The sequence below is a fragment of the Vidua macroura genome, chromosome 28, assembly GCF_024509145.1.
Source record: "Vidua macroura isolate BioBank_ID:100142 chromosome 28, ASM2450914v1, whole genome shotgun sequence".
Classification (NCBI taxonomy): Eukaryota; Metazoa; Chordata; class Aves; order Passeriformes; family Viduidae; genus Vidua; species Vidua macroura.
Window position 1 is genome coordinate 4390033 of NC_071598.1, and position 136382 is coordinate 4526414.

The window sequence follows — 136382 nt, forward strand, 5'->3', positions numbered from 1 at the left end:
CCAAAGGGAACTCTGTCCCGGGCACCCCTGGGGGCAGCCTGCTCTGGGCTGAACCCCAAATTCCAGGTTGGTCTGGCTTGGGAAATAGAAAAACTGGGAACTGGCTGCTCCAGGAATTGCTCCCGGAATTGGCTGCTAACTGAACATTGCTAAATACTGAACATAGCTAAGTATTGAGCACTGCTGAATATTGAACATTGCTAATATTGAATATTAGTGAGTATTGAATATTGCTGAATATTGAACATTGCTGAACGCTGCTGAATATTGAGCACTGCTGAATACTGATTATTGCTGAATACTGGATATTGTTGAACATTGAACACTGCTGCCCTTGTTGGAGGTGGGAGTTGGGTTTGGAGGCACCTGCTGGAGTTTCCACCAAGCTCTGCTGCTGCTGCTGAATTTCTGCAGGGACAGGAAGCCCTGAGAGGCATCTGAGGCTGAGGTGATAAGTCAGAAAAACAGACAAAATAGCAGCAGAGCTAAAAATAGCGTTTTGCTGGGTAAACAGAGGGTTCTGCCCTCCTGACCCCCAGCAAGGGCTGGGATCAAGGAGTGACCCAGGGGAAGAGGAGCTCCCAGGGATGTTCCCCACTCCCAGTGAAATCTGCAGGTGGAATGAATCGTGCTGGGTTTGCAGGGGGAGCAGGGCCAAGCACCCATCAGGGTGAGCCTGGGTTTGTGGGGTCACCACAAACCCCCCAGGGAACGTGGGATCTCTCAGGATGTGTCCCTGCCCCTCTCCAGGAAATCCCTCAGGAAGGAGAGGGAATGAGGGAATGCCAGTTTGGGAAACGTGGAGCACCCACAGCGCTGAATGAAACTCCCCCACAGGTAATGGAATTTATATTTATTTAACAGTAACATACAGTATATAAATAGGGTAAATACTTTGAAATATACAATATTTCACATTCCAACATTCGGTCAAAGGAAGGCAACTCTACGTGTGCAGCTAGAACTGGAACCAGAAGAACGATGCACAGAGAAAGAACAGGCCAGGCTGCAGAGCAGGGGCTGCACAGGGCTGCAGGGGCTGCAGAGGCTGCAGGAGCTGCACTGGGCTGCACTGGGCTGCAGGAGCTGCACTGGGCTGCACAGCTGCCACCCGGGGCTGCCACAGGGCCCTTGGGGACACAGCTGTCCCCAGGAGGGCTGGCCGGGCTCACACAGCCCTGCCCTGCTCCCAGCACCCAGGCAGGGGAGGGGGAGAGGACAGGACCCCCCCAGCCAGGCCTGGGGGCTCCCTGCACACAGGGGACATTCCCTGGAGGGGACATTCCCTGGAGGGGACATTCCCTGGGAGGGGACACTGGGATGGCACAGCCCAGCTCTGGGGATGCTGCAGGATCCCAGCTCCACTCGAGAGCTGCCCCTCAGCCCAGGGAATCCTGTTTCACCCTGGTAACTCTGTTTAACCCTGGGAATTCTGTTTCACCCTGGTAATTCAGTTTCACCCTGGTAATTCAGTTTCATCCCGCTAATTCAGTTTCATCCCGCTAATTCAGTTTCATCCTGGGAATTCTGTTTCACCCTGGGAATTCTGTTTCACCCTGGGAATTCATTTTCACCCAGGCTGATCCCAGGTCTGGTGCTTCCCCGAGCAGGGGCTGGCCCTGCCAGCCTCACCTGGGCTACAACGAGGCAGGGAAAAGCAAAATTCCCACCCAGGTGTCCACAGACCTGGCCCAGCTGTGGGTCAAACCCGTGTCCAAACCCAAGCAGCCCCTAAGAACCCCTGGGGGTGCCCAGTGTCCCCTCCCCATGGCACTGCCACCTCCCTGGCTGGTGGCCGGGGACACTGGTGGCTCCCACGCCAGCCTGGGACCTTCCCACGGGGTCCTGTCCCCTCCTCCCAGCCCACACACACAAACCCCTGCTCCCCTCTGCCGCTCTGCCCTTCCCTTTCCCCTTTCCCTGCTCTGAACCTTTCTCTGTGCCAGGCTAAGCTGCAGCCCTGCACCTGCAGAGCTGCCCTGTCCCTGGGGTCCCTCTGTGCCCTCCAAATCCCCAGAGCTGCAGCATCCCCAGGGCCCTGCAGGGCCACGGGGCTGGGTGAACAGAGGGTTCTGCCCTCCCTGGGCACCAGTTCCACCCCAGCAACAGGCAAAGCCAGGAGCAGCAGCTTCCCATCCTCCCCAAACCTTCCCATCCTCCCCAAACCTTCCTGTCCTTCCCAAACCTTCCCATCCTTCCCAAACCTTCCCGTCCTTCCTAAACCTTCCTATCCTTCCCAAACCTTCCCGTCCTTCCCAACCCCCAGCCCTGGCAGTGCCCAGGGCAGAGCTGCAGGAGATTCCCTGCCCATGACAAAGGAGGTGGGACAGGATTTTAACCCCCCCTCCATCCCAAACCCAAACTCCCCACCCTGTGAGTTCAGCTGCACAACAACAATCCCAAGCCCAGCAAATGTCTGATCAGGGAATGTCTGATCAGGGAATTTCTGACCAGGGAATTTTCTGACCAGGGAATTTTCTGATCAAGGAATGTCTGTCCAGGGAATTTTCTGACCAGGGAATTTTCTGACCAGGGCATTTCTGATCAGGGCATTGTCTGACCAGGGAATTTTCTCATCAGGAAATTTTCTGATCAGGCCATTTCTCATCACAGAACAGTTTCTGTTCAGGCCGTTTCTGAGCAGGCAGCCACCCACAGGCAGAGCTCTGCTGCTCCCCCAGCTGCTCCGTGGAGCTGCTTTGCCCTCCAGTGCCCACATCCAGCACTGACAGCCCAGCCTGCCCCAAAGCTGCAGCAAAGCTCTGCCCTGCTGGCACAACAGGACAGCGACAAAAGGGTTAAAGCACACCAGCAGGAGACTAAGGACCCACCGAGGGGATTTCTCACTAGGGACAGAGCACAGCTTTGGGATATTTATCAGCACTGTCACTTCTGCCTGTGAGCAACAGCCACCAGAAGGGATTTTGGCGAAGGGCAGGGAGAGTCCAGAGAGCCCCAGCTGGCCCAGGCCCCCCTGGCACTGCCTGGCTGGACTCAGGCAAAGCCACATCAAACACAGCCCAAATATTGCCCCTGGGCACGGCCAGGTGGAAGCACCTCTGTTCTCCTCTGCGCTTTCTGTATCAGGGGCTCGCGCCAGAATTTGTTCCATCGATAGAGAACAAACCTAATTCCAGCTGGAAGGGAGCAACCACAGGAGAAATCCACAAGCAGGGGAAATGTGTGTGAACACCAAAGGCAGTCCTGAACTGCTCGGTGCAGAACTTTGCCACTGGGAATGCTCTGTAAGAGCAGAGCCTGCTCTGTAGCCTGTGCTTTCCACCAAACACCTGAATTTGGGGCACACAGCTCCTGCCCAGGGAGGCAGAGCAGAGCCCAGCACTGCAGGAGAGAGGCTGGCACCTGTGCTGTGTATTTACACACACTCAGGGTAAAGGAAACCAGAATATGGAGGGAAAGCTCTGAATCTGGGGCATTTTCAGGTGGTTTATTTTCTGCTGACGCCAAGCCAGCTCGCAGCAGGGAAAGGGCCACATGTGGCTAAAGGTTTGTGGCAGCAACTGCTTTCAAACTCCAATGTAACTTCTGCAGGAGCTCTCCCTGTCACTCACACCCCAGTTTAAAATAAGGGAAAGTTTCTCTCTCCCATGCACAAACTATGGAAAGAAGGAAAATCAGAGTCACCTCATGTTTGGGAACATTGCATGAGGTGTAAATGGGGATGGTATCTGGTCACAAAGAAAAAAAAAAAGCAAAGTTTTACAATCTTTAGGGCTCTTGTTTTTAAATAATAAAAAAGTATGACAAAATAAAGGAAAGTACTTCAATAAAAGTACAAACTATTTCTGACAAGATTCAGTGAGCAAAGCAGGACAGAAGCCTGCAGAGAAATGAACCCAGACTGAAATGCAACACAGACCTTGGTAAACTCAGCAGCACGACTTCTACAACTCAAGTAACAAACAGACATGATCCCTGAAAGAAAACAAAACCCCCAGCTGCAGCTGGAGCCCACCCAGCAAGGAAATTGGCTGGAAACTGCCCCTCAGGCTCCTTCAAATATCCCAGTGTGGGGTTTCCAAGCTTGGAGAAATGAAGAAGTGTGGTTTCTAAAGGTTATTTAATGGGGGGGAAACAAACCAAGGTGTTTGAAGGTTGTTCTCACCTGGCAGGAATTGCTCAGTGAAACTTCAACGCTCTCCAAAACTCATTTACTCCCATGGGTTTTGGAGGAATCTGGACCTCCCACATTCCCCACGCAGCTGCCACTTCCTCAGCTCCCCGTGCCCAACCTGTTTCTGCTTTAACTGGCTACAAAAATCTGATCTGCCAGAGCATCAGCCCAGCAGGGAGGGAATGTGAGAGGCACAGCAGGAGCAGCAGGTGGGAGCAGCTGCAGGTGGAAATGGGGCTGGGTGAGCACAGGATCCTCCTCCTTGTGCCAGGCTGCACTGCTGGGGCAGCTCCCACTGCACCCCCAGCTGTCCCTGAGGAGGAGGAGGGTCCCCAGAGCTGCCACCCTGAGCAGGAGGGCCAGAACATTCCAGCAGGACAGCCACACCCTCCTGCCCCACCCAACCCTCCCGAGCCTCAACTCCTTCCTTCTCAGCTACAAACCCCAGATTTGCTCGTTTGAACCAAAGCTCTATAAATATATTATTTAGAAAAAAATAAAATAAAATAAACCACAAATGCGAACATTTACCAAGAAAGGAGGAAAAGTTACAGTGAAATGAGGCCTCGTTACTGTCTGACATCAGGCAAGGCAGGAGCTCCTGGAGGAGGCCGCTGTGCTCTCAGTCCTGTCCCAGCCGTGCCTACGCCTCCTCGGGGCTGCCCAGGACTCCCCTGTCCACCAGGTGTGCTTTGAGCGTGTTGAAGATGTGCAGCTGCTGCTCCGGCCGCAGCGTCAGGAACTGCTGGATCAGTTTGCTCGGGTTGGGGCCCCTGGAACACAAAGGCAAGGTCAGCACGGGGCTGCAGGGCAATTCCAGAGTGTTCCAGGGAACGTTCCCTTCCCCCAGGAGCCCAGCTCCACCTGGGATGTGGGACTTGAATTTGCAGGGAAGACACTGCTGAGGCAGAAATGGAAACAAGTGTCCAAGGGTGGCCTTGCAAACAAGGCTGGAGGCTTTGGAGAAATATGAAACTGTGAAAATGCACTGTGGTAGGACCCACGAGGGGAATTTTAGATGGTTGGCTTTAAGGCATTTACAGGATGGTGTGGCTAAAGAAAATAATATAATATAATATAATATAATATAATATAATATAATATAATATAATATAATATAATATAATATAATATAATATAATATAATATAATATAATATAATATAATATAATATAATATAATATAATATACACTATAATATATTAATATAGTAATGTAATGTAATGTAATGTAATGTAATGTAATGTAATAATTAATTATAATATATTGTAATTAGGAAATAGTTAACCTCTGATTGTGGTGGTGTGAATTATAACATCGGTATTGTCTCACTCTCCACGTGAGACTGGAAATGGAATAAAAGGTTTAAAAACACCTCTCAGTTACCCCATCTCTGGGTCAGAAAAGGACATGATACGACAGAAATGGACTCCAAAGGCTGAACTGCAAACACAAAATAAGCCCCCAAACCCAAAACCCAGCCTGTCTGCAGAGGACTGTGAATCCATCACATTTCTCTGTGGCTGGAGAGAAAGGGTTGATTGATCTTTGGACCAGTGTGGTTGGAGAGGTGGTAATTCCATCCTCCAATCCACGGGCACCTCTGGAACTCTATAAATACCAGATGTTCCAATAAAACTTTCTCTTTTTCTCCTTTGAACTTACCAAGCTTCTGTGCACTCCTTTCATGTCCAATAGCGACACACACCTTTCCCAGGCACTGTGCTGGGGAAAGGCTGGGAGAAGTTGGAGAAGGTCAGAGAAAAGAACGAGAAGCAATTCTGACCTTGCTGCACCTGGTACTGTGAGCACGTGGAATGTGCCATGGAGATCTGTCCACCAAAGAGTGGTTTGTTCATTAACCAATTGTTGCCCTGATTTTTAAAAGTGTTTTCTTTTATAGTTCTTTTTAAAGCTTTAAAGTTCTCATAAAACTTCTTTAGCCTTCTAATAATAATTTATGATAATAAATGATAATGATTTAATAAATGATAATTTTATGATAAAAAATGATAATGATTTACAGATTTCTACTGGAGTTCTCACGTACTCTTCATGTAAATAATGATTGTTTTACATTCTTCTTTGTGGGAGGAGAGAATTGATGGACTGTTGGTTTGACCAGTGTGGTTGGAGAGGTGGTAATTCACCTTTGGAACTCTATAAATACCAGATGTTGGAATAAAACTTTCTCTTTTTCTCCTTTGAACTTACCAAGCTTCTGTGTACTCATTTCGTGCCCAGTAGCGACAACCAATAGTAACAATGTTTTAAGTTAAGGACCAGTTGGGTCTACCTGTATGGTGACTGTCTATAAAAACAATGGGTTTCTTAATAAAAACCAAATAATGAAGAGGTTAATCAAGCCTCTATGAGCCATGGAATCAGAGCCCAGCATCACCTGATGAAGCTGGCGATGTAGACGTTGACAAAGGTGGCCATCAGGTACTGGCAGTCGAAGCGATCCATGATCCCCCCGTGGCCCGGGATGGTGTTGGCAAAGTCCTGGCAGAGCAGAGGGATGCCACTGAGCCCTTCCCAGCATCTGTGCTGCCCTTGGTGCCCCCACACACCACACTGACCCCCTGCCCCAGCCCTGGCCAGAAGGCAAAGTCAGACCAAGGAAACGTTGGGGTTAATTTCTCCCTGCTTCTGGAAGTTTCTGCTGGAGCCTGAGGGGCAGCTCTGCTGCTTGAAGGTCAGGGAAGGCAAATGTTTATCTGCTGCCACCCTGCCTTGCCTTTCAAGGCATCTTAACTGAGCACAGGCTGTTTATACGTGAAACCAGCCTGCAAAACATCAAGGGAAACCTCAGATTGCAAAACTTCCTGGCTGGGTCTTCCTTCCCCTACCTGCACCACAGCAGGGTTTAGAATATCACGGTTAAATTCTTAAGGTCTCTTCCCTTTTGGTCAAAAAACCCAGATCCTGCTCCAGCATTTCATCTGTCTCTGAACAAACCTCCCTTCCCCTGGAGCTCTGGGACTGCCTCGAGGGGCAGCACTTTGTATCTCCTCCCCAAGACCTCAATCCCCTCCCCAAAATCTCCATGCTCTCCCCAAAACCTCCAGGACCTCCCCAAGATCTTCATGCCCTCCCCAAAACCTCAATCCCCTGCCCAAAATCTCCATGCTCTCCCCAAAACCTCCATGCCCACCTCAAAAGTTCCATTACCTCCCCAAAACCTTTATGCTCTTGCCAAAACCTCCATGACCTCCCCAAAACCTCCATGCCCTCCCCAAAATCTCTGTGCCCTCCTGAAAACCTCCAAGACATACCCAAAACTTCCGTGACCTCCCCAAAACCTCCATGACCCCCCCAAAATCTGTGACCCCCCCCAATCCCTCCATCCTCACCTTGATTTTGAAGGCCCTCTTGAAGCCACTGGCGAAGAAGCCCCCGAAGGGCCCGATGAGGGAGGCGAAGGTGGACAGGGCGATGCTGTGGATCTGGAAGGGGTACATCCGCACGGTCTTCTGCAGCACAAAGAGCACAGCAGCACCTTCAGTGCCTGCCCCTCCTGCTGTGCCCCCCAGGCTTTAGCTCAGCTGGCTTTCAGGCGGCTTCACATCCCAGCAGATTTGGGGTAACCCCTCTGGGATCCCAATCCCCAGCAGGCACCGCCGCGCTCCCCCCTTTGCTCTGACAACCACAGCCCCGCTCTGCCCTTGCCGGTCCCACCCCACAGAACAAGAACCAGGGGCACAGAGGGTCGTACCCAGCCCAGCACGGAGTGCAGCCCCACGGGGATGTTGTACTCCTGCAGCTGGAAGAGCTCCGAGGGCTCGCAGTCCACCGTGAAGCTGTTGGTGTCGTTGTTGAACTCCACGGGGCAGGTGAAGCAGCGGTACCCCGACATCACGTAGGACAGCTCCAGGGAAAGAGAGAGAAAGCAGGACTCGTGTTTCCCTCAGGGCTTCCTCCAGGGGAAAGGCCGTGCAAAGAGGTGAGGGAGGAGGGAAGCACTCTCCCAGCTTCGTTGAGGAGATTGCTGAGTAATTACTGAGTGGCAGTAATTGGCTAAGGGCAGAGGAACAGCGAGGCTGCAGTCCAGGCGGAGGGGCAGCCACAGAGAGGGTCACAAAAACAGGGCACAGCTCTCCAGGAGCATGGAATTCCCCCCAAACACAGCCCCCAAACAGGCACAGCACCACCCTGCAGCAGCAGAGGGGAAATGGTGAATTATTGCCATCACAGGGGTTAGAAACTCCCTGCAGCGCCAGACTCCAGCAGTGCCCGCACAGCCAGGGACCACCTCAGACCCTGGCAGCATGAAAAGTTTAATATCTGACAGAAATTCAAACCCTGGCAGCACGAAAAGTTTAATATCTGACAGAAATTCAAACCCTGGCAGCACGAAAAGTTTAATATCTGACAGAAATTCAAACCCTGGCAGCAAGAAAAGTTTAATATCTGACAGAAATTCAAACCCTGGCAGCAAGAAAAGTTTAATATCTGACAGGTTCAAACTCTGGGACCAAAAAAGGTGAAATATCTGACAGAAATTCAACCCTGGCAGCACAAAAAGTTTAATATCTGACAGAGATTCAAACCTGAGCAGCAAGAAAAGGTGAAATACCTGACAGAGTATTCAAACAGATTCAAACTTTGGGAGGAAGAAAAGGTGAAATATCTGACACAGATTCAGGGCAGCAAGAAAAGTTTAATATCTGACAGAGATTCAAACCCTGGGAGCAAAAAAAGGTGAAGTATCTGACAGGAATTCAACCCTGGGAGCAAGAAAAGTTTAATATCTGACGCAGATTCAACCCTGGCAGCAAGAAAATTTTAATATCTGACACAGGTTCAAACTCTGGGACCAAAAAAGATGAAATATCTGAAAAATTCAAACCCTGGCAGCAAGAAAAGGTGAAATACCTGAGAGATCCAAACCTGACTGCATTTTTAAACAGAACACCCTAAGAAAGGGAAAGCTCCTGTGGAGGAAGAACCACGATGGACACTCACCAGCAATCCAAAGAGAACGGTGGAAAAAAATCCTCCAATAAAACCCTCCCAGGTCTTCTTTGGGGAGAGCTGCCAGGGAGAGAGCAGAGAAATGAAAATATAAAAAAAAAATTCAAATTATTCAAATTATTCAAAAATTCAAATTATTCAAATTATTCAAAAATTCAAATTATTAAAAATTCAATAATCTCTGCAGCCCCTCCTCACTTGTGAGCTGCTGAGGAGGAGTTTGGTCAGTTTGTTACTCACAGGTAAAATTTTACAAAAAAAAGGTAAAACCCATGCCTTACTACTCCAGCTAAGGTAGCCCAATAAGTTCCCATGAAAATAAAATCCTGTAACAGGAAAAATCTGCTTAACCCCATAAGAAAAAAATACAAAAATCAATTTACGTAACAGGAAAAGAAAAGAAAGTTGTAAGGAAAAGAAATTGTAAGTAAAACAATTTACACCTATAAAAATAAGAAGTCTATCCCATGAAAATCTGTAGAGAAAAAATGTAAACTATCTAGAAAAAAATGTTTAATAAACGTATACACTAACCATTCTTATTATATATATTATTATTATAGATATATTACATATACACTAACCATTATTATTATAGATATATTACATATACACTAACCACTATAATGATATATAATATTATTATAGATCTATTATATAATATATATTACATATATATTATATTAAATATAATACATATATCACATTATATTTTATATATATACAAACCATTCTTATTATATTATTATAGATATATTACACATACACTAACCACTATTTTTATATATTATATTACTATAGACATATTATATTATATATAACATATAAATATATTAAATATATTATTTTATATATATTATATATATATACTAACCATTATTATAATATTATTATTATAGATATATTACATATGCACTAACCATTATTATTACTATATATTATTATTATAATAATGTAGCTGGGGGAGCCCAAGGGAGCCCAAATCCCCCCAAATTCCCCCAGATGCCCCAAATCCCCCCCAGATCCCCCCGCTCCCCCGACCCCCAGCGCAAACCTTGATGAGCGGCGTGCGGCCGAAGAAGAAGCCGAACATGTAGGCCATGATGTCATTGCAGATCACGCAGGAGATGGGCACGATGAACCTGCGGGGACAGGGGGCACGCTGGGGGGTTGGGGACACGCTGGGGGGCTGGGGACACACTGTGGGATTGGGAGCACTCCTGAGGGATTGGGGTCATGCTGTGGGGTTGGGGTCACTCCTGAGGGATTGGGGTCACTCCTGTGGGATCACTCCTGTGGGACTGGGATAGCCCCTGTTGGATCACTCCTGAGGGATTGGGATCACTCCTGAGGGATTGGGGTCACTCCTGAGGGATTGGGGTCACTCCTGAGGGATCACTCCTGTGGGACTGGGATAGCCCCTGTTGGATCACTCCTGTGGGATTGGGATCACTCCTGTGGGATTGGGGTCATTCCTGTGGGACTGGGATAGCCCCTGTTGGATCACTCCTGTGGGACTGGGATCACTCCTGTGAGATCACTCCTTCGGGATCCCAATCCCCAACAGGCACCGCCGCACTTCCCCCTCTGCTCTGACATACACTCCCCAAAACCTCCATGACCCCCCCAAAATCTCCATATTCTGTTCAGGGCAGAGGTCCTGGACTCCCCTGGAAGTGTCCCAGGCTGGTTGGGCCTGGAGGAACCTGGGACAGGGGATCCCAGGAGAACACAGGGATCCCAGAAAAAAACAGGGATTCCAGGAGAACACAGGAATTCCAGAAAAAAAACAGGGATTCCAGGAGAACACAGGGATTCCAGAAAAAAAAACAGGGATTCTAGCAGAAAACAGGGATTCCAGGAAAACACAGAGATCCCAAGAAAACACAGGGATTCCAGAAAAAAACAGGGATTCCAGGAGAACACAGGGATTCCAGAAAAAAAACAGGGATTCTAGCAGAAAACAGGGATTCCAGGAAAACACAGAGATCCCAAGAAAACACAGGGATCCCAGGAGAACACAGATATTCTAGGAAAACACAGGGATTCTAGGAGAAAACAGGGATTCTAGGAACAAAAAGACATTTTAGGAAAAACAGGGATTCTAGGAAAAACACAGGGATCCCAGGAGAACACAGGGATTCCAGGAGAACACAGGAATCCCAGGAGAACACAGATTTATTTTTCCCAGCAGCTCGGGTGCAGCAGAACTCACCAGATCATCCCTTCGAAGAGGTTGTGGATGATGAGGTGGGACTGGGTGACCACGATCAGCAGCGTCACGTGGGTCCAGCCAAACTGCAGGAGAGGACAGCCCGCTCAGGACCCCTCACAAAGCTCGTTTGTTCATTCATTAGCTGCTTGTTAATTAGCCAGAGGTGCAGGACAAGAGCTCTCGTGCTGAGCTCTCCTGGCACCAAGCTCCCAAAGAACATCTCAGTGCTGGAGGAAGAGCTGAGCAGGAAGGCTGGGCTTCTGGCTGAGCTTTTCCAACCTGAATTTAACCTCACCAAAATATTAATTTGAACCTCACCAAGACACAAATTTGAACCTGACCAAAACACGAATTTTAACCTCACCAAAACATTAATTTGAACCTCCCCAAAACACGAATTTGAACCTCACCAAAACAAGTATTTGAACCTCACCAGAACACAAATTTTACCTCACCAAGACACGAATTTGAACCTCACCAGAACATGACTTTTACCTCACCAGAACACGAATTTGAACCTCACCAGAACATGACGTTTACCTCACCAGAACACGAATTTGAACCTCACCAGAACACGAATTTGAACCTCACCAGAACAAGAATTTGAACCTCACCAGAACATGACTTTTACCTCACCAGAACACGAATTTGAACCTCACCAGAACACGAATTTGAACCTCACCAGAACACGAATTTGAACCTCACCAGAACAAGAATTTGAACCTCACCAAGACACGAATTTTACCTCACCAAGACACGAATTTGAACCTCACCAGAACATGACTTTTACCTCACCAGAACACGAATTTGAACCTCACCAGAACATGACTTTTACCTCACCAGAACACAAATTTGAACCTCACCAGAACACGAATTTGAACCTCACCAGAACACGAATTTGAACCTCACCAGAACATGACTTTTACCTCACCAGAACACGAATTTGAACCTCACCAGAACACGAATTTGAACCTCACCAGAACACGAATTTGAACCTCACCAGAACATGACTTTTACCTCACCAGAACACGAATTTGAACCTCACCAGAACATGACTTTTACCTCACCAGAACACGAATTTGAGCCCAGCAGCCCCCGAAGCGAAGCTCACCATGTAGAACTGCAGGCGATAGTGCTTCTTCACCAGACTCAGCACGAACATGCAGAAACCTGAGGGGAGACAGGGGCAGAGTCAGAGCTGGCAGTGAGCCTCCAGCAGCCAGGAACCCAAACTCCTGTGGGTCAGACTGCAACAAAATATTCTTCTGTGTTTAAATAAAAATAGAAATATTACGTATATAATGTGTGTTATTATATCTATATAGAAATATGTATCATTATGTTTTTAAATATAAAATAGATATTTAAATATTACTTGATATTTAAGTAAAATATAAATATTATATATATAATGTGTATTATGAATGTATATTATGTATTAATCTATTTTTATATATATGTATCAGTATACTTTTAAATATAAAATATATATCTAGATAAATATTATTTGATATTTGTATTATTAAATATATGTATAAATATGTATTGTTCTAATTTAAATAGAAAATATATATTTACATAAATATTATTTGATATTTAAAAATATATATATAATGAGTATTATGTATGTATCATGTGTATTATTATATGTATATATATAAATATGTATCATAATTTTAAATATAAAATATATATTTAAGTAAAATATTTTATATTCAAATATAAATATTATATATTATGTGTGTTATGTATGTAAGCATGTATTGTTATATTTATATATAAATATGTATCATTATATTTTTAAATATAAAATATATACTTAAGTAAAATATTATTTTATATTTAAATAAAAATATTAATATAAATATATAATTATATAATTATATCTTTTAGATATATATTTAGATAAAATATTATATTTAAATATAAATATCTATTATATTGATATACAGAAATACATTTTTATATTTTTAAAACGTACATCTTTTAAAATATTATTATATTTTATTATTATATTTTCTAATAGTTTATGAGCCTTTGATCTGGGCTCAAGGAGCACTGCCCTGCAGCCACACCACGCAGCCCTGGGCCAGATGAACCACTTGGCTGCCCCACTAAGATTTTGGGGTTTTCTTCTCGTTGTGAGGATTTTCCAGCACCACCACAGCAAGACTGGCCACTGCTGGCGTCCCCGGGGAGCAGAGGGGATTCTGTGCCCAGCTGGCAGATGCCCCTGGTGCCCACCTGGCAGATCTCCCCACCTGGCAGATGCCCCTGCTGCCCACCTGGCAGATCTGCCCCTGCTGCCCACCTGGCAGATCTCCCCCCTGGCAGATCCCCTGGTGCCCACCTGGCAGATCTCCCCCTGGTAGACCCCCTGGTGCCCACCTGGCAGATCCCCTGGTGCCCACCTGTCAGGTAGAGGGCGAAGGAGATGAAGCGATGGTATCTGCTGAGGATCCGCAGCGGCTCCTCCCTCTGCACCAGCGTGAAGAAATAATCTGTCACCGTCTCCCCGTAGAAGAAATAATTCACACAGAGCAAAAAGTACCTGGGGACAGGGGAAATAATTCACACAGAGCAAAAAGTACCTGGGGACAGGGGAAATAATTCACACAGAGCAAAAAGTACCTGGGGACAGGGGAAATAATTCACACCAGCAGGAGTGGGGTTAGTGGGGTTTTGGGGTGGGTTAGTGGGGTTTTGGGAAGGAATTCCAGGTGGGTGCCCAGGTGAGAGCCCAGGTGAGCACCCAGCTGGGTGCACAGGTGAGAGCCCAGCTGGGTGCCCAGGTGAGAGCCCAGCTGGGTGCACAGGTGGATGCCCAGGTGAGAGCCCCTCACTCACCAGCTGAGCGTCCTGAACCAGGGCAGGTCGTAGGAGTGGTACACGTTGTAGCCAATGGTGATGATCTCGTGGAAGCATTTGATTTGCACGCACATCACCTGCACAGGAAGGACATGCAGGCACTGAACCCCTGGGGCTCAACACCTCAGCCCTTGAGGAGACACCTGCAGGCACCTGCAGAGCACCTCCAGCAGCTGCCACCAGCCCTGCAGGAGCCTTCCTGCCCTCCCCGGGAAACTCTGGGTGGAGTTTTTCCCTCCCTGTCCCCCCGGGAAACTCTGGGTGGAGTTTTTCCCTCCCAGGCCCACCCAGGAAACTCTGGATGCCATTTTTCCTTCCCAATCCCATTTTTCCCTCCCAATCCCACCTGGAAACCTCAGGGTGCCATTTCTCCCTCCCAGTCCTACCTGGGAAGCTCAAAGTGTCATTTTTCCCCTCTCACTCCCACGTAGGAAGCTGAAGGTGTTATTTTTCCCTCCCAATCCCACTTTTCCCTCCCAGTCCCACCTGGGAAGCTCAGGGTGTCACTTTTCCCTCCCAATCCCAGGAGGGAAGCTCAGGATGGAGTTTTTCCCTCCCAATCCCACCTGGGATGCTCAGGGTGTTGTTTTTCCCTCCCCTTTCCTCTGCACACACACTCTTGTGTGAGTTGCAAATACTGAGCAGCAGATTCCTCTGGTTTTCTCCACGGACAGAGGAATCCAGGATCTCTGGAACACAAGGCCCTGAGCTCCCCAGCAACCTCCCCCTGCTGCAGGGAAGGTCAGGACACCTCCCTGGAGCACTTACAATTGTCATCAAGACCATGGGGCCCAGGTAGATGATGATGAAGAAGAAGGTGATCATTGCCAGCGTGAGGATGCCCCTCACCCACCAGTTCTTCCATCTGGGCCACGGAGAAGGAAAACATCAGAGAAAGACAAGGCAGAGCAAGGCAGCCACACCAACTTCTGCTCTCTGTGTGCCACAGGAAGGACAGAGAGCCCTGGGAACCCCAAAGTTCCTCTCAGCAGTGCACAGAGACCTCGATGTGCTGATAAGGGCTGGCTGCAGCAGCTGCACCTCAGCAGAGAGCTGAGCACCTGCCAGGGCACTGAGACGGGCCAGGGCAGCCTCTGCTCCTGCTCTGCAGCTCTCCCACCCCTCGGGCAAGCTGCAAGGTGAACTCCCATAAAATGGGGATGAGAGAGGGGATGGAGAGAGGGGATGGGAGAGAGGGGATGGGAGAGAGAGAGGATGGGAGAGAGAGAGGATGGGGAGAGGCTGCTCCTCCAACTTCCAGCAGCCCCAGGATGGACAGAGCCCTGCCCAGGGAGTGATGGACAGGATGGAGGGACAGTGATGGATGAACAGGATGGATGGATGAACAGGATGAACAGTGATGGATGGACAGTGATGGACAATGATGGATGGACAGTGATGGATGGACAGTGATGGACAGAGCCCTGCTCAGGGAGTGTTTTTACCTCGAGGACAGGTTGGAGAGGGCCCTGTTCAGCACCTCTGGGGTGTCATCTGAGGTTGGCACTGGGGATGAACCCCCGAACTCGGACTTGCTCTCGCTGTCTGACGCTGTCTCTCCATCCAGCCTGTTCTCAGACTCGGACTCCTGCAGCACAAACAGAGCCAAGGAGCTTTAGCAGCCACTCTGGGCTGGCCCCAACACTTACCAGCACCCGGCTTCTGCACCATAGAGGGAGGAGAAGGAAATATCCTGGGCATCACCCAGGGCTAAACACATGAGAAGCACCCTCAGGTGTTTCAGTGGCATCCAGGAGGGTTCTGATGGTCCCTCAGCCTCAGCAGCAGGCACAGAACAGGGCCTGTTCCCCCTGCACAGCCACAGATGCCTCCAGGCTGATTAACAAGCATCTCCAAGTGCTCCAGGGCTTGTTAGCAGGAATTTTCACAAGGTCCCAATCCCCAGGCAGGTCTCAGAGAATGTAGCACTGCCCAAATTAGCCAGGAAGAAAGGCCTCCAAGTGGGCAGGCTTAAGACTTGCAGACAGATTCCTGAAACACTGGGTGCTTGAGGAGACTAAAAATAACACTGAGCCCATCCCCAGGCAGCTGGGAAGGAAGAGCCTGGCTTATCACCCTGGCCCAGGCATCCCCTGTGGTCAGGAGAAACCCCAGGTGCTGCAGAGGGACACGCTTGCCTCTCGGGGGTCTGGAGGTCGAGGTGACCCCGGGAATGCAGAAGTCCTTGCTGCCCAGCCCACACAGCCAAAGGAGTCAGAATGCCTCTCAAGGTTATTTCTCTTATTTGTAACATGCTTTCTCAAGGAGCTGAGCTCTGTCTAGCAGGTCCAGTCTGCCACAGACTCCCACCCCCTTGGGCTGGTGTGTAGGAGTGTGCTCTTTGTTGATGGAGTAAACAAGTTCCCCTTTGTCTCCTTAAAAAGGACAAAAGCCCAGAAGTTTCTCTCCTCAATCTGGTTAAAAGACATCTCATAGGACCTTGGGGACTTCACCTCAAACTTAAGGATACCCAACTGGACAGGAGCCAAAAAGTCCCCCATAAGCAATTCACCAGAAAAGAGAACAAAAGAAGAAAATCGCTTTTTTGAAGTGTTTTAGCAGCAGCAAGAACCTCTTGCCCTGGCTCAGTTTTTCTCTATAAAGAGCTTTTTTATTTTGCCTTTTATTAAAACTTTTTGTTTCCAACACTGTCACAGGAGCCATCCTGCTACTTTTATGCCACCTGAGGTAGCAGAGCTATCAAGAGTATAATGCTTATCTCTGAGAGCTTATGAGACCTGGCTTGAAGAAAAAAAGCATTAGTGGTGTTACCATTTTATACCCAAAACTACGTGTGCCATGTTTACAATAACGTGCCAATGTCTGTCATCTGTGTTAGACAGTGAAAAGTGTCACCATCACACCAGGACATGGAGGGCAAGGAGAAGGAGAACAAGGCCAGGACACACCCAAATCCCTCCATCTTGTCCCCTTGAACCCCATTCTAAAAACCCCAAAATTCCACTTTTTCACCCTGTGTTAACTCAATTACCACACTACTCAAACCCTTGTGGCTTGTAATTCCTCACACAAAGTTGGCAGTTTTTTCCACAGGCTAAAATCAAAGCCACAGGTGTTTTTGACTTCGTGCCAGGGTCTTGGGACAGCCAGGGCAGCCAGAGGGATGTCCTGGGTTCCCACACCTGCCCTGCCCCTGGGACTGCTCCCCAGCCAGCCCTGAGCCAAGTCCTGTGCTTGGGGCTGAACAGACCCAGCAGAGGCAGCTTTGCCAGGGCTGGGAAGGGGATTCCAGGTGAGTCCTGGCCCTTCCCAGGGGCACTTTTCCCTCTGGCCCAGCCCCTGGGCAGGGACAAACCCACAGCTTGCCCCTGATTCCAGCAGCACAGCTCCGTCCTGCTCCTGCCAGGAAGGAAAGAAGGAAAAGGGCACTCCCTGGGGAGCATCCAGCAAGGCAGAGTCCGTGCCCTTGGCCTCTGAAATGCCCTGAAAAGTGACTTTGCCTGCAGGAAAAGCACAGGGGGAGCCGAGCTGCCAAATGCTGGCAGCTCTGCAAACAACGAGGCTCCAGGGGATGAATTCCCATTGTTTGCAGAGCTCCAAAACATGGCTGGGGTGCCTGCAGCTCAGCAAGGCTGGAGCTGCTCCCTTATTTAAAGCAGGAAAAGGTAGTTATTCCCTGTCAGTGGCTGCAGGCCAGGCTCTGAACTCAGAGAAGGACAAGGAGGTGGAGGCAGCTAAAAATACCTCAGTGATGTCAGAGATGATTCCCAGGGATGAGCAGAGCTCCAGCCAGCAGCACCCAGTGTCACCTCCTCCTTTCCCTCCCCCACGGGGGAGGGAGGCTTTGGGTTTGCCCCCAGCCCCACACCTCTGCCAGCCCTCACACGGCTCTGGGCAGTGAGATGCAACCTGGCTTTTCTCTCAGGGGATTTTTAACTGACCCAGAAAACCCATCTGGAGCTCAGACTTTGGGGAGATGTAGTGCCACTCAGCTGGGAACACAAATCCACAAGGCAGCAGGCAGAGACTGGAAATTATACCACTCCCTGGAGAGCACAGATTTGGCATCTCCTGGGCCAGCACAGGTCAGGCTTTGGGCAATCTGGGCTCTGTATTTAGCTGCAGCCCCTGCTCCCATGGCAGTGTGCTCTCCAATAAAAGGATTTCTGCAGAATTCCCCTGGGAGCAATCAGAATAGCTCCAGCCAGACCAAACTCAGCTTCTCCCCAGCCCAGGCTGAACTCCAGATCCTCCAGCACGTTTCTCACCCAGTCCCAGTGTCCCTCACCCCACACAGCTCTCCAGCCTGCTAAAAGGACCCAAGCAGCACCCCTGAGCTTTGCACCCCGAAGTCAAAGCAGGAAATTGCTGCCTGCAGGATCAGAGGCTTCCCAAAGTGCTCAGAGAGCAGAAGGGAGGGACAGAGCAGCTATGCCGGCCTCACTGCCAGTGCTGGCCAAGAGGGGATGAAAGGAAAGCTCCAGGAATGAGGAATGTGACGGTGGAACCGAGCTGATGTCCTGATCCCTGTCACATCCTGATCCCCTCCAAAGCCTGATCCCTGCCCAGCCTGATCCCTGTCACATCCTGATCCCCTCCAAAGCCTGATCCCTGCCCAGCCTGATCCCTGTCAAAGCCTGATCCCCTCCAAAGCCTGATCCCCTCCAAAGCCTGATCCCTGCTCAGCCTGATCCCCTCCAAAGCCTGATCCCTGTCACATCCTGATCCCTGTCACATCCTGATCCCCTCCAAAGCCTGATCCCTGTCACATCCTGATCCCTGTCACATCCTGATCCCCTCCAAAGCCTGATCCCTGTCACATCCTGATCCCTGTCACATCCTGATCCCCTCCAAAGCCTGATCCCCTCCAAAGCCTGATCCCTGTCACATCCTGATCCCCTCCAAAGCCTGATCCCTGTCACATCCTGATCCCTGTTCAGCCTGATCCCCTCCAAAGCCTGATCCCCTCTAAAGCCTGATCCCCTCCAAAGCCTGATCCCCTCCTCAGATCCCCCTGAACTGGGAATGAGCTCTTCTCACTCCCCAGATCCCCCTGAATCCCTCAGATTTTATAGGACCTTGTGCCACATACAGGCTAGGACTGGCTAATTGACACTATTTTTATACCTTTTATGCAAATTGCCCCCATCAGCCTACGAATCATCAGCTGAAGCAGCTGAGTGGGTGCTAAGTAACGGGTTTGAGCCTGAGCTGATGCACCCTGGGGTGATGCCACCCAGCTGTGGCACTGCCCTGGGGACACCTCCCCTCCAAAGTCACCATCCCAGGGCACTGCCCTCACAGCCAGGGGGGGTTTAACCAATTTGGGGCTATTTTGTTGGTTTTCTCCAACCCTGCAGGCAAGCCCAGGGCTCCTCCTTCCATTTATCATCTCAGGATTGAAGCTTCTTACAGAATAATGGGGAAAGAGGGATGCAGGAATAAAATCCAGATGAGAATTTATCCCAATTCCTTGATTCCTGCACAAGTCATGATGAAGAGAAAGAGTCCAACCCCAAATCTGTGCGAGGGCTGCCTCTCCTGGCTGCTGAACCAGAGCTGGGAAAATCCAGATACCTGCTCACTTTTCCTGTCCACGAAACCAACAGCTCTCAGCAACGTTTGCCAACGGGTATTTCCTCACCCTGAAGGAAGGATACGCAGAAAATTGAGTTTGTTTAAGCTTCCTTTACACAACTCCACTCCTTCAAGAGGCTGGTGAGAAATCTCTGCTCACTCTGAGAGGGTTTTCTCATCGGATTTTTCACACAAATATCCACGACATGATCTCAGTTGCCATAGAAACAAGCCTGCTCTCTCCCTGCCAAAAAATCTTCTGCCCAACACAGATATCCAGTTAAGTACCCAAGGCTGGCAGATTAAATTAGCTCCAGAAATGCCATTATTTAGGTGCTATCCTTGGAGCCAGGCACTATTTTATTTAGACTTCCTGCCAGATTTCAACAAAAAGCTGTGATGGAAAATGTTGTAAAATAAATGCTGAAAAGAGAAATGGAGTTGCTTTTTCAGGCAACAGAACTGACAGCTGGAACAGAAGGGACCAACTGCACCTCTGCTCTCACCTCTGCAGGATCAAAGCAAATACAATTAATTTAATTAATACAAACCGAGCAGCTTCAGTAATGAAAACTTCAATGTTTTCCACAAAGGGCTTTAATTCCTAATTTACATCCAGAGAACTGCCCCATTCCTCTTCCCTCTTTAACCCCAGTAATGAAAACCTCAATGTTTTCCACATTTACATGGGGGAAACTGCCTCATTCCTCTCCCCTCTTTAGCCCCAATAATGAAAACTTTAGTGTTTTCCAGAAGGGGTTTTAATTCTTAATTTACATCCAGAAAAATGCCCCATTCCTCTTCCCTCTTTAGCCCAGTAATGAAAACCTCAATGTTTTCCAGAAAGGGCTTTAATTCCTAATTTACATCCAGAGAACTGCCCCATTCCTCTCCCCTCTTTAGCCCAATAATGAAAACCTCAATGTTTTCCAGAAGAAGCTGTAATTTTTAAACCCAGGATCCCCTGAGGCAGCCCAGGGGACACACCAGGGCTGGCACACCAAGCAAGGGGCAGAGCAGCACAAAGTGAAACCAGACTCTCCCTGTGTTTTGCCAAAACAGAAAATTGGCAACAAGCCCAAACCAGCACGATCCTGATGTTTACATCCCACTGAAAAGGCATTTCTGCCAGCACAGAGCTCTTTCCAGAAGCCTCCAGGGTTTCTGTCACATTGAATATGCTGGATGGCTCCCCTTGGCAGGGCTCCGAGTGTGACACAGAAGGAGTGGCCACGTCCCCTCCCCGAGCACCTGCACAGAGCCCAGAGCACCAGGAATTCCACACACCAGTGGCTCTGCTGCTCCCAGGCTCCTCCAGCACTAAAAACACAACTGCAGCAGGAAATCCAGGGCAGGGAATCCAGGGCAGGAAATCCAACCCTGCCACGGAGCAGGGAAAGCAGCACACCGAGGATTCCGCCGAGGATCAGCCCCCTGGTAACCTCCCTGCAGCTGCATTTGGCAATTTGGGGAAATTCTCTGTGGTTTCTGGGATGGAACATCCCATTCTGCACCTTGGAGGAGCTGTTCCTCGCTGCCTGGGAACATTTCACTGCTTTTTCTCCCTCCCCTCCTGCGATTCATTTTGAGCTGTTTGATGGGGAGCAGCACAACAGGAACATTGCCTTTCTCTAGTAAGGACACCCCAGGTCAGCAGCTCGAAGGAAATGTCACAGGAACCTCCTTCAGAACCTCCTTCAGAAGGTTCACTGCACGTGAAAACACGGCGTGGAGACAACAGGATGGTCCTCTGACCTTCTTTAGAGCACAGGATTGTCCTCTGACCTTCTTTAGGGGCAGCTAAAGCCGATCCCAGCTTGGCCCAGCCAGTTTGTTGTGCAGCAGCCCTGCCAGTCCTCCAGCTCCCAGCACGGAAAAATGGAATACAAAACTCCCAGAAGGTTTTCTGCTGCAGAGGTGAGCACAGCTCAAGGTCTCACCCTCTGCACAGCTGGAGCCATCTCAGAGCTCCTTGCCCAGTGTCAGAGAGCTCCAGTGAGGGAGGCACAGCCTCCAGGGTGAGCCACTCCCAGCACTTCTGTCCCAGATCCCTCCCTGACCACATCAGCACCACCAAGTTCCCCCAAAGCTGCCCGCACAGCCTCCAGCAGGTGTTGAACTGGCATTAAAATCGCATTAAAATCGCACTAAAACCGCACTAAAATCACATTAAAATTGCATTAAAATTGCATTTAAATTGCAGGAGAGCTCTGCCTGATGATTTGGTGCTGCTCTGAGCTGCTGCCGGGGGCTGAGGGACCAGCCCGAGGTGAGTGCATCAAAGCCCAGCACGGCAAGAACTGCTGCTCCCTGCAGCTCCTGCTCCCCCTCACCCTGCACACGTCATTCACAAACTTCTCCCTGGCTGTTTGCCCCTCCTGGTCCCCTCCTCTTTGGGGAGGTGCAGGAGCAGAGAGAACAAGGGTGACAGAGGGTGACAAAGGGTGACAAATGACTCACGGAGCAAACCCTGAGCATCCGGGCGGGCTCGGGGCTGGGACAGCAGGGATGGCACAGGGAAACAGAGCCAGGTTTGCTCCCCGTGCCTCTCCTGCCGTGAAAAGGAAACTTTTCTCTTTGGAAAAAGGCGATGCCAACCCTCATTAAACCCTGGGGATGGCTGAGGAGGTCCCAAACCCTTCCCGAAGGGAACCTGAGGGGTTTGGAACTCCCAGCTCCTTCCCTGGGGATCATTTAGGAGGTCCCAAACCCTTCCCTAAGGTTTCCTAAGGTTTGTAACCCTCCTGTCATTCCCTGGGGATGATTTAGGATGTGTCAAGGCAGGTTTGGACCCCCCTGCCATTCCTTAGGGATGCTTTAGGGGATCCCAGGGCGGGTTTGGACACCCCCTGTCACTCCCTGGGGATGATTTAGGGGGTCCCAGGGCGGGTTTGGACGCCCCTACCATTCCTAAGGGAGGATTTAGGGGGTCCCAGGGTAGGTTTGGGCCCCCCCATCGTTCCCTGGGGATGATTTAGGGAGTCCCAGGGCAGGTTTGGACCTCCCTACCATTCCTTAGGGATGCTTTAGGGGGTCCCAGGGCGGGTTTGGGCCCCCCGTCGCTCCCTGGCGCTGGCCTGGCGGGCCCCGCGCTGTCCCCGCAGGGAAGGTCCGTGACCCCACCTGAGCCATCCCCCAGACAACCTCCGCGCCCCGGGGCCGCTCCTGCAAACAGCCCCTCGGGCGGGATCTGCTCCGCCGGGGCCAGTGAACCGAGCGCGGGGCAGCCCGGGGGCCGCAGGGCGGCCTCACCGCGGGCCGGCGGGACCCCGCGGCGCGCAGGCCCCGCGCCCCCCGGCTCCCCCCGCCCCCTGCCGCCCCCCGGTGACCCCCGTTCCCCGGGGCCGCTCCGCACCTTGTCCTGCGGCTCCCGGGCCCCGCCGGGGCCGCGCCCGGCCCTCAGCCGCGCCTCGCTCATGCCGGACCCGCGCCCGCCGCGCCGCGCGCCGCCGCCGCCGCCAGGGGGCGACGCCGCACAGGCAAAACCGCCAACGACCAATAGCGCTGAGGGGGCGGGGCCTGGCGCGGGGGCGAGGCGTGCCCGGATGAGGGCGCGCGCCGTGATGGGCGGGGCGCGCGCGGCGTCGCCGGCCAATGGGAGGCGTGGGATGGGCGAGGGGGTGGGGCTTGGTGGGGAGAGGCATGGCCGCGCCCAGGTGTACCCGGATGGTTGGGGGGCGCCATGATGTGTGGCGCGAGAGAGCGCGCGGGAAGGTCCCGGGCGGTGGGAGAAGTGTGAGGGGTTTCTCTTAGGGGACAGACGGGTTTGTGTTATGGCTGATTTTCGCTCAGGTGCCTGAGGAGAGGCGCGCACCGAGCCGTCCGTACGGCCAGGCCCCCTGTGCGGCACCGGCGGCGCTGCAGCGACCGGGCCCTGCTGCCATCGCTGCGCAACGAGGCGAGACGCGGGGCCTGTGTAACCCGTGTGGTGATTGGCTCCCGCCGCACGGAGGGGCGGGACTAAGGGGAGGAGCGGCGCTGGGATTGGCCGGAGCGCGGCGGGGACCTGTATGTGAGCCCGGAGGGGGTTGGGCTGAAGGAGGACAGCGGCGCTGGTGATTGGCTGCTGCGCGGCGGAGGGCGGAGCGGCGGAGTGCATAAAAGGGGCTTGGCGGGCCGCCTCGGCGGATTTTCAGTTGTTCCGCCTTGGGTTTCGTCCGTGCGCTCCCGCTGGTGCTACTGGTAAAACACTGCCAAGATGTTCGAGGCGCGGCTGGTGCAGGGCTCAGTGCTCAAGAGAGTGCTGGAAGCCCTCAAGGACCTCATCACCGAGGCCTGCTGGGACCTGGGTTCGGGCGGCATCAGCCTGCAGAGCATGGACTCCTCGCACGTCTCGCTGGTGCAGCTCACGCTGCGATCGGAGGGCTTCGACACCTACCGCTGCGACCGCAACATCGCCATGGGCGTCAACCTGTCCAGGTCAGCCGGCGGCGGGCTCTCGCGGGGCGCTACCACGGGGCGGCCGAGCAGGCCCGCGGGCTGTGGCGCTCAGGGCAGCGGGGGAAGGGGGTGTGAGGGGAGATCTGGGGGCGAGGGGTTGCCCTGGAGGTGTGGGGGGTGCCGGGGGCGCTCGGAGCCCGCTCATCCCTTCTCTCCCCCCTCCATTCCCCTCACGGCTCTCGCGCCGTTTTTCGCCGCGCGTCGCGGCCGTGACGTCACTGCCGGCGCCGAGTGGCGGGAAAAGGCAGCGCTGGCGGGGGCCGCCGCCATGGGCCCGGGGGGGGAAACGAGTGACGGCTTTAAAGCTCTGCCGCCTTCTGGAAAGGCCCTACGGAATCCTGGGGAGCGGCAGGACCAGCACTGCCGCCGGGTCCGGGAGGTGGTGGTCCTTCCTGCCCTACTGGGCAGGCCTGTGAGGCGCTTCTGGAGGGCTGTGCCCAGCTCTGGGCTCCTCACGAGAGGAGAGACACGGAGCTCCCGTGGAGGGTGACAAAGATGAGGGGCCTGGAGCTAAAAGAGGAAAATCATCCCTGTGTGTAAATACCCATGAGAGGGGGCAGAGGATGGATCCAGGATGTGCCCAGCCATGGGACAAGAGGAACAGGCAGGAGCTGATGCACGGGAAGTTCCACCCCGTGTATGTGGCAGAACTTTGTGGGTGACCAAGCACTGGAAGAGATTGGCCAGGGAGGCTGGAGAGCCTGATAACTGTAATACCACATCCCCTCCTGCTCTGCCAGCTCCAGGAGCTCTCACCTGCCTTTCTCCCCTGCAGCATGTCCAAAATCCTGAAATGTGCAGGGAATGAGGACATCATCACCCTGCGGGCCGAGGACAATGCCGACACCTTGGCGCTGGTGTTCGAGGCACCCAGTGAGTGTGGGGTTTTGGGAGCCCTTTGTCACTGGGCGGTGTTCAGGCAGCTTCACAAACCACAGGGGTGCAGAAGGGAGGGAAATGGCAGTGGGAGGGGACACCTGGTTCTTGGGACAGTCTGGAGAGTGAAACTTGATTAAGTTAATCAATATTTTCTTTGTAAGAGAAAGAATGTTTCAGGCTGCGCAGAGATGTTTGTGGCTGTACCCTTAGAGCCCATAAAAGGCTGCTGGGGCATTCCAGCCCTAAGGAAACAAAGGGAAATCTTACTGTCATTATTGAGGGGGTTTTACTTGGGGGGAGTGGGGTCCAGTTGATGATTGTCACTCTGCTGTTTGCTGTAACCATGCTTTGCTTCTCCAGACCAGGAAAAAGTTTCTGATTACGAGATGAAGCTGATGGATCTCGATGTGGAGCAGCTGGGAATCCCAGTAAGTAACAGCTCAGGTGACTGGTGGCACTGGTGTGGAACTGGGTTCACATCAGATCCCGTAACACAGCGACCTTTGGAGCGCTGGACAGGCCTGGGGCTGGCAGGGTGTCACCGTGGGTGTCACTGGGAGTGCCCAAAGGGTGGCACAGTGTCACTAGGAGCACCCCGGGGCTGGCAGGGTGTCACTGCAGGTACCCCAGCCATGACAGGGTGGCACTGTGGGTGTCCCTGGGAGTGCCCTGGGGCTGGCAGGGTGTCACTGAGTACCCCAGGGCTGTCAGGGTGTCCCTGGCATTCTCCAGCCCTGTCAGGCTGTTCTTGGGAGTGCCCAAGGGGTGGCAGGGTGTCACCGTGAGTGCCCAAGGGTGTCACCATGGGTGCCCCAGCCCTGGCAGGGTGTCCCTGGGAGTGCCTAGGGCTGGCAGGGTGTCCCTGGGAGTGCCCAGCCCTGGCAGGCTGTCCCTCTGCCCCCAGGAGCAGGAGTACAGCTGCGTGGTGAAGATGCCCTCGGCCGAGTTCGCGCGCATCTGCCGGGACCTGAGCCACATTGGCGACGCCGTGGTCATCTCCTGCGCCAAGGACGGCGTCAAGTTCTCGGCCAACGGCGAGCTGGGCAACGGCAACATCAAACTGTCCCAGACCAGCAACGTGGACAAGGAGGAGGAGGCTGTGAGTGGGGATGCGGGGCCCTGGGCTCGCCTGCAGAGCTGGTTCTCTGCCTTCTGGGGGATCCTGGAGTTGGGAAGGGTTTGGGTTGGAAAGGGCCTTTGTAGAGGTCACTGAGGTCACTGCAGTGAGCAGGGACAGGGCCATGGAGCCCCCGAGTCCCTCCAGCATGAGCCTTACCCTGGGAGCTGCAGCAGTGCCAGGCAGGCTGGGAGCAGCCATGGCCTGAGCTGTGCCAGGCCTCTGGAATCCTCTCCTGCTTGCCCAGGTTACAATAGAGATGAACGAGCCGGTGCAGCTGACCTTCGCCCTGAGGTACCTGAACTTCTTCACCAAAGCCACCCCCCTGTCCCCCACGGTCACGCTCAGCATGTCTGCAGATGTTCCTCTGGGTGAGTACCAGGCCTCTGCCTGAGCAGAACTGGAGCTTGAGGCTGGATGTCACGTAGAACCCTCCAAACTGCTTTTCTTCATTCTCTCCCCCAGTTGTGGAGTACAAGATCGCTGACATGGGACACCTGAAGTACTACCTGGCCCCGAAGATCGAGGACCAGCAGGAGGGCTCTTAACTGGAGCAGGACTGGGGGAGATCTGCTCCTGGCTGGAGGCAGCAATTCCAGAGCCTTGGAGCATCCTGGGAGCACTGTAGCTGTGTCTTGTAGATATCTTTGTAAATATTTTTCAACTCGCTGTTTTGCTATCCTGCTGTCATTGGAAATAGGAAAGCTGAGTTTTTCTAGTCTGTTCCTGTACTTCCAACAATCTCTTGGATGCTGTTGAAGGTGAAATTTCGTACTCCTTGCAGCTGCTCTTGGAGAAGAGGGGTAATATTTAATGGGTCAAGATGTATCCTGGAGTTTCCCCTGTGGAGCTGTAGCTTAGGGTTGCTGTTTTATTATCCCACCAGTTTATGTGACCTTACTTCATTTATTTTTGAAGCCGATATTCTGACTGAAACTAAGAAAATGGAAATAAAGAATATAATTTCCTGGAGTTTGTCATGTTTGAATGCAAGTGGGTGAATGGATGCTTTTGAAGCTGTGCTGATGTGCCCTGACTCCCTTGTTAAGGCCCAGAGTTCCAGCTCTGGTCACTCAGAGATGTGGAGGAGGTGCCAGTCTTCCCTGATGTGGCACTCGGGGACAGGCATTCGTGGTGATGGTGCTCGTGGAATTCACGATCCTATAAAGGCATTTCCAACCCAAACGCTTGCCCGCTTTTCAGTACGTTTTTTTGGGAGGCTGTACTCGGCAAGACACGAGAATGCTGGGGAGGAACTGCCTGAAAAGCTGTCCCCGGCGGGTGACAGAGGATGTCACCAGGTGGCAGTGCCGGCCACGAGCGAACCCCGCTGCTGCCTGGGAGGGACAATCCCTGCTCGGGGCTGGGGACAGCCCTGCCCGGCCCTGGGCTCCTGCAGGGCCCCGCACTCCTGCGCATCCCTGGCAGTGTCCCGGGCCAGCCAGGACGTGACACCCTGGGACAATGGGAGGTGTCCCTGCCCACGGCAGGTGTGGCACTGCGGGGGATTTAAAGCCCTTCCCCACCCAAACCATTCCAGGATTTTGGGTTTAGACACTGATTTCCTGCTCCTGTGCTTCAGCTGCCTCCCTTGAGCTGCCTGGTGTCTCCAGCTCCTGACCCATTTATCCTCCAGCACCTTCAGGAAAACGTCTGGCAAGGAACACCTTTCACCCTAATGTTTTTTTAGCAATTCCTAACCTCCCGCCCCCTTACCCTGGGGGCTCTTTCCCCTCCCGGGGCGGTGCCGGGGCAGAGGAGGCTGGCCCGGCCCCGCCGTGACCTGGAAGGGAAGCGGCGTCACCGGGATCGACTTCCCGGGGCCGGGATGGAGCGGGCGAGCGGCAGGTACCGGGGCTGGCCGGGCCTGCGGTGGGCTGGGATTGGGTTCGGGGTGGATTTGGGGTGGGTTTGGGGGGGTTCGGGTGGATTCGGCGTGGATTTGGGGGTTCGGGGGGTTCAGGTAGATTCAGGGTGGATTCGGGGTGAATTTGGGGTGGTTTGGGGTTGGAGTTTGGGTGGGTTCAGTTGGATTCGGGGTGGGTTTGGGTAGATTTAGGGTGATGTGGGTGGGTTTGGGGTGGTTCGGGGTGGGTTTGAGTGGGTTCGGGTGGGTTTGGGGTGCTTCGGGGTGGGTTTGGGTGGGTTCAAGGGAAATGGGGTGTTTTGGGTGCACTTGGGTGGGTTTGGGGTGGTTCGGGGTGGGTTTGAGTGGGTTCAGGTGGATTAGGGGTGGTTTGAGTGGATTTAGGGTGTTTGGGGTGGATTTCGGGTGGTTTGGGTGCGTTCAGGTGGATTCGGTGTCGATTTGGGGCGTGTTGGGTGGATTTAGAGGGCTTTGCATAGGTTTGGAGTGGGTTTGGGTGCATTTGGGTGTATTTGGAGTGTTCTGGGTGGATTTGGGGCGGTTTGGGTGGATTTGGGGTGGGTTTGGGAGCGGCACGAGGCCAGGACCCCCCCATTCCGGGTGTCCCCGGGTGTCCCCACTGTCCCAAAGCCACATCCCCACCCGTGCTGGTTTGCCGTGGGGGAAACGCGGGGCTGTGCTCACGGGGATTCAGGATTCTGGACGGAGCCGCCGTGTTTGGGTTTCCCAGCTCCTCCACGGGGTTTAAAGCACAGCTGCCATGTTAGAAATTCTGAATTTCAGCATTAATGGTTTTAAGCCGAGCTGCTCAGGCCCCGATTATTTACGTGGCTACCAAACAGCACAGCATTGTGCTGGTTCCTGCTCTTGAACCATCGGGGTGCTCGCTTGGTGTGAAGCTCAGTGGGGTGGAACCTGGCCCTTAAACTTGAGATCAGAGAGAATATTTTATATTTTATACACATTTGTCCTACACAGCCTCTTTCTCGTTGGTAAGTGAGGCAATGGGGAGGACAGGACAGCTTGTGCAAGTGTCAAATGGGAATAATTCAGAAGAAGCCACTGAGCAGCCCGGTAAATAACGGGGCAGTGGGTAAGAAAAGAGAACAAAATGGGGCAGAGCTGGTAAATCTGGCACCTTTCAGAAAGCTTGGTTTATTCTGGCTTTTTCCCCTCCTGCACATCTACCCTAAGGCATGTGGGAGAGCCTGGGGCTGTTTGGGTCAACAAGGATGTGTGGGGAGCAGGAAATGTCACCCTGCAGGTGTTTCCATTATCCACAGGGCTGAAAAGGTTTTGTCCGTGTCTGTTTTTTTGCCACTAAAACAAAAGCCCAAAGTTCAAACCACAGGTTCAGTGGTGGGAATTTCAGATCAGAGGGGATTTTTTATAAAAGTCAATTTTACGGCAGGAGGAGCAAAGCTGGGTGGGGAACGTGCCAGCAATTAGTGACAAAGGGCTTCAGTTCAAGTGGAGACTCAATATTTTGAGTGGATGCATCACCTCTGATGCTAAAGAGTGTTGTGGAAACAGAGTTTTTATCCCTTCCTGTTGGCACCGCTGGAATATCTGCTTTTGTTCCCTTGGTTCCAGACTTTCTCAGAAAATAAAAGCTCTATTGAGGCTTTGGGAGGTGTGGGGAGCCCTTCCCTGCCTGTCCCCTGGGAATCCGTGTCCTGCTGGGAGAGAGACAGGGGGAGCTTGGCAGGATGGATCCCTGGGCAGCTCTGAGGGACAGCAGCTGGCTTTGATCCCTGTCCCCAGGGTGTCCCCCTGGCACTGGGAGCCTGCTCTGCACGCCTGGGCTTTGGTGACCTCACCACTCACACTCTGTCCCCTTGTCCTGCTCCCTGTGAGTCACTCCTGCTGTCCCCAGGACACCTCCATTTCGGCCCAGTTTCCAGTGGTTTGCGTGGGTTTTTTTGTTTATTTTTTTTTCCTTTCCCAAAATTGCTCTCTTGCAAAATCTCCTGGTGGTTGAAAAGCTGCTTTGTTCAGCTCTTGTTTGGGTTTATTTGCTGGTGTCCAGTTCAGAAACAGCCAGAGCTTGGGCATCTGTGTTCTGGCAGTGGGAGCTCCTGGTGGAGTGAGAGCTGGGTAATACCCTGGGCCCTGCCCGGGAATTTCCAAATTTCCATCTGGTTTGAAGCACAGGCTCTACCTTGATTCCAGACATTGTTGCAGCTGTATCCATTTTGCATTTCAGTCTTCAAATGAAATGCTCAGATCCTCTGTGGGAAAAGCTTTAATTTACCAAGGGGAACAGAGCTGGTTTTGGGTGGCACAGCCTTGGCAGGGGAGTTTCTCTTCAGAAACTTTAGTTGTGTGTCTCTCAGACTCCCAGCACTCAGTTTTCTCTCCTGCTGTTGCTCCTGCCCCTGGTTCCCAGGCTGTAGCTGATGCCCAGGCCCGCCTGGCACGATGCCGTCACGGACCAATCTCTCTGCTGGGATCCCCAGTAGCAAAGTGAAATATTCCAAGCTCTCCAGCACCGATGATGGATACATTGACCTGCAGGTAAAAACGGGGGGAGGAAGCTGTGAAACCACGAGGATGGGCAGCCACAGCTCGGCCTTGCACAGGCAGCTGCTTCTCGTGCATCTCTGGTGGAGCAGCTGCAGCTCAGAGAGGGGCAAAGCCTGGAGGGAGCCAAAACCTTGGCCCTTCCCCTCTGGAAATCCCAAAGAGCCTTCCTGGGAACAAGACTGGGAGTAGAGGCTGGCTCAGCAGGGTGGGTCTTCATGGGCAGAATTCCTCCTGGAGGGCAATTCTGGACCAGAATTTTGTCCTGTGCCAGCTGTGGGGTCCCATCTGTGCTGCCGTGGGAGGGGAGCTGTGCCGAGTTCATCTGTTCAATATTTGCGTTTTTCCATCCAGTTCAAGAAGAGCCCACCCAAAATCCCCTACAAGGCCATTGCACTGGCCGTGGTGCTCTTCATGATCGGGACCTTCCTCATCATCATCGGAGCCCTGCTGCTGGCAGGGTACATCAGCAAAGGGGTGAGTGCTTCACCACACTCCTGGCACTGTCCTCAGAGCTGCCCTGAGCCCTCACTGCCCATCAGGGGACAGCAAACGGCCTCAAGTCGCACCAGGGGAGGTTTAAATTCAAAATTAGGAGAGGTTTGATGTGGAAAGGGTGGGAAAGGCCTGGCACAGCTGCAGTGGGAGTGTTCAGAACACGAGGATGTGGCACTCCAGGACACGGGTCAGTGGTGACCCTGGGGGTGGTGCTGGGTCATGGTTGGACTTGATGACCTTGAAGGTCTTCTCCAGCCTCAAGGATCTTGTGATCGTGTTCAGTGGAGAACTTCAGAGCCACAGGAAGTGAGCAGAACATTGACTTCCACCACGGCCTGGCTGGGCTGGGCATCCCCAAGTGTCCCTGGGGAGGTCACATCCCTGTCCTGGAGAGATCTCAGCCATGCAGGGACAGGGAGGAGCTGCCAGACCCCGTGTGGGGCACGGCAACGCTTCCCCATCTGGCTGTGGGTGATCCCTGGGAAGGGGATCTGCTCCTGCAGTTCTGGGTGCTGCTCCCTGTGCTGTGGGCTATGGGGGGGCTGGCAGCTCTGCCTTATCTCTGGCAGCAGCAGCAGCCTCTGGGGCTATCAGCAGCACCCCAGGCACAGATCCCTGGGCTAGTGCTCGGCCTCACTCACAGCTCCCAGCCCTGGTTGCACATCCAGGGGGTCCCTGGTGAAGGATGGGGTCCCTTGAGGGTTCCTGCAGCAAGGAGGAGGGGCCAGGACAGGATTAAAGGCTCAGCCTGATGACAGCTGAGATATTTCTGGTGGAAGATGGGTTTTTATTTCTCAGCTCGCCAGGCCTTGGGGATGGATCACAGAACCACAGGATGGTTTGGGTTCAAAGAACCTTACAGATCACCTCATTCTGAGAATTCCTTCACATCTCACCTGTCTTGGGCAAGGCAACCTTCCCCTAAACCAGGCAGGGTGTGCGAGGGAGGAGAGCCCCTCACACAGCGTCACTGTGGTGCCTTGAGAAGGCTGAGCTAGAGCAGAGTCACAGAATAAAGCAGGGATTTATTCAAAGGATCTCCTCCATGGATCCACCTTGGGCAGCACAAGAGCCCAGCCAGGGCTGCACCTAGGATGAACCAAAATGGTCACAAAATGAGCCCAAGATGAACCCAAAATGGTCACAAAATGAGCCCAGGATGAGCCAAAATGGTCACAAAATGAACCCAAGATGAACCAAAATGGTCACAAAATGAGCCCAGGATGAACCAAAATGGTCACAAAATGAACCGAAGATTGAACCCAAGATGAACCAAAATGGTCACAAAATGCACGACTGCTCACAGGGTCTCTTGCTTTTCTAAGTTCTGCTCCATTTGCATATTGGGGTTAATGTCCAATTCCAGCTTTAGGTTATGAAGTCCCATCCTCCTTGTTTTTCTCTCTTCATTCCATGGTGTTTATGCCCTTGGGCCTGAGATTTGGGTGGTTGTCCTTGGTCCCCATCTAGAGAAGGAATTGTTTTGCTTAGCTGCTCTGTGAACAGAGCTTACAACACTTAACACAAAGCTCAGAGCTGCACGCTAACACAGCACAGAACCTGAAAAATACCAAAGCTGAGCCCTGAGACACCCCCTGCCCTTTGCCCTGTGTCCCTGCAGGAGACTGACCGGGCCATCCCCGTGCTGATCATCGGCATCCTGGTGTTCCTGCCGGGCTTCTACCACCTGCGCATCGCCTACTACGCCTCCAAGGGCTACCGGGGCTACTCCTACGACGACATCCCCGACTTCGACGACTGAACCGTTCATTAATCCCGCTCTAATTAGGCTGCTCGGAGCTGGTAGTTCCCCTGGATGCTGGCAGGGCACGGCTGATGCGTGTCCCTCGCGCGGCGCCGCTTCCTGGCCTTGAGGTGTTGCAGGTTTTCCAGTTTGGGGGTGGGGGCTCCAGCCCAGAATTGACCAAAAGGAATTGCAAAGAACTTGGGATTTATGGGATTTTTTTTCCTCTCCAGGTTGCATAATTCTGCTCGCTGGGAAGCTCTTCCTGCGCGAGGCAATCCTTGCAATTTTCCAAAAATAGATGAGCTGGTTTCAGCAGCGGATACTTGTTTTTTCTCTAAGTGTTTTCTAGAGTTTATTTTAGCTTTCCATGAGATTGTGGTTATTGTTGGGTTACCTTTGCAGAGAGACCATCATTAAATTCTCCTTTTGCTCTCTGTCCATCAGAAATGCTTCCAAACTACCGGTCCTGGAGTAAATAGAGTCTGATGAGAGGGGGAAAGCAGCACTTACAGGAAGTGATTTCCACAGTGCACTTGCTCCACAGCTCCCTGTCACACTGACCAAGCTCATTTCCCCACAAACGCCTCCTTCCCAAGCGAGCTTTCCCCGTGCCACTGTTGCTTTTGGCAAAACCTGCTTATCCTTGACGAGGACTGGTGTTGGAGTTTGCTCGTTATTTAAACAACCAAATGGCTACTGGGAGAAGGATTGGAACCCAGACTCAAGTGTCCAAATATCAAAAATCTTGGGCTTGACTGATGTGGGCATTGGAGACACTTGAACTCCAGCTGTCTATCTTCTGGAGTCCTTGTGTAGATAATTTGCTGTGCAGACCTGCCCAGGCCAGTGAAGAGAAGTTCTCTGTGCAGTTTGTGCTGAACAAACCCCCTCTAGATTGCTTTGCCAGCTTTGCTGATGTGTCATTCAGGGAAAACAGAGCGATGGCTCCACTTGAGTGAGGTCAAACCAGGCTGTCTCCTGGTTCTCAGTGTCCTGGACAACGAGCAGCGATGCAAGTGGATGCATTTAACTTGAATAAAGTTCTATATTCTCTGTAACCACAAGTTTGTCCTTCCCACCTTCACAGGTGTCAGAGTGCACTAAAAACTCTCCTGGGCTCCAGCTGCTGTTGCCTCCAGCTGCCAGCTGCTGCTGGAGTGAGGGAGGCAGCAGCTCTGGAACAGCCCCAGCAGTGTCAGTCTGCACAAAGCACTCCACAGCTGCCACCTGAGCCCCAGGCGGGCAGAACATTCTGGAAGGAGGAGGCAGGAGTGACCACAATCCACAATCAGGGCTGGACAAACACCTTGCTCTGAACCTACTCCTGGAATTGCCTTTTTTCCTCCTTCAGTGCTGCAGATTAAACCCAAGCTCTTTTTTTTTAACCTGCCTCTCTTCCCTCACTTGTCTCCACTCCCCTGTGTGAACCCCAGCACTCTGAGGAAGAGCTGGTTAAACTGTTAAATTCAGGATCTCCCTTTTTCCACCTCAGGAGGTTCCCTCCCTGCTGCCAGCCCCAGCTGGGGTGGGACGGGGGACAAGGGACACGTGCTGCTGGCAGCAGCTGGAATATGTCAATTACAGCTGGCTCTGACCAGGAGAGCTGCTGCTGACGTCAAGCCATGAATCAGCCTCTCCTAGGGGACAAGAACCTGCGTTTATTTGGATTTGGGGAACAGAGGAAGTGGAAGTTTAGTTGGAAAAAGCAAAGAGGGAGGGAGAAGATGAAGCAGTTTGGGAAGGGGGGGTTACCTAATTGGGATAAATGAAGGGGACAGGAGAAGGAACTGGACTTGGGTGATCCCTGTGGGTTCCTTCCAGCTTAGGGCATTCTGTGACTGTGTTTCTGAGAACATGCTGATGTTCCTGGAGGAAAGGAATTAATGAATTTACTGGTCTTGGACTGAGGCAAAGTCCTCAGGCAGCACAGTGAATAAATAAGCAGGGCTGTGTGAGGGATGGCCAGATGAAAAAGTCCTCTCTTTTATATCTAATAAAATAGGGGGGGTTATATCTAATTGGGAAAAAAAGAAAAAAATTGGCCCTTCCCTTGGGTGTTTGTCCTGCTTTTCTCAAGATCTCTGCCCTGAGAGCTCCTCCAGGCCTCTATGGCTGATCCTGGTGGCCTCTCCCTATTGCTGTCCTGGGAGCTGCATCCCTTCAGTAGGCAGGGGACATCACCCAGCCCTTGGATCTCCCTTCAGCAGGCAGGGGACATCACCCAGCCCTTGGATCTCCCTTCAGCAGGGAGGGGACATCACCCAGTCCTTGGATCTCCCTTCAGCAGGCAGGGGACATCACCCAGTCCTTGGATCTCCCTTCAGCAGGCAGGGGACATCACCCAGTCCTTGGATCTCCCTTCAGCAGGCAGGGGACATCACCCAGTCCTTGGATCTCCTTGGCCTCCCAACCACTGCAGACACCTTTGGTTCCCCCTCCCAGCTCGGGGCAGTCCTGCCTTTACTTCCTGCCTTCTCAGCCTGATGAAAACAAAGAATTTTTGCCCTTTTCCCAGGGCTCTGTGCTGAGCCAGCTGTGCTTCCCTGCTCCCACTCCTGTGTCCTGTGTGAAATGTGGATGTGCACGTGCACAGCAGTTCATCTCCCCTTCCTGAGCACAAAAGCAGCCTGAGGATTTTTAGGAATGCTGGATTGGACTAAAAATAGTCCAGACAGTCCAGCAAGGCCATGGCAGAGCCTCCCAAGAGAGCTGGCTTTGTTCTGTGGTGGAGCCAAGGGTCAGGAGGGGGGGAGGAAACTCAATTGTTGATTAGAAATTATTGTTTCCAATTGATTGAACTGCCTGGTTTGCTGCTCTGGGCTCCGGCAGACCATGGTTTGTGCTGCTTCAGGACTTGTTACCCTGAGGCCTTTCCTTCCCTGCTTTCCTGTGTCTAGGAAGGTGTTCAGGAACAGCTTTTAATCAGAAGTAAGGCAATTACTGGGAGCTCTGTTCTGCCTGGCCTGCATGGACAGAGCTTTCTCCTGATAAGAATCAGGAAGTGACATTTCCTTCCTCCACACTGCACTTGGGCTGGATTCTGAGCCATGCTGTTGTCCTCATCCCTGGGGCAGCACAAAGGGACCTGCCCTCCCACAGCAACACACATTCATGAGATCCCTGCGGAGCTTTTCCAGCTCTGCACTTACAGAGAGGAACAAAACTGTGATGAATCTTCTTTGAGAGGACTTTCAGCTCCTGTGAAACAGCAGGTTTGGCACTGGAGCAAAAATTCTGTGGAGGAATCACCGTTTCATCCTGGGCTGTTAAAGCAAAGGGCAGCAAATCCACTGGTCACCACTAATTAATTTTGTTTTGAAATATTTACTTGGGCTGAAGTAGTAGCTGCTCTTAAGTCTTTAAAGGATTAACTGCCTGCTACTCTTTCGTGCCTGCAACCATTTATTTAAACTGCAAATCATGCTGTTAACCTGTCATGAGAGGTTTTAACCTTCTTTCTCTGGTCAGTGGGAAATGCCTGGTGCAGATGGCCCTGCTGATGTGACAGAAATTAAACATCCAGTCAGGTCCTCTGGGCTCTTCCCCCAGCTTCTTCAAGGAGGGGGCAAGACAGAAAATGCATGTAGTGATAATTGTTTGCATCAGGGTGTTGCAAAGCCCGAGGAGGGGCTGTGAGGAGTTTAGGGAACATGAGCTGTGGGTGATGCAGGAGCATCAGTTTCTGAGCTAAAGCTGTGTGTAGCAAAGGAAATGCTCTGGATCTAGAACAAATCCTCGAAGAAAACTGAGAACTCACCTCAGCAGGGATTATTTCTTACTCTCAGGCGCGTGTTTAGTGTAAAAGGGAAAGATCTCAGGTTCTTAAACCTATAAATACTAATTAGCATCACCATATAATTTTCTAGCAGTTTTCATGAATGTGTCATAAGAAGAAGTCTGCCAGCTCCTATAATCCTCATTTTTCTTGTCTCTCAACACTAACAGCCCACAGCACAGCATGACCTCTTCCCTGCTATTTTGGATGGTTCTTTTCCAGACAAATGCCTTATTTTCTCTGTATTTGATACTGGAGGTCAAGAGAATCCTCTCTGCCTTTTATTGCACAAGAACAGAGGCAGGATTGTAACAGGGCCAGTGCAAATGTGTGCCTAAAAATAAACCAGTGGATGGTCTCCAGCTTCAAACACAAAAAGAGTATTTGTAGAGGTCTCTCTTTGTTGCGTGATCGAGCTTCAGATCACTGAGGAGACACTTCAAAGTTCAGCTGACAAGCAGCTCGTGGTTTAATCCTCCCCACGAAACAAAGGCAACTCTTTGGCTTGGATCCGTGGTCTGCTCCCACCCTGGAGCTGGCAGAGGCTCACTCTGGATGGATCATCCCTGGGGAAGGTGCAGTGTCCGGGGTGCTGTCCTGGGCTGCTGCCTCCCACCCTGGCCACGGCCTGGGGCTGCAGAGGGACAGGCAAGCCCACAGCCCTTCTGCCACCGCTGCTGGAAACAATTCAACAGTGGCAGGAGGGGCCAGAGCTTGCAGAACTCTTCAGTGACACTGCTTGGCACCAATTAAGAATAGCAGAGAGGTGGCACTTCAGGCAGGGAAGGGGTTAACCAACTACAGGGCACTTTTTGGGGGAGAAGTTGGAGTTCATTGTTCCAGGGTCTCTGTGGATTTCTTTTTTGTCCTTTCATCTCTGATTCTTGGTTCTCATCAAAGGGGTTGCTAGTCCTTCCTCTTTGTTTTCCCTTGGCCTGTGCCTTCACCTGTGAGCAGGAGCACACAGGCAGAGCTGTGCTGGCAGGGAACTATAAATAGAGAGCCTGGCCAGCCCTGTGGCATCCGTGCTGCTATAATTGCCACTCTGCACTCTCGTGACAAGCCCTGCTCCAGCTGTCAGGGCAAGGAGAACTGCAGGGAGCCTCCACAGTCAGTCCCAGAGCTGGCTCTGCCCGTGGAGCTCTGCTGTGGGCTCAGTTCTCCCTCTGCCTCCAGGAGTTCTGCTTTTCCTGTGTGTGTGTGACCATTCCTGGTGTCTGCCCAGTGGGATTTGGGCAGTTCAGTTTCAGCAGCTGCTTTGTAGAGGGCTCGTGGTCTAATTGATGCCTCAGCACCTTTGTTTGTTTTGCCCTCTGCCCCTCGCTGGAGTGGCTGGTGTGTCTGTGTCACTCCTGATGTCACCATGAGCTGTTGTTGCTATGTGCTCACACAGGGGATTAGGTGAGTCACGGGGTAAAAGTGACCCAAGCCCTCCATCCTTCCTCTCTGAGGAATGACTTGCAAGTGGGTGAAAGCAGGGACTGTGTCTCTGCTCTCACTGCTCTGCTGAGGGATGAGTAAGCAGCCACGAGGCACTGCTGCCCGTGCTGTGCACAGTGAAGGACCTCTTTTATTCTGTGCTATAAAATTCCTCTAATGGACTTCAAAATGATTTAGTGCAACGTGTCCACCTCATTTTGGAAGTAATTTAAGTGGGAATGAGCTGCTCTGGTCCTGCTCATCCAGATCTGCCCACAGCAGCTGCTCTTTATTCCCAGAGCTTTGAACAGCCCCACATGAATGTGACACAAGGTGACAAATCCCAGCTTGTCTCCGCCCTTGGAGACCATCCCTGCAGATGCCTCAGGGTTCATCCGATGGGGAGAAGATCTAATGGAACAGAACTCCAGGGTGAGTGTGCCCAGGAGAGCAAAACCATCGGGAGCCATGAGCCCCGGGCTTCCGCCGTGCCTCTGCTGCTGCCACACTACCTCCGAGCCAGATGTGGCTCCAGAGACTCAGCATTTGGACAAGGAGAGCCCGGCAGGGGAACAGACCAGGCAGGACAAACACAGGCTGCTCTCCCGGCCCCCTCCTGCTCCCACTCCTCCCAGAATTTAAGGGCTTATTTCAGGAGCTGTGCTTTTGGGAAGCAGCCTGGGGATGAACTCGGAGAGGTGACTCAGCCCATCTCCTCCTCCTGTCAAACACGGGCTTTGCCCCTGACTCAGCAAGTGAAATCTCATTTCTTTGGTACAGCCCTGAGGTACCAGACAGAACAGCAGCAAGAAAATTGCCTCCTCCTGCAGAGCACAGGCTGTCCAGCTGAGTTAGTGTCACCGGGAGCTCTCTGGAGCACTCTCCCTGCCCTGGATTCCTCCCAGCTCGGGATGAATATCCCGTGGGCAAAGCAGAAGGACCTGGGATGGGCTGTTTGTACTCTCCTGGTTGTTTGTACTCTCCCGGTTGTTTGTACTTTCACAGTTGTTTGTACTCTCCCGGTTGTTTGCACTCTCCTGGCTTCCACAACCTCTTCTCCACTTCCAAAATATTTTGCAAACCCAAAGCTGAAGGAAGGTCTCCTCTCTCCAAGAGCTGCCAGAGGGGAGAGGACCAGCAGGCACCCAACAGTCCTGCAGCCCCGCAGATCTCCGGTCCTGCTCACCTGCTGATTTATTCATGACCTGGATTTAGACGCTGCCGATCCTCCCCCAGGGGCTCTGCCGCGTTGGGTCGCCGGCTGCAGCCTCCGTAATTTGAGAACTTGGCCCGAGATGCTCGGACCAAAAGCTCTCTTTGCTACCGAGAGCACTTTGCACTAATTAAACTTGGTAAAAATTATTCCTGCCTCCATTTTGCAGATGACAAACCGGGAGGTTGGGCTCGGCTGGCAGAGCCCATCTCGGTTCTGAGAAAGAAACACTTTTTTTCTGAGAAAGAAACACGGTTTTTTCTGACTCGAATTCCACCTGACACTGGGGGGAGCAGCAAGTCATGGGTGTCCCCGAGATAATGATACATTCCTGTGGGTCGGGAGTTTCCCACCAGCTGCTGGAGGTGGCATTTTAACCAAGGGCTGCTCAAACTTGCTTTCCTCACCTCACAGAGTGAAACCCAGGGTCTGCTCAGCTGCTCCCCTCAGTTTATCATTCCATATTCCAGAGGGAGAAGTAAAAAAAAACCCCACTGTTGGTGAGTTGTTAATTTTTTTTTTGGGCTTACTTGGGGGAGTCTCCACTCACCTCCTAGACTGCTGTTGAAATAGCAGGGGTTTCATTTTTATTTTGTCTAATTCAGTGGAAGATATTCCTGTTATCCATATACAGGAGTGCTGGGTTCTTCTTAATTGCTGGACTACATCTGTGGGATTCGCACATAATGTTATTAATCTAATGCAAGGCAGGTTATTTTTTTTTTTGTTTTTTTTATGTTATAAAAACTAAACTCAAAACATGCCAAGAAAACAAGATTGGAAAGGAGCTATGGAGCCCAGACCCAAACCAATGATAGGATCATGGGATGGTTGGGTCCATTGGAAGGGACCATCTCAATTCCACTCCCCTGCCAAGGGTGAGGATGCCATTCACTAGATACCATCCCTGGACGTGAAGTTTTCATTTGGTCTTTTGGACATCCTGTGCTCAGATCAGTGATTCACATCCCAGCCAGGACAACACTTGGGTTTAAAAATGGAAATTTTGAGTAAGAGACGCTGGCCAAAAACATTTCAGCATTGACATTTATGCCAGTAATGTTTGTGCTGCATCTGAGGAAAAACCTGACCTGCAGTCCTATCCTTTGATCCACATAGAGCCACGAAGAAACAACCCAAATAAAGCTGGGGAAATGACCTCAGTAAAGCTTCCGTGAACTGTTTGGTGATAGGGTGCAGCAACACCTCACCTGCTCAGGTAAGTCCCTGAGTGAGCTTTGAGGAGCTCAGGTAACCCAGACAAGATGGAGAAAACACAAGGAATGTGTCTCCTGTTGGATCTCAAAGGTCAGCACACCAAATGATTGATGACTGCTAATTCCTCCCGCTGCGTGCTCATGAAGGACGTGCACATCCCACGGCTCCAATTCTTCCAGCTTCTTTCTGGATCTGTGGATCATTCAGGCAGAGAGGGATTGAATGTTTAGATAAATACCTCAGGGTTCTTCACTACATTTTAATAATGCAAATTATATATGCCAATAGTCCCAGTAAAACTGTAAAATTTCTACTTCTGTAGCAGGACAGTGTGATGGCATAAAATGGGCTCTGACTTCCTGAACAAGGGAAATGCCAGGGAATTTTCTCAAACTTTGCAGCACAGGAGGCCACCTGGAAGGGAATTTATCAATTTAAGAGGAAAAAGGAATGAAAAAGGCTTTAGTGGGTTTGAGCCCATGGTTCCAGGGGGTCTAGCTGTGTCAAATTCAATTCTTGGAGCACTAAATCCACCTTTATCATCCTTCCCGGTTTGTCCTTGGGATTATCGGGACCCTGAGGTCTTTATCTGTTACATTTCAATCTGACTGATGTGTTTTCTCTGGCTGTATTTCCCTCTGCCATTTTTCACCTGGGGAGGGCAGGGTTGGAAAATTTCTAACCCTCCAAAATAAAATAAACAGAGCTGTGTGTCTGTCCCTGATCCTGAGCACAGGGGGGGGCTTGCAAGGACTCTGAGCACTTCCTGCACAAACTCCTGTCAACAGCAGAACTGCTGCAGCCTCCATCAATCTGACATTACTAAAATGGCCCTCCTGTCACCCCGCCCCCCCACACCTTGACAAACAAAGGCTTTTAACGCTTTAAAGCTGTACTGAAGTCTGTGTCTACATTTGGGATAAGGCCAGGTATTGAATAATGCCAAGGATCAATATCCATAGTCAGGCATTGTGCCTCAGCCCTGCCCTGTACAGTTCTCCGTATGTCTCATTGGAAAAACCTTTTAGAAGCTTAACCAGGAGAGTGCTGCAGTGAACATGGAAAAAGATAAATATGGGAGGATAAGCACAAATGCTCCAGAGGCCTTGTAGGGTCTCTGGTCTTAAAGTAAGCTGCTGGGTTTTAATGGGATTGGATGAAACCCTCTTGGTGGGGCGGTGGGAGGGAAGGGGTTGGACAGCTGGTGAGCAAACGCCCCGCCAGCATTCCTGCTTGCCAAACACTGCACGAGCAGCAACGTTTGAAGCAAGGACCCAAAAGATCCCCAGAGAATTGCAGGTCTGGCTGAAACAGGGCCCACTTGGTGCCAGTGGCATGGGGAGTGCTTTCCCATCGACTCGGGGCTGCACCTTGACTAAACAACAGCAGGGCTGGGGGAAGAGAGCCCACCATGGGTCAATGTCGCCTCAATGACAGGTGGCATCAGGAGAAAGGGCAGGAATCAGCTGAGGGGCTCGGCCCAGCTGCCCAGAACAGCCCTGAGCAAGGCAAGGAGCCACGAGCTGCTGTGGCTGAGAACTGCACGTTCTGGGAAGGGCAGGACACAAATTAGAGCGAATTAACGTTGTCAGAAGCCATTAGGGATGTCAGATGTTGCCGAGAGGGACGTGAGAGAGGCAGAGTCCAGCGCTGGGTACCGGAGCTGCAGACGTCAGCGGTGCCTGAAAACACCCAGCTCTGTGGGCTGGGAGGGGGGATTTGTCACATTCGTGTCACATTGGTCCTGGCCCCCACCAGAAAACAGGAAATCTCAGGAAAATGGTGTTTGTGGATGTGATGGAGGTGTAATCTTTTGGGGGATTCAGCTTAGCCTCCTCTAGTACAACAGGGGAGGTTTAGGTTGGCCACCATGAGGAATTTCTTCACAGAAAAGGCGACTAGATATTGGAGTGGGCTGCCCAGGGAGGTGGTGGAGCTACTGAGGTGTTTAAGGAATGGCTGGATGTGGCACGCAGTGCTCCGCTCTGGTTGGGATGGTGATGACTGGGCACAGGCTGGGCTTGACCTCAGAGGTCTTTTCCCACCTAAATGATTCTGTTATTCTTTTGTTCCTCCCTAAACTCACCTTCCTATTTTAAAAGTTGGATTTTTTACTAAAATATAATAATTTAAAGAAGAAAAATATCCAAAAAGAAACCCCAAAGCAAAACCCCAAGAGGGCCAGGGCTGGGGGCACCAGGCGAGCACTAGGGGCTGGAGAGGGACCCCCAGATGAGGGGCCCAAGGGGCTTTGTTTGGGGACCTCATCAATATCCATCAATGTCCATCAATATCTGCAGGGAGGTGTTGGAGATGGAGCAGGTTCTGCTCCCTGGGGCCCAGCAGTGGGACAAGAGGCAATGGGCAGAAACTGAGGCATGGAATGTTTTACCTGAACACATGGAAGAACTTACCTGTGCGGGTGACCAAGCATTGAGTCCCAGAACCAGAATAACAGAGTTACACAATCCCCTGATTTGGAAGGGACCCACTGATCCGGCTCTCGGCCTTGCACAGCACATCCCAACAATCCCACCGTGTTCCTGAGAGCCTCATCCCAACCCTGCTGGAGCTCTGCCATCCCTGAGGCCACGACCATTCCCTGGGGAGCCTGTTCAGCGCTCCACCGCCCACAGAGGCTGCGGAATGTCCCTCACTGGGGATATTCCAAACCCGTCTGGACACAATCCTGTCCCATGTGCTGTGGGATGCCCCTTCCTGAGCAGGGAGGTTGGACCAGATACCCCACTGCAATCCCTTCAACCCGCCCCATCCCGTGACTCTACGATTTGTGTCCTTCACGCGTAAACCCTTAACATATCCCTGCAGCTGGAGGCTCCTCACCCTCAGGGAACACGAAGCTGCTTCCCCCTGCCGAGCGCCGGGGCCGCCATGGCGGCCGAGCCCTGAGGGAGCGGGGCCGGGGCCGCGCCATCTTGTCGGGGGCGGAGGAAGCACCCGTCCCGCCCCGTGCTCTGCCTGCCGGGGCCGCCCGGCCCCGCCGCACTCGCCGCGGAGACCGAGGGGAGCGGAGCCGCAGCCCCCAGCGCCATTGCCGCCCTCAGCCCGCCATGGCAGGTGAGCCCGTCCTCCCCCTCCTGCTGCCGCCCTGAGGGAGCAGCCCTGAGGGAGCGCTTCCCCGCCGCGCTCTCCCCTCAGCGCTTTCCGCCCCTCACCTCCCGCCCGCTGTCACCTCCGTGCCGGCCCCGCATCCCCGCTGCTCGCCCCTCGCTGCCCCGCGGGCCGGAGGGTCGCGGCTCCCCGCAGCCTCCACCATGTTAGCCGGCCGCGGTTCACCTTGGCCGCGCGGCTGCCGCGCCGTCCGCACCTCTGCGCTCCTCCTCTCCCTTTTATTTCGCATTTGTGGGTTGAATAAACCCTTCCCTGGGCTCCGCGCCGGCGTTTTCTGGCTCGGCATCATCGCCAGGGGATGGGGAAGGGGTGCAGGGGATGCCCGGGGTGGCACCTGCGGCGGGGTCACCTGCCCAGCCGGCAGCACCGCTCGGGCATCATCCCCGGGTGGGGTCTTCTCTCTGTGCCGCTGAGGTAGGGTTTGTTGTTTTTTTTTTTGTTTTTTTTTTTTTTAATTTTTAGATTTTTTTTTTTCCCTTTAAGCTGAGACAAAATGGGTGGCAGAGCCGTAAGCTTGTAGATGGGATGGAGAAATGCAGGTTAATTCTCCCCTGGTCCTGAAGGGGTGGCCTCGCTCTTCCCTGATCCCGTTCTCGTGATACGCTTTAAAGCTTCCCCCCCCCTTCTAAAAATTATTTATTTGCCTTTTTATTTTTCTTTTTCAGTGCACATCGAGGCAGTAAATATTTCAGTTTTCTGCTTTTTAACTTGCAAGCCCCGTTCGATGTCGTGTGTGGTTTTGTGGTTTTCTTTTGTTTTAAGGTACATTTTGGGTAGGAAGAAGTGATGTAGGTAGTGCAGAAAAATGCCTGAACAAAGCTTGTTGCAAGCCTAGTAGGGTTCCTAGAATAAGGACTAACCACTATCATACATTCCTGTTATTGGTGGCTTTTGCCTTTTTTCCATAAAAGCTGGGAATGAGGCAGAGGCTTTCCAGTTTTATTCCCATCCCTTCATTTTGGAGCTGTCGTTGTCATTTTGTACGCAGGGAAGAGCAGCCCTTGAGGCAGTTTGGGGCTCTCCTGGCCAGGTGAGTGTGGGCTGGGCTGACCCCAAAGGCAGCAGCAGAGCCGGTGGAAGATTCTGGCAGCGGAGGAAATCCCCCGAGGTGTTTAAGACAAGGTAAAGACCTGGCCTGTTAATTTTTTCCGCCTTGTCATTTTCCACACGCAGCTGACTCTTGGTGTGAGTTCAGTGCCAGGTAAATGCCAGGCTCCCTCTTGCTGATGAGCTTTCATTTTCAATAAAAACACCCAATGCTCTATATTCATAGGGAGCTTAATATGTCTGTGTGTCCTTACTGCAGTGTAGTGCTGCCAGGCTTGAGCAGGCTTTAAATTACCCAGTTTAAGCTTAAAAAAAAGAGCTGGTTTAGGTAGTGTTTTTCCTGGCAGGTGGAGTTTGATGCAGGCTGTAAAACGAAGTGGAGAAGCAGAACAAGTGCTGGAGTGATGAGCAGCTGATGGGCTGCACAGTGCTAGAGCCAGGCTTAACTGCACACCTTGTCTGCCAGGTGATTTCAGTGTAGATAAAGGATTATTGCAACAAGCATCTCAGGTTAGCAGACTGGAAAATAATCTTGAGATATGTGGAACAATTGGATTAGTTGATGAGCTCTTGTACCCCTACTCCTAGCTCCCAGTCATGATCCAGATACCTTGAAATTAGAGCAGTGTTAACATGGGGATGCACTGAAACAAATTCAGCCTTGGGCTTGCAAGGAGGTTAAACAAGCCCTGAGATTTTTATCATGGATTTAAACAGGCCTTTGGTTTAGTCAAGATGTGAAGAGGACCCAAAAATGTCATGTCAGAGCCCTGGGGACAAGAGGAGGTCATGCTGGGGTTCTTGGTGTGGGTTGTGCTCCTGCTGTGGCTTAACAGGCCGAACTCAAATGGTTTAAGATCCATCCCAGTGTGGCACTGGGCTGTAAGCCCTGCTCTGAGCCAGGCTTAGCTTTGCTGAACTCTCTGGAAGCACACGGCTCTCAGCAGATGGAAGGAGCAGGATGGGAATCAGGTTCTCAGAGCACGGGCCTGTTGCTTCTTCAGCATTTTCAGCACGGAAACAAATCCAAGGATTTGGAGGAAAAGCAGCCTCTCAGTCAGTGTCAGGATTTGGGCTGCAAGTTGATGGGTTTTCCTTGGGTGACAGCAGCAATTTAAGCAGCTCCCATCCCTCACCCCCTGGCAGTGTCCCCTTTCTGTTCGAATCTGTTTGGGGAATTTTTGTGCTCTTTGCCCTCCCTGAGCCCAGGCAGACCTGAGTGTACCTGCCTAAGTCCGTATTGGGTGGTGTGTGGGTGTATTTAAACCTTGCTAATATGAGAATTTCTGTCTCGTGAAGGTCGTCTAACAGGGAGTTGAATTCCAATGGAGAACTAGAAATCGCTTCTTTGTTTGCTATTACTTGGCTGGCAACTTCTTCTTCAGGGGAAGCTTGAGATAATGGCAGTGTTTGAGGATTGTTTTTTCCCTAATTTCCTCCACATTTGTTCAGAAGAACCTGTAAAAAATGCTGCATTTGTGTGCAGCTCCTATTTCAAATGTTTTTTGAAACTCAGCCGAGTTTTTTCCTCTTTGATTCTGTCTGTGTGTTTGGGGGTTTATTTCTTCCTGGTGTAGCCAAACCTGCCAACTTCCTCGGCTCGAAGGGGTGTCCCGAGAGGCTGTGACGTGGTTCTGTTGTGGTGTGGAAGTTGATTGCAGACCTTTGAAAGGAAAACGGGTGAAACTGCAGGCATTGTCGGTATGGATTCCTGCAGAAGTGGCTGCTAAGCTGCTCTCCGGACTGGTCTGAACTGCAGCGATTAAACCTCTCCTGATCTCAGGGCAGGGGAGGGCAGCTGGCACCCCTGGGAGCTGTTCCCACCACGAACTGGTGTCGTTTGGGAGGTGACAGAATCCTGGAATGGTTTGGGTGGGAAGGGACCTCAAAGCCCACGCAGTGCCATGGGCAGGGGCACCTTCCACTGTCCCAGGCTGCTCCAAGCCCTGGATCCCTGAAGGCCTTGGACTCTTCAGGGATCCACAGCTGCTCTGGGCACCCTGTGCCAGGGCCTCACCCCCCTCCCAGGGAAAGATTTCTTCCTTGGAAGTTCTTGTTCTGCTTTAGCTGCTCCTGTCAATGTCTCCGTGTGAACCACATAAGAAATCTCATGCCCCAGAAGTTTCTGTTAGGGCCATTTCTTCAATAGATTTATTTTGCTTTCAAACACTTCTTTATGTGTTTATCCTTACAGGGGAAAATGCAGATGGCTGCACACAACCCTTGTACTTCCACTGGAGCTGATGGTTTATATGTTGCTGGAAAATCTATTTATATCAAGTGTTATTTATGAAGCCTCAGTGGTCATGACATGGCCTGACAACAGTTACCATGGGGGTTATTTTACTTAAAAGCTGCAGGAAGACAATATTGACAGACAGGATGAGTAAGAGACGAGCATCCTGATGTAGTGGAGGCAGGAGTAAAATAAATCATTACAAATGAAAGCTCTTGCTGTGTTCTCCAGCCTTCCCGGGGGTGAATCGTGTTCAGCCACGGCCAGCTTCGTGGGGTGCACAAAATATTTCTGTCAGTGCTTGGGAGCACATTTGCTTTATGGGCAAATGTTTTCACTTGTTATGAGCTGTCTCAGGACAGGGTTTCTTTGATGGCAGGAAAGAAATCTGATGATATTTGGCTGTTTTCAGGTTGTGGGAAGGAAATGCTTGCTGTCTGAATGTTTTTCTGTTGGAGATGAATCTACGTGGGGATTTCTTGCCATGGTAATTTGGCCCGGAAAGGAGCAGAGCTACTTCCTTGGAAAGGCAGTTGGGGTGTTGAGACATCGCTGGCACTCGGTGGGGAAAGAGAGGAGGAGGGAGAGCTGGACTTGTGGCTCCTGTTGTAATTTCATCCCTTCCACTCGCATTCATCTCGGCCCTTTCCGATGTTTTGGGAACATCGGGAATTCTCCACACAGCTCCCGGCTTTCTCCAGCGGGACCGGAGCCGAGTTTGGGTTTTGTGGTCCCCAGTGTTGTCACAGTCACCCTGGGGGCTGTGGCTCTGCCGTGGCCGCGGGGCAGGGCTGGTCTTTGAGAGCTCCGGGAAGGTTTTGGGAAGGATGGATTGGCCACGAGGCTGTGCCCAGGGGCTCCCAAAGCTCCGGGTTTGGCTGTCTCCCTCCTGGGATGAAATGCTCTGTGTTCCCATCCCACAGCTCCTTCTGATTGCTGAGGAATGCCTGGGCTCGAGGTGACTGTAAAACTAGTATTTTAATGAGTTTATAATTAGAAATGCAATGATCTGAATCTCCCCATGTCTCAGTTCTCAGGCCAGAAGATGCAAGTGGTGGTTAAGGAGGGGACAGGGAATGCATTTAACATCCAAGTGTCTGCCATTACTTATTTCATTTTAATATAACTTCTAAATAGCAGCTTTAAGCGAGAATAAACTTTATCCTGTTTTGCTGAAAGGAAATTTCCAGAGTTCCTTCTCAACACATTCAGGCAACCAGAATATTTTATTCTTCCCCCGAAACCTACGTTACTAAGCAGTAATAAATCAATGTGTGTTTCTAAGAGTGTCCCAGGCACCTTGGGGGGGATGGCGTGGCTGCATTTTGGAGACCGATGCATCTCTGTCCTCTGAACCAGGAATGTTTTGATCTTGGACTTGTGTCAGCAAAGTGCCTGAGAAAACAAGCTTTGTCTGATAATTGTATTTTTAGGAGCAGAGGAGTCCAGTTGTGGTGAAGGAGCTGAGTTATCCCTGGGAGTACCTGGGAGTATCTGAACTTCCCAAGCTCTGAAAACAACAACTGACCTGGTTTCTGTGTGTTTGGGTTAAACCAGCGTGTGCCCTTCCTGATCAAAGGGACTGTTTGAATTTGTCACCCCCTTCATGCTCACTGTGGAGTAAAACTGCTGGAAGAATGGGCCTCAGATGAGTACGGTGGTGAAGGGATTGACTCACCATTTGTTGGTTTTGACTGTTGGGAAATGTGAGTCACCAAACTGATTTGGAATTTGATTTTGAATGGCTCCATGTCCCCCAGTTCGCTGTCTGAATTTATATTTAAATCAAACTGTTGCAGGTCTCCTGCCATTCGGGCAGTTGGCTGAAGAATTTTGGGAATGCAGGGTAGTGGGAAAGTAAGTGCAAAGCAGTTTCAGGGGGGGCTCTGAAATGTGCTGACATTCCTGGGCGTTAACCTCGGGTGTGAGCTTTGAGCAGTTTGGGCTCTCAGTGGAGCGACACATTTTAATTGGCTTTACTCCTGTTTTGCATGGCCGTGAAATGGCAGCCCAGGGCAATAATGTCGATTTTAGTGGTTCGCTGGCTGTTACCCACTTGTGAGATTGTAAAAGTTAACAGAACAAAGTGCAGCTTTAATAGGAAGGCGCCTTAAACACTAATGCACTTGGCAGTGTTTATGTGCTGGGGTGGTTAATGGGAATTTATCCCAGGCTCCCAGCCCTCTGGAAGTCCCGTGGATCTGCTGCCAGCGATGGCAAGGAAATGCTGGAAGCCTTTGACCACCAAGCCCAGCTTTGCTGAGCTTTGTGAGCACCCTGTTTTCTAGCCCAGAAGCCATCATCTGAAGGGCTTCCTATTTTTGTGACCTTACTCCTGTTACCACTTACCTGGAGTGTCTTGAATTTCAGCCTGAAGCTGAGCTCAGGTGCTGCTGTGCTGTGCTTTTAAAGGGAATTGTGTGTAAATGTTCTCAGCAGCACTCAAGGTCACGGAGGGGATCTCATGAAACGGGCACGTGACTCCATGTCATGACTTTCACTTTTTATTTGGGAGCTTGGGAGGGAAATAAAACGCTGCACTGCGAAGTTAGCAACCTTCTCTTTTGTGTGCTGATGGCAATGAAGCTGTCTCGGAGCTAATAGCACTTAGTGGACTCTGCTGTGGGAAGGTTTGCATTTTTGTGGATTCTTTGAGTCCCTGTGACAGGAAAAAACTAATTTTGCTTTGTTTCTTACTTATCCTTTGTGTAGAGAATCCTGTATCCAGACTCTCACCATACCCAAGCAAACACATCCTTGTTTTTGCAGACTGTGAAGCACCAGCTCTTCACAGGTTACAGCTGCATTTTATCATTTTTTGTGCAGAATTAATTGTTTCTGCAAGGTAACTAAGTCTTCCTGATGCAAGCAGCATTTGCTTGGTCATATTTTAGCAGGTTGGGGCTTTTTGATAAAAGCTGACAGATCATGGTTTCCTGACGAGCATTTTGTTGTGTTAAGACCAAACCTAAGGAGTAATTTGGATTGAGACTGACAAGAAAGAAATTGGAGCTGCAGGTCCCTGTTCATAGGCTCAGAGTGCAGGAAATAATTGCTGTATTCTCATACAGTGTCCTTTCATCTCTGGGAACAATAACAATTACCAGTAATTTGCTGATATTGGATGTATTTGCATGGGTGCCATTTAATTTTGTGTGTGGAATTTTGGGAGGTTGTGCCGAGCAGAGTCATTATTACCAATATAATTTCACAGGCTCTGGTCTGGTTTATTCAGCCTGTTGGACACTTGTTATTTGTCATTATTTCAGCTCAGTGATAGATGCTTTTAAAGCTCAAACAAAACAAAACAAAACAAAAAAAAAAGGATGGATGAGGGAATGAGGGAGAGGATCTGGGGTTTTTTAATAGCCAAGTGTTGGGGGTTTGTTGTAGTCCTGTCAGATGTTTTCCTTGTCCATCTGTCCTGTTGGCAAATAGCAGGAAAGGCAAAGGATGGAGGGCTGAGCTCCTTTGGAGTCGTGATCCTCCTGGTGAAAACACGGTGTGAAAAACCCCTCCTGCAGCAGGGGAAGAGCTGCTGGTCCTGTAAACATCCCCTGCTAATGAGCTGCTCTGCTTTGGAGGGGATCAAACACAGCTAATGCTTTTCATGGAGATGCCTAATCAGGCACAATAGTGCCAAGTAAAGCTGTCAATTAAAGCTTCTATTAAATAGCTCGGTATAAATGAGCCTGAAGGCACAGCGCTGCCTGAGCTCCCCTCCTCGGCTGCTGGGCTCTGGTAAAGATTTTGTGATCAGTATTAGCCCAGTTTTGGAGCTCACTTAGGTACACTCTGTCTGCATTGGTCTTTTTTCCTAATTACTCAAAGGGCAGAATGTGTGCTGAAGTGCTGCTCCTTCAGATAGCAGCAGCTAAGAAGTCTTGCATTTATCTGATGCCAATTAAGTAAGAATAATTGAGATTATTTTGTTAAAAGCAGTGCTGAAACACATCTGCCAAAGAGCCCTGAAGATGAGGCAGCCATTAAGGCATGATATTAAACCCACAGTATATTGGTTAAAAAAGGATTGGTTTACTGGCAGAAATCACAGAGAGGTTTACTGAAGGTAAATTAGAGGTTAATTTTACTGAATTTTCCAAAGACCTTTTAAATAAAAAGTCTTCCCAAAACCAAGAAGTTTTCCTTCAATAACCTATAGCTGGTATAAACATTATTGTAAGTAGTGTGAACTCTGAAAATGTTGCAATTCTTTGTGCTTTTCCTGAGCAGGCAGTTGGGTGTTAAACTGGCTGTTCCATTTCTGTCCCTTCACTTGGAGAGGGCATTTACCCTTCTTTACCAGTTCTGCTGCTCGCAGGGATATTTAATGCATTAATATCTATTTAATGCATTCTTAATTACCTGCTCACACAGGCAGGAAAATCTTCAAAGCCACTGCACTGAGTGCCATCCCCATCTCTGCCTGGTGACGTGGTGTGTGACACAGGGGTGAGGTGGCAGCTGGCTCCTGTCCCCTCCTGCTGCCCCATGGATTCAGAGGTTGCAGGGGCCAATAAATGCACATTTGTGAGGAGGTCGGTGCAGGAGCTGCTCTCACCTGAGCCTGCCTCAAACAGGAGCAGGGGAGTCACCCAGCAAGTCTGGCCGAACACAGAAACACTGCCAGGCTTGTTGTGAAATTAATAAATTAGTAATTGCTTGGCTTAACGTGTGGGAATCAAACCCAGGGCTGCTTGCAGTTGTTTGGTGTGTGGGCAGGGGAGCAAGGAGTGCTGGTTTGGCTTAAATATCATTAATGGCAATAATGATTTAATTTTTCCCCAGCGGCTGTGGGAAACCGAGCCGTGCTTGGTGACCAAAGCTCCTGGGGCAAACAGCTGGGCACCGGTTATTGGTGGGAATATCTGCATCTATTCTTGCTAATTCAGTGGATAATGGCATCTGTTCTTGCTCTGTGACCCCAAGAGATGCTCTGCCTGTGCCCTGCCTTGTGCCAGCTCCAGCAGAAGCTTCTCCTGCTGCTTTGGGCTTGGCTCCAGGTCAGGACCTCCAAACCTCGGTGTGGGGTCAGAGCAGCCGTGCCAGGATTGCACTTCTCGCAATCCTGGAGCCACAGGACCCTGTCCTGGGAGCCCAGCAGAGGCTCCTGAGAGTCCCTCTGGCCCTGCCCCTCAGCCCCAGGAGCTTTGAAGGCTTCCTCTGTAAGTGGTGTGAATTCGCTGATTATTCCCAGGAAAGATTTTGAAGTAATCCCGAAGGAGCAAAAGGTCACTGAGCAAGAAGGGCATAACTCTCCCAACTGGATAATTAAAAAGAAAATTAAAAAGTGTGCTAAGTTGAGATTGACTTGTGGCCGTGCTTTGAAGATTAAAAGGATTTGGTTTTTTTAATTTTGGATGCAGGAGGTTGGGATTGGTGGGAGGAGGAGGAGTTGGGCTGCGAATTACTGAGCTGTGAACAAGATCCCAGGATCACTGACCAAAACGATGGATATCTGCTCTTTTCCCTCCCACTTTTTAAAGTATTTAGTCTTGCAGCTGGAGTTTTCAGCCTGGCTGCTCACTGTGTAATGTAGGGTGATTTTTAAGCATCCAAGCAAATGACGTATTGAATGAAAAAGTAAAATTATTTTGTGTAGAAGTGTTTTGCCTTTGGAAAATTAAAATAGCAGCAGCTTCGGCTGAAGGGTGGGACTTCTCATGTTCTTTGCACAGCGTGTTGGATTCTTCTGTATAGTTTAACCCACCCGTCTGAAACTGTTAGCAGTCACAAAAACAGGGAGAGAAAGGTAAAATATGAGTGTGCAAAGTAACTGTGTGTGGAATTTGGAATGGGTCGGGATGGGAGGGACCTCAAAGCCCACCCAGACATCTCCCACTGTCCTGGGTGCTCCAAGCCCTGGCCTTGGGCACTGCCAGGGATGAGGATTCCGGGAATGCACGGAGGTAATGATGTGTTCAGGGTAATCTGGGAACACACGAAGGTAATGACGTTCTCTACCTCTCACCCTGTGCTGTTGCTCAGGCTTTGCTTCTGGCTTTTCTTCGAGGACAGAGGATTTGAGCTTTTGCCTGTAATTACCTGGATACCTGGAGCTCCAGGAAAGGAGTCTGACTTCATTTATGAGCAGGGTGGATACAAAAACATGTCCCAAAAAGCACATACGTTCTCCAGTAATTTTGGAAGTGCTTTGATCTGTGCCTGTGGCGTGCAGGGCTTTGGCTCCACTATTCTTCTGTTGTTCTTTCTTGACAATGATTCCTTATTTCTTGCCCAGAAATCAACCACAAGTATTCCTAAAGGCACTTCCATCTTGTAATTACCTTTTCACACAGAACTCTGTGTCTGCTTTGATGTACATCTCAGATCCTGGGTTCTTCTTACAAGTATTTAAAAATACACCATTGCAGGAAAAGTCCTAATAAACACCTTAATAATACAGATGAATTAGGGATTTAAGAACAGAAGTTGGCCACAAAGCATTGCATTGTCCAGCTGGAAATGTGTGATTCATTAGCCATGGAGAGAGGGATTTGTGGGCTCAGGGGGGACACCCTGAGTAGGAGCCAGGGCTGGGCATCGCTCCCAGACTTACCTGGGGAGTTTTCAGAGCAGTTCCAGTAATTCTGGTGTTGATTTGAGTCAGCACTAGGGAAGAGCAGTAGATGTTTTCATGTTACAGCAGATCTTCTGGTAAGTGCTTTCCCAATTCATAATTCAGTACATTTATAAACATCGCTGGAAGCTCAAACTTAATAGCTGAGTCTTTGTGCCGTTCCCAGTTGTGGGTGGAAGTGGATCTCTTTATTGTGCTTGTGTGCGATGCTATTTTCTGGGTTTGCTGTATTATGTTAACTGTGTTTTGGAGCATGTTCATGAGAGGCTGCTGATTAAATAAGCTGATGCAAAAGATCACCTATTTGCTGTGGCTTTGGGAGGAAGAATCCTTAAATTAGGAGGTGGCTACAGAAATGTAGTGAGGGGACTCATTGAGCTGTCAGAAAGAAGGCCTCCTCCAGCTCACCCTCCAGATGAAACAGGATGTTCTTGCAGGGAAGCTGTGCCTCTCCCTGAGCACTGTTGACTGCATCACTCTTCCTTTTGGGTGATTTTTCTTGTTCTTACTGAAGGTTCAAAGGAGGGATTTGGTTAGCAGGTGTTTGCAGTGCCTGGGTTGCATTATTGTCATTTTTGGTGTGGTGGGACATAACTGTTGTGTGTCACCTCTGTGCAGGGGGCATAGTGGACTTAGAGAGGGATTTTATCTTGCCTGAATGCTGCAAAACTGCAGAGAAAAATCCTCAGAATAAATATTCCAACTCGGAACACTGTCAGTAGTTATCAATGTGTGTCCAAGAGCAAACAGAATTTGGCTGGAGCACTCGGAAGTGTTGGTTCATCCTCAGACTGAGCACTGAGTGTCTGAGAAGGAGGCAGAAAATTGGATTTTCTCGTAATAATCAAAGTGAACTCCTCCTAGGAGTAACATTTCCAAGCAGTAGAAATGCTTCCACCAGTTTGCATTTCAGATATTAAGCAGAAAATAAAAATGTTGAGTGGCTGTGTCGGACCATCACGACCAAGCTCCCTAGGCTGAAGCAGAGTGAGATAAATCCTCTGCTGTGATTCCCCTCCCACAGTAAAGTGTAGCCCCACACAGCTCTCAGCTGTTCATTCCTACCTGGCTTCCACACCAGTCTGGAACTTGGAAGCTGCACTTGGAATTTTGAATTTTGTATTAGCATTCTCCTGCAGTGACAATGCTTCCAGTCCCTGCCCACTCCAGGGAATTGTAACCCAACCACCCACCCTTGGATCTGTCCCGACATCAACCCTGGCAGCTGGGATTGAAGTGGAGGTGCCCAGATTAGCAGGTGGTTTATTTGGATTGAGTGTAAATGCAGCGTAATCAGAAATTAATTGTTCGAATGTTGAAGTTCTCCAGTCACTGATGATGAATTTTGGAGCAATTAGTTTTAATTGCAAGGTAAATAGTCAAGTCTTTGATTGCATACTTAAGAATTTTAATTGCATTGAACTCAGTTCTACTTTGAACTGTGATATTCAGGGCAAGAAGTATTTGAGTCTCTATTTAAAAAACTAGTTGGATTAAACAACAGTTGGACATTGGAGTAAAAAAGCAAATGGCTTACTTCTTTCAAAACCTAAAGTTTTCCTCTTGCTCTTGATCACTCAGTTCTTTAGCTCCCTGTGAGCACATCAAATGCCTTGAATCTGAAACAATTCCAACACTTTTTTCCTTAAAGTGTTATAGTTTAGTGATCTTCAGCCAGTCTGGGTACAGCAGTTGGTGTTTTGTGGTCTTACAGTTTGGTGATGTTTGTGTCAAGGGCTCTAAGATTTCTTTACGTTGAAATGAAGATGTTGGTGAAAACGTTTGGCAGTCGGAAGGAAGGCGGAAAGGAAAGGATCTAATAATTGGAAAAGGAGCAAACCGAGGGGGAATCTTTTCAGCATCTCTTTGCAGTGGGGTTTAAAGGCTGGCACATCCCGTGGGTTTGTGTGAGCACACGCTGCAGAAGGGAATCAGTGGAGATCCTTGGGATCTGAGCAAGGGGTGAATGAGAAGCATTGCACAGGACAGGCGTCAGCTCTCAGTTACCCCGCGCCCTGCTCAGGCCTCGGCTCTGACGTGGGACCGAGCACACGCCGAGCCCGGAGCAGCGTGCGGCAGATTCCGGCTGGATGGAGCTGGGGAGCTGAATGATGGAGCGCAGAGGGGCTGGATGGACTTGGGGGGACTGGATGGAGCCTGGGGAGCTGAATGATGGAGCATGGGGGGCTGGATGGAGTCTGGGAGGCTGGATGGGACTGGAGAGCTGAATGATGGAGCCTAGGGGGGGGCTGGATAGAGCCTGGAGGAGGGGGGCTGGATGGAGCCTGGGGAGGGGGTTGGATGGAATCGGGGGGCTGGATGGAATCAGGGAGCTGGATGGAATTGGGGGGCTGGATGGAACCAGGGAGCTGGATGGACCTGGGGGGGCTGGATGGAACCAGGGAGCTGGATGATGGACCTGGAGGGGCTGGATGATGGAGCCAAGGGGGCTGGACAGCACTGGCAGCCTGTCCCTGCCTCCACACACTGGGGTGCAAAAAGGGCATTTCAGGTACACTGAGCTCACCTTTGTGCCCTGGAGCTCCCTGTTCTTGGCCAGCTCTGGGTTGGGTGCAAGGGGTGGAGTCACTGCCAGTAAATCCAGGCAGGAGCTGCTCACTGGGTGCTGCCTTGGGGTGGTCTGTTCTGCTTATGGCTTCCGGATCAGTTTTAGGGTGATGGTGTCTCGTTAATCCTTTGAAAAGGGAAATGGGGATGAGTAACTCGGTGGCAGCTTGAGGCAGGGGCTGTGATGTGACAGATGACAAAGTGATGATCAGGAGGGTAAGGACAGCAGGGCTGTGCTCCCACAGAAGGGGAGGTGGGCAAGGAGAAGAGGAGATCCATGGGAAGCAGTTTTAGAATCCTACAATTGTTTAGGTTGGGAAAGACCTTGAAGATAAAGTCCAACCATTAAGCCAGCACTGCCACATCCCCCACTAAACCATGCCCTGAATGCCACGTCTCCATGGCTTTTATACACCTCCAGGCACAGGGACTCACCCACTTCCCTGGGCAACCTGTTGCAGTGCTTGGCAACCCTTTATTTATTTCTTGTTGGTTTTGTTGTTGTTTCAAGTCTTTCACTTCTTCTCCTGCGTCTCACTTTGCCCTGTGCCCATCGTTGTTACTCAGCGTTTTTCGCTGGGGAAGTGGAGGAGCCCAGCAGAGTCCTGGTATGTTTCAGTTCCCAGTGAGGTTGTTGATCCCTGACCCTTGTCTTAGGGAAGAGCTTTGACATCTGGGACCTCTCGAAAATTTGTCCGTTTGCTGATAAAAACATTTGCACGAGGGAGGCTCGTGAAAAAACACTCAGGTAAAAGCTCCATCCTGACTGCAGCTGCTGCAGCCAGGCATGGAAATGTTTGTGCCAGCTGTGTTTGGGGGCTCTGGCTGGGTGTTCCCCCATGATTTTGTGGCCGAGCTGAAGCTCCCGGGGCCGGGCTGCTTTGCGTAAACCCGGCAGAGGCGTGGAGTAACGGGGGAGTAACCGGGGAGTAACCAGGTGCTGCCTCCTGCCCTGCCCTTGTGTAACTGTAGGCTGGGAGCGGTTACACAATGGGCGAGTACAAAAAGAGTATAAAAGTGCTCCTGGGGGATGAATGTCTGCATCCTCCAGGCTGCTGCTGCTGCGGGAGCTGCCCCCGAGAGCTCGGTGCAGGTTTGCCTTGGGATTCACAGCCCGGTGGGGACGGTTGCAAAAATTCAGCTGGTTTGGTGTCAGCATTACGAAATAAGAAACTTAAAAAACGTCTATTTGCAGGTGTTAATAACTAACTTTCTGTATCTTAAAGGTTTGAGGGCTTAATTTCTCATTTTAAAATTGCTATCACTGCAGAAAGATATTTACTATTTCAAAAGTATTTGCTCTTTTCTGTTTATCCATAAACCTTGCTTTCCTTTTATCTTTAAAAAATGATAAATATTGAAATGATATGGTATTTATGTAGTAAAAGAGATATTAAGAAAGCTTGAGCACAAAGATACAGCATCTTGGTTAGTTTCTGAAAGTTTATTAATTCTAAGTCCTAATAAGTTATGCTAAATGGAAGTGTTTATTTCCAGACAAGCCTAAATAGATGTAAGACTTTTCAAGTGTGGGATCAGTTGCTGGCTTTGTATTGATTACTGGGCTCAAGCTGTTCCCTCTCCAAAGGAGCCACAGGGAAGGAGCTTCGCATCCAGAGCCAAAAAATTGGCACATTACCTCAATTTACTTAATAAATGGAATTTTTCCTAGATGAGTCTCTAACTCCACCTTTGTTTTAACTTGATTAAAGTCTTGGAAAGAAGGGAGCTTTCATCAAAGTGCCAAGTCCAAGTACAAAGCAGGCTGAGAAAGGACCCAGTGTGAGCTCAGGTTGCTTTGAGGGCCATGAAGGAGCTTAACGAGCTGGGTATTAATATCCATAATACCAGCGAGCTATTGGAATGCCCAAATTATTAATTCTCCCCAGGACTCCATAGCATTATAAATCAAATTGCTGTGTGCCATGCACTGTGCCAGGTGTGCTGAGCTCCAGGGCAGACTGAAGGAGCCGTGAGACAGAATTGAATTTTTATTTACCCTGAGTCTGGAGAGCTCTGCCGGTACAGATAACGAGCTGTACATTGTCATTTCCCACCTTCTGCTTGCACTTCTTTGGAATTTAATCTCGCATCCCTGTCCACTGGTGGGGTCTCCTGGAGGGTGGCAAATGCACTGCGCAGAATTTGGGCAAAACTGCTGCCTTTTGGGACAAGAAAATGGGAGTAATGGGGCGAAAGATGAGTGGGAACTGCTTGGCCAGCAGTGTTCTGATCAAACACCCTGCAGGGTGACTGATGCTGGAAACACATTTCAGCTATTCTGGTTTAGAATCCCAGCCTAACTAAGCTCGCAGTTAATAACTTGACTTAACCAAACTTGTGGTTTTTGAAAGCTCTGAGATCCTGTGTTAAACTCCTCATTCAGCTGGATTTAAGTCCCCTTCTCAACGAGCTCATTCACACAGGAAGCTAATGAGATTTCGCTAATGTGCTTTAAATACATGGAAGGTTTGAGCTCGGCATAACTTTCCTGCTTAGCTTTGTGTAGACTTGCCCTAATAACGTTGGTCAGTTATTAAAGCACCGTTCTGGATGGCAGTCAAAATACCAACTACTTAAAAATTCATTAGTGCCTCCACAGAAAGAATATGTTTGTGCTTTGGAGAGCTATTTTGAAGTGAAGAGAGAAGCTTCTTAAAGTGCCCATCAGCTCTTCTTAAAACCTAAATTGAGCTTTTTAGAGCTCAGATGTGAGGAAGTTCGGGTATGTAGCAGCATTTTATTTGTCTCTGCTGCAGGTAAAGATGGACTGTGTGGTGTTGGGTTAAATTTGGAGTCTGCTTTTCTTGTTGTGGATGTGGTTCAGTGGAGGAGGAATCTCTGGAGCGTTCAGGATGTAGTGGCATTTCAGTGCAGCTTCAGTTGATGGGAAGGAGCTGGAGAGGCCCCTGCTAAAGACAAATCACGAGTTTCCTGGGACCAGAGAGGCTGCTCCAAACTCCCCGAGAAAAAACTCCCTCCAGGACTGAAGCAGGAGGGCGGCTTTTACAAGTAGCAAAAGAAAATTAAGTGTGGGTTCTGAGCACGTTCTTCACATCTGTGAGATGGTGAAAATGCCCTGGAAGGCAGAAGAAATGCCTTTGAGGCGCTCGTGCATGTGTGGACAGTGGGTGGGACCTCACAGGTGCCATATCCAGGCTCAGATCTGGGATGGAGCAGCTGGGGCAGTTGGACTCGTGGTTCTGCAGACAGGACTTTGATTGCATCCTTTAAGTGCTTACAGGGCTTTTTTAACCTGGGTGATGAGAGGTTTGTGGAATGTTTTTAACTGGGGAGAACCTTTTTCCTAGGAAAACATCCAGCACCCTTTGGACACCTCTGAGTAGCAAAATTCTCTTTTGAAGAGAACTTTTCAGTGCTCTTTTGGTGGCTTGTAATTTGGTCCTTCATATTTGAAAACCCCTTGGTGATGTGCTGTTCTGTTTCTAACAGGTTCTCAGAAACAAATAACTCTGATGTTTGTTTATTTGAGCTGTGAGATAAGTGTGGACAGCTGTGCAGGCTGGAGAGGGAAAAGGGGAACAGTGTTGTAAAGTTCTTCTGGAATTAAAAACAGCAGAAAAGTGAGAACACGGATAAATCCAGTGCCTGGAGCACAGCAGACAATAAAAATATGAGATTTGGGGTTTTAATGGCACAAAATGTACAGAGGTTTTGTGAGGGTGTAGCTAGAGCCAGTGGCGATCTGGAGAAAGCTGCTGTTCCATAATTAACTGGGAATTGCCTTGCTTTGGTGTGGAATCATGTGTCTGGCCAGGCACAGCTGTGCTCTATAAGCAAACTCTGTCTGATTGGAGCCTCCCCAGCGTTCCTCGTTGTCTGCCCTGCTGGAGCACTCCCTGCTCACTTTGGTGAAGGGTTCTGGGCAAGGAATTCCTGCCACAGCTCCCCTGATCTCTTGGCATCCGTCCTGTGCCTTCTGCAGCTCCCTGGGTACTCGGTGCCAACCCCAGGCTGTGTCTGCCTGTCCCTTCTCAGTGTCTGCCTGTCCCTTCTCAGTGTCTGCCTGTCCCCTCTCTCCTCTCTGCCTGCCCCCTTTGCATGTGTGCCTGTCCCCCTCTCTGTCTGCCCGTCCCCTGCCCCCTCTCTGTGTCTGCCTGCCCCCTCTCTGTGTCTGCCTGTCCCCTCTCTCCTCTCTGCCTGTCCCCTCTCTCTGCCTGTCCCCTCTCCGTGTCTCCCTTTGGAGCCCTGCCTGGCCTGTGGCACCTCTGTCCCGCAGTTTGGTTTCTCTCTGACTTGTCCTGCCGAGCAGGATCACCTGCTTGGCCTAAATGCACTTTTTTTACCCCAAACCAAGTAAATCCAGTGCTTTTGTTGCTGGCTTCAGTTCTTCACAGCTGTGACACTGCAGGAACTGAAAATTTGCTTTAGCCTCAGCCTCTGGTGTGTCCTTCCCGCAGGGAGCTCCCCAGCCTGAGCAGGTGGGGTTAAAACTGGTTTTATCTTCTGCTCAGACTTGGTACATGGAACAAGAAAACAGCATGCAGGGAGTCCACGTCCCTTTCCACCTCTCTGCTGCCTGTCTGCTGCCAAAAATACAATCTCAGACCTAGAGGATGCCTTGATTGTGTTAAAACACATCATGTGCCCGAGCTCCAGAGGTGCCAAACACTTGGAAGTGCCAGGGAGGTGGTGAAATTCCAGAGGCACCTCAAGTGGGATGGCTTCTGGCTGAGCATCATCTCTGCTTGCAGGAGAAAGTTGGTCTGTTCACACGAGCCTGACAGCTAATTAAAATAATAAATTGATGATGGTAATTAAGCAGTGACCTTAATTTGATTCTAATCCCCTCAGTGGGTGCAACAGCCGGAGTTTTTTTGGCTCTTCAGGCATCTGTGACAGCCAGAAAGGTTCTGGTTGGCTGTGCCACCACTCCCTGGGGAGGTGTGACATGGGACAAACCCAGGCGTGGGCTGTCCCCTCCCCAGCTGCCTTTATCACCACACTTGTTGTGCTTCCTTTAGGAATATTCCCTTGTGCAGCGGGGCAGGGCCACCAAATTCAGGCCAGTCCCTGATTCTCCACAGGGTGGGGAGGCCAGGCCCACAGGGACTGGCTGGGGACCAGGGCAGGGATTGTCTGAAGGGACAGGGAAAGTCTAAACTATTTTGGTTGTCACTGGGTGGTGGGCTCAGCTCAGCTGGGAGAAATTTAGGATCCAGCTGGAATTCAGCCTTCCTGGTTTTAGAACGTTTTTGGTTTGAGTTTGGCAAATAAGGGCTACACAGGAGGTCCTTTCACTTTGGAAAAACTCATTTTCAGGGCTGCAAGTCATGGGGGAGCCTGAGCTTCCTCCAGAGGGTTAATCTCTAGGTCTGCTCATTGCAAATGAGCTTTACAACAGCGTTGCCATGTCCTGAGCATGGCCATGCCCAGTCCTGGTGCTGCCAGGCAACAGCACCAGCAAGAGGAGTTTAAAAAAAAACCCAAATCAGCCCAAACTGAGAGAAGAGCCCCAAGAACTTGCCAATTGCCCAGGAGTGTCAAAACCTGGAGGTCAGGTGGGCTTTGTTTTCCCCAGTCTTTGCTTTGCCAGGCTCTGGATTCAAATATTGATGTTGAAGGCCCTTCAGCAGCGTAGGGAGGAGCTGCCACAGCAGCAAATCTGACCCAGGGAGTATTTTTGGTTGCTTCAGCCAAAAGCTATATGCAGTGCTTTTAAAGGAAGCACTGCATGCAGGGGAGGTGTCTGGCTCCCACTGCCTGCTCCTCAGGGGGTCGGTGGCCAGTTTTCCCTGCCGTGACAATCAGCTCTTTATGTCTGTCTGCACCTTCTGTCCTGCCCAGGTTAACCCTTGGATCTACTTAAGAGATGAGCTGTGAAAGGGTTTTTTACTGACTCACAGCCACTTGGGTACCTCGGGAAGTGGAAGCTTTGCAGGGGCAGATTTTCCTGCAGGAAAGCCTTTGTGCTCCAGTGGATGTTTTTATTTGTGGTGGAGGTTCCAGAGCAGAGACTTGCTGGGAGAGAAAGAACATTTAAACACAGTCTTGCATCATAGATCTCCCTATCTCTGGGTTTTACCTTTTTTCCATGAGCTTTGAAACACATCTTGATTAGTTTAAAAGAAATAGCAGTGACCTTGGCAAAAGGGAAGGTGTGGTGGGTGGTCCTGGAAGCACCCAGAGAGAAGGCGATGTTGTGTCAGACCAAGCACTGCCACCTCTTCCTGTCCTCTGCTGGTGGCTCCGAGGCTGGAGGAACCTTTTGCTGGAGAAAAGGCAGGTGTTGGAGGTGCAGAGTGGCCAGGAGGCTTTTCCTCCTGAACTTGCACCTGGGCTCTCCCCTGCCCTTTGTGTAAATCCTAATCTTATCTCCAGCACTGTAAAGCCCTGGCCTCTCTTGGCCTCCTGTGTTAAACACACGTGTGCACTGGAGGTAGTTCATGTGGGAAGGTGAGTCCTGACAGAGGTTGCACTCTCATTGGATCCCAGCCTGCAGATAATGGGTTGTACTGGGTGCACCTGTCCGATGCTGAATGGGTTTTATCTCTTCTGTTTTATCTCTTTTTTCCAGGACTTTTCAGCTCCTGAGGAGCTGGGTTTGCTCTGGAGGGCTGTAAAAATGCCTGGGTCATGTGGTAGGACATGGGGGCTGATAAGGAGTGATCTCTCCCAGGTAGCTTTAGGCAGCAGCAGAGTTTATCTTCTCCTCTTTGACACTCCTGATTGCAGAATGAAAGCATTCCAGGAACCTCTGATGATCATCTGTGCCATTAAGTGCAATGGTAATTGCTGGGTAGAAGCAAGAAGAGCTGGGAAATTCCTTCTCCTGGTTTTTCTTGGACCAAGCCCCTGACACAAACCCTCCCTCTCTTTAGGAAAAGCAGCAATGAGGGGGTTTTGGCCTGTGAATTGGGAGTTGCCTGTTTGGGAATTGTTATTTCGGCTCTGGTGTGTCAGCTGTCAGCAATTCCACGGATCCAAGGCAAGCTTTGCTGCTGTCCTGCTGGGATTCCCAGGGAGTGCTCCAGGCCTGGAGAAGACAGCAGCCCTGCTGGTGTGCAGCATGACAGAGCCTGGTCTCTCCTCTCTGGAGATGCTGCTTAGTGCCAGCTGAGCAGCTGAGGCTGCCAGAGCACCTTAGAGCAGATCCTGTGCCTGGCAGCTCCCCTGGCTCAGATTTATTGGCCCTGGCTGAGGGAGGTGTCCTGCTGCCCTTCCCCTTCCCAGTCCCAGAGGATAAAGCTGCCAGACTAAACCTCACCCGTCTCCATCTCTGATTTTCTTGGAGAATAAAATACATCTGCAATGACAGAGGAAGGCAGATTCTTTTCTCTGTGTTCTTGTGTTCTAGGAAAATAAAAAAGAAAAAAAAAATCTCATTTCTCTACAGGGAAAGCGAACAAAAAACCCCTCCAAAAATCCCAGCCCAGTGCCCCAAACCTTTAACCAGTACCTGTTAACCAGTTACCTTTCCTCTCTGCCCTGAGCTGCACTTTGTGGTTATTGTGAAAATGGGAATGACAGTTTTTTTCCAGAGCAATGAGTATTCAAACCAGTCTTCTCCTTCAGTCTTCAAGTGAGAAATAATTATGCTACCTTAATATTTACTCTTGTAAACAAATCTTAACTCTGATTTGCAGGCACTGCCTTCCATGCCATACTGGTTTAATTAATGCTTCAGAGGATCTCAGTGCCCAAATTGTCTTTTTTATGGAACTTTTCAGGAGATACCTACATTGCTTTGAAAGTTTTAATATGTCTTTCACCTCAAGGAACCAGAATTTTCCAGCAAATGGGCAATTAACAGCTATTAAGAGGTTCTAAAATATTAGTATTCATATATTAGTACAGTCCTGAATTGCCCTCAGCAGAAGAGTCTTTCTCAAGTTCAGTTATTATTGCAGTTACAGTAGACAGGAGCTGCTGGCATTTCCTGAGCAGCATCTGGAGGGGAGACTTTGGGAAAAACCCAAGTTCTGCTTCTTCATTTCCAATCCAGACCTGTGGTTGTGAGTGCCCATGAGCTGTGTTTCCACCTTAGGGTTCAGCTGAACCCATCTTTAACTTGCTTTTGAAGTAACACCAGTGTGAGTGGGTCCTGCTGCAGAAAATTCCACTTTTTGTGGCTTTCAAGAGGCCATTCTGCAGGTTCTGTCCTGTACTTTCACCTGTACCTGACCTGGTTTCACCTGTAGGTGTAGGCAGCTGTGTTCTCTGTTTAAAGCTCAGTAACCACAGGTTGCAAAACTTGGGTTTTCTGTGCTGTCCTGTGGGGAGTTTAGGTTCAAATATGTTCATTCGTGTTCTTTTGTCTTGGAAATGGAAAATGTGGGAGGACAATGGACTGGCTGGTCTGATTTAAGGAGCAAATGTGGGAAAAATGTACTGGAGTGAGCCACTGAGGTGTCTGACCTTTCCAGTTCCTGTGCCAGAAGAGAAGTGAAACTCATTAAAATGCAGAGTTTATCCTCAAACAGTTCCTTCAGCATCAGGCAGATCACTTGGGATGTTCTTCATACAGCTGAGAATTTCGGGACAGTTTTGGGTTAGGATGTCCAGCAGAAGGGACTGTTTCTGCCTGAAAGGCAGGTGTGCCTCGCTGTCCATCCAGTCTGAGCTTCCCAGATCCTTTTTATTTCCAAGTAAGTTGATGCTTTTTATTTCAAAGTACATTAGTTTCAAAGAAAGGACTCAGTAATAGAGGTAACCCTGGAGCAGCTCTGGAAATTCACCCTCCTTGGAGGAGCCCAAGCCTCCTTTGTGCTGGACATTCAGCTGTTCTGCACTGCTCTGTGCCTGGAGTTTGTTCCCAAAAAGTTCTGTGGAAATCTATGAGATTGGAACAAACCTCAGGTGTCAATGTGCTATTAATGATTGAAAAACACAGGAGAAGGATGGGAGAATAATCAGAGTATTCCCAATATGGGAGAATTTCAAACACCCTGACTAGTAATTATCAGGGAGGAATGATGAGAGTTGGTGAGTCACGAGCATGAAAGGGAGCCCAGGCTCTGGGGCTTGTGCACATGTGTTTTAGGGATCAAAAAATATTAAAATACTCTCCCTTCCTGATAGAGTCCTGGATGCTGGGAGTTTGAGACTTTCTGTGCTGACAAGCACTGACCCCCAGGAGAGCACTGCACTTGACCTGAGGCTGTGGAGAAAACTTCCAAATTTGATTGGTAACACTGAGATTGCGGGTGTGGAGTTTGATTAGAGGTGTGTAATATCAGAGTGGAAAGCTTAAGTTTAGAGCTTTAGAATATAGTACTGTATATAGAGCAGGATGGAGATTTTAGGGCAGAGGCAGGTCCTTCTTCACCTTCCTCTTCCTAAGTTTGGGTGGTAATTTGTAATTGGACAGAAAAGTCCACATTGCAGACTTTGAGTGATCAGTTATTGGGTTAAAAGTAAAAATAATTTAAATGTCATTTCTTAATTGAATATTTTAGCCTTAAAAGGCCTTGTATAGAAAGGCAGTTAACTGTTTTGTAACTTGTTAGTAGAATGCTGTAGAACTCAGGACTTGTAATATGGATACGAAATAAAAAACATCTAAGTCTGAATGTGAGCTATAACCTCAAGTGCCTTCAATCCCAACTTTAACAGAAGGAAAGAAGCCGAGAATCAACATATGATGGTGCCCATGTGAGGAACGAACTCAGGACCTCCAGATTATGAGACTGACTTATTTCCCCCAAAAAACCCCAATTTCTCCCTTCCCTCCTAGGAGCCGTTGATGGGAACGCCCCGCTGACATCCCAGCTGGATTACTGAGCTCCTGTGTGACTCCTGGAGCTGCTGCTGCTGCAATAAGGAGCCATCCTTCGCTCTTGGCCTGGCCCAGAGGCACCTCCTGGGTGCTGCATGCAGGTGCTGGACGTGCTGGAGCCCATGGGGATTGGCAAGAACACCACGTCCAAGGCGGTGGAGGCGGGAGGCTCCACGGAGGGCAAATACGAGGATGAGCCCAAGCACCCAACCTTCTTCACCCTGCCCGTGAGTGACCCCAGCCCCGCAGGCAGGGAGTGGTGCTCCAGGTGTACTGACCTACAGGGGTACAGATCTCCAGGTGTACAAACACCTCCAGGTGTACCGACCTACAGGGGTACACACCTGCAGGTGTACAAACCTGTACAAACATCTCCAGGTGTACAAACACCTGCAGGTGTACAGACCTCCTGGTGTACCGACCTACAGGGGTACAGACCTACAGGTGTACAAACACCTCCAGGTGTACCGACCTACAGGGGTACACACCTGCAGGTGTACAAACCTGTACAAACATCTCCAGGTGTACAAACACCTCCAGGTGTACCGACCTACAGGGGTACACACCTGCAGGTGTACAAACCTGTACAAACATCTCCAGGTGTACAAACACCTCCAGGTGTACCAACCTGCAGGTGTACAGACCTCCTGGTGTACCGACCTACAGGGGTACAGACCTACAGGTGTACAAACACCTACAAGTGTACAGACCTACAGCTGTACAGATCTACAGATGTACAAACACCTCCAGGGAATGATGCTTCAGGTGTATAAACACCTACAGGTGTACAGACCTACAGGTGTACAGACCTACAGGTGTACAAACCCTTCCAGGGAATGATGCTCCAGGTGTACAAACCTACAGGTGCTGTGTGGGATGTCTTTAGGGAGCTGTGGGGTGTTTTTAGGGAGCTCTGTGAGATGTTTTTAGGGAGCTCTGTGGGGTGTTTTTAGGGAGCTCTCTGGGGTGTTTTTAGGGAGCTCTGTGAGATGTTTTTAGGGAGCTCTCTGGGGTGTTTTTAGGGAGCTCTCTGGGGTGTTTTTAGGGAGCTCTGTGAGATGTTTTTAGGGAGCTCTGTGAGATGTTTTTAGGGAGCTCTCTGGGGTGTTTTTAGGGAGCTCTGTGGGGTGGTTTTAGGGAGCTCTGTGGGGTGTTTTTAGGGAGCTCTGTGGGGTGTTTTTAGGGAGCTCTGTGGGGTGGTTTTAGGGAACTCTGTGGGGTGTTTTTAGGGAGCTCTGTGAGATGTTTTTAGGGAGCTCTCTGGGGTGTTTTTAGGGAGCTCTCTGGGGTGTTTTTAGGGAGCTCTGTGGGGTGTTTTTAGGGAGCTCTGTGAGATGTTTTTAGGGAGCTCTGTGAGATGTTTTTAGGGAGCTCTCTGGGGTGTTTTTAGGGAGCTCTATGTGATGTCTGTCCCTAGCCCTGCTGTTACAGAAATGATGCCTTGCCATGCTCCTCACGTTTTCTAAATGTCAGAGCCAGATGTCAAGTGCCCAGAGAGAAAACTGACATACGAGGTGTGATGGCAGAGGAAATGATGATTTAAAAACTACATCTCTTTCTGGTTTTGTTCCGTTTTTAAGGTTGTGATAAATGGTGGAGCCACGTCCAGCACTGATCAGGACACAGAGGACACGGAGCTCATGGCCATCTACACCACGGAGAATGGCATAGCAGAGAAGGTCTGTGGGGCTCCCCTGCTAGCCCAGAGCTCATTCTTGCTCTCCCAGCTCCTGCTTTTGCTCCCCTGACTGGGAGGTTTCCTGTCCCAGAGCTGCTGATTTGCACATTCCCATCACCCCAGGCAGTTCTGCCCTTGTGACTGCTGGTCACACACTTCGGTTGCAGCACTTGGGGCATGACTCAGGAAATGGTGGAAGTAGTTCATGCCCTTGGTTGGGATTTTTCCAGCTTTTTTCTCCATTTCATTCCCTAGGCCTGTTCAGTGATGATCCTGCAAGCTGAGGTGGTGTGAATCTGAGCTTTTGTTTAAAATAAGGATGTGGGTTATGGTAAATCTGAACTTCTGAGATGTTCAGTCAGACTGGCTTTTTTTGTCTCTGAAAAGCCTCAGCCTGACCCAGGTTTTTCAAATGTCCTGATTGAAACAGGAACAAAACTTCTGATTCCAGGCAGGGGCATCATGATGCTCCTTCCTTCAAGGCCATAGTTTCTCTTGGGGTAAGGATGACTCCAAGGGATGCAGTTAATGCTTTCACTCCTGAATTTCAGATTTAAAACATCCCCTGAGCAGCCAGAGGTGTGTCGGTGCTGGGTTTGAGCGGAGCCTGGGCCTGGTGCACTCCCAGCTCAGTCTGCCCAGGTGTCTCACCGCCATCCCCATCACACTCACATTTCATGGACAGGGTTTTGTTACCTGTGAAAGTCTTTGATGGCTAGGGCTGGAGTGGAGAGGCACAATCTGATCAAAGCCTTGAGCCACAGGTGTTTGGGTGGAATTGTGCAATGAGATAAGCCATCTCTAGGCACCAAAGTGTTCCTGCTTTTCCCAAACGTGTGCTTCCCTCTCTCTCAGCTGATCCATGGGGTCAGAGCTGCGGGTGATGGAGAATAATTCACCTAAAAGAGACCTTGTACTTCAGAGGAAGCAGATCTCCCCGAGTTAAAGCTTTGCTGTGGCTCCAGTGAAGGAACAGGGTGGGGAGCCCTGGCACAGGGTGCCCAGAGCAGCTCTGGCTGCCCCTGGATCCCTGGAGGTGCCCAAGGCCAGCCTGGATGGATGGAGCAGCCTGGGACAGTGGGATTGTTGTTTTCATTGTTGTTTTCTCCAGAAATCTCAAAAAAAAAGCGCCCTCAACTCACAACCTCATCCAAAATAAAACCCTCAGTCAGCTAAGCCATCAGTTCCTTCCCTCATGGCAACAGAACAGTTCACTGTTCTGGCTTCCTTTGCTACTTTAAATTTGTAGGATATTGTTTAATAATATATCCAAAACTGCCCCATAGGACAGAAAATGAAAGATTCAGTTCCTAAGTGTGTGGGAATTGTTCAGCACATGAAAGGAATGTGTCTCTGCCCATGGCAGGGCTGGCACAGGTCCTTGCAGCCCAGCCAAGGAAGGGTCAGGTTAGACATCAGGAGGAATTTTTCTGTGGAAAGGGTGGTCAGGGATTGGAAGGGGCAGTCATGGAGTCCCCATCCCCATGGTGTTCCAAAAATGTGTGGCTGTGTCACTTGGAGATGTGTTTGGTGATGCCCATGGTGGTGCTGCTGTGCTGGTGGTCAGACCTGAGGATCTGAAAGAGCTTTCCCAACCTCAACCATTCCACGGTTCAAATTCCTGATTTTTTTTTTTTTACGTTTTTTTTTTTTTTTTTTTTTTTTTAGAGAATTGGAGAGAATTTGCTCCTTTTTCAGTCACTGAGAAGCTGTCACTGGTGCTGCAGGCCTGGGGAGAGCACTGCTCAAGGTGCTTTAGAGAGTTCTCTCACATGAGAGTTCCTGCATTCTGCATTTCTGCTGCAGTACCCTCAACCTTCCTGCAGCCCTGTGCCCCCCTGCACTCTCTGGATGTGAATTATCCCCATGGATTTGCTTTCCCAGCACAAGGCTGAGGAGGGAGGGGAGTGCCAGGCTCGGTTTGGCTTGCTGGCCTTGCAGGTGGCACCAAGTGGAGATCACCTCAGCACAATCCGTGGATGTGTTGGGGTTTTTTTTGGAGGAGTGGAGATCATTTGGGGCAGTCACGAGTCTGGCAGAGCTCCCAGGCTCTGTGTGAGGCAGCTTCACGTGGGCTCCGAGTGTCTGGGGCTGGATTAGGGGCAGAGCAGCTGTTGTGTAAGGTCATTTTTCAGCTGCTTGGTCTGAAATTACAAAACCTGATACTTCCTCCTGCTTCTGTTGTTGTGCTGGGGCTCTGGAGCATTGTGGGTTTGTTCCCGGGAGTTTCCAAACCAGAGGAAAAGGATTTCACTTATTTGTGACAGAGAAAAGGCAGAGCTGGCCCTTGTTTCACTGGGAAATCTGCAAGGGTGTTGATGTGTCTGTGGTCAGTTGTCCATTGGCACATGGTAGGGCAGAGCGTGGCCTTGCCTAAATTCCTGGGGGAATTGAAATTCCTGCAGGAATTCTGCTTGGCTGATAGAATTTGGTTGGGGATTAATTTGGGTGTAATAATTAGAATTTTTCCTGACTGCAAAAATGAGGGGGAAGAAGGAAAATTTTAAATTCTTTGGCTAAAAGTGGTTAACCAAGATGAAATTGGATAAGAGCAAAGCAGGGAAGCAATTATCATAATGAGGATTTATTTTTGCCAGTGATTTTGGTCTCTGATGCAAGGACAGAGCTCTTCTTCTTAGTTCCAATTCCTCCCTATTTTCTTTTTCTGTTTGTTTTTGTGGTTTTGGGGTTTGGTGGGTTTTTTTTAACAACCTTGTCATGATGAATCCATTTTGGGGCACCTTCTGGCTGTGCCAGATCAGTTCTGTCATAAATCAGCAATTATAAATAAATAAACAGGGAGTGTTCAGGAGGGAACGTGTTGGCTGCAAATTCAGGAGCAGGATGTGGCAGGCTTTGAAATTGTCACAAATGAGCGTTGCTGAAGCAGCCTTGGAGTGCCTGGGAGCTGCCTGGCAGTTAAATTCACTTTATTCTGTGCAGCACTAACCTGCTGGTGCCCCTTGTTCCTGCAGAGCTCCCTGGCAGAGACCCTGGACAGCAGTGGCAGTTTGGATGCCCAGAGGACTGACATGATTTACACCATTGAAGATGTTCCTCCCTGGTACCTCTGCATCTTTCTGGGCTTGCAGGTACATCCCCAAGCAGAGACAGTTTTTCCTTCTGTAGCTCTCAAAGTTTGTTGAGGATTTTCTGTGCACTTCATTGTGTGTGAGTTTTATCCTTCTCCACTCTCACCTGTTTGAGGAAGGTGTTAGGAGGTTTCTTCTGAAGCTGATCACGCTCAGAGCACTGCCCTGAGAATGATTTTGAGGGAGGTTTTAGGAGGTTTCTTCTAAAGCTGATCACACTCAGATCATTGCTCTGAAAATGATTTTGAGGGAGATTTTAGGAGGTTTCTTCTGAAGCTGATCACGCTCAGAGCATTGCCCTGAGAATGATTTTGAGGGAGGTTTTAGGAGGTTTCTTCTGAAGCTGATCCCGCTCAGAGCACTGCCCTGAGAATGATTTTGAGGGAGGTTTTAGGAGGTTTCTTCTAAAGCTGATCACACTCAGATCATTGCTCTGACAGTGATTTTGAGGGAGGGGTTAGGAGGTTTCTTCTGAAGCTGATCACGCTCAGAGCATTACTCTGAGAATGATTTCAGTTTTCAGCTCCTGAATTTGTGAGAGTCACTCAAATATTTAGAATTACAAGCTGCTGTTGGTCAGTGAGTGAGCAAAGGCTCAGTGGTGGCCTTCACAAGGGACAGTGGGCATCTCTGGAGTTAGAGATGGGGAGAGAGAAGTGTTTAGACCTGAAATATGGAATAATAAAGCTGCTACTGCAGTTATTTCAGTTCTGAGAGCATCAGCCTGCACCTGGCTTGCCTTTGGAGCACGAGCAGGTGCTTCCTGCAGGGAGTGGGGCTACAGTGGGCAGCAGAGCAGCTCCAGTTCCATCTCCTTCCCTTCTCCAGTGGTAATAACATCTGTCCCACAGGAATGCTGAGAATTTGGTCATCCCTGTAAAGGACCTTGAGATCTCCAAACAAACACATTCCAAAACATCCTTTTTTATTTCTGCCTTTTCCTGAAGGACAGGCAGTTCTGTAGGAATTCTGTTTTTACTTGTGTGTGGAGGATGGTGAAAATTTGTTCGTTTGTTTTTCCTTTGGTGTGCTTGGGTTGAGGAGGAATTAAGGAGTCCTTGGGAGCTCCTTTGTGTGTGAGCCAGGGGATGTGAGCCAGTGGGAGTGGAGTTATTTCTGGGCTGGAGGCTGCTCTCAGCACACTTCCCTGCATGCCTCCTAAGGAGAGCAGCTGTGGAGCTGCTTCAGGACCCTGTGGATCCCCCAGAAATCACAAAAATCAGAAACCCCCCCCCAACATCAGGATCACGAGAAAAACACTGAGAGGGAAGCTCAGGGCAGGGGGAGCTCTGCTGGGGGCTCAGCAGCAGAAGGAGAAGCTGCTGATGGCGCAGAAAGGAATCAGCTGGTGCTGATGGAAGGGATGGGTGGCTTGCAGCACTAACCCCCCCTGTGCCCCCAGCACTACCTGACGTGTTTCAGCGGGACCATCGCCGTGCCCTTCCTGCTGGCCGATGCCATGTGCGTGGGCTTCGACCAGTGGGCCACCAGCCAGCTCATCGGGACCATCTTCTTCTGTGTGGGCATCACCACCCTGCTGCAGACCACCTTCGGCTGCAGGTGAGGCTGGCCTCGGACATTTGGGGGTTCCCAGCACCCAGGAATGGCGGGGGGGATTTGCAGAGGAGAGACACAGAACTGACAGCAGCGGTTTTGGAAAGCTGCTCCCCAAAAACATCTCGGGTGGATGTGAAATAACACAAGGCATCCCAGGGGTGAGAAAATACAGCAAGGAGAGGAAACCCAGCAGAACAGAGAAGGCAGAAGTGTTCCTGGGAGAGGAAAAATTTATACAGCTTGGTAAAGAGGGGTTGCCTGTGGTGGTTTTATTAATTTCTTCAGTGAAATTCTTGGTGATGTTTAGGTGGTTGTGATCAGTCCTACAGCAAATGGCATCCTGTGAAGGGCTTGGCAAGTTAAAAAGGCAGGGGAAAATGGTGAGGGAAGCTTGTCACTCTCTCTGAGCTGAGTCTCTGTTACCTCCCAGTCCATGGAATAATTTGAGTTTATTTGTTGGCTGCTCTGAGTTATGGGCAGTGATCATTCCTGGAGCTGGGAACACACACACAAAGGTGTGCAGGGATGCTCTCACCTCTCCTTAGGAGGGTGGAAGAGCCCAGGTGGCAAACCCTTGTATAAATTTGGTGTTGGCAAGAAGAGATAAAGATAAATCCTTCCAAACCCGTGTTCCACTGCACAGCTGTTTAACGTGCTGACCTAAACTGTGGGAACAACTAAAACCTGCAGAGTTACTTCTGCATCTTGAATAAAGCCAAACCAGAAGAAAAGTACACATTTAACCCTCAGGTGTTTACTGAGGTGATTCTGGAGTCACTCAGTTCACTTTCAGAACAATGTGAGCTGAAATCTTGCTTTCCACTAGAAAATTCCGAACACCCCCCACATTTTTAAGGATTTAGTTAAGAACCAGAGTCTTTAGGTGGCAAAGGTGCCTCAGGAGGGCATGGAAGGCAAACCTGTGGTGGATCAGCTTTTCATCTGAAACATTTCCTGCTATTCCAGGTTTTCCAGGATACCCTTTGGTTGAGTTACCTTTGCTTCACGTGCTGGTCTTTCTCCTTTGGGGAAAAAAAACATTCCCTGTTTTTTTTTTTTGTTTTTTTTTTTTTGTTGTTTTTTTTTTTTTTTTTTTTTTTTTTTTTTGTTTTTTTTGTTTTTTTTGTTTTACTGGACTTAGGAGCTCACTCCTCTGCCTTGAAAAGTTCACTCTAACGATAAAACAACAGAGTGGAAATGGTTGGAAAAAAAACTTTCTTTCCCCCAGTGTATTTTCTGTTAGTAAAGACTCCCCAGAGTCAATAATCTGATTTCCAACCTGGCTGGCTCCTCGTGCTGTAACCATAAATCCTCATATACCTTGTTTGGAAGTTTGTCATATTTGGGGGTTTTTTCCCCCTAACTAATCTTGGCTTTTTATCACTTACTAGAGAGGGATTTGGGGCTCATTCACAGAGAAGGGGCCCAAAGTTACAGTGCCATCATTTTGAAATGCTCTTTTCTTTCCGTGTAATCCCACCCCTGCCCTCCACCCTGCTGGGATTTTTCCCTTTTCAGTGGCTCCCACTTGCACTGTAGTTACATTTTGATATCCCTGAAGGCCAAATTGTGTTTGGGTCTTAAAATAACTTCTGTTTCAGGAGGAAATTTCCACACTGGGATGTTTTATAACTATTCCCCATGTGATGGGGGGTTTATGTAAGGCTGGGAATGGGATACAGCAGCACAGGCCTCTCAATGAGATTTGCAAGTATTCATTAGCAAGCCTGTCAACTGCGAAGTATTTCAGCAAATAAAGGTTTCAAGAGGTCAAATTCCACGGTTTAAGGGTCCTTAAAGATGGATTTAGCTCGATTACAGGCGGAGCTGTGGTCAGTTGGGTACCCAGACCAGTTCTAGGAATTCCAGCTATTCACTGGGTTGTGCAGTGAGCCCCAGCTCTGGCAGGTGTTCATTAGTGGGTAATTAGTGGCACTGAGACCGTCACACACAGCTTTAATCCACGCCAGGGTGGCAGCTCTGGTGCTGTGCCCTGCACTGGCTCAGCTTTCTCACATCTGTGGGACATGGGAACGTAAGGACACATTTCCAGATGCCTTTGCCTGCGGAAAAACTCTTGTCTTCACAAGGGCCCGTGCCAAAATGGAGCAGCTTGATGATTTAGACACAAAATTGACATGATACCCCACTCAGGAGCTTTGGTGCTTTAAGCTTTTTGGTGCTTTAGCTGGCTGGCAGCGAGTGGCTGCCTTAAAATCTGTAAGTCACATTTCAAACTGCAGCTGTCACTTGAGAAAGAGACAGATCTTGGTTGACTAATTTTGAACAATTTGTTAAAAAAAAATTAAAGTTAAATTACGTTTTCTTTTGCCTGGCTTAGGGGAGAAAAACCCCACAATTTTGATCCTTTTGGGAGCTCCCTCAGTTACCTGTGTCACGTGGAAGTGGAGCAGGACCGGGTGCTGAGATGTGATTTTCCATCCTTGTGCTGGTGTTTAATGGGATACAGAACAACCCAAGCTGGCAGCAGTGACCTCAGCACTGGAGAATGTGTTTGCAGTGTGTGTTTACCAAACCTCTGAGGGGGCTGTGTAGGAGGGGATGGAGCAGTAGCAGCTTGTTCCAGGTATTGCAGCCCTGCCATGGGCACCAGCTCTGCTTCATGAACCTGGCAGGATGAGCTGAATCATTCCCTGAGCCACCAGCCCTGACTTCACTGAGGTAAAGCTGGGGTTTCTGCACAGAGGAGCTCCCAGTGGGAGTTCTGTCCAGCCAGCCATGCTTGGGTGGCTCATGGAGTTTATGAAGTTTGAGTTTCTAATGCAGTTTTCAACATTTGGAATTGCCCATGGCCCAAACTGCTCCTGTGAACTTCACAACTCCCATTAATAACAAGCTTCTGGTTTGATCTTTTCTGTGCTCACTGTACACCATTTCCCCCCCAACACTTCCCCTCCTGTGAGCAGTTTCTGATCTTTACCTGAACCTGAGCAGTTCTTTTGCCTGCCCTCAATTCCTGAGCAATTCCTCGTGTCACACCTTGGGATCTCCTGTTAAAGGGAATCTCCTTCATTGCATGAATGCCAATATCTGTAGAATAGTTCAGAGTGCATCTGCAGTTAAGTAACGTCGGGATATTTGTTACACAAGGCACAGTGAGGTCAATAAGTTCATACTTGGTGCAGGTAGATCCTCTTCAGATCTCTACATCTTTAGGGAAGTATAAACATCAATGCTAAGAATGTCATCTTGAAATTCTCGTGGTGTTTGTATTTATTAGTGGCAACCACTTGGAACATCTAATCTGCTCCCATCGAGCCAGCAGTTACTGACACATGCACTCCAGAATGAGTGTGCTCGGAGTCATGCAGAGGGGAGGGATGGAGCTGCAGGCTGCACCTTCAGAGAGCAGTTCCTCTGCTGTGCTGGTGAAAGCTGCACCTTCAGCACTCTGCTCCTCCACCTCAATGTCCCCCTGTGTCCCTGTGCCTGCCACCAGTGCCTGGCCCCTGGAGTCACCTGCTTGGTAACTCCAGGCAGGTGTTGTCAGCTCTTTGCCTCGTGAAGTCTTTGTATTTCTCTGACTGGTTTTTTGTTTTTTTTTTTTTTGGTGATAAATCCTCTTATTTCCCAGTTTTAAACTCAGTGAAGGGTGGTTTGAGTGCCCACCCACTGCAGTGACCCCACAGAATGTCACCATCTCTCCTCTCCCTTCCCACCAGGTTACCCCTGTTCCAAGCCAGTGCTTTTGCGTTCTTAGCACCTGCCAGAGCAATTCTCTCTCTGGAGAAGTGGAAGTGCAATAACACAGGTAACTGTTGTTTATCCTTGTTCAGGTTTAAGTGACAAATGGCCCAGGCCTCGTGGAGTGCAGCTGTCAGAGCTTCTGATAGAAAAACTGGGAATAAAGGGCAGGGAATATGGAAAGCTCCTCTTTTTACAGTGTTAAAATACTCTGCCACAGAAGAGTCCTAAAAATGTCCTGTTTTGGGGGATTTTTTAATATGAAAACGTTGACAAAAGAACTATATAACCATGGCATAAAGTAGTTCTTCTGTTCCATTTACATTCTGCAAATGTTCCTTTCCGTAATGTTTCAAATATTTGGAAATAGCGAGTCCAAGTGAACCCTTTGAAGTTGTGAGTGGGAGGGAGTTTGAGCAATGTACAGCATCACCTCCAGACCAGGATTTTACCCTGTTGAAGTCATACCTGACAGGTTTTGACAAGATTTGGGTGTTTTTTTCACTCTTTCTCTGCTGCTGTCATCATCCTGGAAGGTTTGAACTTCAGAGGGAAGAGATTCTGGTTGGGATGGGAGCATTTGCTTTAGATTGGACTGGAAGGTGAAATGTCCCTGGCAGTTTTCTGTTCAGTGGGGGGTGGTTATTCAATACCGGAGTTCTGGGCAGTGGGAAGCAGCAGCACAGGGAATAATCAGGCTGCTCACTCCTGACTGAAGCTCTTCCCAGGGCTCCTTTGGACTCTCTAATAACTGAATTTCTGTTATTTGTGTGTTTATGCATCTCTGTTAACTCACATTCAAGATATGATTAATACCCAGCTTGTTGAAGGAAGCTCTCTAATAACCCTGGGTGGCAAAGCCATTTTCCCCAGGACTCCAGCTTGTAAAAAAGAGCTTTGCTGCATCTTCCTCCTGCACCCTTTCACCTCCCAAAGCTGACAGGTGGGGATGTCACCACGGGTCAGCTCATTCAGAGAGTGACCTCCACTGGGGAGCAGCAAGCCCTGGAGTTTGAGATTCCTGGGGTGCAGCTGAGTAACTCCCCACTGGAGTGGGGACAGAACTCCTGAATGACCTTTCTGGCTGGAAGTCAGGGCATTTTCCTCTTGGAACCCTGGTTGCTGAGAATTTTGGAGCAGAGGGAGAAGGGAGGGGTTGGCTCCTGGGGAAGGTGAGCCTGGTGTCCCTTCATTTGAGCAGAACTTGCTCTCTGTGTGAACTGGGGCTCCTCTGCCAGCCGCAGCATGAGGAGGGATTTGATTGTTGTGGAATGGTGGCAGAGTGGCTGGGCAGTAAAAGAAATCCCTGTGTTTTTTCTCCCTTCTGCAAGATCTGACAGTTGCAAACGGAACAGCAGAGCTGCTGCACACGGAGCACATCTGGTACCCCCGGATACGAGAGGTAATGTGGGACTTGCCTTTTGCTGTCACTCTCTCCACTTCCAGTTAAGTTCCTCACTTAATCATCTGTGTGTTCTTGTCTTTAAGTTGGTAATTTCTTGTTTCACTGCGATCTCCATTTGAATTTATCCCTTTCCTCATTTCATGGAAGTCTTCATCTTTTCCACCTGCTCATTGCTGGACAGCAAATACCAGGAGTTAGTTACCACATCCCAAAAGACGTGCAGTGAAATGCTCAAGAGAGATGAAAACTCTTTCTTGTAACCTTGATTTCTGCTCGCTGGCAGCAGTTCAGCTGCTGCCAGGCCGCCCCTTGCCTGCTGTCCCTGTGCAGTGGGGCTGGCCCTGGAAGGGTGAATCTGCAGTTAGGAAATCTGGTTCCTTCCCAAGTGTCTTTAAGTTGGAGACTCTTGTGATAAGAGGCCGTTTCTCCCAAAAGACTTGTGAAATCCCTGGAATTCCTTCTCCACTGCAGTGTGAAGTCGTGGTGCCCTGCAGGGCAGGCTGAGGGCTGTGCCACGCCAGGGTGGCAGGTAGAGTAGTCCAAATGAAGGCGTGTGTCATGGAATTGATCTCCCATCCCGTTGCTTTGGGCTGCCAACTTTTTCTTAATTAAAAACAACCCCTCTCTCTTCCCCATGTTCAAACCATAGCTACATCCTGCCAAGAGCCCTGCAGCCAAGAGGGCTGACAGTCTCCTGAGACCACAACGCTGCTCTAATCCAGCTTCTAAGGAGCACTTGTGACCAATGCAGCACACACTCTGCCCCTAGGAGCTAGGAGCATCACCTCGTGGCGCACCAACCCTTGCCGTTCGATCTGAGAGCTTAAAGGTTAGCCTGGACCCCAGGTCTCCTGTCTGACAGTGTGATGTGCTTTCCACACAGCTTCCAGACTGGCCCACTGGTCTGTTGTGTAATAGTTTTGTGGAGAAAACCATAAGTGTTATGCTTAAAGCAATAAGTCACTTAAACATAATGAGCTGTTTTATGACGAAAAAAAAAAAAAATTTGCTGAGTTCTTCTGTGTCACTGAATTCTTTTAACTGCAGTTTGTAATCCAGAGCAGAAAAACAAAGGGTTTGTCTTTGCCTGTCAGATGGCACTGAGCTGCCTCTCTGCCCTGTTGTGTGTTCAGATCCAAGGTGCCATCATCATGTCTTCGCTGATCGAGGTGGTGATCGGGCTGCTGGGGCTGCCCGGGGCCCTGCTGCGCTACATCGGCCCACTGACCATCACCCCCACCGTGGCCCTCATCGGCCTCTCGGGCTTCCAGGCTGCTGGGGAGAGAGCTGGCAAGCACTGGGGCATCGCCATGCTGTGAGTACCCCCCTTTCCTGCTGGGCAGGCAGAGATTTGGGGTGCCAGGGAGGAGGCAGCTCAGCTGCGTCAGTGCTGCTGGTGCAGAGAAGCACCATGAGAAACACCAAGAGTCTGGATGAGGTCAGCTGGAAATGTGGGAATAAGGGCAGAGCAGCTCAGGGGAGTTGCCTGAAGCTTTTCTCTGGGAAGAAATCCTTCTCTGGGAGGGTGGGGAGGCCTCAGAGCAGCTGTGGGTGCCCCTGGAAGTGCCCAAGGCCAGGTTGGACAGGGCTTGGAGCACCCTGGGATAGTGAAAGATGTCCCTGCCCATGGCTCCTTCATGGACCTGGATGGGCTTTAAGGTTCCTTCCAACCCAAACCATTCCATGATAGTGTGAACTCGAGGAGAGAGGAAAGGACAGTGGCCAAAAATGAGGTGTGGAGAGCAGAATTTTATAAAGCAGGAGTTGGTCTGGAAGCCATTGGCTGGCTGGAGTTCAGTGCTGTAGAAAAGATGATTTAGCAGAGCAGCAGAGAGATGAAATGCAGTGAACAATTTGTATTTCTGGGCTGGCACTGCCTGTTTCCTCCCCTGCAGCAGCAGGTAAATCCCACTGGTGGTGCTGGTTCCTCTGCCATCTGTACTGGTTTGCTTACCTGTGCCCAAGAGAAACTCATTGGTGTGATGGCAAAGGGCACAAGCATTCCATAAACACCACCAGAGGCTGAGCCATGAGCAGAGAGGTTCCTGCCAGGGGACAAAAAGGCTTTTAGAGGGAATTTCAGGGCCTGAGGCGTGTGTGCCATCAGCTGTAGGAGCCAGAGAAATGAAAGAATGAAAAGGAATCAGTGAGGGAAATGAAGAGAAGGCAAAAGCTCCACGTGTGGGTAAGCAGCCAAATTCAGAGGCTGGGGACCCCATTTTAGGGAGAAAAGAGGCTGAAGGAGTTCCATGTGCAGCACCCACTGTGCTGGCTCTGGGAGCAGGAGGAATGCCTTGATGAGATCAGATTGTGATCTCACTAATCTGTTTGCACGGTGCTTTGAACATGTAAAGTATTCTGTAAGTGCAGCTTATGATTAAAAGGGCTCTTTAATTCTCTTTTATCTCGCATGTTGGCATCGTGAGTATTTTTGTGATTCTGTTGTGTTAAGCAGCTGGTCCAAAGGAACGTTTTATTTGTCTGTAAAACAAATTCTCTGCGAGTTGGGGCTAACGTTAAATGAATCAAGCAGATCTTTGAATTGGACATGGAAACGTGTAATTAAAGTTGACATTTTTGCAGATGGAAAGAAAAATAAATCAATTCAGGAGCAGGATTTAAATGGTACCCAGTCAATAAAGTATTTCTGGGTTCTGCCATGCAAAAATGTGCACTGGATTGTTGGAAACGACTCCACAGCTCTGGGGAACCACTCAGAAGTGACTCCAGCTCTGTGGGATGTGGCTCCTGGAGTTGTCCTGGCTGCTCTGATGAGATCAAGGTCCTGGATTTCTCCCTGGCCCTGCAGAATCAGCTGGGGGCCTCTGGGAACTGATTGTCCATGTTGGATAGGATTCCCAATTTCCTGACTTGTTCCATGGGTGCTTCACTCCCTCAGACATTTGCATTTTTGATATTTGTGAAGAGAGAATTATTGCTGAGTTGGGCTTTGCCTGTTCATCCAGATTTTACTGGGGCATTCAAGGGTCTGGGGCTGTTTCACAGCCAATAGAACAGTCATTGCAATCATTGAATATTGTATTTTTTACAGCTCTGTACTGAGTCAAATCCAAAGTCCCCAGGGGTGGTGTGTGAGGGAGGGGAGCCCCTGGTGGATTTTTGGGGAGATTCTGGGTTTTCCTGCATGGAAAAGGTGTGCCTTTTGCTTTTCTTCTGGACTGCTGAGGGCTGTAAATGCCCCTCCTTTTCCTGGAGACTGGGGGAAAGAAAAACTGGTTTGTGTCTGATCCGGGGCAGAAGAGAGGCTGAAAATCCTCTTTTTATTTTTGAAGTCAGCTGATAAAAACATCATCTCAGATTTCAGCAGAGCTTTGCTTCTTCAGACAGCTCCGGTCTTTGGGAGGCCCTTTCAGAGCAGAGCTGGGTTGAGAATTGAGAATTTCTTGTTCAGAATTGAGCAGCGTGCCCAGGCTTCTGATTTTTCAGGGCAGTGGGGGCTTATTTTAGCTGTAAAAAATAATTTTTAATGTATAGAGGAGCTTGGCAGTTTCACTGGCAGGGGGAAATGAAGAATAATTGAGACATCTAATACTGGTGAGCTGCACTTGTAGCAAATCTTGGGGCTTGGGCTCCGTTCTGCTTCATTTGCAGCTAAATAATGAAAGATTCATATTAAAAAAAAAAAAAAAAAAAAAAGGGTTCTGAAGAACAGGAAAATTTCCCTGACAGAAGTTTCCTCAAGTGCTTTGGAGCTTCATGCAAATTTTGAAATGTAAAAATTGCTGTACACAGCCCTGCAGTTTTTCTGTTTCTTGCCAGGGGCTGGCAGCAAGTTTTGTGCTTTAAAGAGCAGCCCTGGACCACAGGTGGGGTTTGGGAGGAAAGGAGGGGCAGCAGAGGAATTTTAACTGAAATCTCCCTTCAGTCTGTCCCTGATTCATTTTATCTGCCTGCAGCTGCTGAGTTTTGCAGCACTGTAGAATTCAAATTCTGTTTTGGCATTTGAGGAATAATAATTTTAATCATTTTGCTGCCTTGTCGTCTGCTAAAATTGAAAATCTGCATTTATGTTCTATGTCCAAAGGGTCTGAAGAGGTTTGTGCCAAAAAGAATTTATCATATATTGGTGCTAATGACATTTCTCCCTTGTCCCACCCTCCTCCTCCTCCTTTTTTTCCTCAGGACTATTTTCCTAGTATTGCTGTTTTCCCAGTATGCCAGAAATGTCAAATTTCCCTTGCCCATTTATAAATCCAAGAAAGGATGGACAGCATACAGGCTGCAGCTTTTCAAGATGTTCCCTGTAAGTCATTGAACTTGTTCTTCCTTAGGCAAAAAAAAAAAAAAAAAAAAATCTGGGTTTTTTGGGGGGGGCTGATGTTCTTGGTTTTGATTTTTCTTCACAACAGAATACTCACAAAGGCGAGATAAAAGCTCAGATGGCTTTATTGGAAATGCCATGGGTCATTGGCCAAAGGAAATATTCAGGTTTTTTGATGATTGGTTTTAAGGTATTTATAGTTCAGCATGGTAAAAAGTTGATAGGTTAAGAAATGTTTGTAGTGTTTTGTAATGAAGAAATAATTTTTGGGTTTTAGTTGTGATGTCTTGAATTATAATATTTGTTTGTTTTTTTTTTTAATGAGATTGAAAACGGAATAAAAGTTTTTTAAATGTTCTTTGGTTATTTTATTTTTGGGTTAGACAAAGGGTATTGTCCAACAAATTAGACAAAACACTATAAACATTATATAGGTATATAATATTATAACACTATACTATAAGTACCTTAAAACCAATCATCTAAAACCACCCCTCATAAATCCTACTGCAATACATCTTCCATAATTCTAGTTCTCCAAAACATCTGATCTTATTTACAAAACCATCCTTTAAAATGTTTTTCCAACTCCATTTCTCTCTCAACATCTATCCTCCTCCATAACATTTCTAAATCAACATTTATCTCAAAGTAAATGTAGTATGTAAATAGTGTGTATTTTACATACTATTTACATACAGTATCTATATATTGTGTGTATTTTACATGCATACAGTATATCTATGTATTTTACATACTATTTACATTCAGTATCTACATGTAGTATGTATTTTACATACAAATACATACAGTATCTATATATAATATGTATTTTACATACTACTGATATACAATATCTATATATAGTATATATTTTACATACTATTTGCATACATTATCTATATATTTTACATACTATATACATACAGTATATATAATATGTATTTGACATAAATACATACAATATTTATATATAATATGTATTTTACATGCTATTTACATACAGTATATATAGTATGTATTTTACATACGATTTACATGCAGTATCTATATATGGTATGCATTTTACATACCAACCCATACCATATCAACCTTCTATCACACCCTAAAAGCTCTCCACCAATCCAGTTACCCCAGCTCAGGCTCCCAGCTGTGCAGCACACCCCGAGTGGGAGCTGCGAGCTCGTTCAGCACCCTCTGTGCTCCTGTCCCCCAGATCATCCTGATTTATTTATCTGCTCCTGTCCCCCACATCATCCTGATTTACCTGCTCCTGTCCCACATTTCATCCTGGTTCACCTGCTGTGTCCCCCAGATCACCCTGATTCACCTGCTCGTGTCCCCCAGATCACCCTGATTTACCTGCTGGTGTCCCCCACACCATCCTGATTTATGTATCTGCTCGTGTCCCCCATTTCATCCTGATTTACCTGCTCATGTCCCCTACATCACCCTGATTCACCTGCTGTGTGCCCCAGATCATCCTGATTCACCTGCTCCTGTCCCCCAGACCATCCTGATTTATTTATCTGCTTGTATTCCCAGATCATCCTGGCCATCCTGGTGTCCTGGCTGCTGTGCTTCATCTTCACGGTGACGGACGTGTTCCCCCCGGACAGCTCCAAGTACGGCTTCTACGCGCGCACGGACGCGCGCCGCGGCGTGCTGCTGGTGGCCCCCTGGTTCAAGGTGCCCTACCCCTGTAAGTGTGTGCTCCCAGGAGCCCAGCAGGGTCCTTGCTCAGGTTCCACAGCTCTGCTGGCTCTGTCTGAGCTGCACTCCATAGCCCTGGTTCCCCAGGAGCCCAGCAGGGTCATTCCTCTGGTTCCCCAGAACCCAGCAGTGTTATTCCCCCTGTTCCAGGGCTCTGCTGGCTCTCTCTCAGTGGTTTATTCCAAAGCCCTGGTTCCCCAGGAGCCCAGCAGGGTCATTCCTCTGGTTCCCCAGAACCCAGCAGTGTTATTCCTCCTGTTCCACAGCTCTGCTGGCTCTGTCTCAGTGGTTTATTCCATAGCCCTGGTTCTCCAGGAGCCCAGCAGGGTCATTCCTCTGGTTCCCCAGAACCCAGCAGTGTTATCCCCCCTGTTCCAGGGCTCTGCTGGCTCTCTCTCAGTGGTTTATTCCATAGCCCTGGTTCCCCAGAACCCAGCAGTGCCATTCCCCTTGTTCCAGAGCTCTGCTGGCTCTGTCTGTGGTTTATTCCATAGTCCTGATTCCCCAGGAGCCCAGCAGGGTCATTCCTCTGGTTCCCCAGAACCCAGCAGTGTTATTCCCCCTGTTCCAGGGCTCTGCTGGCTCTCTCAGTGGTGCCCTCCACAGCCTTTGGGTGGTGGATGATCCGTCCCTGGCAGTGTCCCAGGCTGGGCAGGGCTTGGAGCAGCCTGGGACAGTGGGAGGGGTCCCTACTCATGGCTCTGGAGGGCCCCTCCCAGTCCAAACCATTCCACAGTTCCAGCACACACCACTCTCATTGCCTGCTGGTGGTTTTTCCTTGTTTTCCTCTTCAGCTGCTGCCTTAAGGTCTCACCCAAGGAAGGCTGAGGTTCTGAAGCTGCAATTTGCAGGATTGATCTGGGTGACTCTCCTGATAACAAGTGACTGGAGCTATAAGGTGGAATCCAAGGGCTGGCTGATTTATCAGTCCTTGGCAATGCTGTTGATGTTACACAGTGCCAGGGACAGGTTTTTACAGCTCTGCTGAAGTCACTGACTCTCATTGTCTGAAGAATCACTTCTGTGGGGAGTTCCTCCCAGCCTGCTGCACTTCCCTGCTCCAAACACACCCATTCCTGGACGAGCACAACTGTTCATGGCAGAAAAATGCCCTGACTTGCCAAGGCAGTGCTGGCACGGGCAAGTCAGAGAATGCCAGGCCCTGCTTATCAGAGGGCAATGAAATTATTTACAGGAGAGCACCAAACACTTCACACAACGTTCTGGGTGCATTTTAATGTTGGCCACCTCTAAGTTTAAAGATGGTACAGCTGGTTCACCCTTCAGAAATGAGCAGGTTAATTAGGAAATATTATTCTTTTAGAATAGAAATACAGGAATTATCAGCTGTGCCACCACGTTGTGATGAGGCAGCTTCGTTGTGGTTTTCCATATGCTCTGGTTCTTAAAAGAAACCACTTCTAAAGCAGCAGATGAAGAACAGAAGCTTTTGGGAAAGAAGAGGAGGAAAACTTCTCCACCCTGATCAGCCCATTTGTATTTGTAAGGTTCATTCACTCTTGTGACTGAAGATCCCTTTGTTGCAGAAGGCTCATCTATTTCAAAGAGATAAAAGCTTCAAGGCAGTTGCTGTGGAAAACCTGCCAGGCTTTTCTGCAGGCTTAAATTAATCTTATTTTCTCTACTACAAAAATTTGGAGCTGGGAGGTGTTTGTGCAGTGATCAGAGCTGGTGGTTGTCATCCTCTTTGGTCCACTAAACTTGTGACCAAAGTGAGTTTTTGGAGCAATAATAATGCAGTGGCATTTGCCTCACTGGCCAGGATTGTTTTCTCACAAGCTGTAGCTCAAATTCCTGATTCCTGAACAGGAGGAATTTTTTTTTTTTTCAGTAGGGTTTTATAGTTCTCTGGGACTTTTCCAAGTGTGATCAAAGCAGTTGGTTTGGCGGTTTTTCCTTCGCTCCTTTCATCTCCTTGAACTCGCCAGACTGTGTTAGAATGAAGGGAGTTTGTTGTTCCCACCAAAGATAAATAAACAGTGCCTGGGGCAGTGCTGGGCACTGGGCAGGCCCCCCTCAATCCCAGGGTCACTTCTGGCCCCTCAGGACAAGGACATGGAGGGGCTGGAGCGTGTCCAGGAAGGGAATGGAACTGGGAAAGGGGCTGGAGCCCCAAGAGGAGCTGAGGGAGCTGGGAAAGGGGCTCAGGGGGAGAAAAGGGGATCAGGGGGAACTTCTGGCTCTGCACAACTCCCTGCCAGGAGGGGACAGCTGGGGTGGATTTGGGATCTTATCCCAAATGGGGATAAGGGACCCAGGAGGATTTTAGGGAACAGGGACAGGAGGAGAGGGAACGGCCCCAGGCTGTGCCAGGGGAGGGCCAGGTTGGATATTGGGGAATATTTCTTGCCCAGAAGGGCTGCCCAGCCCTTGAACAGTGCTGGAGTCCTCATCCCTGGGGGGATTGAGCAGCACTGTGGATGTGGCACTTGGGGACGCAGTCAGCGCTGGCCTGGGCAGCGCTGGGGGATCCTAAAAGCCCTCCCCAACCCAAACCACTCCCCGATCCCAGCAGGTTTCTGTGTGTTTGGGTAGCCAGGCTGTGTGCTGGGGCAGGAGAGATTTCAGTTCTGCTCTCTTCACAGTCCAGTGGGGCCTGCCCACCATCTCGGCGGCGGGCGTGATCGGCATGCTGAGCGCCGTTGTGGCCAGCATCATCGAGTCCATCGGCGACTACTACGCCTGTGCCCGGCTCTCCTGTGCTCCTCCTCCTCCCATCCATGCCATCAACAGGTCTGTCCCAGCCAGAAGTACCCCCAGTGTCTCGGCCTGTTTGGGTTTTTGCTTTTTTTCCCCCCCTTTGGATAAGCAGGAACGTGCTCTGAGGTGAAATGTTGGTCAAGGTGCAGGGCCAAGGATCTGAAATGCAGGGTGGAACTGGCACCTTGGCTTGTTTTGTTACATTTGAATCCCAGTCCTATTCCTGCTGGAGTCTGTGGAAGTTACCAGCACGATTTCCATGAGGATAGAGCTCTAAACTGGTTCTGGAATTGGGGCTGTCAGAATCACCTGGAATGCAGTTTAGAAACAAAGAGCAGTTCTGAAGTTTTGCTTGAATTTTTAATATAATTTCCTCAGTTTAAGAACATGGGGATCTAAGACTCAGGAGACAGAACCCCAGTGTGTTTCCCAGGTGTGTTGGAGCTTGAAACATGAATTGCAGTAATTCCATGGTGGAGCAGATGCCCCTGTGGCATTCAGGCATGGGGCACCCTCGCAGTGGATGTGTGCCTGCACCAAGGTGACTCCTGTGTTCTCTTTGGGATTTACAGGGGGATTTTCATCGAGGGCCTCTCCTGTGTTCTGGATGGAGTCTTTGGGACAGGGAATGGATCCACCTCCTCCAGCCCCAACATTGGGGTCCTGGGCATCACAAAGGTGAAGTGCTTTGCTGTGAGCCCTCAGGGGCTCGAGTGTTCCTTGTGTTCATGATCCTCTTCAAGCAGACCATTCTGCTCCATTCCTGTGCACACAAACTTCCCAGATCATTCTGAGTGTGCCTGACTGTCTGTACCAGCTCTTGTCTGAGGGAAATGCATTACTGTGCATCAGGACCTCGGAAATCCTTTTATTCCGAGGAAAAGGCAGTTGGAATCCCCATAAAGCAGATGCTGCTGCACAAACTGTCTCTTGGAAAACCCAGGCAGCATTCCAGGGCTCTGGGGTGATTTGAGTTGAGGCATAAACACTGTAAACTGTGTAGAAATTGCTGCTTTTTGGATGTCTTGGCTCTGAAAGCATCAGTAGGAAGTGACTTTTTAATGCCTCACTTACACACAGTAAAATGCAACGTGAGGTGCTTGGGCTTTACTGGGACGTGGCACTGGCACAGGGGCTGCAGCCAAGGTCATTTCAGAGTTAAATGTACCCTAAATGTTCGGGTTTAAGGCTTAGGGGTTTACCTATTTCTGGTGGTGTTGCTCAACAAAACGTGTGAGTGCTTGAGGAGCTCCTTTGCTCACGTGTGGGGCTGGATCTGTGCCTGGATGAGCTGGGTTGGCTGCAGAGAGATCTGCCTGGTATTGTTAATTTAACCTTGGTAAGAAACAGCAGCAGCATTGCTAAGAGTGATTTATGTTGTAAATGGATCCATCTCGTTGGGTGTTCAATGTGGGAGCCATAAACCCTTCGTGCAAGGGTAGAAAATGTCTGTCCTCCACTGGCAGTAACTCATCCCCCTGGCCTGATGACATATAAATGCTGTATTTGTCCTCAGCCCTCCCTTGTGCTGCACAAAGGGTGATTCTGCTGGGTTTGGGGTGCAATTCAACACTAACAGCACCATCTGCTGTCCGTGCCAGTCGCCATCCAGCTGCCCGTGGAAATCTCCTAGGAGAGAAGTTCTGCTTGGGAAAAAACCCTAAAGAAAGGTTTCTTCTGTTCTGCTCCCTTCCTATTGTTACTTCGTGGGGGTTGAGATGAATTAACAGCACTTTTTGTGAGCAGCCCACAGAAATGAGTGTGCATTTCATGCTGGGTCTGTGGAAAGTTGAAGGGGCAGCTGTGGCAGGGAGTGGAGCTGCCCAGAGTGGCACAGCTGCAGCAGGCTGTGCTCTTGTTCCCCTGCCTGCACATTCATTCCCCAAAACCCAGCAGTTCTTCAGCTTTAGACAGAATTTTGGCTCAGAGATGCTCTGCTGTTGATTTGGGAGAGGAAATCTTCAGTGGTGCATCACCAGGGTGCTTCCCTCCCTCGAAATTGATGTATAATTACACTTAGAATTTAAATTCTGCTGGATGGAGGTGCTGCAGAGCCTTTGAGCCAGTGTGTGTTTTACTTGATGAGAGCAAGATCAATTAACTCTGATTAGCTGGGGCTAAAGCAGCTCTTGCCATAGTGGTGATGCTGAAATGGAGGCTCCAGGTACCATTTGATGCACTCCAAAATAATCACTGTGTGTGTCTGTGGGAATAAATACAGAGCCTGAGCTAAATGCTGCCTGGGATGTTTTCAGTAGCTTTCCAGAGGAGCTTAATTTGTTTGCATAAATAAATGTCAACTATCATGCAGCTTTTCAAAGGATTTGCTTGTTTGGCAGGAAGAGAATTGTAGGGCAGGATCTCAGTGGCCCTGCAGAAATGAATATTTCTATAGAGAGCAGAGAAAGGTGCCAGCCAAATTCTGTTGTAATTCCTGTTGATGGTGTAGCAGAGCTCTGTTTGCAGGGGAAGGAGCTCTCCTGGAGCTCAGCAGTGAGGAATGTGGGGCAAGGAAGGACTTCTCCCTCCTCAGGCCTGTTGGGTCTGTAGTTTCTCATTTCTCTCATTTAGCTCAGTCACACATGATGAACAAATGGATATTTTCTTTTTGAACCCTGCTGCTCTGTACCAGGGGACCTGCAAAGGGCTTTTCTAGAACCCATCTTAATGTAAAGGAGTTTTTGTTGCCCCTGGGGCTCCTCTTGTGGCAGTAGAAGATGTTAAAATACCAACTTCAGGTTTAGCCACTACCCCTGCACCACAGAGAGCCACTGCCTGCTTGAATCTTAAATTCTTAAAATAAAATTGGGAAGGAAGTGCAGGCCCTTGGTTTCAGTGTTAGCACATCCCTGATTTGCATTCAGCCCTGCTCTCTGAGGGTGTCACAAAACCAGCTGCTAAGCTAAGCCTAAAATTCCTGCCCCTCCTTCCCAACACCTAGGAGCTGTTTCACCTATTCCTGTGTCCCCAGGCAGCAGCACAGGGAATTTATTTGATATTTTACATTTGCCATCTCTCCTCGGCATGGTTTGCACCACCTTTCCTGCTGACTGTGGTAGCTCCAGATGGTTTCAGGGCTGGCCTGGGGAGGCTGGGCTTGGCTGCAGAGCAGCTGTGGCTCAGCCCAGCCCTCCGGCACCCAAACGAAACGCACACAGGATGGGAGCCGGGAACGAGCTGAAATTAAACCTGACCTACACAACCCAGCAGCAGGTGCGAGGCTGGGCTGAGTGCAGAGCTCACCCCTGTGTCCTGTCCTGTTTCCCTGCAGGTTGGGAGCCGCAGGGTGATCCAGTACGGAGCAGCCTTCATGCTGCTGCTGGGCATGGTGGGCAAGTTCAGCGCGCTCTTCGCATCGTTGCCCGACCCCGTGCTGGGGGCTCTCTTCTGCACCCTCTTCGGTAAGGGGCTTTGGTGTTTGCTGTTTCTGAGGAATATTTGATCACAGGAACCCATGTGCTCCTCCAGACACGCTTTGGGTAGTGAAAAAGAGGAGTCCTTTTGTGCAAAAGAATATCCAAAACACAAAGCGAGTGTTACCGGCTTGCTTTACATTCAGCCTAACAGGAGGAAATCTCCAGAGAAAGGAGTGACATTTTCCTAGCAATCTACCAAAATCTTCTCTTTCTGGTTGCAATTGACTGTGGTTTCCTGGTGCACTGGTTCTCAGGTTTGCTAGTTTCTAAACATATGGACTGAAAGCAAGAAGAAAAAAAAGCAGTTGATGTGCTATTAACTTTGCACTTTTCTGACAAACCATTCCTAATGTACTGGGAGGTATCCTTCAGGGATATTTTTCTGGGTTTTTTTGAAGAAAAAGACTTACCTGAAAGCTGGTCTTTGGGGTGTTTTGTGTTCAGGGATGATCACGGCCGTGGGTCTGTCCAACCTGCAGTTCATCGATCTCAATTCTTCTCGGAATCTCTTCGTGCTGGGATTTTCCATCTTCTTTGGGCTCGTCCTCCCCAGCTATCTCAAACAGAACCCCCTGGTCACAGGTACGTGGTCCTGCTCCTCCACATCAACATTTCTGCCTTGTGCTCATGTGGAAAATCCATCAGGTACAGAGGGTCAGGAAGAGGAACCCCAAATTATGGAGGAAAACCCCAAATTACAGAGGAAAAACCCAAATTACGCAGACAGGAAAGGCTGTAGGTCCAGACAAGCTCTGTGTGTGTTCAGAGGAGAATTCTTTGGGAGGCTGAGACCTGCAGGGAATGTTCCAGTGGGACACAGCTGAAGCTTTCCTGCTTTCTCTGGATGCATTTCAGCAATGGAAGGGGGCAGTTAGCAAGTGGGCTGAAAGAAAACTGAAAGGGTTTTGTGAGCTCTAAATGATGCTCAAAGGTTAAGGGGAGACACCAAGGCAGAGTTGGGAAGTTTGGGGGCTGAAAGTTTCTGTCACTCAGACGTGTTCTGGGTGTTCATTTTAATGAATTCCCTTGCAGACTGTTAGTGGAATTGTAGCTTTGAGGAGTTCCCTGGGAAGGTTTTCTGTTTCCATGTGACCCTCAGCAGTGCTCACGCCAGTGTATGTCACCAGGGATGGACTCAAAGGAAATGTTTTACTGCTTTGGGTTTGTTTGGGGGTTTTTAAACAAAGTATTAACTGACTTTTCTTTCCACTATGCCTTCAGACCAGGATTTAAGGGCATATCTGTCCTGCAGTAAGTGGTTAGAAAAGCAGATCCCTCAAGCTTTATGTGGTTAATGCAGTGTTCTTCCATAACTGGGGCTGTGAATCCTTGCCCCTTTGATAAAGATTTATAAAAAGAATTATTTATAAAAGATTTATAAAAAGAATTATTATTTATTTAAAAAATAATTACATAATAGTTATTATTTTAAAAATTAGGATTTTACAATCTGAACGTTTCTGTTTTGCACTCCACGGTTTCCTGCTTAGCTCAGATTAGTTGTGTCTGCAGTAGGAACTGAAGTGCTGCTTGGTGACATTTCCGTGAGCAGCTGGCAGTTCCTGAAGTTGCATTTTGGGGAACAATGTCCCGCGGTGGTGCCCTGGGGGAAGGTTCTGCACCGACCCCCAGAGCCCTTCCTGAGCAAAGCCCTGGCTGAGCTGAGGCACGGCGTTCCTGCTGGGCCTGGGTGGGGATCAGGAGGACGTGGCTGGTGAAGAAGCCCAGCAGGTTTTCCCTGTTGCTGCAGGAATAGCAGGCATTGACCAGGTGCTGAACGTCCTGCTCACCACAGCCATGTTCGTCGGGGGCTGCGTCGCCTTCGTGCTGGACAACACCATCCCAGGTGAGGCCTGAGCCATGCTTCCCTGCAGCACTCCCTGGGGAAAGAGAATTCCCTGGGGAAAGGCAGCACTCCCTGGGGAAAGGCAGCACTCCCTGGGGGAAAGCAGAATTCCCTGGAGAAAGGCAGAATTCCCTGGACGAAAAGCAGAATTCCCTGGACGAAAAGCAGAATTCCCTGGGTAAAAGCAGCATTCCCTGGAGAAAAGCAGCATTCCCTGGAGAAAGGCAGAATTCCCTGGGGAAAGGCAGAATTCCATGGAGAAAAAGAAGAGTTCTCTGGGTAAAAGCAGAATTCCATGGGGAAAGGCAGCATTCCCTGGATAAAAGCAGCACCCCCTGGGGCAGAACACCAGCAAGAGATCCCTGCTTTTGGGGCTGGCTGTCCTAACAGCAGCAGCAGAGTCCTTACAGCTGCCCTCCCTTCCCCGTTAAAATCCCATTAAAATCCTTGTCAAACCCTTAAAAGAGCTGATAAAAACCAAACCAGTCTCCAGGAGACAGAGTAAAAACTGTCTCCAGTAAAACTGGCTTTGAGATCCAAACCTGCTTCTGGTCAAGAGGAAGAATTTGCCTTGTAAATTTGCTTTTGTAACAGGAAAAACTTCCAGTTACAAAATAAAGCAGATAATGTGGTTTTCCCTTTTTGAGGAGCCTGGAAGATCTTCCCAGAGCTTTGCTGGACTTGGTGGCCGAGCCTTGGTGTTTCCTTTCTTCCTTCAGGCTCTGCTTCAGGCCTGTGTGTCCATAACAAGACACCCATGAATATTCTCCTCCCTTTTTTTTTTTTGATTTCTAGGAAGCCCTGAAGAAAGGGGAATCCGGAAATGGAAGAAAGGGGTCGGTAAAGGAAGCAAATCCCTGGATGGCATGGAGACGTATGATCTGCCTTTTGGCATGAACTTCATTAAAAAATACAGGTGTTTCAGCTTCCTGCCCATCAGCCCCACCTTTGTGGGATACACGTGGAAAGGCTTCAGGAAAAGCAGTAACTGCAGGAGTTCAGACGAGGACTCAGAAGCTACAGTATAGCCTTAGCTGAAATTATATTACCTAGTTGTAGTCAAAGATGTATTTGCAGTTTCTTGCTGATTAAGAAGCATTAAAATATATGTTTTGTATATCTGCATTTAAATTCTGGAACCAGAGCTGAGACGGATTTAAAAAAAAAAAAAAACAAAAAAAAAAAGCTTTTCCTGCTGTGGGTGGTGGGAGCCAGGTCTAGTGTCTCTGGGGCAAATCCTGCTGATTTTGGGAAGTTGGAGAGAGCTGTGCACCTAACTGTTTGGTTTTAAATGGTTTTAGATGGAGGTGAGGAGGGAGGTGCTGCTGCACATTTTTCGTTTTTATGGTGGTTTTATTGAAGCCCTCAGTGTTGGTTACGCCAGGAAAGCTGAACCTTGGAGAAGGAGAGGGAGGGAAAAAAAGAGAGAAAAGGAAAAATATTTCCTTCTGATCATGTCAAATGCCATGGATGATGTTCTGCTGCTCAGTGGTTTGCACATTCCATGTTCTCAGCGCCCTGGAAACCGGGCTCAGCTGATGCTGGCAAATCATGAGAGTTTCATTCTGAATTATCTGTGGTTCCAGTGACACATGCAGTGCTCAGACAGGAAGTTTCTGGAATAACTTTGCCTTTGAAAGCCGTGAGTGGCTGGGCTGGCTCAGTTCTACTGACAGCTTTGTCATTTCTGAGCATTTGCTTTCCCCAGCAGCATTTCCTTATGGGGACACATGAGCCTGGGGAGTTCCAAGGATGGGAAACCTGAACTCACACAGGACCTGGAGGCAGCGTTTCGGTTCAGTGCCTGTGTCCAGCAGCATGGTTCCTGGCCAGAAATGCTAATTAGCTGAGCAGCTCCAAGCAATTAACAGTTGCTCCCTGCAGGGAAAGCCACGTGCTCCAGGCGCTTGGCTCTGAGCAGGGTTTTTTGGTTTTTGTTTTTTTTTTTTTTTGCTGATGGCTCGCTCTTCTCCTCTTGTGGGGCTTCTCCAGAGGCTGATTCCTGCTGGGAAGGGGGTTTGGGACAGCAGAGACACTGCACCTGCAGCCTCACCCACCGGATGGGTTCACGGGTATTGGGTCCAATCAGGGCACCGCTCAGATTATTCAGATTATCTTTTTTTGTTTCCTGGAATAGTCTCAGCTCTGCTGTTATGTGGGTGTTCACGCTCATCATGCATTCATGATTAACAGTTTTATTCCTGTTTAATGTTCTTACTATTGCAAGTTAGTTTTAGACTTCAGTGTGGCCCCAAAAGCATTTTCAGCTGTGGAGATCATCAGGGAAATGTTGTGTAATGTAATTTCAAGGCCAGTAATGCTCTACGGTGCTTGCGTTTTGTATTCCTGGAAAACCATACCAGTAGATCCTGTAACCCTCTGATCTATTTATCCAAGTTTGACTACTGGACAGGAGCACAGGAGCTCTGTTTTCTCTGAGTCTGCTCCCAGGGGAATTTGTTCTGGGTTATTGAAGCATGGACGGGTTGGGGTGGGGAGGGCAAGGACAGAGCTTGACGGATCAGTACTGAGTAGTGTAGAGTGGGAATGATTCCGTGGATATCGTTCTCAGCATGCCATGGCTGTTTCCAGAAACTGTTTTCCCCCGCTTTTCCCGTGTCCAAGCATGCCTTTGTTCCTGCTTCCCTCGGGGAACTTTCAGTAGTTTGCAGTCTTGGTGTCAGTGGGACTCGGAGCTGGTTGGAAGAGTCATTGTGTAGTAGACGAGGTTGGTTTGCCTGTGAAACAAAAGTCATTTTTGCTCATTTTTCAGTGTTTCCTCTCCAGGGAGCGAGGTGTCGGATCCCCACACCCACTGCACGCGGTTTGGGTGTGGGCACCTCCAATCAGTGGCACAGAGCTTCCAAATCCCCCAGCTTCCTGTGCAACCAAAGACGCGTGGCAGGCGCGGAGGGGTTAAAAATACCCATCCAGAAGGAGAACAAAAGCCATCTCTGGTGGCTGTGCAGCCCGAGGGCTTGTGGTGATGTCACATGCCAAAGTTGGTTATCCTGTAAAAGTGGAGAAAGGGAGGAAAAGCTTTTTAATTTCCAGCTAACTCCAGAGCAAGGAGGGGATGGGAGCAGTTTGTCTCTCTCACCCCACTGAGGGAAATCCGGGTGAGTTCTCAGTGGATGTTCCCAAGACACTCCAAGTCCCAGGGCAGCAAATCCTGGATAAATTCTCTCTCCTCCCTGGAGCAGAACTCCCCTCCTTCCCCACAGCACTCTCCAGGCAGGTGCAGTCCAGTTTTCTGTTGGATTTAATTCTTTTTGTGGTTCATGCCCATTCCCCCGGCCCCTGCCCTTGGGAGCAGCTGGAATTGGGGTCAGTTTGGATCCCAGCTGGGCAGGGGGGACAAATCTCCACCCTGTCCCAGGGTGAAGGGTTAAAGGTGAGCCCCGGGCTCTGGAAGGACCCCTGGGTGTACAGGAAGGGCTGGGCTGGGGTGAGGCTGGGAAGTTTGAGGTGAGTTTTGGAGAAAGGAGCTGCCCTGTCCCATCCTGGGGCTCCTGGAGCCCCCCAGGGGAAGGAGAGCAGTGCTTTTCTTTGGGGGTGAAATCCCTGAGTTCACCCCGGGTTTGTGCAGGTGCAGGGGGGATTTTGGACCTTAAATCTTCCCCTTCTCCTGGTCCCTTCTCCTGGTCCCTTTCCCAAGTGGCTGCTGTGAAATTCCAAATTCCAGGGGTTTGGGTGCCCATGCCCAGCTGCTGGCAGAGGTGGAGAGAATGGAGCTGCAGGTTTGGGGAGCATTAAATTCCAAATTCCGGGGGTTTGGGTGCCCATGCCCAGCGGCTGGCAGGGGTGGAGAGGATGGAGCTGCAGGTCTGGCGAGAATTAAACATGAATTGTGTGTGCCGGGGCCGTCCAGGTGCGACCTGACTGCCAATGCAATGCTGGATTTCCCCCTCTCTCCTTCCCTGCCTTTTCCAACAGCCAAACTCCGAGTACCCAGGGAAGGTGGCAGCTGAGAGGTGAGTGAAGAGGTGATGAGAAGTTTCAACCAGATTTGGAGAGGGAAGGGCAAATATTCATGGTAGAAATCTCATTTTGTCATATCAGAGGTGGCATCAGTGTATACAAACAAAGTAACTTGGGATTTTTGTAATTGATATTCTCTTGTATTTTTTTTAGGTTCAATTAAGGGTTCTTGCTGACATGTTGAAACACGTTTTCTAAAGCAAATACTTGCAAATTATGCCTATAGAAATTTAGGTTTCGTAGCTGACAGCTATGACTGATCAACGTTGTCATATTGGAGGGACTTCACCACGTACCTCGCTCAGAAAGCTCAACCTTTTCAACCCCAAATTTGCTTTTATTGCCTTTTAATACTGACTTGAAATATGACAACTTGGTTTGTACATGAATATTGCAGTATTTTATTTCCATATATTAAGAAAATAACATTTCCGCTCAGGATGACGGCGGCGCTTTTCCTGGGAGGGAGTGGTATGAGTGTCATGACAATGTCATGTGATGGTAGAATTTCTTCATTGACGAATCTATAGTGGTTGTGTATACTTTATTTACCCATCTTTGTGTTCCTACCCAAAACTGGAGGCTTTTGTTTCCTCCCTGCTGAGCCCTTCGGGGCACAGAATTGGAGAAGAACCCTCAGCGGGGTGCCCCAGTGAGCGTGACCCGTCACCTACACCCCAAAAGTGTGGAAATCCTGACGTTTTGGGCATAGACAGCGCTGCAGGCACTCGTGCTGGCAGACCCCCGTGTCTGCTGCTCGGGCTGAGCCCTTGGCTGCCTCGCCCCACCTGAGCAGCCCGTGCTTGCAGGGCTGATGTGTGAGACCAGCACGACCTCCACCTTGCTTCTTCGTGGCCTTCTTCAACCAAAATCGGCTTTTTTCTCCCCTTTTCCTTTCCTTTTCCGAAGCAGGGCCGGTGGGGCGGGGGGGCACTCCTTTTTTGCAGTTTGTGTTTTTGGGGAGCTCCGGGTCCTGGAGGGGCTCCCAGGGCTGGCTGAGATTTGGGATGGGTGTTGGAGCCACCCCAAGCGTTCCTGGCTGGAATTCCCGCTAGGCTGGGGCTGGGCAGTGACATCCAGGGCGGCCTCTGCCCTTCCCGTGCTGCCAGCCCCAATAATTCCTGCGTTTGTCTGTTCAGAACAACCTCTGGCGTAACAAACTATTGACTGTTCTTAGGCGGTGGGGATAAATTTCATTTTTTCCATGACTTTTCATGACTGACTTTGGCTGTAAAACTTTTTTGTTCAGCAGCAAAAGTTTATTTTGGGGAGGGTTTGTTTGTTTTTTTTTTTTTTTTGTTTTGTTTTTGGTTTTTTTTTTTTTTTTTTTTTTTGTTGTTGTTGTTCTTGTTCCAAGATGTGTAATTCTTTCACGGATATTTTTTTTTTTTTATTCCTTTTTTTTTTTTCTAACATTGCTTCATTAAAAAACTAAATATTTAAAATGTAATATTTGGACCAGATGTTGTGAATAATAGTAGATAAAGCTATTTTATTCTGTATTTTTAAAGCTGTTCAGTATAAATAAATGCGGGCATAGATGCAGTGTTTGTCACAGTTCCTTTGGTGGCGAATCACGGAGTTGGAGGATCCTAGAATGGTTTGGGTTGGAAGGGAAGGATTCCTCCCTAACTGATGGGTTTCTTCCTAATGGATAATTAATTTCAGGATGCAGGTGATGGCAAGACCCACCCCAGAGTCTTCGGGGCAGGTGCTGCCGAAAACCACAACCCCCAGGTGCCTTCGGGACCTCCCAGCTCATCCCACAGCTCCCACCACGGGGAATTCCTGGATTTGTGGGGCAGAGGCACGGATTCCTGGATTCCTGCCCCTTTCTTACGATTCCTGCCCCTTCCTGGGATTCTTCCTGGGATTCCTGCCCCTTTCTTGGGATTCCTGCCCCTTTCTTGGGAATCCTGCCTGTTCCTGGGATTCCTGCCTGTTATTGGGATACGCTTCCCATTTCTGGCATTCCCTGCCCATTCCTGGGATTCTTCCTGGGATTTCCTGCCCCTTCCTGGGATTCTTCCTGGGATTCCTGCCTGTTATTGGGATGCCCTTCCCATTCCTGGGATTCTTCCTGGGATTTCCTGCCTGTTCCTGGGATCCCCTTCCCGTTCCTTTTGGTTCCTGCCCATCCCGAGGTTCCTGCCCTGGGCTGAGGCACCTCCAGGTCCCCCTGTGTGGATGAAGGAGCCAAGTGTCCCCTGGGCTGTCCCCAGCTCCCCTCATCCCCAGCCCTGGCGTGAGCTCCTTCCTGCGATGTCGAATTCCAGCTTTAACCCCGGAGCAGCAGCGGGGCCTGGGAGCTGGGAACACCTGGCTGAGGGAGCCTCGGGTGTCTGCAGCCCTCTCCTGGCTCTGGGGGCACCCCAAAACTGATCCTAGCTCTGGGGACATGGGGACACCCCAAAGCTGCTCCTGGCTCTGAGGACACACCAAAACTGATCCTGGCTTTAGGGACACCCCAAAGCTGCTCCTGGCTCTGGGGACATGGGGAGCCCCCTGCACCTCCCCAAACTTGGATGTGGCCCATGGGTGAGAGTCCAGCAGTGGTGGAGTGGGATGGAGCTAAAACAGCAAAACATCCCTCAAATCCACGGCGAGGGGCTGAGAGCAGCCCTGGGATCAGGGCCGGGGATTCCTGAGCACTCCAGCTTTGGGTCTGTGCTGAAATCCTGATCCTAATCCTGGCTGATCCCTGTGCTGCAGCTCAGGCAATAATTGTCTTTTCTGCTCGTGTCTCACCCAAACCAGCATCGACCCAAGGTGGGCAGATCCTGGGCAGGAGCCCAAAATCTGGGGATTTTCAGAACGACCAGAACGCCCCCACCCAGGGGTGGGAAAGAGACCCGGGGCAGGGACGAGGAGGGGCTTTTCCAGAGCCACATCTCTTCCCCTCTGTCCCACAGCTCCCTGACAGCTCTCAGGTGCTCCCAGCGTGGATCCAAGGGCAGGATATTGCTCTGAATTTACTGGCAATCACCTGGGGGGGCTCACAGCTGAAATCACGAGAAGCTGCAAGTAGGAAAGAAGGGAATTTTGGCTGCTTGCTTTGGCTGGGGGGAAATAATGAAATATTGGTGCTGGTGCTTTATTCTGGGGCCTGGCAGGAGTAAATCCATCCAGCTCGTGGTTGAGAAGGCACCTGCTGTGGTCCCTGCGTGGTGTTCAGCGCAGCAAAGCTGACTCAGCCTGCAGGACAGGTACTGTGACATCCTTTCCACCTTTCCTGGGGGATTTTGGGCAGCCTGGAGGGGTGGGAGTTCTGTTTTCCTCCTGCGGATCTGAGCTCACCCTGCTGTGGAGGCGGCAGCAGCTGCAGGGAGCCCTCACAGGGCAGGAATGGGTCAAATTCTTTTTATTTGGGAAATAAATCCCCCCTTCCAGGCTCCTGCCTCCCCCCACTGCCCGTGCACTGGTGGCAGTGAGCAGGACATGGCAAAAATCAGGATTTAACCCCAATTCCACAGCCAAGATCCCCCTGTTCTCCCAGAGGTGCCCACCCCAAACCCTGGATTTATTTTTATCCTCTTTGCATCCACCCCATGAGCTGAGGGTCAGGGGAAGCTCTCCCCGTGTTTGGGGCCGAATCTCTGGGGTTTGGGGCCGGCTCCATTGTCCTCTCTTCCCACCACAAAGGGCCTCTCATCCCCGCCAGCCCTCGGGATGCTGCTGGAATATCAATCCTGACCCGGCCCCGCTCACTTTTGCCGAGTCAGTGCTTCCCTGAGCCAGATGGCTCCTCCAGAACTTCTCATATTTTACACAGAAATCCAAGAAAATCTGGGAAAAAAGGCCCATTCCAGCCTGTGCCTGCAGAGAGCCTGTTTGGCTCAAGCAGCTGCTTTGATTATTTCTTTGTTTTGGGGTTTTTTTTTTTGTTTTTGTTTTTTTTTTTTTTTTTTTTTTTTTTTTTTTTTTCTCTCGTGTGGGCTGTTTCTAGGCAAATTCCTTAAAAAGAAAAAAAGCCCAGAGAAGCCACAAAGCACTGGGAAAGGTCAGGGGCAGACAAAGGAGGAGGGACACGGCCGCTGCTCCTCTGGAATACTGAACACCCACAAACTCCCACATAATCTCCCCAAACTCCCACAAACTCTCCCCAAACTCCCCCAAACTCTCCCCAGGGTGCCAGGACCAGACAGGCAGGATGGGACCCTGATCCTGGGAATGCTGAGTGCTGGCTCAGAGGTAACTGTGACCCCCAGCTGCAGCTTCCAGGCAGATATTATTTGAGTTTATTTCCTCCTCCATCCCCTGCTCGGGGGCGGTTTTGGATCCGGGTGGGATCCCGGGGTCCAGCCCGCGGCCCCATCCCAACAACAGAACAGCCAAGGGTGCTGCCTGCACAGCTCTGGCACTGGATATCCCAGGATTTGGGGCTTTTTAGGGCAGAAACAACCGCTCCAGCCTGTGGGATGCAGCCCACAGATTCCCTCTGGGAATTCTAGACAAAGCTGGAGGTGATTTTCAGAGCATTTCCAGCCCGGCTGCGTGGGATGGGGATTCCTTTGGGATTCTGGTCTTGGCAACAGGGTTGGAGAATCCCTTGGGATCCTGATCCTGACATGGGGAATGGGGGATCTTTTAGGATCCTGTTCCTGCCATCGGGAATGGGGGATTTCTGGGATCCTGATCCTGACATTGGGAATGGGGGAATTTTGGGATCCTGTTCCTGTCATCAGGAATGGGGGATCCTTTGGGATCCTGTTCCTGCCTCGGGATCTTTTGGGATCCTGGTTGTGACAGCGGGGATGGGGCGTCCTTTGGGACTCTGGACTTGGCACCAGGGATGGAGAATCCTTTCAGGCCCCGCTCCTGAGGTGCAACCCGGCTGGAGCCAGGCTGTCCTTCGGGACCCCAGATCCTTCTGGAACATCCCTGGAGCATCCTTCGGCATGTCCGGGCGGGGACAACCCGGCTCCCGGAGGTGGCATCCTTTGGGGTCCCCAGCCCTGGCACCCGGGAAGGGATCCCGGAGCCGGGATGTCCTCCGGGTTCCGGGATGACTCCGGCTGCGGGAGGGGGTGTCCCCCGCGCTGCCACCCCCGGCCCCGCCCGCGCCCCGCCCCGCCCCGCCCAGGGGCGGCCCTACGGGAGCACCGGCTGCGAGCGGAGCGGCACCGGCACCGGGTGAGTGCGGGCGGGATGGGGCATCCCCATCCCGTCCCCATCCCCGTCCCCATCCCGCTCTCCATCCCCATCCCCGACCCCTGCGCGGGGAGCGGCCCCGGAGCTGAGCCGCGGCCCCCGCGCAGCCGGGAGCTCAGGGAAAACCGCGCCGGGAGCGGGGGGGACCCGGCCCGCACCCCCGGTGTCACCTCAGCCCCCCCCCGGGCGGCCTCAGCATCGCCCTCCGCGCCGGGCCCGCGGCTCCCTCCCGGCCACGGCTCCTTCTCGCCCCGTCCCGCCCGCCGCTGTCCCGGGGGCCACCGGGAGCCCCTGGTGGCCACCGGCTCCTCCCGGAGGGCTTCACCCTGAGTGCGGCTCCCTGTGCCCAGGTGCCCCGGCCCCCCTCCCACGGCACCCCCGGCCGCTCCGCCGCCGCTCAGCGCTCCCTCCTTCCCCTCTCCCCTTCCAGGACGGAGCGGCCGGGCTGGAGAACAATAGCGGCGCTGGAAAACAATGGAGCGGCCGCACCTCCCCGCCTAGGGATGCGGGCCGGACGCGGGGCAGGAATCCCAGCGCGGCGGTAGCGGAGGCACCGCGGGCAGCAGCGCGGCCGCTCCGGCGCAGGATCCGCGGCGCGGGGTGAGCGCTCGGCCGCGCGGCTCCGGTCCGCCCGTGCCCCGGCACCGCGGCTGCCGGGGCTGCGCCGCCTCCGGGCGATGCTCTGGGCACCGGAGCGCCCCTCAGGCTGCTTAAAAGCCGGCCCGGGCTGCGGGGAGCATCGCGGCCTCCCCGGGGAGCGGGATATTCCCACAATGCCTCGGCTGCGCCAAATCCGCGCCTCCCGCCCCAGCGGGGGATGCTGCGGGGGTGGGGGTGGAACCGAGGCAGCGAAACCCCCCCAGAAACGGAGATTTCTTTGCAGGAGCAGGGAAGAACATCGCTCTCCTGCTGAAAGCTCGGTTTGGGGGGGTTTGGCTACTTTTGTCCTTGTTTTGTCGTGCTGGAGCTCCCCGGAGCTCAGCGGGAGCCGTGTGGGGCTGTGGATGCGGCCGGGCTCGCTCGGGCTGGGCTGCAGGGATGCGGGACGGGGTTTGGGGCGGTTGTTTTTGGGGGAGGGAACAAGCCTGGGCACCGTGGGCTCCGTCAGGCCCGGGAGCAGCCGAGAGGAGGCAGAGAGGGCCGGGACCCTCCTTGGTTTGACCCGGAGCTGTGCTAAAAGTGTTTTGCAAAGCGCCAGGAGAGGCTCGGGCCGGGCAGGGCACGACGGAACCGCGTCAGCTCCGAGGGGGGAAACTGAGGCACGGGGACAGACACGGCCCCAAACTGCCAGGGTTGGGCAATGCAGCGACTTCCACTTTGCCAGCGCTTTGATCTGGGTGGCTCCCGGCCTTTCCCGAGTGGTTCCCAGCCTTTCCCGGATGATTTCCAGCCTTTCCCGGGTCATTCCCAGCCCTTCCCGGGTGGTTCCCATCCTTTTCCCACAGCCACGGCGGGATGTCGGGGTCGGCAGTGCCGGGGGGTCTCCAGGAGCCGCCTCTCCCCTCCGCTCCCAGCCTGGCTCTCTCCAGACCCAAAAAAGGAAGAATTTGCCCCTTTCCTCAGCGCTAGGAAGGGGATGTGATGACGGAGGCGAAGGTGGCAGAGCCAGGGCGTAAACAGGAAACTACTCCTCAGCACGGGAGGATGAACCTGCATTTTGGAGCTGCCCTCCCAGCCCAAAACAAAATTTGTTTATTTTAATTTTTATATTTTTATGCCTGCAGTTCATCCCCGTGTCCCCTTGGAGGGAATTGGGACTTTGGCCTCGCCCCTGGGCATCACCAGGATGCTCCAGAGCAGAGTGGTACCAAAGGCTCCACCCTGGGCTGAGCTGCTCTAGGAGGGTTATTTTCACTGAATTTGGTGGTTTTGCTGCTCTAGGAGGGTTCTTTTCACTGAATTTGGTGGTTTTGCTGCTCTAGGAGGGTTCTTTTCACTGAATTTGGTGATTTTGCTCCTCTAGGAGGGTTCCTTTCACTGAATTTGGTGGTTTTGCTGCTCTAGGAGGGTTCTTTTCACTGAATTTGGTGGTTTTGCTGCTCTAGGAGGGTTCCTTTCACTGAATTTGGTGTTTTTGCTGCTCTAGGAGAGTTCTTTTCACTGAATTTGGTGTTTTTGCTGGTCTAGGAGGGGTTTATTTCACTCACTTTGGTGTTCTTGCTGCCCTAGGAGAGTTCTTTTCACTGAATTTGGTGGTTTTGGCCCCATTTTTGCATCTGCCATGTCCTTTAATCCTCCTTGAACGTCCCCAGAGCTTTTCATCTCTTGCCAGGGGACCCCCACGAGGGGGATGCTCATTCCTGCACCTCACACCTGGGAACCCCCAAATCTGGGGCCGCCCACACGCAGCTGCTGCCCCAAAAACCCCACGGGTTTATCCCAAACCCTTGAGCCAGCTGCAAAATCCCCTCCTGGTACCATTTTTGGTGGATAAATGGGATTATTCCTGCGTTTGTTCCCTGCGGGAGGATGTTCCCAGGACAGGCAGCCGCAGGAGGAGAATTGGTGCCGGATTTTGCCCAATTTTGCCAGATTTTACCAAAACACCCACGCAGCTCCTCAGGAAACCCAAAGCTTTGTCAGCTCTTCCGCGATTTTTCAGTGCCGACTTCTCCTTCTGCTTTTTCTCCAAGCCCCAGGGCTGGGCTGGGCCGATTTCCTGCCCTTCCCCTCCTGCCACTGAAGAGTTTTTGCTGCTGCAAATCAATTTTTTCCCCCAGGGGTTTATCCCAACGTGTGGGATGGAACCCCGGGATCGCCGCCCTGCAGAGGCTTTGGGGTCTGGGTTCATCCTCCGGCAGGTTTTACTGCCTTGGCCTGGATTTTGGGGGTGGAATTGGGTGTTTTTCTTCCAGGAAAAGGGAATTTTGTGTCCCAGGGGACAGGGAGGAAGCACGTGGCGAGGTGGGAGTGGAAGAAACCAGCGCCTTGTGGAGCAAACCCTTTTTGCTCGCCTCAGTTTCTCTTCCAGGAGAAGGGAAGGGAGGGAAAAGACGCTTGAAAAATGAAATCCTGTGCAGGATTCCATCCAGGGAAAAGCACGACCCCAAAAGCCCTTTTTTCATCATTCAAAACCGCCCCAGTTCCCCATCCCGAGGTGTCTTTGAGGCCCAAAGTGAGTGTCCCACGGGCTTCACCCCAATCCCCGCTTGAAACCCGTCCTGCAGCATCCAAAAATCCCCCTGAGCTCTGAGCCAGGGCCTGTCCCAGGGTGGGATTTTGGGATCCAAAAACCCGGCTGGGATGATAAAAGAGGTGCAGGATCAGCCCAGCATCTCAGCCTGCTTGGGAATCCGCCCTTGGACGGTGCAAGGAAGTGGCAGCCGGACCCAGCCCTGCGCCTGTGCAGCTCTGTAGGATGGAAAAAGAGGAAAATAATCGGGAAAAAGGAACAATTCCCATTTTCCCCCCTCCCACCCGCGGCTCCGGCGTCGCTGGGACACCCGCGGGTGCTCCAAATGCAAATTTAGCGTAAGGATATCTCCGCGGGGATTAAATTTTCAGCGAGTTCGCGGCACCTCTGCCCTTATCTGATCTCCCTCCTTCCCCAGCGCTTTCCCCGGAGGAGCCGCACCGAACCCCGCCCGCACCTCCGAGCCCCGCCCGCCGTCCGGAGCCTTTTCCAGCGCCGGAGGGGTATACTTTATTATTTGTTTATTTATTTGTTTGTTTATTATTTATTTATATTATCATTACTTTTTATTGTTTATATGTTAATTATTTTCTTCTTTTCTATTCTTATTTTTAATTTATTTTTATTTTATTCTTATTTTTTCCTTGTTCTTATTTTTTATTCTTATTTGTTATTCTTATTTCTTTTATTTTTTATTAATTTTTATTTTTATTTATTTTAATTTTTAATTTTTATTTATTCTTATTTTTTATTCTTATTCTTATTTTTATTCCTATTTATTTTTTATTCTTTTATTAGTTTTAGTTTTATAATTTTAATTTTAATTTTTTTTATTTATTTAAAATTTTAATTTAATTTTATTTTTATTTCATTTTCCCAGCCCGGATCCCAGCGTGGTTCCCATCCCAGTTCCCAGCCCAGTTCCCAGCTCGCTTCCCAGCCCGGTTCCTGTCCCAGTTCCCAGCCCGGTTCCTGTCCCAGTTCCCAGCCCGGTTCCTGTCCCGGTTCCTGTCCTGGTTCCCAGCTCGGTTCCCAGCCCGGTTCCTGTCCCGGTTCCTGTCCCGGTTCCCATCCCGGTTCCTGTCCCGGTTCCCAGCCCGGTTCCCAGCCCGGTTCCTGTCCCGGTTCCTGTCCCGGTTCCCAGCCCGGTTCCCAGCCCGGTTCCTGTCCCGGTTCCTGTCCCAGTTCCCAGCCCGGTTCCCAGCCCGGTTCCCAGCCCGGTTCCTGTCCCGGTTCCTGTCCCGGTTCCCAGCCCGGTTCCCAGCCCGGTTCCTGTCCCAGTTCCCAGCCCGGTTCCTGTCCCGGTTCCTGTCCCGGTTCCCAGCTCGGTTCCCAGCCCGGTTCCTGTCCCGGTTCCCAGCTCGGTTCCCAGCCCGGTTCCTGTCCCGGTTCCCAGCCCGGTTCCCAGCCCGGTTCCCAGCTCGGTTCCCATCCCGGTTCCTGTCCCGGTTCCCAGCCCGGTTCCTGTCCCGGTTCCCAGCTCGGTTCCCAGCCCGGTTCCTGTCCCGGTTCACAGCTCGGTTCCCAGCCCGGTTCCTGTCCCGGTTCCCAGCTCGGTTCCCAGCCCGGTTCCTGTCCCAGTTCCCAGCCCGGTTCCCAGCCCGGTTCCCATCCCGGTTCCCGGCCCGGTTCCCAGCCCGGTTCCCATGCTGGCGTGGCCCCACCATGGAGCTCGGCGGCGGAGGGGACGCGGTGCCCTGCGGGAAGGACAAATTCATCTCCAGGTACCGCCGGCAGCGCGACACGCAGGGACACGCGGGGACACGGGGGAGACACAGATGGGACAAGGAGGGGACATGGGTGGGAACACGAATGGGGACACGGGGGAGACATGGGTGGGACACGGGTGGGGACACGGTGGGGACACAGCGGGACACGGATGGGGACACGGGTGGGGACAAGGGGGGGACACAGTGGGAGACAGTGGGGACACGGGTGGGACACGGAGGGGTAAACGGGTAGGACGCAGCGGGACATGGATGGGACAAGGAGGGCACACGAGGGGACACGGGGAGACACGAGTGGGGACACGGGGAGACACGGGATGCAGGTGAGGACACGGTGGGGACACAGATGGGACAAGGTGGGGGTAAACAGGTGGGACATGGATGGGACAGAGAGGAAAACACGGGGCTGGAGCGTTCCTGTTGTTCCATGGGATATGGGATATATAAATACATATAAAAATATTTTTAAAATATATAAATATATTAAAATTATATAAATATAAATCTATAAATATAAATATAAATTATATATACATATATATACACATCTATATATATTTTAAAATATATTAATATGTATGAATATGTATGAATATGTATGAATATGTATGAATATATATTATATATATGAATATATAGGGTGGTGCACCCCATCTCAGCCCCTTTTTCCCCATTTTCCCCCAGGAATGAGCTGCTCCTGCACCTCAAGACCTACAACATCTACTATGAGGGGCAGAACCTGCAGCTGCGGCACCGGGAGGTGAGGACAGAGGGGATTGAGAGGGAAAATTTATATTATATTATATTATATTATATTATATTATATTATATTATATTATATTATATTATATTATATTATATTATATTATATTATATTATATTATATTATATTATATTATATTATATTACATTACAATTACATTACATTGTAGTATATTAATATTATATTATATTACATTACAATTACATTACATTGTAGTATATTAATATTATAGTATATTATAGTCTATTTTATTATTTTTATATTTATATTGTTATATTTATATTAATATTATATATATTTAATTGCCATTCAGATTTTTTATATATATATGAATTTTTACATATAAATCTTTATATTATATATATTAAAAATCATTACTTTATATATATAAAATCCGCATTCAAATTATATGCATATATCTGAATTTTTATATGATATGTAAACGTTTATATTATATATAAAGGTTTATATTTATACTAATATTCTGTGTATAAAATCCTTATATTCTGTGTATAAAATTCCTATATTCTACCTGTAAAATCCCTATATTCAACCTATAAAATCCTGATATTCTGTGTATAAAATCCTTATATTCTACGTATAAAATCCCTGTATTCTACGTATAAAATCCTGATATTCTGCATATAAAATCCTTATATTCTACGTATAAAATCCCTGTATTCTACGTATAAAATCCTGATATTCTGCATATAAAATCCTTATATTCTACGTATAAAATCCCTGTATTCTACCTATAAAATCACTATATTCTACATATAAAATCCTGATATTCTGTGTATAAAATCCTTGCATTCTGTGTGTAAACCCCTGATATTCTGTGTGCAAAACCCTGATATTCTGTGTACAAATGTGGCCGCAGGAGGAAGGGGAGCTGATCGTGGAGGGGCTGCTGAACATCTCGTGGGGGCTGCGCCGCCCCATCCGCCTGCAGATGCAGGACGACAACCAGCGCATCCGCCCGCCGCCCTCCTCCTCCTCCTGGCACTCGGGCTGCAACCTGGGCGCCCACGGGTGAGTGAGGCCAGGGGCAGCCCCAAAAATACAGTCAGACAGTCCCAAAAATACAGTCAGCCCCAAAAATACAATCAGATAGCCCCAAAAATACAGTCAGCCCCAAAAATGCAGTCAGACAGCCCCAAAAATACAGTCAGCCCCAAAAATACAGTCAGACAGCCCCAAAAATACAGTCAGCCCCAAAAATACAGTCAGACAACCCCAAAAATACAGTCAGCCCCAAAGATACAGTCAGACAGCCCCAAAAATACAGTCAGCCCCAAAAATAGAGTCAGACAGCCCCAAAAATACAGTCAGCCCCAAAAATACAGTCAGACAGCCCCAAAAATACAGTCAGCCCCAAAAATAGAGTCAGATAGCCCCAAAAATACAGTCAGCCCCAAAAATACAGTCAAATAGCCCCAAAAATACAGTCAGCCCCAAAAATACAGTCAGACAGCCCCAAAAACACAGTCAGCCCCAAAAATAGAGTCAGATAGCCCCAAAAATAGTCAGCCCCAAAAATACAATCAGATAGCCCCAAAAATACAGTCAGCCCCAAAAATACAGTCAGATAGCCCCAAAAATACAGTCAGACAGGCTCAAAAATAGAGTCAGACAGCCCCAAAAATACAGTCAGCCCCAAAAATACAGTCAGCCCCAAAAATACACTCAGACAGGCTAAAAAATACACAGTCAGCCCCAGAAATACACACAGCCCCAAAAACACACAGCCCTAAAAACATACAGCCCCAAACCCACACGAACATCCCCAAACCCACAGAAACAGCCCCAAAACCCACACAAACAGCCCAAAAACCCTACAAGCAGCCCCAAACCCCTCCCAGCCTGTTGGGCCATGCAGGTCGCACCTGTGGCTGCCTCCTCCAGGTTCTGTCCCAGCTGGAATTGGGGCTGAGGGACAGGAGTTCCTGGGTTGTCCTTCCCTCTGCAGCCCCACGGGGACAGGGACCCCCGGCCAGGGACCCCCGGACACGGCACCCACCCCTCTGTCCCCCCCAGGTCCGTGCTGAAGCCCAGCACCCTGCCAGACATTACGGTGACACACGGGGACACCGGCACCGGGGACACCGGCACCGGGAATCCCGGGAATGGCGCAGGTGAGCTTGGGAAGAGGAACGGGGTCAGAGAGCAAAGATCCCTGCTGGGATCCCACCCTGGGATTGTTCCCCAAAAATCAGCAATCCCACCCTGTGCTGGGAGTGCTCCCCAAAAATCAGCAATCCCACCCTGTGCTTGGAGAGTTACCCAAAAATCAACAATCCCAGCCCGTGCTGGGAGAGTTACCCAAAAATCAACAATCCCAGCCCGTGCTGGGAGAGTTACCCAAAAATCAACAATCCCAGCCTGTGCTGGGAGTGCTCCCCAAAAATCAGCACTCCAGCCTGTGCTGGGAGTGCTCCCCAAAAATCAGCAATCCCAGCCTGTGCTGGGAGTGCTCCCCAAAAATCAGCACTCCAGCCTGTGCTGGGAGCGCTCCCCAACATCCCCTGGTGCTCTAGAGGAGAGTCCCGGGCGTTGTTTCTCGTGCATCCCAGAGGAGCTGCAGAGCAGGGCCAGGGCTGTCTCCGTGCCCATCCCCGGGGTCCCCCACTCTCAGGGTCTGGGTGTCGAGGTGACCCCAAGAGTGTTAAAGTCCTCTTTTCCAGCCCATGCTCCTCCAAAGGAGGAGTCTGAATGCGCAGGGTCGGCTTCTCAAGGTTGTTTATTTTCCCTTATCTAGAACATTCTCTCTCTGCCCTGCTGAGCTCTGTCCAGCAGCTCGGCCATGGCATTCTGTCTGCCCTCAGGGCAGTGTTCACATTTTATACCAAAAACTCCGTGTGCCATGGTTACAATAATGTGCCAATATCTGTCATTTCTGTTGGACAGTGTGTCTGTACCTGAAACCAACAGAAAAGTGTCACCAGCACAGCAAGACATGGAGGGCAAGGAGAAGGAGAACAAGGCCAGGACATGCCCAAATCCCTCCATCTTGTCCCCTTGAACCCCATTCTAAAAAGCCCCAAAATTCCACTTTTTCACCCTGTGTTAATTCAACTACTACACTACTCAAATCCTTGTGGCTTGTAATTCCTCACACAAAGCTGGCAGTTTTTTCCACGGGCTAGAATCGAAGCCACAGGTGGTTTTGACTTCGTGCCAGGGTCTCGGGACAGCCAGGGCAGCCAGAGGGATGTCCCGGGTCCCCACACCCCGGGTGTTTTGCAGCCCCCAGGCCGGCGGAGGAGGCCCCGCAGCTGATGCGGACCCGCAGCGACGTCGGCGTCCGGCACCGCGGCAGCGCCCGCACGCCCGGCGAGCAGCGGCGGCTGCGCCGGCACCGCTTCTCCATCAACGGCCACTTCTACAACCACAAGGTGAGCCCGGGGGCCGGGGGCAGCCGGGGGGAGCCGGGGGGAGCCGGGCAGGGCTCTCAGCGCTGCTTGTGCCCCGCAGACCTCGGTGTTCACGCCCGCCTACGGCTCCGTCACCAACGTGCGCATCAACAGCACCATGACCACGCCCCAGGTGCTCAAACTGCTGCTCAATAAATTCAAGGTACGGGCACCAAGCCCCCCTCAGCGCTGCTCGGAGTGCGGTTTGTGTTGTGCTTAAAAGAAATAAAATTATTTTATGGCTTATAGGTGTAAAATCTGCATTCGGATTTAATATATTTTTAATATTATTTATATTTTTATATATTAAATTTATATACATTCTATATTTATATATTCAAATTATTATTGATCTTTTATATTTATATATATTATATTTATATCTGTTATATATTTATGTTTTAATTATTATTTATCTTTTATATTTATATATTTGTGTAAACATATATTCTATTTATATATTTATAAATTTATATTTGTAGTATTTATATAAATTTTAATTATATATATGTAATTTGCTTTCAGATTATATATATATGAATTTTTAATATAAATCTTTATGTTATACATATAATCTTTACATTTTATACATTATATATAAAATCTTTGTATTATATGTATAAAATCTGCATTCAGATTATATATATAAAAACATCTATACCCTATATATATATATATATATGTTATAGATTTTTATATATATTTTAAAATTAAATTTTATTTTATATATATATATATATATAACCTATACACATATATAGTTTATACCAGGGCAGAACCTGTCCCTTTAGCGGAGCTTTGTCTCTCCCCCCAGATTGAGAACTCTGCAGAGGAGTTTGCTCTGTACATGGTGCACACGAGCGGAGGTGAGTGCCCCAAATTACCCCAGATCAGAGCTCCCCAAATTACCCCAGATCGGAGTGCCCCAAATCCCCTCTATGGTGTGCCCCAAATTACCCCAGATCAGAGCTCCCCAAATTACCCCAGTTTGGAGTGCCCCAAATCCCCTCTATGGAGTGCCCCAAATTACCCCAGATCAGAACTCCCCAAATCCCCTCGATGGAGTGCCCCAAATTACCCCAGATCAGAGCTCCCCAAATCCCCTCGATGGAGTGCCCCAAATTACCCCAGATCGGAGTGCCCCAAACCCCCTGGCTAGAGGTGCCCCAAATCCCTGCAGCACTGCCACCTGTCCTGGCAGTGTCAGTACCACCCCGGCACTGCTGGTACCACTCCAGCACCACTGGTACCACCGGGTGCTGCCAGTACCACCCTGGCACTGCCAGAACCACCCTGGCACCGTCGGTACCACCCTGGCACTGCAGGTGTCACCCTGGTACCGCTGGTACCACACAGGCACTGCCATTGTACCCATGTACTGCCAGTGTCACCCTGGCACTGCTGTTACCACCCCGGCACTGCCGGTACCACCCTGGCACTGCCAGAACCACCCTGGCACTGCCGGTACTGCCCCAGCACTGGCGGTACCCGCGGGCAGCGCCGGTACCCGCGGGCAGCGCCGGTAGCGAGGCCGTGCTTGCGTTGCAGAGAAGCAGAAGCTGCGTGGCAGCGACTTCCCGCTGCTGGCCCGATTGCTGCAGGGCCCCTGCGAGCAGGTGTCCAAGGTGTTCCTCATGGAGAAGGACCAGGTGGAAGAGGTCACCTACGATGTGAGTGTGGGCTCGGGGAGTTTGGGGCGGTTGGAAGCCGGGGAGTTGCAGGTTTGGCCGGGAAGGGACCCCGAAGCCCACCCGGTGCCACCCCTGCCGTGGCAGGGACGCCTCCCGCTGTCCCGGGTGGCTCCAAGCCCCGGTGTCCAACCTGGCCCGGGACACTGCCAGGGATCTGCTTTTTTGGGAATCCCGTGCCAGCCCCTCTGTAGCCTCCAGGGAGGGATTTGTCCCCGATTTGCCCCGATGGATTTGCCCCAAGGGATTTGCCCCGAGGGATTTGTTCCCCATTTGCCCCGAGGGATTTGTCCCTGATTTGCCCCGAGGGATTTGTCCCCGATTTGCCCGGAGGGATTTGCCCCGAGGGATTTGCCCCGCTGCGGTGTCTGTGCATGAAAACCGCCGATCCCACGGGGAATTCCCGGTGTTCCAAGAGCAGCCCCCAGCCCCATTGTGCCACCCCGGACCTGCCCTCGGAAGAGCCATTTCGGCGGAATTGTTTTTCCAGGCGGGTGGGAGCGGCTCCCCTGTGCCATCTGCCGGCTTTGCGTCACCCTGTTCTTTTAAAAGTTTTAAAGTTCTTTTAAAAGTTTTCTGTGCCTTCTGGTGTTTACATATTTCTACTAGAGTTTCTCATGCACTGTTCATGTAAATAATGATTATTTTATATTCTTTGTGGGAGGAGAAAATTGATGGACTGTCAGTTTAACCAGTGTAATTAGAGAAATAACAATTTCATCCTCCAATCCAGTGTCACTTTTAGAATTCTATATATTATGAAGTCAGAAATAAAATTAGCTGCTTTTGTTCTTTTACATCTTAAAGAAAGTACATAAGTTATTTCATACCATAGTGCAGCAGCTGTGCTCTGAAATCCCAGCCCAAACTGGGTGCTTTTGGGGTGAATTTGGGATAAAGCAGCTCTGAGACTTTGGGGACGCTCAGGCAGAACCGCCTTTAGCAGCCAGTGGGTGAATCAAAACAAATAAACCTTAGGCAGATCTTTTTCCAGTAATTATCCACTTCTTTGCACGAGCTGATGGTCACAAGCATCATTTTCTTTTAGGGCTTGCTGCAAAATTTTGGGATGCTTGGCTAAATCTACGGAGGGGATTTGGGGGGGGGGTTCAGTTCATCCCCCTCTTCACCATCTCCTGCCGCTCCTCTCCCACCCAGGTTGCCCAGTACATCAAGTTTGAGATGCCCATCCTCAGGAGCTTCATCCAGAAGCTGGAGGAGGAGGAGGACCGGGAAGTGAAGAAGCTGAAGCACAGGTACATGGGGCTGGGGGGATGCCAGCAGGGAAGAACATTCCTGAAAAAAACTCATTTGTGCAGCCTGGGATGCTCCAGCACTGGGCTTTTCCCTGCCTGGTCATCCTTAAGTTTGGGGAAGTAGAGAGGGGGGGGAAAATAGGAGGGAAAAATCCTCATGTCGGGATTTTTTGTGGGATTTGCAGCCCGTTTTTGTGGTGTTTCCTGCAGTGGTGCAGCTGCCAAAGTGGGGTTTGGCATCACCAGAGCGGGGTTTGAATTATTCCAGGGGTTTTCTCGGCTGCTGGAAAATCCTTTTTTTTTATTTCTGTGCCTCCCCAGATACTCCATCCTGCGGCTGATGATCGAGCAGAGGCTGGAGGAGATTTCCGAGGGCCCCACGGCCATGTGAGCGTCCCTGGGATGTGCTGCGCCAAATCCCGAGCCCGAAACGCTCCCGGTGTCCACCTGGGCGGCTCCAGCCCCGAGCTACCCCATCCCACACCTTCATCCCCGTGCAATCCTTCGGGGGGCTCCTCCCAGGAAGGCTCTGGCTGGCAGCAGCTTCAGCCAAAACCTCAAATCCCTGGAAAACACAGGGGAAAAAAAAAAAAAAACAGAAAAAAAAAGAGGAAATCTGGAATGCTGCCAGCATTCCAGGGCTGGAATTTTGGGGGCTCAGTTTGGAAATGCCCAACGTGGCTCCCAGTGAAAGTCCTGCTGCTTGGTGGCAAGAGAGCACAAAAAATTCCTCTTTTTTTTTTTTTTTTTTTAGAAAAAAAGCACATTCCCAGCCTATAACCGCAATAATTCCCAGGCGTTGGGAGGGTTTTGTAAATCCGAAGGGGTGGCTGAGATTTTGGGGGGAGGGGTTTAACCCTGACCTGGGGGCTCGCGGGTGGATTTCCAGCCCAGGAGAAAATCCCGTTTTTTCTGGCGCCTTGCCCAGAGCCGCGTCTGTGGCGTGGCCGCCTCCGTTCCCCCGCTGGAATTTGCACTAATATTTAGGGATTTGTAGGAAAACCACGATGTCAAACCTCTCTGGTAGCTGTAAATGCCAAATAGCACTCACAGGGATGCCTGAGGACCTCGAGCCTCTCGAGGGGTGCCGGGTGGGAAAGGGGGGCAGGCAGGAGGAGGGAGAGGCAGAAATAAAGAGGATTTCGGTTTTCCAAATCCATTTTCCAGCAGGAAATTATCCTGGTGAAACCACCACCAGCAGCTGGAAAAACCTCTTTCCTCACAGGCTAAACCAGCAATACCCATTTTATACCTCGATGTGAACTAAACCTCTGACTTTCCCCATTTCCCTTTGAGTTTTTGCAATGCATCTTTGTAATTTTTTTTTTTTAATTTTAATTTTAATTTTAATGGTACCTTTTCCACCTTTAACTTGTGCTGGGGAAAGTGTTGTACAACGAGAGGAGCTTTTGATATGTTTGAAGGATGATTGTGGCACTGCTGCGTGGATTAACAAGGAAATAAAGTAAAAGATGTAGCAACTTAATGCAGAATGAAACCCCCTGAGTCAGATCCTGGCTTGTCCAAAATAAATCACTTTTTGTGGCTAGAAATGCCATGGAAATGAGTAAAAAGTGAGATGAGGGAAAAGAGTAAATCCTGAATCCACTGCCTGAATGCCAGTGGAGAAGTTCCCCAAGGAGAAATGCTCTCACCTCCCAGATTTAGACTCCCACCTAAATTTCTGGAGGATTTTTGGGGAACACTGGGCTGGTTTAGGGCCTGGCTTGTCCAAAATAAATCACTTTTTGTGGCTAGAAACGCCATGGAAATGAGTAAAAAATGACATGAAGGAAAAGAGTAAAACTGCCTGAATGTCAGTGAAGAAGTTCCCCAAAGAGAAATGCTCTCACCTCCCAGATTTAGACTCCCACCTAAATTTCTGGAGGATTTTTGGGCTGCTTTAGGGTTTATCCAGCCCTTAGGGATTATTCATCCCCAGGGATAATTTATCCCCGCGGTCTGCAGGCTCCATCCTGGGGTTATTTCCCCCCCAGAAGGTAAAACCCGGCTTGTTTTGACCTCCTGGCAGCTGAAGTCGCGGTGTCCCCGCGGTGCCCGGAGCTCAGCCGGCCCTCCCCGTTATCCCTCCCCGCACGAGGGGCAGGACTTCCCGCTGATCCCACCGGGACAAGCCCGCAGCGAGCCGAGCCCGGCAGACGGGCAGCGCCAGCACCGGCCCCGGCGCACGGGTAAGGATCTGTGCGCTCCCGCACCTCGGATTTGTGGGGTGAAAAGAGCAGGATTTGGGTGCAGAGAGAGCCGAAAGGTGATCGGAATGTGGTTGGCACAAAGCTGGGATGGGGAGAGCAGAGCCCAGGGATGCTCCAGCGCTGGGGTTTTCCCTGCCTGGTGATTTGGGCAAGTAGAGATTGGGTGTGGGGGGGAAATAAGAGGGAAAAATCCTCGTGTCGGGATTTTTTTTGTGGGATTTGCCGCCCGGTTTTGTGGTGTTTGTGCCGACAGCTGGAAGGGGGACGCTTTCTTTAAAATAACCCCATTTTAAAGTGCTTTCTTTAAAATAACCCCAAAAAGCCAGAGGAGCGGGGCAGGAAAAGGAGGCAAATTAAATTAAATTTTAATTTTTGAAGCACTGGGAGGGGAACGGGGCTGGGGGCAGGGGGGGTCAGGCCTGGCACCTTCCAGCGGGGAGGGAATCGCTGACACAGGGATGCCACGGCCGGGGATTTTGTCCAAAAGCTTTTGTCAACACGGCCGCGGCTGTTTTTTGGGGATGGTTTGGGGCCCACGATGGCTCAGCAGCTTCGGCACAATGAGTGTGTTTGCTCAGCCCCGGGGAGGGGGAACCTCATTCCTGGGGGGAACGGAGGGGTCGGGGCAGTTTGGGGACTTTGGGGTTGCTTGCCCCGTGTTGCTCCCTGCTTGTTGGAAGTATGGGATGAGGTAAAAATGTGAATTAATGCGTTAAATTACAGAATTCTGGATTGGGGTGGGTTGGGAGGGGCCTTAAAGATCATCCAGGCCAACCCCTTGTTATGGGCAGGGATGTCTTCCACTGGAATGTATAAATTACGTATCGATATAATATATAAAAATAGGTATAAACACATTCAAATATAATAAAATAACACCACACTTATTTATATCATAATATAATAATATATAATAAAACAATAAACTACTTATTAATATAACAACATCAAATATATAATAAAATAATACCATACTTAATAATATAATAATACAATATTATATAATACACGACATTGTCTATTATTATGTATTAATGGTATCTATTAGAAATCGTTAGTTATTGATCACATATATGTTCTGTATTATCTATAATACGTAGTGACCTGGACAATGAATGAATATATAAATAAATCATAAAATAGGGATAATATAGAGAGATAAAAAGAGACAATATAGAGATAATACAGAGAGATAACGATAATATAGAGATAAATAGAGATAATATATAGAGATAAAAGCCACTGAGATCAGTTTGGTGCTAATAACACCAAGTTTGGGGGTTTGATCCCTGCCTGTGCCACTCACAGAACCCCAGACTCACACAATCCCAGACTCACAGAACCCCAGACTCACACAATCCCAGACTCACACACTCACAGAATGGTTAAAAAAGACCCACAAAGGTTGGAGAAGACCTTTGAGGTCACCAAGCCCATCCCGTGACCCCCCAAACCGCTGAAGAGCTGCTCTCCATCCTCGTGGGTCCCTTCCAGCTCAGCGGCTCCTCCGCGCACAACCGCACAAATAACGCATCAGCCCCGCACGGATGGCTAACCCCGCTCCGGGCAGGACCCCTGCTCTCAGCCCCTTCGTTGTCCCGCAGGTGGGGCAGGATGCGGCCCCCGGAGCGCGCCTGGTGCTGGGCGGTGATGCTGCTGCTCGCCCTCCTCAGCGACGCCGCCGGCGGCCGCCGCGGGGCCGGCGGGAGGAGCGCCGGGGCCGGGGGGCTCCGCGGGGGCTTCCGCGCCGTGTCCCGCGGAGGGAGCGCCCCGGGCCGCGGCTCCAAGGTGGCCGGAGCCATCGCGGCCGGCGCCGCCGCGGGCTACGGGATGGGGCTGCTGGGTCGCCCGCGGCCGTCCCGCCTGGGTCACGGCATCCCGGCGGTCCGGCAGCCGCCGGCCGCGGGGGGGTTCCACGCCGGGGGCTGGCCCGAGCTGGGGGGCAAGCGGGGAGCCCCCAGCAGAGCCCCCGGCGAGCGGCGCGCCGGGCTCGGGCTCGCCCTGCTGCTGGCATCGGGAGCCTGCCTCGTTAGCCACGGGCTGCAGCGCTGAGGGCACCCCCGGCGGCCCCCGGGGACCCCCGGCCGGCCGCGCCCGCCGGCGTTTCGGAGAGAATTGACTTTCCTGGGAGATTGGATGTGGCGTGGGGAGGTGGGAGAGGCGCTCCTGGCCGGCGGCCGGAGCTGGGTGGGCACCGGGAGCCGGATCCTGCGAGCCCCAGCCGAGACCGGGGGGGATCCGGTGAACCCCAGCCGGGACCGGAGGGATCCTGCGAGCCCACCCGGGACAGCACCTGTGTGAGCAAAGGCAGCAGCCCTGCAAGGACCTGTGGAAATCGGCCCCCGCAGCGATGCCGGACCAGCCCCGCCGGCGCTCGGCTCGGGATTCCCGTTGCACGGCTTCACCAAAAAACGCTCCTTTCCCCCCAGAAGAGTGCTGGGACTCGCGGGGAGGGGGGTGTGGGGCTTGGAAATGGAGGCCTCAGCCTCACAATAAAGTTTGGCCTTGAGACATGCTCTGATTTTAACCAAATCCATCGTCTTTAGCACTGGGAGCCACGAGGCTGCCTGGGGACAAACCCTACCCGGTCCCATCTCTCTGGCTTTTATATGATCCATCCCAATCCTCGATATCCCAATTTTCAGCATTCCCTGCCCAAAACACTCACACCTGTTGGAGTGACCCTGTCTCAGGTGCTGTGTGTTTGTCGGGGAGGAGGCAAATCCCACCTGGGAGACACAAGAAGGAGCAGTGAGGGATGGTTTGTCCTCCAGCAGCTGCATTTTCTTCTCTAATCCCTGTCCTGGGGGGTTAAACCTTCCCTAAATCCAGGTTTTAGCCGCAGCAGATCAACCATTGCTGTGAGAATGGAAAATAAAGCGGCTCCAAATGGAAAATGATCCCAAAAAGGCTCCTGGGCAGGTGAGACTCCCATCCTCCGGCAGGTGAGTGCTCACTGGAAGTTTTTGGGGCTGGATGTTTGGGAGTGGCTCATCTCTCCTGGGAATCAGGATTTTGGGATATGAATGTCCTTAAGGAGGGGAGGAGGTTGGGTCTCACCTCTAATCAGGGTTGAAAGGAGCCTCAGGGAACAGATATTGATCTTGGGGGCTGGTTTACAACATTAAAAATTCTACAGGAGTCACTTCTCCCAAATCTGCCCTAAACCAGGATGCTCCTGGGGGCTTCAGAAACTTTTTGGAGCAGGGATGCCCCACGGCCTTGTCCAAACCACCACCATGCCTGGCTAAGGAGCAGCTTTCAGTGTCAACAAACCCCTTGACGCCTCCAACACACCGAGGGCTTTTTTTTTTACCTTAATGGGCTCGTTTAAAAACCCGGCAGAACCTCCGGCCGCAGCTCGGATTTGCATTTTCCACCATTTGTTTCGCATCCAGAGCCCGGTCAAGCTTCGGTGTCTGCATCCCTCGGGAGCATTCTCTGTTCCTGGCCCTGACCTGAGCTCAGGGACGCTGCAGGAATGACCCCGCTCTTCCCAAATCGCATTCCCGAATTTATTTCTTGCCTTTTCCCTCCCAGTGAGCGATACCCGGGGATGCTTTTGGCGTGGAAAGGATTTTCCGCAGGGACACGGACAAGGAGAAGTGTTTCCCAGTGCCCGAGGGCGGGGTTAGGTGGGATTTTGGGAAGGAATTCCTCCCTGTCAGGGTGGGGAGGGGCTGGGATGGAATTCCCGGGGAAGCTGTGACTGCTCCTGGATCCCTGGAATTGTCCAGGACAGGGCTTGGAGCAGCCTGGGACAGTGGGAATTGTCCCTGCCCATGGCAGGGGTGGCACTGGATGGGATTTAAGGTCCCTCCCAAACCGAACCACTCCAGGATTCCGTGATAAAGTGTCTGGGATTCCACGGTGAAGCAGGGCTTGGGTCGGGCTCAACGCCAATGCAAAAAAAAAAAAAAAAAAAAAAAAAAAGGAGATTTAAGATCCCCTCCAAAAGCTCCGTTCTCCTCCCAGGTTTAATTTCCAGCCCCCGCTGCAGGGAGGGAAAAGGAAAAAGAAAAAAAAAAAGCCATAACAGCAATTAACAGCCTCATTAATCACCTCGTGCTGGGAGCTCTGGGGTTGGGGGCTCTGCCCGGAGAGCGGGGCTGACCTCGAGCACCCCTGGACGCCGAGATCCCTTCCCCAGGTGAGTGGAGAAGCCAAACCTCGGCATTTCCCAGCTCCGAGCCGGCACCAAGCCCAGCAGCACAGCAAAATAAAGTCGTTTTTTACTCCCCCTCACAGCCAGGCTGAAGCACCAGTCAGCCTTTAGAGGTAGAAAGTGCTGCTGAGTGCCCCAGACAGCCCCAAAACGGCGTCACAGCCCGAGAAAAAGCTCCTTGGGACGCCCCGGGTGACAAGTCGTGCTCGTGCTTCAGCACCTGGGCCTAAAGGACGCTAAAATGCAGCACAAAGCGGTTTTGGAGCGGGTTTTTTGGGATATTGAGCCATGTGAAACCAAGCCGGGGCTGCAGCCGGGCTCGGACGGGAGATGGAGCTCTTGGCCCGGCATCCGCACCCCGGAGCGGCCGCGGCGATGGAACAGCCCCGGCCGAGCTCTGCGCCCTGGCTTCGCATCCCAGGCCTGGAAATCGGATTATTCCTCCCCCAGCTCTCCGCAAAGCGGGCGGCAGTGCGCCGAAATTCCTCTTTTTACGGCTTTTTCCAGGCGGGAAAAGTGTGTTCAGCTGGTCTGCCTGGGTGCGGGGTGTTTGTCTGGGGAGATGGGGGATGCCAAGAGCTGTGTGATGAGAGATATGGAGAAAACCCTAAAAAAATCACCTCCAATTTTATTGGATTTACATTTTGGGGTGTATTTGGGGCATACCAAGATCTGTGTGATGAGAGATTTGGAGAAAACCTTAAAAAAAATTCCAATTTTATTGTATTTACACTTTGGGGGGATGGGTATTTATACTTTGGGGGTATTTACATTTTTGGGGTGCATTTATTACCGTTCTGGTGAATTGGAAACTCCTCCATGCGGGGCTCCTGTGCACGCTGCAGGATTTGGAGCATTTAGCTGGTTAATTAATTTCTCTGCTTCAGCAGATCACTGCAGAGGGGTAATTGGATCTAGCTGTCCTGTGAAAGGACACAAGAGTTGAGAGTGTCACCCCACTTGGGTGTTCCCCAGAGGAAAGTTCTGACCTTCCCTGCTGAGGTCCAAAAATTTACCCCAAACCCCCGTGGTGGGTTAAAAAACCGGGGTGCTGTGTGTGCAGGGAGGGGGAAATGTTCTTTTTGAGCTCGTCTGAGCATCACCAATGGGTTGGGAGGGAGGGAATTGAAGGTTTTGGGGTTAAAAACGAGAAAATTTGTTGTTCTGCTGCTGTTGAGGTCAAACCCTCCCCTGGGGAGTTCACGGGGCAAGGGCTGGGAGCCTCTTCCTGGAAATATCCATGAGTTCATCTCGGGAAATAGGGTTTTTTTTATTTTTCATTCTTTTTTCCCCTTCCTTTGGAGGAGGTGAAGTTTTTCCTTCCTGCTCTCGGGGGAATTCCTGCTCCTCCCGCGGGGCTGCAGCCGGGGCTGCTGGAGGAGGGGTCCTGCGGTTGTGGAACGCAAATAAACGGAAATAAATCCCATGGAGAGCGATTTGCACCAGCAGCAGCTCCGGGGGGCTCTGCCCCTCGGCCCCGCTCAGGTGAGACCCCACCTGTGGGGCTGGGAGCCCACCTGGAGGGTGTGGAGCTGCTGGGGCAAGCCCAGAGGAGCTGGAGCCGGGCTGGGAGAGCCGGGAATGGTCACCTGGAGAAGGGTCCAGGAGAGCTGGGATGTTCACCTGAAGAAGGGAAATTCCAGGGAAAGCTGGGAATGGTCACCTGGAGAGGAGAAATTCCAGGGAATGGTCACCTGGAGAAGGGAAGGATCCAGGAGAGCTGGGAATGGTCACTTGGAGAGGGGAAATTCCAGGGAAAGCTGGGAATGTTCCCCTGGAGAAGGGAAGGATCCAGGGAGAGCTGGGAATGTTCCCCTGGAGAGGGGAAATTCCAGGGAAACCTGGGAATGGTCACCTGGAGAGGGGAAGGCTCCAGGGAGAGCTGGGAATGTTCCCCTGGAGAAGGGAAGGATCCAGAGAGAGCTGGAAATGTTCCCCTGGAGAAGGGAAGGATCCAGGGAGAGCTTCCAGCACATTCCAGCGCCTGAAGGGGGCTCCAGGAGAGCTGGAGAGGGATTTGGGATAAGGGATGGAGGGACAGGACACAGAGAATGGCTTCCACTGGGAAAGGGGAGATTGAGGTGGGATTTTGGGATGGAATGAGGGTGGGGAGGGGCAGGGATGGAATTCCCAGAGGAGCTGTGGCTGCTCCTGGATCCCTGGAATTGTCCCAGGCCAGGCTGGAGCCACCTGGGACAGTGGGAATTGTCCCTGCTGTGGCAGGGGTGGCACTGGATGGGATTTAAGGTCCCTCCCAGCCCAAACCACTCCAGGATTCCGTGATAAAGTGTCCAGGATTCCACAATGAAGCAGGGCTTGGGTTGGGCTCAACGCCACCGAAACATCAAATGTAAAAACTCCTTTATTAGGACAGAAACTGGAATCAGACAGAAATTAGAAAACATTCCTTGGGCTGCAGCGATACCATCGTCGGGGGCAGGGGAGGACAAACGGTTGACTGGGACTGTGGGGTTTGGGCCAAATTCGGTGCTGGAAGGGAACAAAAGCTCCCTCAGGCCGGGGTCGGGGAATGGGGAGGGTGGGAATGCAGGAAATGCAGAAATGCAGCAGGGCCCGGGGGCTGGCACACAAAGGAGGCTGCCGGGCACCTTGACTTGATCCGTTTTAATTTGTACCAGACGTGGAACACTTAGAAAAGGCTCAGCACGGCAAATCCCAGGCATGCACCGTGCCGGGGTTACAAAACATCCGCAAAGTCCGGGGCACCGCCAAGCCCTGCTCTTCCAGTGGCCGTCCTGAAAGGTTTCTTTTCTCTCTGTTTATAGATATTTATATATATATAATATATATCTTCACTTAGCTTACACCAATGCAAAAAAATAAAAAAAAAGGAAAAAATAAATCTCATTTAGGACAGTGTTAATCAGTGCCTTGCAAAAATAAAACGCACGAGAGATATTAAACCGAGCTCGGTTCCACAAGCGCAGCGCCGCGGGTGTTACAGCTCATTCCCAGCCCAGCATCCGCACAAGAAGCAAGAATTTCACCCGTTGCTTCCACAGGGCAAAGGAATTACTCACAAATGTGACTTTTTTTTTATTTTTAAAAGCATCACCCTTGCCAGGCCCATTTTTCCCGGTGCTGTTTGCTGTACCGGCGTGGTTCAGCTGGTTTCAGTCTCTTGCTCTGTGCCTGACCCACCCTGAGAATCCTTTGTGCTGCATTTTAGCGTCCTTTAGGCCCAGGTGCTGAAGCACGAGCATGACTTGTCACCCGGGGCATCCCAAGGAGCTTTTTCTCGGGCTGTGACGCTGTTTTGGGGCTGTTTGGGGCACTCAGCAGCACTTTCTGCCTTTAAAAACTGACTGGTGCTTCAGCCTGGCTGTGAGGGGGAGTAAAAAACGACTTTATTTTGCTGTGCTGCTGCAGGGGGTTTTTGCAGCGTGCAGGGTGTGGAGTGGCTCCTTATGTACACGGGGATGGGGCTTTTTTTTTTTTAGGATGAAACGGTTCAAATCTTTCAACCTGGCAGCTTGAAAACCCCATGGCTGCCCCTCTGAGAACCCCAGGGAACGAGGGGAACTGAGGGGTGAGATAAAACCCTGCCTGTTAACAAAGAGGGCTTTTGGAAAAGCTCCTGCAGAGCTCCCTTCTGCCTGGTCCCTCTCGGGGTGGCCCCGAGGAGGAGGAGGAGGCGAAGGCCGTGGTTTTGGGCTCCGGGGCTGTGTTTGGGGTGGAAAAGGAAATTTTTCATCCCGTTTTTTGCCTAAACCAGAGGCGCTGCGGAGCGCCCCGGGGGCTCCTCGCCAAAACCAAGCGAGACCCGGGCGGGGGGACCCCACGGCGGGAGGGGGGACACGGGTGCCACCTGGCAGCCGCGGGGGCTCTCTAGTGCAGGGCGGCGAGGACGAGGAGCAGCAGGGCGGCCAGCGAGGCGTCGTCGGCGAGGCGCGGCCGCGTGCCCGAGGCCAGCCGGTACTCCTGGTACTGCTGGATGCACATCTCGCGGATCACCTTGGTCACCACGCGCGTCTCCAGCTCCGCCTCCGTCTGGTTGAGCGCGGCGCCGGCCTCCGAGGCGTTCTTCCTGGCGGCGGGGCCGATGTTGTGCTCGGTGACGGTGATGTTGAAGCAGTCGGCCACGAAGACGTCCTGCGGCACGGGGCCGCGGTAGTCGCGGTAGTACACCTGGTTGGGGTAGCGCGCGGCGTTCTCGTTCCACCAGCGGTACTCGTCGGGGCTGTCGAAGCGGTAGTGCATCCCCGACATCACCCGGCCCATGGCGTAGCCCCCCAGGCCCCCCACCACGGCGCCCGCCGCCGCCGCCCCCGCCACGTGCTTCAGGTTGGTCTTGGGTTTAGGCGCCTTCCACGGCTTTTGGTGGTAAGTTCCTCCGCTGGACGGGTTGTAGCCCTGGTTCCAGCCTGGGTAGCCGGGGTTGTGGGGGTAGCCCGGGTTGTGGGGGTAGCCGGGGTTGTGGGGGTAGCCCGGGTTGTGGGGATAACTCGGGTTGTGGGGGTAGCCGGGGTTCTGGGGGTAGCTGGGCTGGCGGGGGTAGCTGGGCTGGCGGCTCCCCGTGCCCCAGCCGCCGGGTTTGCCTTTGCCCTTCTTGGAGGAGGCGACGTCGGCGCCGAGGCCGAGGAGCAGCAGCAGCAGCAGGCAGGAGGTGCCGAGGAGCCGGGCCATGGCTGTGGGGACAAGGATAGCGTCAGGGCAGGGCCACACCCCACCCCGGGGCCACATAAAACGCGGCTGGTCCCCTCAAATCCAGCGGCAGAATTAACAGCATTGCACTGAGGTTGTGTTTACCCTCTCCCCCTCCAAACCCTTTTATTTATACATAAATGTAAAATATTTTATATATTTATATATATATGTGTGTCTATATACATAAATATATAATTTATATAATATATATAACATATATAAAATATATATTATTTATATAATATATAATATATAAAAATATATATTTTATATTATATATATAAGTTAATTATTGTATTTTTATATATTTCATTTATTATTGTATTTATATTTATTATTATTGCATTTATTATTATTGTGTTATATGTTTCTTGTATTTTTATCTATTTACATATATGTATATATATTTTCATATATGTATATATATGTGAGTATATATGCATTTTAATCTATTATATATATATTAAAATACATATATGTGTATTTTTATGTATTTTATATATGTATTTTAATCTATTTTATAGATGTATTTTAATATATTTTTATATGTGTATTTTTATATGTCTAGATACATGTATTTATATTTTTAATGTATGTATTTATTTATATATATATACACATATTTAATTTTTTGGGCCCTTGGTGCTGCACGGAGGGCAACGCCCAGCCCGGCCCTGGGGGGGTTCTTTTCCCAAATTCCCAAGATCTTTTCCCAAATTCCCAAGTTCTTGTCTCAAATTTTGCCCAAATTCTTGTTAATTAAGGGGCATTTTTGGAATTCAGAGTTTGCCAGTATCCCTGCCTCAGTGAATGCCAGTTCGCAGCTGGCATTGCGGGCATCTCCCACACTGGAAAAGGATAAATCCCATTTCTAATCCAGCCGGGACATTTGCAAATCCTTTGGAAAACACCTCAAAGACCAAAAAGGCAGAAGACCAAGAGCTGCCAGACCCCTCCGATGCCTCCCCGCAGGGCCAGGGGCACTGAACCGCTGCTGCCCTGGGTTTAATGAGAGAAAAGAGATTTTCCATCCTGCCCCCCTCCCAAAATCACCCCTGGCCTGCCAGGCAAGGTGTGGGTGGGCATTTCAGCATCCCTGGATGTGCCTTCTGCCTCGTGGTACAGCAAGAAATTATTCAGTTGGGGTCCTAAATTTTTTTTTTTTTTTTTTTTTTTTTTTTTAACAGAGATTGATGGAGCAGCTTCCTTGGGGAGCCACCCCAGGAATAACCTCAAGGCAGGCAGGAGATGCTGAAGGTTCCTACAGCCAAAAAGGCCAAACGAGCCCCTGTTTAAGGCAGAAATTCTTCTGTGGCCACCTAGACGCGGATTTGTGGGCCACAAAAAGCAGATTCCTCTCCTTGGGTTTGTTAGTGATGTTTTTTTCTCCCCTTCCCCTGCCAGAATCTGGTTTTTAATCCAGCAATGTTTGGATTACAGGCCCTTCAGGCTCAGTGTTTTGGGTGGGATCCTTAGCAAGAGCCTCAATAAAAACTCAGGGGGATGCACAAGCCCATCCTTGGGCAGGAATTCCAGCTCTGGGATTTGGAAAAATCCGGGCTCGGGCTCGCTGCCTCCCTCACCCCGCAGCACCCACCCGCTGGGGGCAGGGATGAGATCAGGGAGGGTTAAAAATAGCCAAAAAGCAGGGGAAAACAACCGGCTCCTTGGTGCTCGGGAAAATCAGCAATGGGGGAGGGAAAAGCAGCGAATTGGGCATTTTTAAAAAATACATTTTTGGAGCTATCACTCCCCGCTGTGAGCTCCGAGGGGTTAAAAATCAGGCCCTGATTGATTAAAAATTTAAAAACCTGGTTGGAGAGGGGTTCTGGCAAAGCATTGCGGTGGTTTTCTTGAGGAAATCGCGGGGTTCGAGGCTGATTCAGGAATCCTGGGATATCGCAGCGCTGAGCTGCTCCTCTAATTGCCTTTAGAGCTCTGACAAACAGGATACGGGCGCTAATTAGCGAGCCAGGAGCTTCGCCCCAAATAAATCAGTTCCCTGGCCAAAGCCCTGAAGGAGCAGCTTCCTGGGAATCCGGGATTTTCTCCCGGAAAAATCCCAGATTTCTCTCGGAGCAATAAAAACCCGGAGCTGGGATGTCTCTGCTCGGAAATTCTATTTATGGCCTGACCGTGGCATTAATATTAAGTTACAGATCGAGTGATTTCACAGGGATTTTTTTTTTTTTTTTTTTTTTTAACCTTTCTCCCCCAGATTCGCCCTCTCGGCGGATGCTAGAAATGAGGAATTGATTCAGGTGGTTTTGTGGCGGAGCTGATTTTCCGTGCCGGAGGAACCCAGCGGAAAATGGAGGCTGCGAGCAGCAATTACGTGCTCGGCGTTGGCAAGGAGGTTTCGCTCCGGAGGGGAAAAACCAACACCCAGGTGCCAAAATATCCCTGGAAATAACCTCGGGAAAGTCCCCGGGGAGGGGGAGAAGGAGGGAAGGGAGGTGGGGAAGGGGGAGGTGGGAAGATGCTCGGGGATGGGGGAGTCCGGACCCTCCTGGACTGAAAATTCCGGCCTGGAGCTCTGGGAATTGGGAATGAAATGGGAATTTCCCTGAAAATGTCACCCCTGGGGTTAGAAATCTCCCCCTCGCCCCTTTCTCTTTCACTTCCCCGAACAACGGGGGAGCAGCTGGCGGCCGGGGGAAAGAGCAGAACCCTCGGAGAAGCAATTGCGGGTGTTGAGTAAACGCTGAGTAAACAAGAGCCGGGCAGGAGCAGGGCTCTGGCTTTTAAGGAGCCGCTGGAAATGTCATTTTCTTGTCAGGGAAAGAGGCAGCGCCGCATCCCCGGGGCTCAAACCCCCCTCGCCTCTGGGTTTATCCCTCCCGGAGCCCCCCGCGTCCCGTTTTGCCCGGCACTCACCGGCTCGAAACGCGCTGCCCGCTCGCCCCGAGGTGAATCAGCCGCGGAGCTCCGCGCAGGAATAAATAGCGAGAGGGAGGAGCCGCTCCGGAGCAGCCCGGCCCCGCTGAGGCCAGCCCGCATCACTCACCCATCATCATCATCCTCATCATCCTCACCCATCCCCTTGCTCAGGGAAACCCGCGGCCGGCTCCCCAAAATCCCCGGCTTCGCCCCAAATCATCCCCCGGGCACGGGGAGCGACGGCGGCGGCCAAAGGAGAGCCTGGGAAATCGCGGTGTTCCCGTGGTTTGAGTGGGGGATTAGCAGGGTTTGAGGCTGATTTCAAAACCTCGGGATATTGCAGCAGTTGGATTTTATACTGGAAATATAAAATTTCCAGCCCTGAGGAAATATCAGGGCTTGGGGATGATTTAAAAACCTCGGCAAGCTGCAGAACATGGATGGTTTTTATTGAAGAATTATCAGGGCTTGAGGGTGATCATAAAATCTCAGAAAACTGCAGAACATGGATGATTTTACTGAAGAATTATCAGGGTTTGAGGCTGATTTTAAAATCATGGAAAGCTGCAGAACATGGATGGTTTTATTGAAGAATTATCATGTTTGAGGGTGATTATAAAATCTCAGAAAATTTCAGAACACGGATGGTTTTACTGAACAATTATCAGGGTTTGAGGTTGATTTTAAAATCTTGGAAAGCTGCAGAACATGGATGGTTTTATTGAAGAATTTTCAGGGTTTGAGGCCGGTGGTAAAATCTTGGAATATTGCAGCAGTTTGGATTTTATACTGAGGAAATATCAGAGTGTGGGGGATGTTGGGAAATTGAAATATTTGGATGGCTTATTGAAGAAATGTTGGTGGGATCATCAGGATTCGGGAATCTTGGGAAATTGCAGTCCTTTGGTGGTTTATTGAAGAAATAACAATGGAATCATGGGGATTTGGGGCAGATTTGGAAGTCCTGGAGTGTTTCAGCAGTTGGATTTTATACTGAAGAGATATCAGGGCTTGGGGCTGATTTAAAAATCCCGGGAAATTGCAGCACCTGGAGGATGTTATTGAAGAATTTTCAGCATTTGAGGCTGACCTGAAGATCCTGGAATATCGCAGCATTCGGATTTTCTACTGAAGGGAGATCAAGGCTTGGAAAATCCTGGAAAATTGCAGTATCTTGGTGGTTTATTGAAGAAACACCCAACAGAATGAGGAGGTTTGGATTTGGAAAATCACAACGCTTGGATTTTTTTTTTAATTGACAAAACATCAGGGTTTGGGGTGGGCTGGAAATCTGGGAGAGGGCAGGATGCTTTGAGCAGCTGCTGGCTGCAGCTCCAAATCCATTGTCCCGGGGATCAGAGCTGCTCCCAGGGCTGGTGGAGAGGAAATAAAACCAGCCCAGACCTCGGGGAGAAAGGATGGATTTGCCTTTCAGAACTGTCTCCCTGCAGAGGAGCAGAACTCACTCCTGCAATCTCAATTTATTTCGAGGAATCCTGAAATTCAATGGGAGGAAATGCCACGGAAAACAATCAAAAATCCTGTGGGATGGCAAAAATGGGGTTTTTTTGGAGGGTGAGGATGTATGAGTGGAATATGCAGAGACCTGAAGAGCAGAATGGAGGAGTTTCCCAATTTTTAGGGTTTTCCCAACTTTTAGGGTTTCCCAGGAAGTGTCCAGGGCCAGCTTGGAGCACCCTGGGACAGTGGGAGGTGTCCCTGTCACGGATGAGATTTGAGGTCCCTTTCAACCCAAATTCCAGGGTTTTATGATTTTAACACACCCCAAACCCTCCTGAGGGTGCCCAAAACAGCTGGGCCTGGAATGCCCACCCTAGGCCACATCTGGATGGAAAAGGGATTTTGCCCCACAGCCCTGTGATCCATCTGGCTGGGCTGTGTTGAAATAAATTAAAGTGGCTTCTCTCTGGCAGGGAAATGGGAAAACACAAATGTTAATCCAGGCAGGAGAAGATGAAATGAGCGGGATTGAGGTCTGTGGGCCTGTGGAAGCCCTGCCCTACAGGAGGAATTTGTTCTGTGTGTGGAATGGCTCCTGATTGCCTGCTTTGGGTTTAAATATTCATCCAAATTCCATGCCAGGAAAAGGAAGAAACCAGGAATGGGCTGGTTGGGGTGAATTAATCCTGCATTAATCTAAAAATCTCCTGTAATAACTTGTTCCAGGAGAATGACAACACAGGCAGATTATTAATCTGAAAAGAACATTCACTGATAATTGTGCTGTGGCCAACACTGAAAAATAAACCTTTTTTTTTTTTTTTTTTTTTTTTTTTCTGGAAACAGAAGTTGTGTTTGCAGAAACAGAGATCCCAGCTGCACATCAGTCAGGAGCATGGATTATTAACGAGTTTTTAATTCCTTGTGGAAGTCATCAGGGCTGAACCTTCCCAACCACGGCAGCTCTTTAATGGATTTGCAGCAGCCCAGGGTATAATTTCTCTCAGCCTCAAGCCAGGAGCTGCATCGAGCTCCTCAGGAGCTTTGGCCTTTCTTCATCCACGGTGGAAATAACGCCCCAGGCCCTGTGCCAGCTCAGAAATCATTAATGCGGTGAGTTTTGCTCAGAAAAAGCTGACTGTGGTTCTGGGGAGGGAGGAAAGTTCATCTCCTCCATCACCTCCCATTGATTTTGTGTTGTTTTTTTATTGCTTGGGTTCATTGAAAATGTTTTTGTTCACCCAGCTCTGGCTTTGTAAAGGCAGGGTGAATATTTAACCCATGGGGGTTAAAATGTTTATCCATGGGGTTAAAAATGTTCATCCATTGGGGTTAAAAATGTTCATCCATTGGGGTTTTAAAATGTTCATCCATTGGGGTTAAAAATGTTCATCCATTGGGGTTAAAAATGTTCATCCATTGGGGTTAAAAATGTTCATCCATTGGGGTTAAAATCTTTATCCATGGGGTTAAAATCTTTATCTATGGGGTTAAAAATGTCCATCCATGGGTTATGATTATTTTAGGGTTAAAATGTCCATCCATGGAGTTATAAATGTTTATCCATGGGGTTAGAAATGTCCATCTATGGGGTTATGATTATTTCAGGGTTAACAATGTCCATCCCTGGGGTTCTGATTATTTTCGGGTTAAAATGTTTCTCCATGGGGATATAAATGTCCATCCCTGGGGTTCTGATTATTTTAGGGTTAAAATCTTTATCCAGGGGGTTAAAAATATTTATCCATTGGGGTTATAAATGTCCATCCCTGGGGTTCTGATTATTTCAGGGTTAGAAATGTCTATCCATGTGGTTCTGATTATTTCAGGGTTAAAAATCTTTATCCATTGGGGTTATAAATGTCCATCCCTGGGGTTCTGATTATTTTAGGGTTAGAATCTTTATCCAGGGGGTTAAAAACATCCCTGGAGCTGCTCCAATCTGCTTAGGGCTCTGCTGAGCCCTGGCCCCACGTAAGCTCCTTACCCAGATCCCAGCGATGGATCCAGGCCTGGCTGTGCATCACCTGATGGGACATGGCCCCAAAAAATGCCTCTGGTCCCTCCCGGGCATCACCGGGGTGCTGGGAGGTAAAATAACAGCTTTTATTTAAAAAAAAATAACATTAAAATGCTAGTTTGGGGGAAAAAATATGAATTTAGGAACAGAAATTGGTAATACAAGTGTTTGGAAGTGGGGGGAAAATCGAGTTTTTGAGGCTCTATCTTATCTACTGGAAAAATTGAAGTTCTGAGGTTTTTATTTTAAAAAAAGTAATGTTAAAATGCTTGACTGGGGGAAACAATTTAATTAATGAACAAAAATTGGTAATAAAATTGCTCAGAAGAAGGGGGGGGAAAGAAATTTGGAACAAGAATTGGTGATAAAATTGCTCTGAAGTGGGGTGAAAAATTAATTTTGGAACAAGAATTGGTGATAAAATTGCTCTGAAGAGGGGAGGAAATAAATGAATTTTGGAGCAAGAATTGGTGATAAACTTGCTCTGAAAAGGGGAGGAAATAAATGAATTTTGGAATAAAAATTGGTGATAAAATTGCTCTGAAGAGGGGAGGAAATAAATGAATTTTGGAATAATAATTAGTGATAAAATTGCTCTGAAGTGGGGGGAAATGGCGTTTTTGAGGCTCTGTGTGGATGGATTTCGGAGATGGCAGCAGCCGGCCCCTGCTCGCTGCCTGCTCCAGCTCCAGCCCGGCGCTGGAATTAAAAATAACAAATCCCAACAATTCCCCGCTGTGCCTGGGAAAGGGCTCCAGAAAGGGCTCCTTGTGCCCTCTGGCACGGAGAAATCTCCTTTTTCTGGTTTAAAAAAAAAAAAAAAAACCCTCCCTAAAGGCGCCAAACAAAGCCTTTCCCAGAAACTCCCCCGGAATTCCACTCGCGGCTCCTTGGCAGGAAAATGGGAATTTTTCCCCTCTCGGGGCAGGACGGGTCGCGTGTGACTCACCGGCAGCTTTTCCTCGCCTTTTTTTTTCTTTTTTTTTTTTTTTTTTTTTTTTTTTTGGTTTATTTCGAATTTCGGAAGGGATCCGGGTGACGTTAGGGGACACCAGGTGAGGTCAGCGCCCCAAAAATAACCCGGGATGGGCTCGGGAGGTCCCGTTCGGGCACCGCCCCTGCCCCGCTGGAAATTCGGTTTCAAATTCGGGGCTGCTCCTGGTTGGGCAGGAAAAAGGCAGGAAAAATCGGGGCGCTATATATATATATATAAAACATATTTATAAACATTTATATATACCTGTGTAATTCATATATATTTTTATTTATATATATATTATATATTTATATAATTTATATATACATTATATATAAATATATAATATACATATATAAAGATATATTTATAAATTTATATATAAATTTTACATATAAAATAGATAGGAAAATATATTTATCTATAGAAATAAAATAAATATATAAAATATAGAAATGTTTATATATAAATATAGAAATATCTATAAAATAAATATATATAATAGATATTATATATATTTATGTGTATTATATATATTTCTATGCATATAAATTATAGATTAATTATAATATATACTATATAATATTTTTAATAAAATATATATTAATTATATACTTATATACAAATGAATTATATATAAAAATATATATTATATATATAATTTATATATAAAATTTTAAATATAATTTATATATATAGAATTATATAAAAATGTTGATATATAATTTACATAGATTATATATAAAATTTATATTATATTATATTATATTTATTATATTATATTATATTATATTATATTATATTATATTATATTATATTATATTATATTATATTATATTATATTATATTATATTATATTATATTATATTATATTATATTATATTATATTATTATGTTTTTTTAATTAGTGGAGCTGCCCATGAGGGCTCTTTCCAAAGCCACCAGGGGAGTTTCACACACGGAATATTCCAGAATTAACTCTCCATCCTGGAAGAGCCCATCAGGAAAGGCTCCGGGAGCCAAAACTGGGAGGAAAAGCGCGGGGGAGGCTCCGGGGATGCTCCCGGGGGTTGCCATGGCCACGGCGCCGTTTCCATGGCTACCGAGGGATGCAGGAGCGGCTGCTGCAGTTAAACCCTGCTCAGAACCGCCCCGCAGGCTTAGCTAGGCCGGAGCTTAAGGGCAGCTGTGCTTCCAGAGGGTTTGACTCGGGAAAATTGGGATTTATTTTGGAAAAACTGGCATCTGCAGCGTCTCCCCAGAGATTCCCTCCGGGGTGAAAAATCCACTGAAAATCCCCAAAAAACTTTCCTGCCTCTGAGCCAGGATGGTGCCCTGGGAATGAAATGTGGGGAGGAAGGGATGGGGATGAGATGAGGAGTTCATTTCCCCCCGCTGGAAATATTTTGGATAAAACTGCAGTGCAGAGGGTGGAGCTGGGCTGGGTTTAGGGGCTGAGCAGAGCCCAGCTGTGCCAGTTTTTGGGGCTGACAATTCTCCCAGATGATTTTCCTCCTGGGTTTCACCTCCTCAGCTTTTCCAGAGCAGCTCCCAGCAGCCTGGAGAATTCCAGGGCAGTTAAATTCCTGTTAAATCTGTGCAGAGAGCTGGAATGACCAGGCAAGGGCTCTTCAGGGCTGGGACTGTCGTGGCAGCAGGAGGAAAAATCCAGAGGGATCCAGAATATTTTTATCTCGTGGTGCTCCCAGAGGATGGAGGAGAAAGGTTTCTAAAGTGCAAGGGTGGAACAGCAAAGCCCAGCTCAGGACAGGTTGTTTTAGCCCAGAAAAGGGCAAAAAGGGCTTTTCCTGTCCCTAAAGCTGCCTCTGGCTGATGCCACCACTGCAATGTGGCCTTTTCCCAGCAGCTTTGGCCACCTCGGCCCCTGGCTTGGCTTCCCCAGAGGGATTTTGGGCAGAGAAGAGCGATCAAAACACAGAAAATGAAGGAAATTGGGGTCAGGGCTGGGTGTTTGTCCTGAGCTCACACCAGAATCACCCCAGAGGCAAAGCCCCATCAGCAATTAATAAATAGCAATTAATTATCAGCATTAATCAAGCTCACTTTGTTTTTCCCAGGGTGTTCTCTTGCCTGTGTTCAGGCCTGGAACCACTGTGCCTGAAGAATATTTTTGTGGCATCGATAATCCAAGGAGTTTTGATGTTAAAAACAGGAAAACAAGAGCAAAACCTCTGGGATTTGGTTTCTCACAAAGCTGAGTTCAGGAGCCAGCAGGGAATCAATCCATGCCTCAAAAAAAAAAAAAAAAAAAAAAAAAAGGGAATTTGGTACAATTCCATCAACTCCTCAGCTGAGATTGAGCAAAACCCAGCTGGGAATTGGGGTCTCATCCCTCCCTCACTGAGTAAAACCCAGCTGGGAATTGGGGTCTCATCCCTCCCTCACTGAGTAAAAACCCAGCTGGGAATTGGGGTCTCGTCCCTCCCTTGCTCCTGGCTGCAGAAAGAGCTTTAAAAGGAACATTTTGGGGACGGGGGTGAAATTCTGAACAATTCCCCACGGCAGCTGCTTTGTGCCTCAGCTTCCCGAGCTGGTTTTAGGGGATGATGAGGAAAACGGATGGAAGAGGTCACAGATCCTTTTTGTGGAGAAGAAAAGGAGGTTGGTGTTCAATGGAAAACGGGGAGAAAAATCGGGGGAAATGGAATAAGAATGGGGAAATTGAATGCTGTTACAATTGCAGGAATGAGCTGATCCTGGCTGGGCTTTTCCTGCATTTCTCCTCCATTCCGGGAATAGAGAAGAACAATTTGAGCCCTGAAATAGGAAATTTATATACAATTTTCAGCCCTGAAATAGGAGCTGGGCAGCAGCACCTGGGCTGAGCAGAGCTGCCAGAGCTGCAGCCCTCTGAATTATTGATTATTTATGGATTATAGGCACTTCCCGGGGCAGCAAGGACAGCAGCAGCGAGGTAAGGTGTCCCAGGGGCTGGAGAAGGGAGGTGGTTTAATCAACACCAGTTAATTAAGTGCTTAAAAGGCAAAGAACACAGATCCGGATAAAGTGAGATAGAGGAAAAATATCAGAGATCACAGATCCAGATAAAGTGAGAGAGAAAAACAAAACTCAAAGAACACAGATCCAGATAAAGTGAGATAGAGGAAAAATATCAGAGATCACAGATCCAGATAAAGTGAGAGAGAAAAACAAAACTCAAAGAACACAGATCCAGATAAAGTGAGATAGAGGAAAATATCAGAGATCACAGATCCAGATAAAGTGAGAGAGAAAAACAAAACTAAAAGATCATAGATCCGGATAAAGTGAGATAGAGAAAAAAAATCAAAGATCACAGGTCCAGATAAAGTGAGACAGAAAAACAAAACTAAAAGATCACAGATCCAGATAAAGTGAGATAGAAAGGAAAAAACACCTAGAGAACACAGCTCCAGATGAAGTGAGATAGAAAAACCCCTCAGTTGGTTTCCATGTGGGCTGAGGACATCCCTGGGGATAGGGATTCCTGCAGAAATCCTTTTGGGACTTCCACTTTAAATTTCTTTGGAAAAAAATTTTCCAATGCTGACCTCTGCAGGCTGAGGAGCTGCGTAAAACCCCGGGCAGCAAAACCCTAAATAATACATAAACCAGGTGTTTTTACTACTGCTGGCTGTGGGTAGGAAAAGCCGATAATAGAATAAAAAACCTATAAATAATGTATAAAAACGGGGCATTTCTCTCTCAGCTGGCAGACAGAGAGCTTTTATGGGGAGGGAAATCCTCGTTTGGTGCATCTGCAAACCCCTGGATGGATTTGGTGAATAATTTCCTGGCTGGACAAAGCCCTGCCAAAGCAGGGGGTGGAGGATCTGAAGGAAAAGCAGGAATTTCACACCAAAACAAAGTCACAGATGGGGAGATAAAGGGCTGGGCTTCCTTGGGATGGCGGGCAGAGCCCTCTGCCCATGCCAGGGGATGGACCAAAATGATTTTTAATGTCCCTCCAACCCAAACCCTTCCATGGTTGTACCCACAGCAAACCCCACCTTCACCTGCAGTTTCAGCCCGGAGCCCCCAGCTCTAATTAAGCTCTAATTAACAGCACCTCGAGGCTAGGAGGGGCCCCACCCCTGCAGTGGGGTTATTAGGGGGTGGAGATGGGGCTCCTGTGGGGTTTGGGCCGTCCATGTCCCTGTCACCCCCATGTCCCTGTCAACCCCTCAGCCCTGGACCCCCATGTCCCTGTCACCCCCTCAGCCCTGGACCCCCATGTCCCTGTGACCCCCTCAGCCCTGGAGCCACCTCAGGCCTGGCCATGTCACCCCCATGTCCCTGTCACCCCCTGAACCCTGGAGCCACCTCAGGCCTGGAACCACTTCAGGCCTGGTCCTATCACAACCCCAACCCCCCGTGTCCCTGTCACCCCTTCAGCCCTGGAGCTGCCTCAGGCCTGGTTCTGTCACCCCCCCTCCCCCATGTCCCTGTCACCCCCTTGGCTGTGGAGCCACCTCAGGCCTGGCCTTGTCACCCCCGTGTCCCTGTCACCCCTTCAGCCCTGTCACCCCCTCAGCCACAGCCCCAATCCTGGGGCCCCCTCAGCTCCTGAACCCCCCTGGCCACAACCCCCACCCCAGAGCCCCTCTCAGCCATGGTCCCCCCTCAGTCCTGGAGCCCCCTCGGCCATAACCTCAACCCTGAAGTGCCCCTAAAGCCCTTCAAACCCGAAGCCATGGGGTTCCCTGAGCCCCAGAGTCCCTTCAGACCCCAAAAGCCCCAGCCCTAAAGCACACAGCAACCCCCCCAGCCCCAAAGATCCGCCCCTCAATCCCCTTGGCCCCAGAGCCCCTCACCCCAAAGTCCCTCAGCCCTACAGCCCCCTCACCCCAACACCTCTCAGCCCTCCAGCCCCCTCCCCCCAAAGCCCCTCAGAACCATTTTCTGTGGATAACAGGGACATGGAGGGTGTGAAGAAAAGAGCCAGGGGCAGCTTTTTAGGAGAAGGTTTTAATGAGCCCCACACAGCCATGAGGTGCCGGCAGTGGGGGATTGCTGTGGGGTGTCAGAGGGGTGGGGGAACCTCCCCTTCCAGCCGGGATCAGCCAGGAGCCCCCCAGAGATCCCAAATCTCCCAATTCCCGCACTTCCCACGCCCGGGAAGGACGTCAGACCCCAAAGGACACCGAGAAAGAGACGTCAGAGGGATCCGGAGCCCCGCGGAGCTTTGGCACAGGTCGGTGCTTTGGGGTTGGGCTTGGGTTTGGGTTTGTGGCAGCTCCTGGGGCGCCGCACCCGGCAGAGCCCCATCCTAGAGCTTGAGCGCCGTGACACGGGGGATGTGGAAGGGACAGGTCTCCTCTGACCCCGTGGAGCTGCGGGGGAGAAGGAGAAAGCCCGAGGGATGGTCAGGGAGGAGTCCACACCCCCGTCCCCGTGTCCCCTTGTCCCTGTGTCCTCCCATCTCCTTCTCCCCCGTGTCCCCCTTGTCCCCTTGTCCTCTCTGTCCCCGTGCCCTCCCCATCCCCTTGTCCCCGTGTCCCCCTGCCCCGTGTCCCCCTTGTCCTCTCTGTCCCCGTGCCCTCCCCATCTCCTTGTCGCCCTCTTCCCCGTGTCCCCTCGTCCCCTTGTCCTCCCACCTCCTTGTCATCCTTGTCCCCGTGTCCCCTTGTCCTCTCTGTCCCCGTGCCCTCCCCATCCCCTTGTCGCCCTCGTCTCCGTGTCCTCTCATGTCCTTGTCCTCCTGCCCCGTGTCCCCCTTGTCCTCTCTGTCCCCTTGTCCC

At 50.1% G+C, this 136382-nt stretch overlaps 7 protein-coding genes and 3 long non-coding RNA genes across 15 annotated transcripts in view; 6 read left to right on the forward strand and 4 right to left on the reverse strand.

Annotated features, from left to right (window-relative positions):
- Positions 1-838: 838 nt before the first annotated feature.
- CDS2 (CDP-diacylglycerol synthase 2) lies at positions 839-23169 on the reverse strand. Of its 2 annotated transcripts, XR_008440827.1 has the most exons (14): positions 23089-23169; positions 15641-15783; positions 14964-15060; positions 14175-14272; positions 13739-13878; positions 12439-12497; positions 11328-11410; positions 10167-10254; positions 9104-9172; positions 7854-8006; positions 7492-7611; positions 6537-6640; positions 2243-4908; positions 839-2204 (listed from the first exon to the last, which is right to left on the reverse strand). XR_008440827.1 is itself a non-coding variant. In XM_054000665.1 (13 exons), the coding sequence occupies exons 1-13, from the start codon at positions 23149-23151 to the stop codon at positions 4779-4781; spliced, it is 1347 nt and encodes a 448-aa protein (XP_053856640.1). In that variant the 5' UTR covers positions 23152-23169; the 3' UTR covers positions 839-4778. The 2 variants fall into 2 exon arrangements, 1 of the variants encoding a protein (XP_053856640.1); XM_054000665.1 differs by having other exon boundaries at positions 839-4908.
- Positions 23170-23818: 649 nt separating this feature from the next.
- On the forward strand, positions 23819-27141 carry PCNA (proliferating cell nuclear antigen). Its single transcript, XM_054000666.1, has 6 exons — positions 23819-24152; positions 24949-25046; positions 25413-25480; positions 25957-26151; positions 26417-26540; positions 26635-27141. Exons 1-6 carry the CDS (start codon positions 23932-23934, stop codon positions 26715-26717), a joined length of 789 nt encoding a protein of 262 aa, XP_053856641.1. The 5' UTR covers positions 23819-23931; the 3' UTR covers positions 26718-27141.
- A 416-nt stretch (positions 27142-27557) lies between these two features.
- On the forward strand, positions 27558-33862 carry TMEM230 (transmembrane protein 230). The gene is made up of 4 exons (XM_054000667.1): positions 27558-28017; positions 30426-30553; positions 30914-31036; positions 32679-33862. Exons 2-4 carry the CDS (start codon positions 30458-30460, stop codon positions 32817-32819), a joined length of 360 nt encoding a protein of 119 aa, XP_053856642.1. The 5' UTR covers positions 27558-28017; positions 30426-30457; the 3' UTR covers positions 32820-33862.
- A 6382-nt stretch (positions 33863-40244) lies between these two features.
- Positions 40245-43404, reverse strand: LOC128820130 (uncharacterized). The gene is made up of 2 exons (XR_008440828.1): positions 43274-43404; positions 40245-40621 (listed from the first exon to the last, which is right to left on the reverse strand). It is a non-coding gene; the product is annotated as an uncharacterized LOC128820130 (long non-coding RNA).
- Positions 43405-43414: 10 nt separating this feature from the next.
- SLC23A2 (solute carrier family 23 member 2) lies at positions 43415-96672 on the forward strand. Of its 2 annotated transcripts, XM_054000662.1 has the most exons (17): positions 43415-43507; positions 65690-65958; positions 67312-67410; positions 70385-70501; positions 71904-72061; positions 75742-75830; positions 77095-77165; positions 77938-77997; positions 78302-78483; positions 81312-81432; positions 82996-83152; positions 85770-85917; positions 86457-86562; positions 89156-89285; positions 89745-89882; positions 91051-91146; positions 91942-96672. In XM_054000662.1, exons 2-17 carry the CDS (start codon positions 65827-65829, stop codon positions 92172-92174), a joined length of 2037 nt encoding a protein of 678 aa, XP_053856637.1. In that variant the 5' UTR covers positions 43415-43507; positions 65690-65826; the 3' UTR covers positions 92175-96672. The 2 variants fall into 2 exon arrangements, with proteins under 2 accessions (XP_053856637.1, XP_053856639.1); XM_054000664.1 differs by lacking the exon at positions 77938-77997 and having other exon boundaries at positions 43416-43507.
- Positions 96673-100210: 3538 nt separating this feature from the next.
- LOC128820163 (uncharacterized) lies at positions 100211-104378 on the forward strand. Its single transcript, XR_008440847.1, has 4 exons — positions 100211-100260; positions 100709-100878; positions 103830-103914; positions 104292-104378. It is a non-coding gene; the product is annotated as an uncharacterized LOC128820163 (long non-coding RNA).
- A 330-nt stretch (positions 104379-104708) lies between these two features.
- RASSF2 (Ras association domain family member 2) lies at positions 104709-113744 on the forward strand. The gene is made up of 10 exons (XM_054000634.1): positions 104709-105135; positions 105823-105898; positions 106782-106933; positions 107939-108036; positions 109148-109296; positions 109376-109477; positions 110129-110180; positions 110863-110984; positions 112161-112258; positions 112580-113744. Exons 1-10 carry the CDS (start codon positions 105077-105079, stop codon positions 112647-112649), a joined length of 978 nt encoding a protein of 325 aa, XP_053856609.1. The 5' UTR covers positions 104709-105076; the 3' UTR covers positions 112650-113744.
- Positions 113745-120985: 7241 nt separating this feature from the next.
- PRNP (prion protein) lies at positions 120986-126260 on the reverse strand. Its single transcript, XM_054000749.1, has 2 exons — positions 126182-126260; positions 120986-123285 (listed from the first exon to the last, which is right to left on the reverse strand). Exon 2 carries the CDS (start codon positions 123281-123283, stop codon positions 122486-122488), a length of 798 nt encoding a protein of 265 aa, XP_053856724.1. The 5' UTR covers positions 123284-123285; positions 126182-126260; the 3' UTR covers positions 120986-122485.
- LOC128820183 (uncharacterized) lies at positions 122905-132907 on the forward strand. Of its 3 annotated transcripts, none has more exons than XR_008440857.1 (5): positions 122905-122941; positions 124492-124669; positions 125523-125693; positions 128492-128758; positions 132720-132907. It is a non-coding gene; the product is annotated as an uncharacterized LOC128820183 (long non-coding RNA). The 3 variants fall into 3 exon arrangements; XR_008440856.1 differs by lacking the exon at positions 122905-122941 and adding an exon at positions 123301-123395 and having other exon boundaries at positions 124492-124673; XR_008440855.1 differs by lacking the exon at positions 122905-122941 and adding an exon at positions 123301-123395.
- A 2686-nt stretch (positions 132908-135593) lies between these two features.
- Positions 135594-136382, reverse strand: part of PROM2 (prominin 2) — a 7639-nt gene continuing 6850 nt past the window's right edge. For both annotated transcript variants that reach the window (XM_054000763.1, XM_054000762.1), the window contains one exon: positions 135594-135974. In XM_054000763.1, the coding sequence (XP_053856738.1) occupies positions 135911-135974 (64 nt within the window). In that variant the 3' untranslated portion in view covers positions 135594-135910. The remainder of the gene's footprint in view (positions 135975-136382) is intronic.

What these genes read in the sequence shown, in the direction of transcription:
- CDS2 (XM_054000665.1), bottom strand. Translation starts at nt 23,151, where the DNA reads ATGAGCGAGGCGCGGCTGAGGGCCGGGCGCGGCCCCGGCGGGGCCCGG. An exon ending in TGGTTCAGGACGCTCAGCTG is followed by an intron (nt 13,879 to 14,174) that starts GTGAGTGAGGGG and finishes CCCTGTCCCCAG; the next exon opens with GTACTTTTTGCTCTGTGTGA. An exon ending in TGCACTCCGTGCTGGGCTGG is followed by an intron (nt 7,612 to 7,853) that starts GTACGACCCTCT and finishes TTTGTGCTGCAG; the next exon opens with AAGACCGTGCGGATGTACCC.
- PCNA (XM_054000666.1), top strand. Translation starts at nt 23,932, where the DNA reads ATGTTCGAGGCGCGGCTGGTGCAGGGCTCAGTGCTCAAGAGAGTGCTG. An exon ending in ATGGGCGTCAACCTGTCCAG is followed by an intron (nt 24,153 to 24,948) that starts GTCAGCCGGCGG and finishes TCTCCCCTGCAG; the next exon opens with CATGTCCAAAATCCTGAAAT. An exon ending in TGGAGCAGCTGGGAATCCCA is followed by an intron (nt 25,481 to 25,956) that starts GTAAGTAACAGC and finishes CTCTGCCCCCAG; the next exon opens with GAGCAGGAGTACAGCTGCGT.
- TMEM230 (XM_054000667.1), top strand. Translation starts at nt 30,458, where the DNA reads ATGCCGTCACGGACCAATCTCTCTGCTGGGATCCCCAGTAGCAAAGTG. An exon ending in ATGGATACATTGACCTGCAG is followed by an intron (nt 30,554 to 30,913) that starts GTAAAAACGGGG and finishes TTTTCCATCCAG; the next exon opens with TTCAAGAAGAGCCCACCCAA. An exon ending in CAGGGTACATCAGCAAAGGG is followed by an intron (nt 31,037 to 32,678) that starts GTGAGTGCTTCA and finishes GTGTCCCTGCAG; the next exon opens with GAGACTGACCGGGCCATCCC.
- SLC23A2 (XM_054000662.1), top strand. Translation starts at nt 65,827, where the DNA reads ATGCAGGTGCTGGACGTGCTGGAGCCCATGGGGATTGGCAAGAACACC. An exon ending in GTGGAAGTGCAATAACACAG is followed by an intron (nt 75,831 to 77,094) that starts GTAACTGTTGTT and finishes CCCTTCTGCAAG; the next exon opens with ATCTGACAGTTGCAAACGGA. An exon ending in GGTACCCCCGGATACGAGAG is followed by an intron (nt 77,166 to 77,937) that starts GTAATGTGGGAC and finishes CTCTGCCCCTAG; the next exon opens with GAGCTAGGAGCATCACCTCG.
- RASSF2 (XM_054000634.1), top strand. Translation starts at nt 105,077, where the DNA reads ATGGAGCTCGGCGGCGGAGGGGACGCGGTGCCCTGCGGGAAGGACAAA. An exon ending in TGCAGCTGCGGCACCGGGAG is followed by an intron (nt 105,899 to 106,781) that starts GTGAGGACAGAG and finishes ATGTGGCCGCAG; the next exon opens with GAGGAAGGGGAGCTGATCGT. An exon ending in GCCACTTCTACAACCACAAG is followed by an intron (nt 109,297 to 109,375) that starts GTGAGCCCGGGG and finishes TGTGCCCCGCAG; the next exon opens with ACCTCGGTGTTCACGCCCGC.
- PRNP (XM_054000749.1), bottom strand. Translation starts at nt 123,283, where the DNA reads ATGGCCCGGCTCCTCGGCACCTCCTGCCTGCTGCTGCTGCTGCTCCTC.